The 144179-nt window shown below is 39.0% G+C and overlaps 9 protein-coding genes, 1 long non-coding RNA gene and 1 pseudogene across 11 annotated transcripts; 4 read left to right on the plus strand and 7 right to left on the minus strand.

The window, feature by feature from the left end:
• The first annotated feature begins 21286 nt into the window (after positions 1 to 21286).
• LOC144652753 (uncharacterized) lies at positions 21287 to 23562 on the plus strand. The gene has a single exon (XM_078512809.1). It carries the CDS (start codon positions 21290 to 21292, stop codon positions 23102 to 23104), a length of 1815 nt encoding a protein of 604 aa, XP_078368935.1. The 5' UTR covers positions 21287 to 21289; the 3' UTR covers positions 23105 to 23562.
• A 2045-nt stretch (positions 23563 to 25607) lies between these two features.
• Positions 25608 to 37077, plus strand: LOC144650084 (secretion-regulating guanine nucleotide exchange factor-like). The gene is made up of 11 exons (XM_078509741.1): positions 25608 to 25648; positions 25732 to 25873; positions 29488 to 29637; positions 30133 to 30224; positions 31351 to 31414; positions 31979 to 32068; positions 32315 to 32389; positions 34112 to 34294; positions 34371 to 34495; positions 35131 to 35167; positions 36178 to 37077. Exons 1-11 carry the CDS (start codon positions 25613 to 25615, stop codon positions 36342 to 36344), a joined length of 1161 nt encoding a protein of 386 aa, XP_078365867.1. The 5' UTR covers positions 25608 to 25612; the 3' UTR covers positions 36345 to 37077.
• On the minus strand, positions 35182 to 72248 carry LOC144650061 (nose resistant to fluoxetine protein 6-like). The gene is made up of 15 exons (XM_078509708.1): positions 71990 to 72248; positions 68392 to 68534; positions 65598 to 65685; positions 64580 to 64703; positions 62246 to 62514; positions 60703 to 60885; positions 56158 to 56254; positions 52703 to 52795; positions 52077 to 52245; positions 51364 to 51443; positions 46636 to 46761; positions 45667 to 45808; positions 44750 to 44942; positions 44282 to 44424; positions 35182 to 37474 (listed from the first exon to the last, which is right to left on the minus strand). Exons 1-15 carry the CDS (start codon positions 72222 to 72224, stop codon positions 37358 to 37360), a joined length of 2202 nt encoding a protein of 733 aa, XP_078365834.1. The 5' UTR covers positions 72225 to 72248; the 3' UTR covers positions 35182 to 37357.
• A 621-nt stretch (positions 72249 to 72869) lies between these two features.
• On the plus strand, positions 72870 to 103896 carry LOC144648802 (uncharacterized). 2 transcript variants are annotated; one of them, XR_013569772.1, is made up of 3 exons: positions 72884 to 72969; positions 82330 to 82634; positions 103865 to 103896. It is a non-coding gene; the product is annotated as an uncharacterized LOC144648802 (long non-coding RNA). The 2 variants fall into 2 exon arrangements; XR_013569773.1 differs by lacking the exon at positions 103865 to 103896 and having other exon boundaries at positions 72870 to 72973; positions 82330 to 82629.
• On the minus strand, positions 79417 to 81856 carry LOC144652089 (uncharacterized; annotated as a pseudogene).
• On the minus strand, positions 89211 to 90248 carry LOC144650043 (uncharacterized). The gene has a single exon (XM_078509688.1). The coding sequence runs from the start codon at positions 90174 to 90176 to the stop codon at positions 89211 to 89213; it is 966 nt and encodes a 321-aa protein (XP_078365814.1). The 5' UTR covers positions 90177 to 90248.
• Positions 95168 to 99561, minus strand: LOC144652754 (zinc finger MYM-type protein 1-like). The gene is made up of 2 exons (XM_078512810.1): positions 98885 to 99561; positions 95168 to 97548 (listed from the first exon to the last, which is right to left on the minus strand). The coding sequence occupies exons 1-2, from the start codon at positions 99042 to 99044 to the stop codon at positions 95990 to 95992; spliced, it is 1719 nt and encodes a 572-aa protein (XP_078368936.1). The 5' UTR covers positions 99045 to 99561; the 3' UTR covers positions 95168 to 95989.
• Positions 103897 to 111611: 7715 nt separating the features above from the next.
• LOC144652092 (uncharacterized) lies at positions 111612 to 112794 on the minus strand. The gene has a single exon (XM_078512124.1). The coding sequence runs from the start codon at positions 112782 to 112784 to the stop codon at positions 111612 to 111614; it is 1173 nt and encodes a 390-aa protein (XP_078368250.1). The 5' UTR covers positions 112785 to 112794.
• An 80-nt stretch (positions 112795 to 112874) lies between these two features.
• LOC144652094 (uncharacterized) lies at positions 112875 to 115780 on the minus strand. Its single transcript, XM_078512126.1, has one exon. It carries the CDS (start codon positions 115593 to 115595, stop codon positions 112875 to 112877), a length of 2721 nt encoding a protein of 906 aa, XP_078368252.1. The 5' UTR covers positions 115596 to 115780.
• A 17489-nt stretch (positions 115781 to 133269) lies between these two features.
• On the minus strand, positions 133270 to 134396 carry LOC144648287 (uncharacterized). The gene has a single exon (XM_078507899.1). The coding sequence runs from the start codon at positions 134146 to 134148 to the stop codon at positions 133270 to 133272; it is 879 nt and encodes a 292-aa protein (XP_078364025.1). The 5' UTR covers positions 134149 to 134396.
• LOC144650044 (uncharacterized) lies at positions 134397 to 135858 on the plus strand. The gene has a single exon (XM_078509689.1). It carries the CDS (start codon positions 134397 to 134399, stop codon positions 135216 to 135218), a length of 822 nt encoding a protein of 273 aa, XP_078365815.1. The 3' UTR covers positions 135219 to 135858.
• The last annotated feature ends 8321 nt before the right edge of the window (positions 135859 to 144179 follow it).

Raw genomic sequence — 144179 nt, forward strand, 5'->3', positions numbered from 1 at the left:
GAAAATGCAAGAATTTTAATTGTAATTATTAGTATTTTTTATGTCTCTCGAGTTAAAACTATTATAATTGTATTAGGGAGTTAAATCTATGAAAATAACACCGTCAATTGGTTTTTCGTTGAAAAATGTTTTGTTATGCTCGAATATAGAGTTTTGTCAAAAATCCAAGATGGCCGCCATGAAGGCTACCAAAACGTGACACTGGGACGTTATTTAAAGACAGGAAGCTCGGAATTTCTTTAATAAAGCAAAATTAATGACATAAAGGTTGTTTTCCTCTTTTGATGTCCAATTCAAAAGTTGCTGTCAATTATGGAATTTTGATTATGGAATCCAAGATGGCCGCCAAGATGGCGCCATGAGCACCAACATGTAGGCCACCAAAACGAGGCCTTGAGACAATATTTGGAGATGGGAACATACAAATTCGTTTACTAGACTTCTTGAGGATTACAAAAACGTAAGTTAGAAAAATACATCATATGGGTGCATGGGAACCCCCTCTTCCAACTCGACTATCTGACTATTCATTACTCATCAATTGCTTCTCAACTCTGACTATTCATTACTCATCAATTGCTTCTCAACTCTGACTATTCATTACTCATCAATTGCTTCTCAACTCTGACTATTCATTACTCATCAATTGCTTCTCAACTCTGACTATTCATTACTCATCAATTGCTTCTCAACTCTGACTATTCATTACTCATCAATTCCCTTGTAAAAATCTTACCGCGATCGCGCCGCGAATCGCGGCGCGTTTTTGGCCGCCGCGATTGGCGCGTTCGCGGCGCGATCGCGCCGCGATTGGGCTTGGATCGTGCCGCGATTCGTGCCGCGCTTTTTGCCCGCCGCGATTCTCACATCGCGGCGCGATGGGTCAGGAATCGCGCCGCGATTTGGCTTGGATCGCGCCACGATCGCGCCTAAATCTTTAAATTTAAAAACAATTATCTTGGGGTTTTGCATACCGAAAAAACAAACACACAGGCTCTGTATCAAAACAACATCATTTATTTGCAGAAGCTTAAAGAAAAAGACGGCCGAGCACAATTATATTTCGCAAAGCCGGAGAGCGTGATTGAGTCTTTAGTTCACAAGCAAATAAGTGAACAGTTCTTCTGTAAAATGTGAACAACACATACATAACGGCAACTAACCTTTTACTCGTGCTCAAGCGAAGGAAGATGCAATGATGTGATCTACCAAACGAGCGAACTATCTCTTGGTCATGTATCTGCAAAGAAGCGCGGCGGCGGCCGAACCGTCGAAGATGCACTTTTCCCCGAAGCTTTTTTAAATAATACAACATTTAAGTCCCAAGCATCAACAGGTACAACTTCGCATTGAATGGTCCTTACCGTCAAAATGTTTTTCTCTTTCCACTGTTCGAGTTTTGCATTTTTTTAAAATCACAGTTCAGCTGTAATTAGGCAGTCAACAAAGTCCATGACGAAGGGCTGTTGAAATTTTAAACAAGCTGTCGCTCGAATTAACAAAACAAATTCTAGCAGTTTTCACAGAGACGCTTTTCCCTCAAGTTATGTCGCTTCTAAACTCTTGTTATTAACAGAAGCAGCTAAAAAAGAACACATTTTTCCAGTCCTGATTGTGAAGAGAAAACATACCAACTTTCTCGAAATAAAATTTCTTTTCTGCTTGGGATGGCGTGGCGATTGCGCGTACTATGCACCACGTGACCTAACTCAGCCAATCGTAACGCCCAGTTCACGACACCTTGCGGCAAAAGGCGGGAAAGGACTTCGATGTGTGTGGTCTACGATCGTGGTCTACGGGAAGGTAAATATAAAGCTCTGAAAAAAGCTCATTCTGACAGCCTCTTCGGAGCCACAATTAAATTAAATGCCATATAGAGGATTTTTCAATGCGAAAAACGCAATTGCAGCGAATTCCTGATTGTATTTGCATTTGAAGAAAATGGCCGACAGAAATTTGTCATTGGATTTCTTAAGAGGTATTAAGGTTCCTCTAAGATAAGAAAAGAAAGAAACAAAGTGTTTGAAAAGATTAAAAAACGGACTGTTAAGAAATAAAAATTCTTATCTTTTAATTTATCTTTACTCATTATCACGCGCCGCTTTGTCGCGCCAGTTCGTCTAGACTAAAACTAAATAAAACTTTTCTCGTGGGAATCACGTCCTCACGGCTCACCGTCACGTAATAAAATGCTTTTCGACATTTTAAATCAAACTAGTTTTATTTCTACTTTGATTAGTACTTAAAGTTTATTTCATTAATACAAGTCATGATTTGCGTTACGACCACAGCATGATTTGTGAGAGTTTCAAAGCATATTGACTTTCTCCCGGTGATCGAGAAGTGAGTTCTCGCCGGGAACACTTCCTGAGATTTATTCCAGCCCCCCAAATCGCGGTGCGGTGGTAATCAATCGCGCCGCGATCGCGACTATCACGGCAATCGCGGCGCGTTCACGCTCACTTATAATCGCGCCATGCATGATCGCGTCGCGATTGAAACAAATCGCGGCGCGATCGCGACATTCGCGGCGCAATCGCGACATTCGCGGCGCGATCGCGACATTCGCGGCGCAATCGCAACTATCGCGGCAATCGCGGCGCGTTTGCGTTCATTTACAATTGCGTCATGCATGATCGCGTCACGATGGCAACAAATCGCGGCGCGATCGCGTCAATCGCGGCGCGATCGCGACATTCGCGGCGCGATCGCGGCAATCGCGGTGCGATCGGGACGCAATCGCGGTAAAATTTTTACAAGGGTTGCTTCTCAACTCTGACTATTCATTACTCATCAATTGTTTCTCAACTCTGACTATTCATTACTCATCAATTGTTTCTCAACTCTGACTATTCATTACTCATCAATTGCTTCTCAACTCTGACTATTCATTACTCATCAATTGCTTCTCAACTCTGACTATTCATTACTCATCAATTGCTTCTCAACTCTGACTATTCATTACTCATCAATTGCTTCTCAACTCTGACTATTCATTACTCATCAATTGCTTCTCAACTCTGACTATTCATTACTCATCAATTGCTTCTCAACTCTGACTATTCATTACTCATCAATTGCTTCTCACTCTGACTATTCATTACTCATCAATTGCTTCTCAACTCTGACTATTCATTACTCATTAATTGCTTCTCAACTCTGACTATTCATTACTCATCAATTGCTTCTCAACTCTGACTATTCATTACTCATCAATTGCTTCTCAACTCTGACTATTCATTACTCATCAATTGCTTCTCAACTCTGACTATTCATTACTCATCAATTGCTTCTCAACTCTGACTATTCATTACTCATCAATTGCTTCTCAACTCTGACTATTCATTACTCATCAATTGCTTCTCAACTCTGACTATTCATTACTCATCAATTGCTTCTCAACTCTGACTATTCATTACTCATCAATTGCTTCTCAACTCTGACTATTCATTACTCATCAATTGCTTCTCAACTCTGACTATTCATTACTCATCAATTGCTTCTCAACTCTGACTATTCATTACTCATCAATTGCTTCTCAACTCTGACTATTCATTACTCATCAATTGCTTCTCACTCTGACTATTCATTACTCATCAATTGCTTCTCAACTCTGACTATTCATTACTCATCAATTGCTTCTCAACTCTGACTATTCATTACTCATCAATTGCTTCTCAACTCTGACTATTCATTACTCATCAATTGCTTCTCAACTCTGACTATTCATTACTCATCAATTGCTTCTCAACTCTGACTATTCATTACTCATCAATTGCTTCTCAACTCTGACTATTCATTACTCATCAATTGTTTCTCAACTCTGACTATTCATTACTCATCAATTGCTTCTCAACTCTGACTATTCATTACTCATCAATTGCTTCTCAACTCTGACTATTCATTACTCATCAATTGCTTCTCAACTCTGACTATTCATTACTCTCAATTGCTTCTCAACTCTGACTATTCATTAGTCATCAATTGCCTCTCAACTCTGACTATTCATTACTCATCAATTGCTTCTCAACTCTGACTATTCATTACTCATCAATTGCTTCTCAACTCTGACTATTCATTACTCATCAATTGCTTCTCAACTCTGACTATTCATTACTCATCAATTGCTTCTCAACTCTGACTGTTCATTACTCATCAATTGTTTCTCAACTCTGACTATTCATTACTCATCAATTGCTTCTCAACTCTGACTATTCATTATTCATCAATTGCTTCTCAACTCTGACTATTCATTACTCTCAATTGCTTCTCAACTCTGACTATTCATTAGTCATCAATTGCCTCTCAACTCTGACTATTCATTACTCATCAATTGCTTCTCAGCTCTGACTATTCATTACTCATCAATTGATTCTCAACTCTGACTATTCATTACTCATCAATTGCTTCTCAACTCTGACTATTCATTACTCATCAATTGCTTCTCAACTCTGACTATTCATTACTCATCAATTGCTTCTCGACTCTGACTATTCATTACTCATCAATATTTTATTACAATTCTATTGCAACTCTGATATTTCGATTCGGCTCGCGCTCTTTTATGTGGACCAAACTCAAGCTGTCAATCAGCTGTCAAGAATGCCAAACTCGAAAATTAGAATTGCGTAAGTTCATGCGCAGTTCGTTCCATATTCAAGTGCAGCTGCGTCGCACGCCACCTTCGACATGAATCTTCGAAAAAGTTTCTTTGCGAGGGATCTTTTCAGCTGCCAGTCCAGTAACCTGATCTACTGCATGTCTTGTCGTCGTTGCTTCGCTCTTTACCTTGGCGAAACCGGACGTACCCTAAGAGAACGCTTCAGCGAACATCAAGTATAGAGAAGAGGGTACCCGGTTGTTCCGTGGCGGAGCACTTCAACAAAGGACATCATTCGATCTCTGACGTCCAAATTCGTGGAATCAGAATTTTGCACCGGCAACAACATCAACCGGAAGCGACAGGAGATGCGAATAATCTTCAGACTGGGCACTGTGCGACCACTTGGGATGAACATAAATATAAATAATAATCATAATAATAATAATGTTCTTTACCCAGGGAGCTCACATCACCAAAGGTGTTATTCAGTGAGGCCCTGCAAAATAATAGTTCAAATTTTAAAATTAAAAGATTAAAAAAATAGTTTAAGAATTAAAAAAGTTACATGATAAAAAATGTATAGTATTAAAATTCACAATAAAAGGCATAGGATAAAAAATTTAGCTAAAAACTACATTCTTCAGGGCTTGCTTAAAAAGTTAAATGGACTTAATGTCTTGTATCGATTTATCTAGCTTATTCCAGTCTGCAAGTCCTTGGTATAAAAGGCGTTGCTTGCCATAATTTCGTCTAATCATCGGTAAATAAAAATTGGTTTTGCCACGGGTATTATAAGCATGAATGTCATAGATCCTCTTTGTATCAAAATTAAAATCTATGAGGCCATTTACATATTTGAAAACGAAAACGCAGCGGTGAAATAACCTGCGTTTCACTAGTGTTGGCCAACCAAGTGCATTTAATGCTTCTGTAGACGAGGAAAAACTTGGTAAACTAAGAATGGTCTTGGCAGCCTTGTTTTGAAGTAACTGTAGCTCACCCATTAGGGTAGCATTACCCTTATCGCCCCAGATAGTATCGGCGTAATCGAACAGAGGGCAAACCAGGCTGTTGTACAAAGTAGTCCGCGTTTCAAGAGGCAGCAAGTGTCTAATTCGTTTCAGCAAACCAAGTCTTTGATTAATCTTAGTGGAAATGGCTTCAACATGGTCGCTCCAAGTCATAGTCTTGTTTATGGTTATACCAAGATATTTAAAGGTATCGGTGTATTCGAGTGACGAATTATCAATAACGACATTGATATCATTACAAGATCTAATCTTATGGGGACTACCAATTAAGATAAACTTCGATTTAGAAATATTCAAGGTTAGACGATTTGTACTAAACCACGAAGAAAGTTTAGACAAGTCCTCGTTTATAAAATGTTCTATCTCGGTAACGCACAAGCTGCTGAAGTAGATCACTGTGTCGTCAGCGTAAAGGGCCACTTCACAATGTTCCAAACAGGTGGGAAGATCGTTGATATAGACCAAGAACAAGAGAGGGCCGAGGATGCTTCCTTGAGGAACGCCGACTTGGATCGGTCTCAGCGGAGACTGGACATCTCCAACCACAGTGAGTTGAAAGCGATTGTTTAGATACGATCTAAACCATCCAACTACGTTATCACCAGCACCGATTTGCTTCAGCTTTTCTAACAGGAGGCCATGATCGACGGTGTCAAAAGCCTTCGAAAGATCGAGAAACACTGCTCCTGTTAACATTCCATTATCGAGTTTATCAAGAACCCTGTCCGTAAAATAAGCGAGGGCGACTTCGGTTGATAGTTTAGGGCGAAAGCCAAACTGTTTTGGTGTAAGTATGCTTGACTCAGTCAAATAGCCATATAGTTGTTGATGTACTGCTCTCTCAAGAATCTTACTAACCGTCGGAAGCACTGTGATGGGCCTATAGTTATCAACTATAGGCCGAGTTATCAACTTTGCCTTCATTTAAACTGCACGCGCGCCTCGACTCTGAACGTTATTTTAAAATACTCGGCTAGTTTGTCGGGGTTTTTTTTTGCGACGTTATTTACCACCGAAAAAGGGCTATTGCCAGAAACGTCTGATTTCTTTTTTAAAAAATCAATTTTGGCATTTTCATACCTATTTCATACCGCTTGCGAAATACAAACTTTGTTGGCGTAACTTCCAACAAGAAATTATCGATATCATTCAATCAATCAATCAACTTTATTAAAAGAGGGTAACGGCAAACAGTAAAAACTACTGACAAACAAGCGGCCCTCGGATTACAAATTACAACTACATAATATATACTCGGATTACAAATTACAACTACATAATATATACAATTTAAAATTTGAATTAAAATACAGAAATTTCTAAAAATAGGGATTAAGAATTAAAAAACTGTAAAATGATGAATGTCCTTAAGGCTAGATGCGTAAAAATCAATTAGGCCATTTTTAAAACAATGTAGACTCTCACTTTTCTTTAAGAAATTGGGAAGAGTGTTCCAAAGTCTAGTTGCTCTCACGCTAAATGATCGCCCTCCTTCGGTTTTTCGTTTGAAACGGGGGCAGGCCAAGTTGACAGAGCCATATCGACTATTTCTTTCATTTATTTCAGAGTTTGGCACTAAAAGTTCGTTCATATAGGATGGGCTTTGGCCATTAATACGTTTGTACACTTGTGTTAAGATGTTTATTTTAACCTCGAGATGAACCGGAAGCCAATTTAAAATCTTGAAAAGTTCAACGCTGTTCGCTCGTGTGTCGGCGTCAAGGATAACGCGCGCAGCGCGTTTCTGGAGGCGAAGAATCCTCTGCAAATTCCCCAGAGAACACGACGACCACACCACGGAGGCGTAGAGCATGTCTTGCTTGATCATCGCGTTGTAATATGCTATCCTTTGTTGAAAAGGGAGAAATTTCTTAATTCTTTTCAGTACAGCAATACGCTGGGAAACCTTTCTACAGAGGTCATCGATATGTTCATCGAAGGACAGTTTGGAGTCGATTGTGACTCCCAGCAGTTTTTGTGAGTTCACCTGATCGAGCTCAGTGGCGGGCGGGCGCAAACATATCTCATGAGGCATCAATGCTTTGGTTGTTCACCTTTTTTGCGAAGTGTGAACGAAATACAAAAGTAATTAAACATTGCAACTAAAATCCGAAAAAGTCAGTAAAACGAGAAAATTTTAACAGAAAAATTAGACATAAATTTAATAGTGCGTAGTAGAATCCAGCGCAACTATTTCCAAAAAGCGCGGTTACAAAAGGTGGTTCCTCAATTTTATCTTATTATTTCAAACGACACCCGTGTGTACACACACAGCTGGAAATAAAAAGGATTTCAAGACAGCAATGATGCTCAAGAAAAAAGAATGTCCAAATCTTATAAGGAATACATTTAAAATAACCAAGTTACATAACACAGTTTCTAGTGCAACAGAACAACCGAGTTATTTACACATACTTCGCCGAAGAACTAGTTTCCAAGACACACGACATCTCTGTGAATACAATCAAACATAGAAAAAGGAGATGATATCATTTGATCAACTTAATGTCAGTAACATTATTTACAGCTAAAGTTTCGAGTACATACACATTTCCCAATATATAATATTTTAAACAACCGATATTTAATATTTCCAACCCACAACTACGCTTTTCTCTATTATTTTGAATGCGAATAAATATCGTAGGGGATTATCACTTGCTTTTATTTTATTGTTGAGGCCGGAACCCGAGGAGGCACCTTAGAAGTCCCCACGTAGATAGGTAAACTGTGTGCATTCAGCGAACAGCATCGGAAAAAAAAATTTTCAACTTTTTATTAGCATCATTTAAAATATTTTTATTACTAAGCTTTTTAGTGCAGAATGCACTATTGTGATGGTTTGTTGAGGCTGTCGTCCGCTAAACCCCCAACGTGCTATGGTGTAAACTTAAATAGTCAATTTATTAATTAATATATCAATTAATTAATTATTCCTGTGGAGGGGGTGGGGGTGGGGAGCACCTGACCGTACGCCTCAGGTAAAACGCGGAGCATATCTGCGTTACTTTCATATGAAGATTTTAAAGGCATATATTTGTTTCAGAAAGCCATTTGCTCACCTTTTGGTACTATTCTTTCTAAGACCTTTGTGCCAAACGCATGCGCAGATAAGTCTACGTTATATTCTCAGGAACATTACGTGTATCGCGTGTTCTGCGGTAGGTTTCATGCAGGCTCCGTGGAGGCTAAAAACCGCAAACTAATTAAATTAGATTTTGAGACTTTCACAGCGCTTTCGTAATTAAGTATGCAAAAACTTGCACCGGGATTTTCGGTGCGAAACTCCTAATAACAAGGGAACAAATATCCTAGCCGTACCGCGCTTTAAAAAAGTCTTTCGAAATAGCTGTTTTTTATTTGATTTGTTCTTTACTTTTTGAAAAACGTCTTTCGAGCTGTTAAACCACAACTTAATTAAATTAAAGAGAAATAGTTGGCTTTATTATTAAAAGCAAAACAACTGCCATCGATGTAGCCGTAAAAAACCAAAGTATCATGTTACAGCATTTGCAAGGAAAACAGAAGTGTCTTGTTACAAGTAAATAACAATAGTCACCATTTTGCAATCGTAACCGTAACGGTTACGGTTGCAAAGATAAGCGTAAGGAACTACCGGGATGGAACACAAGAACAGTTCATAAGGGTTAGTAACAATAAACACAACGTCTGGCCAATTTAAAAAAGAACAGCTTTATTTAAATTCAACTGTGTACAATACATAACAAAGTTAGACAACAAAATTAGAAAAGTTCATCCATTTTTCAACTTTACAAACCTCACTGTACTATTACGTAAATCCAATTTTTAGAGTATTAGCACTCCTTTGCTTGGTTCAGTGGCTGGAAGGCAGCATTGACTTTGGCAGAATTCTAACCTTGCTACCTGCGTGAAACTCCACCATTTTGTTATGTGCTACATCACTTACACTTGGTTTTGGGTGGATTAAAGCAAACTACATGTGGAGGTTTTCCCTCATTGTGGATTTCCGTTCGATTCCTTCGTGTTTTCCCTGCTTTTCTTCACGTTCCTTTGCCACAGAAAGACTTTCTTTAATCTTTTTTCTCTCTTAAGCCTAATTTCGCTTTCTTGTCGGGTCAGTGACCTCTGACACGAGATTTTGGTCGAGTCACAGATTTCACAGGAGTATTGTCTGCCATATTTTTCCGGTATTTTGAACTCGACACCAGAGCTTCCCTCTCATCGCGGCTAAACTCTAAATAATCTGGGCACGAAAATTGTGCTTGTTTTCAACTTCCATTTCAACTGAGCATGCTCATCTTCTGCCAATGAAATGTCAATCTCAAACACTGTATCCCAGAGTCCCTCGTTTCCCGACCGCTCGTCAAGGGGACAGTGGACTCTGGGAACGAGATTGAGTCCTTTCACAAAGCAAATTTCTTCACTCCCCCCTCTGTCACAGGCCAAGGCTTTAACAATTCACACAGCACATGCTCAGTTTCAACCACATCCCACCCTTGCCACCATGTCAATGCTCTGGTTATTCCAGCATGCATGCAGCACAACATAGCACAGTTCATCTACGAAAACCTAGGCTCCTTCTTGTATTCCCCAATCTTCAAAACGCCTTGGATTGCATGTTATTGGTTTAAGACCAAGTGATAACTTTTCAGCAAGTTGAATTTGGACATGAACGCAGCATCCTTTAATATTGGTTTGTGAACCGGATTTTCTCGTATTTGCAGAATCCATGGCTTAGATTCTATAGGAGGATATGGCCTTGGATCCCTACCATGGACAACAAAGCCATTATAGTTACAGTTTTATAATATTGTCACTCGACCCTTACCGTATATAACTCCTTAATGTTGTTGTTAAATGTGTGAAGGAAATTTCGCTCTAAGTAAGAGGCTTGTCCTTCGATAGGTAACAATTGGAGGTTTTATGTTTGAGCTTTTTTATTTCTCGTGAATGTGAGACAGTTCTTTTTAGAACTCTATGGCCACCATTTACGACGATAAAATCGTCGCCATCTCGCATTCACGAGAAATAAAAAAGCTCAAACATAAAACCTCCAATTGTTACCTATCGAAGGACAAGCCTCTTACTTAAAGCGAAATTTCCTTCACACATTTAACAACAACATTAAGGAGTTATATACGGTAATGGTCGAGTGACAATATTATAAAACTTTGCTCGGGATATATTACTTGTTAACTCGCATGGTACTGGGCATACCGACAAGTAAACAACAAGCCAAATCTTTGTTTGGTTCTCGTATTTTGGGGACATCTATCTAAAGCATTAATTAAAAATAGCTACCTATAAATTAAAATAAAAAATTGTTCATTAAACCGTATTTACAATTAAAATTTAAATAGAAAATGCATCGACGTAAGATTTTTTTTTAAAAAGACGACAAAATGTAACCGCTAGAATTATTTAAAAAAAAATTAAAACGCTATAACTTTTTTAAAAAGGCATAAAATTCATGTGCTGCACAATTTACAATTTGTGCAGGTACTGTTTACCAGCTCTTTTAAGTCTACGTTCCTGATTGCTCTTTTGAATGAGCCCAGCGACGGTGAGTTTCTAATGTCCGGTTGTATTTTGTTCCAAAGTGTGGGGCCAAAGTATTTAAGGGAATGTTTTCCAAATGTCACTGTCTCAAATCTTGGTACGGTAAATTCCTTAACTCTTACATTATGCACGCAATTATTGAGTTTGAAGAGGTCACAGATGTATTTAGGGCATGATGTATTTTTTACTTTGTACATCAGGCATGATATATCTTGCAACCTCCTGTTCATTAATGATGGTAGCCTGGCTTTAATACGGAGCTGATCAGACGATGAGCTCTTGTCACAAAATACAGCTCTTAAGCCTCTTTCCTGCACACGCTCCAGCTTCCGCGGTCACTGGCTTTACAAAAATGCCATATCGTGTGACATATGTTAAGTGTGGTAGGACCGCCGCCTTGTACAGCTGCAATTTGGCACTGATGAGAATCAGATTTAGCAATCTCAAAATGACACCCACCCGCTGGCTGCGTTTCTTACAGACACTGCTTATGTGCTCAGTGAAATTCAACTGACTATCGTTGTTGACTCCCAGTAGCTTCAGGCATTCATAAGATCCTACTTCAAATTCTTTTCTTGCCGATTGTCATACTGCCATACTATTTAAAATTTCCTTTCAAGAAGTTCTCATATTACCATGCAGTAGCATTTATTGCACAGTCTTGAATTCCCCTAAAGAGGGTCCCTAAACTACATTGACATTTTTATGCGCATCGTAGAATTGATGATCATCAGGATACATACAGACATTTATTTAATTACGAACGTGAGATCATTCTGAAACAGGTTCCATAGCAGTGGCCCAAATGCTGAGCCATGTGGACATCCCAAGGTAACTTTCTTCCAGGAGCTGGTAGTATATGATCTTATGAGGTCGAGACCGTTATCCCCAGTGCCGCATGCTTTCAGCTTGGCTTGCATTAGGGAATAGTCCCCCCCTATCTTCATGACGTTCTTTGGGTGGACTAGTGGTCTCATCTGCCCAAGGGCTTCCATGTGGCTTTCACCCCCATGCGTCATCGAACTTCTCATGGTGTGAGGAGTGACCACTATGTCCCCCAGATCATTTGAAATTATTCTGCTTCTGGTTTTGGTAATAATTTGTTTTTTACAGGAGCGGGTTATCAGCCCGCAGCCCAACCCCCAACCTGGAGGACCAGGGGCTGTTCTTCGTCTGGCCTCTACCCTTCGACCAATCCGGCATGGTTAGACCTGCCAGGGACCGAAGTCCCCGCCGGCACAGCTCTCTGGGTCATCGAGACACACAAGCTTCGCCACCACGGCAAGGTGGCAGCCCAAGGTGAAGATTAGGAGGTAGTACATACTGTCAAATGTTTTGCTCATATCGGTGGAAAGCAAACCCACAGGTTCCTTATCAAGTTCAGCTCTCTAATTTTCCATAAGCATAATTAGTGCTGTTTTACAGCTGTGCCTTTTGCTGTAGGCTGTTTGAACGTAACTAAGTCGATTATCCAGATTATCAGTAACTTGTTTTGCTAACAGCTGCTCAAATATTTTACTCACTGTCACTTGTACAGTAACCGATCTGAAGTTCTCCTTTTCGAGGGGGTCATTTTTTTTTTTAAAAAAAAAAAAACAGGAACCCATTGTCTCCTTTTCCATTCTGATGGCCAAATTCCATGGGATATGCAATTACTGTAAAGTGTGGTCAGAGGAGAAGATAGCTCATCAGCACCGAGCTTTAGGACCCACGGTGGAATAAGATCCCATCCAACAGCTTTGTTAGGATTCAGTTCTTCCAATGCTTTCCTCACATCTTCAGTATGAACTGTTCGGAAATCGAAGGTAGAGTGGTTTTCCTCATGATGCACAATGTGTCTGACGCTGGGATGACTCATAAAGTCTGTATCTGTCGTTCTTCCAGCAATCTCTTCGTCATCAATTCCATCAGCTTTAGTACCAAATTAATTACTTAGGGCCTCTGCTAATTCTGTCTGATTTTTTGTCACGTTGCCATTGATGTTCAGCTGAAAGTCCATTGAATGCTTAGTGAAGGTTTTTCTTGTCCTTAAAAAGGGAAAAAAGGTCTTGTAAAAATCCTTGGGATTTGCCCTAAGATCATTTGCCTTCTTTCTCCAATAATCTCTAATAGCTTTTCTCCTTATTCTTGTGGCCTCATTTCGAAATTGCTTGACTCTCTGTCAGTCATCTGCATTTTTTGTTCTTGTAAATCGCTTTGCAGCTTTTCTCTTTTGTCTCATAGCTTTCTTCCACTCGCTAGTCTTGTAGGGAACATCATTTTCCCTTACTCGCATTTGTTTTATGGGTAGATGGTCGTCGAGCAACTCTGACATCAATGAGTTCCAGAATCCAGCTTGATCATCAACATCATCAAATATCTCCCCTACATGCCAAGGGGCACAGGTCAAATCAGTCTTACTCGTCATACTCGTGGCAGGTTTCTTAACCAATGCAATTCTATCTCAACAGTCCATCTCAAGTAGCCATAAAAGCACTGCTAAGACTATAACACAAGGGAGAAACTTAATAGTAAACCTTTTTCCTGCCATTTAGTATACTGCATATACTTCTTTGTCTTCTTATGTACCTGTTAAAAAATATGTTCATATAAGTCACATGGAGAATGATGGGTAACACGGAGTCAGTAAACACGTGTGAACAATTCTCGTCCACAGAGCCGTCTGTCCGTTGTAGTCAGCTTACTATGAACACACCCCTCTTTACAAATACCATGAAAATCCCTTGAAAAGGTCATGACAATGATTTCATGGGTCATGAAACACGCCAGAAAGGATATTCATTACCCAATTTCCATGAAAATGTGACATATATTTTGCATGACTTGTGAAAGTAAAAGAGAGACTTTCATGGGCCGTGAATTTTCTTTGAAAATGATGTTGAAGGAGCATACACCATGAAACTTTACCATGAAATCCTTGCTCAAAATTTGTAATGGCTCATGAAAAACAGAGGTCATCAAAGAATTAATTTAATGAGTCATGAAAATGTTTTCATGAGCCATGATCACATGGTTTGATGGTCATTAATTTGCCATGAAAATAGTGTTTGGTAACTTAGAAATTAAAGAACGACCATTATAAATGTCATGAGAAGACTTTCAATGGTTCATTACTAAAAATCGGATTCTCGCGCATCAAAAATGTAATGTCATGAAAGTTACATTTTTGGTAGCAGCGGCAGCAGTTATTAGTTTTTTATATGTGAATTGGTTGATGTTAAAGACTATTACATCAACAGGAAACGATTATGGGTTTTTTCCTTTTGTACCTGTCACAGGATAGCTTCTAAGACTTTTTAATTTAAACACAACCGCATTACACTTTTTTACACGTGGTCAAGATGGCGGACCGACAACAGTTCGATGTCCTGCTCGTGACGCATGATGGGATCACATGGCGATGACGTAATGTGACATCTCTCTCTCTTTCAATGACGGTAATGAAAAGAACAATAACGAGAAGACCTATCCTAGAATAACAATGACCAATGAGACCTATGTCTAAAAAATATATATATAACAACGACAGCTACGGGTGAAACCTAGTACCTGTAGCATAAAGTGATACTGATTTAAAAGGTACTCTTCAATGTTCTTAATTCTACAAGTCTATCTTTTGTGAGGGCATCTCAGTTTATCACAGGGTGTCACAGTTCTCCCAGATCTGGTAACATATCCTTTGGCAGTGTATGACATTCTCGGGGAAGCCTCATCCGTCGAATTAAGGAGTATTTGGTTCTGTTCTTGCTATTGGGTTCCTTTGCTGGTATGTCTGTGCATGTCCAACCGGGGAAGAGCAACTTGTGGCTGTCTGATGAGGTTGGGTCCCGGGATTTTGTTGGAAGGCTGGGTTTCCTGCTTGTTGGTAGCATGGGTCACTTACTGCAGTTGTGTCTGGTCTTAGTTGAGATCGCTTTCGCCGATAAGTGGCACCCGTGCTGTTGGCTCTGACAGTGTAAGACCTTGGCTCCTTGGCTGGCTATATAACAACACCAGGCTGCCAGGTTTGTGAGTGGTGGTCAAACATGCGGATAGGTTGGTCAACTTCTAATGGTTTCTTAGGTGGTCCCGAGCGCATTAAACTTTACATGTATACACGTGACTTAACGATTTCTGGCAATTTCACCTAAACTCAAAAGCCATTAATTGCCACAAATGAACACAGAATCGGTACGAAATAGCTAATTGCCTAAAGAAAGGCACCTAAGGCATTGTTCGGGATATTTTCAGAGCTATGTCATATGACAATCCCGTGACATCAATGTAAATACAGCAGCGGAAGATTTTCTTCACAAGTTCTCTTAATCCAACTCTTAGGTGCAACAAAGAATGGAAACAAGAAAAAAGTACTACATACATGCCACTAAGATGCTTTTCTGTGAGGATTTTATGCTCCCTTTGATGAATTTGCTGCCCTTCTCAATAGAATGTCTGTAATTTTGCCTAGTAAGGATAAACGGCGCAGTTCCCAGCAGCTTAAGCTATGTCTGATTTTGGTTGGTTTTTCGCTGTAATTAACTTCTATGGTGGTTTCAGGGTTTGGTGGAGAGCCATACCCCTCAGGACTGAGACGTGTTTTGTTTCCAATATTGCAGGCACCGATCCACAAAGCTTCAGTTTTCTTGCTATTCAGTCGAAGACCAGAAATCTCGCTGAAGAGGTCTACTATTTGTCAAGAGGTTGTAAGAGAGACGAACCGTCTAAAACAAGGGTACTGTCATCTGCGTATTGACTTATCTTTACTTCTTGTTTGTTTATTGTTATGAATGAATGAATGAATGAATGAATGAATGAATGAATGAATGAATGAATGAATGAATGAATGAATGAATGAATGAATGAATGAATGAATGATATAGGTGCTTATATAGCGCATTTACAAAGCTCCATGCGCTTCACAATTAGAATTTTTGGATGAGATCGGACATCAGCATATAAGGCGCCTATGGCAGCCGCTATCCGTCCATGTGTATGATCTCACCCCACCACCCAACCCATGGAATAGAACAGACCACAACACCGGGAACTTCATGCCCTACTCTTTGCGATGAGTGTGAGGGTTCTTTAACGTCCCCTGCTGATTATAACACTGAAGATACAGGAGACGGGGCCTACGGTTTATCGCCCTTATCCGAGAAGACTAGAATGTCTAACCATTTGCAGATGCAGCACATTCTCCTCAGTTATTTTAAGACCCTGAGTGTTGGTCCGGTCTGGGAGTCGAACCCGAGACGTCCCGCACGACAGTTATGCCCTTAATGCCCTTAATGTGTTATTGTTTTGGCTAATATTTCTACACCGAGAATAAATAGATACGGAGACAGAGGGCAGCCTTGTCTTACCCCCTTTCGAGTTTGGAAAAGTTGCTAGACCAGCCATTGTTGAGAATACAGCTGTCTGTGTTATGGTAAGTTTATAGCAGATTGTACAAAGTTGTAATACTGTAAGGTTTTTTTGAAGAAAAGACCACTCTACATTGTCAAAGGCCTTTTCAAAGTCAAGAGCAGGAGTCCTGGAAAGTTCTTCGCGGCTGTATGCTTTGTAATGCCATCGATGAGTCGAATATTTTCTCCAATAAATCTACTTCTTAGGAAGCCGGTTTGGTCATGGCTAATAATTTTTGGAATAACCTCCTTGAATCTGTTAACAATAGCTTTAGCTGCTATTTTGTAATCGCAGTTCTGAAGAAGAGATATCGGGGGCCAGTTTTTTATTAAGTTGAGTTCTGCATCTTTTTTTGGTATGAGTTTTACGATTCCTCTCCTTTGAGTTACTGAAAGCTGCCCGATACGATAGCCGTAATTTATCGAATTTAATTGAGGTCGGAGATATCATTCCGAACGACTTTGTAAAATTCGACTGGTAAACCGTCAGAGCGCGGAGTCTTGTTGCATTCCGTGTCCTTTAGTGCTTTTAGACATTCCGCTTTATTTAGTAAACTTTCACAGCCTTTTTGTTCAGTTACGTTTAGTTTTTTCTCCGTTTGCAAACCGAAGAAGACGCTATTTGTCAGTTCATTTTGAGAACACTTGTTTGAACTGTAGAAGTTTTCGAACTCATTCAGAATTTCTTTTTCTGCACTGACAAGGTTTTCGCTTTCCAGTTTTAATTGGCTTATTGTCCCTTCTTTGAAATGGCGTTTTTCTAGGTTTAGAAAGCCTTTTGTATTCTTCTCACCTTCAATGTGCTATCGGCATCTATATAGCTTGCAAAATTAAACATTTTGTTCGTTGTTCAATTATTTTTTCTAATTCTAATGCGTTTTTCTTATTCTTGTCCTCGATATTGTTGGATTCAAGTAAGCGTTGCAGACTATTAATTTCCTTTTAAAGTTCTTCTTCGTACCTTGATATTTTTGCTTTTTTAATTGTTGAATATTTTAGAGACTGTTCTCTAATTTTTAGTTTAGTCATTTCCCACGTAAGGGCATCGTCGACAAAACGATCATTTTTGTAATTTTCGTGAGTATCTTTGATTGTAGCTCGTATTTGGTTTATGTAATCAATTTCTGATAGGAGCGAGGTATTTAGAGTGGGAGATGATTATGATCTCTATAAGAGAGTGGTCTGTTTTTTATCCGGTGGCGATATTAGCAGATTTAACATTACACATTAAGCTTTGCGTGACAAGAAAGAAATCCAAACGACATTGAATTTCTGGGCGTTTGCGCTGCCACGTAAATCTGCGGTTGACCGGGTTTAGGATTCGCCATTCTGAACAAGAAATTCGGCCACAAACCGCGGAACATGTGTAAACAATCGATGACAGAACGTCTCTGTCGTACGCATCAGCCCATATCGACAGGGGCGGCACGCAAAATGCCCTCCTGCTGTCTAAACATGCTGTCAAGCGAAACTTGCAATACAATTTTTTTTTAAATGGGCCAGTCAACGCGTGTCCTTTGCTTGCTGGTGTTTTCAAGATGATAATTTCCAGTGGGTGCGTTGCAAGTTACGACCAAAAATTACAAACCTTTGAGACCCCCACTACAACTGTGCACAGTCTTTATCGTGGTCTTTAGTTCAAGTTTTGTTGACAGTTGTTTGGTATATCATGTGGGACATAGGTACGCACGGTGGTCCCGGGGGGGGTACTCCATATAATGGCCTATACGGGGAGGCTCCGCCCGAAAGGGGTACCTTTTTCAGGCTTCAGGTATATAAAAGGGTAGGGATTTCACAAGTCTAGGTATATGAAAGGGTATGCAAATCCGTCATTTAGGTTTTTAAAAGGGCCTTGAATTAAATTATTTCGAACAGACGCACTTTATGGCTGTATTATTTTAATTTATAAAGCGCAACATGAAAATGACAAGAAAACGTCCAGTTCTAAGTCTATCCCATGTCTTTTAGGTATATGAAAGGGGTACCTTTTTTCAGTAAAGGGTATACGAAAGGGGTACAATTTCTGTGAAAATGGTATATAAAAGGGTAAGGGGTAAGAGCTTGGGGCGGAGCCTCCCCGTATAAAACTTTTTTGAGTGCCCCCCCCCGGGACGGTGGTATGAAAAGAAATCAGAAATCTCTGTTATTCTACCTCATTGGCATTTAACGATTCTCATTTCCATGTATCAGGAGAGAAATTACGATGATTTAGTTTTATTTGTTTACAAGCTTAGCTGTTAAAAAACATAGAAAATCCAACGTAGAAATATTGTTTTGGCAAGATAACGCTTTAGGTCGTTAGCCAAACTAGTACCTGCCCTTATGTTTATTGTCCGTGTAATCCTAACTGTAAAAAAGTGTTAATTTTAATTACAATCGGTAGAAAACTGTAATCCACCTGCGCGGTTTTGTAAGTAATTAATGTTTCAAAGCTAGGACTAACGACAGCCAATGGATCTAAGGAAAGCTTGTTTATGTTTCGAAAATAGCATCCCTAGTTAGAGTATAAATAGAAGTGCCTTGTAAAATATTCTTTGGTTATGTTTTTAGAGTAAAGTCTACGGTTGGAGCAAGTTTTGTTTGTTACGTCTCTGGATAATCCAAAAACTGCAATAGATCCCGGTCTTCCCTTCCCCCAGAAGTTGAGTTTTCCCTCAGGTTTTTAAAAGGGCTTTCCCAGGCCAAAAACCTATTATCACACATGGAAGAATCGAGGTTTGTTAAATCGCTCTATTTCACACGGCGAAGTTTGTATCGATAGTAGACCTCTTTAGCTACGTATGTAAATTGCCCATTGTAGATCAGGTGATATTCTCCAGAGAATTATCCCATTGTCGGTTTATCTGAAAATTATTCATTCATTTTCACATGAATTTGTTTGAGTTTGAAAGAGAGAATTCTCAAGGGTAACATCATTTGATCTACAAAATTGGACAACAAACAAACGAAGCTAAAGAGGCCTTTTGCCCTGAAATTTGTCAACGCTAATTTGTCCAGGAAGACTAAGCTTTCTCCTGAAGTACTTCATTTTAAAAACTTTTAAACTAGACGGCTTCACCGAGTACGGGCAGATAGCGACAGAAGTGGAGAAAAGTGCGAGACAACTTAATCCCGATTTCAAAGATTGTGTGACGGTCGGCATCCATATCTCTTAGTTCCTTGCCCCCGGGTGATATTATATCCACAGAACTTGAAGCTCTTCGCAATGGCGTCTGCCTCTCCTTGGAGATATGTTTTTTGGTTGCTGACCGTTCTCTCTGTTTTATTATTGATGTCATTATATCTGTCCAGTCCACAGAATAACAGGTACGTTTAATATTGAAATTTTTATTGAAATCATTTAGTTAGTTACGCCGGTGGTCAACTCGCATGAACTGATACGGTTTATGTACACCCCTGGACGGGATTCCATGGCAGGTTACTTCGTCCTTTACCTCGCCCTGCCCCGGAAGTTTTTGAAATCATCGAAAATATAACAAAATGACTTTCAATCCTTTCTGGACCAAAACTGTTTTCAACAAATGGTATTCAAGGCATTCAGTTCAAAAATCATGAACAGTGGTTTCGTGGCTCGCCAACCATGGCAAATTTGCGTCAGATGATTGCGAAGCGTATCAGTAAATGTTTAATTAAGTCTTCAAGTCCTCAGCTTTTACGTTCGTTATAAGAATGTCAACGTTCGGACCTAGCATAGGTGATCAGGAATTGATGAGACCCAGCCGTATTACAATCGGTAAAACTACGTGAATATCAGATGAGAGTTGGTTTAAATGATCATATGCAAATTTCCTTCACGATTGTGACTTTGGTGCTTTCCATTTGTCAGAACTGGCCGGCTGGTCCGGTGGATTTGAATGTGAAATGGGCCTTTTTCACTAGACTTTCCCACAAATTCGCCATAGCATTGTAAAATATTTATGTATTGACTGATTTGACAGGACAAATCTGACTAAAACGGTGTCACGGCGGCCATGCTGGTAGACAAGAACGAAGCGTTTTCCTCCGCTGGGTACTAAACTCTTTTATCATGCAAATACCACGAAAACATGTTTCATTGTTTTGTCTACCAGCATGGCCGCCTTGTCACCTGGTTGCAAGTCAAGAATACCGGTCTGGCCGGCCAGTTCTGAGAAATGGTAAGCGCCCTAAGTGCTTCATTGATTTTTTTTTGACACTCAATGTTACAACCCACCGCTATTAAGCAGGAGTCATATCTAGAACACAACCGATTTCAAATTCCAAACGATGTCGGGTTTTAGCCATCCTTGACGTTAGTTTTTTAACAGCAACAGCCCACAGGCAGAAGGAATCGAAGTTATTTGTCGTTTCTACGTAGGTCACTATGAACATAATCTAGCCCTTCCCACAAACGATTTACGGGAACTCATTCGGCTCTTACTTGAAGAAAATCCTTTCGAATTTAACGAAAGACACTACGTACAAACTCACTGCGTCGCTATTGGAACTAAAATGGTAGTGGCTCTCTCTGTTATTTTATGTCAATCCTTGAAGAAAAGGGAGTTCTCTGCAGGAGAAATCTCGAAGTAATGAGCTTTCCGCCCGAGCAATGCCTCCACCCTATCATTTTTAGAGCGAATCGCTTCTGGAGGCTTCAATGCTCAGTGTATATGCCAAGAGGAGAACTGCATGTGAATCCTGTATCTTTAGAATTATTTTGCACATAGCCCGAAGAAAGACTAACTAAGAAATTATTTCTTTACAGATTTGAAATGCCTCCTTTAAAAGTCAAGCACACGCATGTGCCATGGGTGAAACAAAGCATTGTAAAAGAGCTCAATGAAATCCACCTTGAATTGCAGACGTTACTCGACAATAAACAAGCGCCCTCACCAAGACTGGTCCAGCAAGTAGGAGAACTTGTAAATCGCCTACAAACAACAGCAACAGCAGCAGTGGAAGCAGCAACAACAAAAAGAACAACAACAACAGCAACAACAACAACAACAACAGCCTCATCATCAGCTAATCCAGACAGCAGAACACAACCAGTGAGTACAGCCAATGAGACAGTAAGTACAAATGTCAGTTTAGATGTGTGCCCAGACGTGTACAAAGGCTCGAAGCTTGGCTATCCATTCTACCCAAAAGGCTGGGTCATTACCAACTGTACTAATGCTAAACCACTTCGATCTGTGATAAGCATTTTAGTAAATACTGTCGGATATCTCAAGGAAGATGAGAACCACATCGAGAATGTTTTAAAACGGATAACAGAGACGTACCCAACTGTTCAAGTTCATTTGGCAACGCGTAGCAACGAAGTGATGGAGACTGCCAAAAAGTATAAAAATGTTGATGTTGTTATGGTTGATGTTGAAAAGACAAGCAAAGGATGGAACGCACTGATGGATAAAGCTTCCACTCCATATGTTCTGCTTGCACGTGACGTTGTACACTTCACATGGCTAACCCAAATTGAGAGGCAAATTCGAGTGGTCAGTCAGATACCAAATGTTGGAGTTGCAGGCGGAGCTTATCGAAACCTCTCGGGCCACTGGAAAGCGGGCTGTGTGCAAACTACGCTGAAAAACTTTGTCTTGGAATACCAAGAAGGCTATTATCACTCCAAGAACGAATGCATGTTTTGCGATTATCTGCAGGGGCCTTTTGTTACCAAAACAAATCTGTTGAAGTTTGACGAGAGTCTTACAAATGAAGTAATTTTTGAAGATTGGTTTATACGTGTTGCTGAAGATGGCAACCTGATCATGTCATGTCCTGATGCTATGTATTTCACTTCAGATTACACTACGTATTCCAAACGAACTGATAAAAACGTGTGGACACCTTTGGCTAAAAAGTGGGAGCTTAATCGGGTGTTACTGCCACAGAAAATCAAGCATTCCTTCTCTTGTAGTGATATTGGTTTCAAATGCAATGCCAATAGCGAGTTACTCCCAGTTTGTTGCCAGGAAGAATACGCAGATGCGTTGTCGTTTTTCCAGAAGTTTACTGATGAGCACAATGTTACATTTGAGCTCGATACAGGTTCGGCATTAGGTGGTGTTAAGTTCAATGGCCTTCTTCCATGGGACATTGACGGAGATCTCATTGTTTTGTCTTCAGATATTGAAATATTTCACAAGAGCGAGACAATCGAGCATTTCCGTAAAAATGGCTACAGCCTAACGGCGTATGAACCACCCAAGTATGAACCCAAAAGAGGAAAACTAGCTCACGGGTATGTGAAAATTAATTTCAACGGATTTGATATTGAGGTATGGGGAATGTATGACGTGACAAATACTCAGTATCTCCCACCAGAGTTGCGAAAACACGCGGGATTCACGAAGGCAAACATTCGGGGTAACTGGATTTATACAGCGTTTAGTCCTGGTTTGTTCGTAAGGAATCGGTATGGAAGAGAAATTCTTAAACATTCTCAGTCGTGGGCCAAAGTAGGATTATCAAGCAGTTTTTCTGACTATGTTCCTGGCAGCTTTAAGCCTTGTAAAAAACCAAACCATCACGCTTGCTTGCAGAATTTTCCTGCCGATGGCGATATTCCGTTTTTGGTGGATTAGCAAGGTTCAGAGTTACACGAGCTTAATACTAACGTTTTCGTGAACTCTAAATAATTTTAATAAATTAAAGAAGACTAAAGTTCTCTTAGAATGATCGAACAGACAAAATGTTTTTAAGCGCAGACTAAATAAACCTACAGAGCTTTTAATGCACTAGTACTCAAGATAGCTTAAAACAGCGTTTTTAAACCATCTGAGAGAAAACCTTCGTTAGGTGCCCCAATTAGTGTAGGTCGTTTTTTTCATTTTTTACCGCGATAAAGCCCCAGGGATAAAGCGTGTTGTACAAATTAGGTGACAAAATAAATATGCAAATGCATGTTGTGTATTGGTGAATACAGTCTACTCTCTCTAAGGCGGACACCGTAGGGACAGGCCCCAACTGTCCGTCTTAGAAAAGTGTCCACCTTATAGATAGTCGAGGTAATGTAACAGTAATTCTGCAATAAAAAAGTTGAACGGCCATGCACAATGAGTACACGTCTGTTTTAAGTCGGTGGCTCGTAAAGGTTTATATATTCCCATCTTTGGCATTCTATTACAGCTACACCAATAATGTTGCAGTTAAACTTTTAGTACAACTTTGTAAAGGTTTTACCAATGAACAAATTGAAGTCACTTCGACCTCAAAACTCATTGCCATAGCAACGACCAAAGTGGTCAACGACACCTTGTTTCTGACCGTTTTATGTTAAAATATTTAAAACTAGACGGAGAAAGTTTTTGTTTGTTATATAGTTTTGTCTAATGGACAAATCAGACAATCTAACAATTTTTTAAAATATTGTGTAGGTCGGGTTCAGAGCCACCTTAAATTTATCAAAAAATAACGTAACTCCGAATCTCGCATATAGATTTTTTTCGAAAATTTGCAAAAATGCCCCTTTTGTAGGTTACATAAAAATATATCAAACTGACAAGAACTTCCACTTAGTAGTTTTTAAGTAACTTGCCTCAAAAGGTCCAAAATAGGGTATCTTTGACCTCAGATGACGAATTTTGACGTCATAATGAACTTGATTTATTCTTTTTTAAAACTTGCACAAGTGTGTTCTAAAAGATTTTCCTAAACATTATTGACAGAGCTGTGATAGAAAACCAGAGACAGGAATGTCTAATTCTGATTTAACTATAAATGAAAAAAATGTAAATACTACGAAATAGTTTTGTCCCCCTGAAGAAGGCAGCATTGCCGAAACATCGGGAATAGTTTTTTTGACAACAGCGTAGTATTCACATTTTTTTCATTTATACATTCAGCACCTACGCTGCGCAGGGTTTCAAATTTTTTCTGACTAAAATATTACGAGCGAAGGAAAAGCTACAGATGAACCCCGGTAACTCAAACTCTGAACGGAAACGAAAAACAGTTTGAGTTAGCGGGGTTTTCGAGTTATCCGAGTAAAAATGACTGAAAAGTGGGGTCAAATCCAAGGGAAATGGAAGTTTGTTCGAGTTAGCGGGGTTGTTCGAGTTATCCGAGTTCGAGTTACAGGGGTTCCACTGTGCAAACTGGAAAAAAAAAAAAAAAACATCAGAAAATTGAGATGTTTGTTCATTACACTGATCGATAGTTTTCTGCTTTTGAAAAGTGAGCAGGACGTGCATGTGGCGAACTGTAACATGTCCAGAGGCGTAGCTGGTAACAGCGAGCTGAGGCACTTACCTCGGTAAAAATCTTGAATTTATTATTATTTTGATTTCATGTTCCTGTACGAGGCTATACATTACTAGCAAGTAAGTTAATATGAAAAAAAGAGTTTCTTTTTCGAATTTCTGATATTGCCTAAAATGCCATTCCCGGGCGCGAAGATGTCGTTATTTGACCCATTTGCAGTTCGCACATTCGACGCTTCGCAGTTTGCCTCGGTTGCCAGAAACACTTAACGTAATACAGGTGAAATAGAACTGCTCAGATAAATTTTCAATCAAACGTTGCCGGTTGGTTGTTTACCTTAAAGGAACTTAAATTTTGAAATAAAAAAGGTCAACGTATTCGTTTAGGAGCAGTAAGACTTTCTATACACAACATAATTCCTTTGCGAGTACTGGGAATGTACACGTACTAGCTCGACATAATCTGTGGTAGGGAGGTGCGGCGTGGCCTCCTAATCCCTGACCCTGTTTTAGACACAAACCCCCGATTTTTCTACCCTGTTTAAAACAGATTGCCAATGTTGAATCCCCCGTCTAAGACATAGACAAGTTCCTTCAATACTGGCTTTGTTGTAATCGGAAATTAAGCTTAGCGTTAATGGCGAAATCAACGGAAGTCAGCATTAAGGAAAACTTTATAAAAAAATCGGCTTGTGGTTAACAGAAGTTCGTATAAATTCAAACCTCTGCGGGAATATCATATAAGCCTATCCTGTTTACGACACTGGTCCATGTATAAAAGATACCCCGTTTAGACCCCCGCCCCGCCCGCAGTAGGAGAGGACTGGCACGAGATCCTGTTTCAAACTCTTTGGTGATGGTTACACAACGTATTTGTGCGCCAAAAACAAAATGGTGGACGAGTCGAAGAATGAATTATTTTCGTGGGTCAGTCTTTTGAAAGCTTTCACTACAAATGTTTATTAATTTCACATCATACCAATAAGTAACAAATTTATCGTGCTTTTCAGGGAGCAAATAGCTACGGACAACTGTGTTTTGGTCATAAGGACGATGTGCTTTTTCCTCAAAAAGTCGATGCGAGTTGCCTCCCAGAAAACATAGCAATTACAATGATAAACGGCGGTGGAGGACATACAGCAATGATAACAGGTTGTCAATTTTTATGATTTACGTTAGTTTGTGTTTAACTCCTATATGTATTTATATAATAAGGTACGATACCAGATCAAAAATATCTAGGGGTTTTTGTTTTCAATTTGCCCGGCGTATCACACCGAACGAAATCGAACAAATTTTTCATCGAACTCAGTCGAACGAAATCGAATCTAATCGAACGATTAAATTCGATTTTGTTCGGTCATCGAACGAAATCGGACAACAATTTTTTTTGTGAGTTCGATTTTCGAACCAAATCGAACGAAATCGAATTAAGCGTTCGATTACGTTCGATTACGTTGGGAAATCGAACTTCTTGCTAAAATTTACAATTACGAAATTGGAACCTAATGAGCGAGTAAAAAGTTAATGATTATTCCTTAAATGGTTTCGGAATAAGTGACTGGACACGTTGTCGTATAATCTTTGGCTTTTTCTTTTGATCCTAAAGAAACAAAACATAATATTCGAGCAATCTAATACGCCCGGGAATATGTAGTAAGCCATTTTTAAAATCGTATGAGGGATCTAATTATAATTACTCAAATACATCCCCTGGCATATCGGCGTATCGTATCAAGTGAAAACCACATTTTAGAATAACATTTTGCGAATAAAAATTATATATGATTAAACAATATAGCATTGCACATGGGGTGAAGGTGCACGCCATATGCGACATGTTTTAACCATAATTTTATTGTTGCCAGTGACAGAATTATTTCTCCATTTTGACATAAAAATTATGGAAATAAAGAAAACATAACTTAACATGGCTGGATCGATTAACGTATTTACCTGGGCATTTATCCCCGTGATCATCAAATGAAGGAAAACTGAACATTCGCTCGATTCAGATCATATCGTCATACGACGTCAGCCGCTCGCTTTGGTGTCATTCAACCACCTAACTAAGTCGAACATCATCGAACCAAATCGATTGTCGATTTTGTTCGATTTGCATTTATTTTTTGTGAGTTCGATTTCGTTCGATGACCAAACCAAATTGAATTTAATCGTTCGATTGCGTTCGATTGCATTCGATTGAGTTCAAAAACCGAACGTTCGATGTAATACGCCGGGAATTTGTTGGCAGGGATGCCTGGGAGTATTACATGTACCGGTAATAAAGTCGGTTTTGTTGTATTATATACCGTAAAAGCTTTATTAAATACACAGGGCGCTTATTTCTTTTTACGATCTTTTGAAGCAGCGGGGAGGGAGGATCCTAAATAGAGAGGGGTCTTATTGGAGATGGGGGGCGGGGGGGCTTATTTCAAATCATGTATCAGTTAGGGTACACATTAAGGTATCAGTGTACCCTAAATGACCTGCTGCCTTACCGTCTGGTAATTAACGCAAACTATAGCAAAGTATATATTTTCTGAAAGCTTAGGTATTGTAGATTACGGAGATATATTTATTTTAAGTAAAAATATTAATGTTATTCAAAAAGAGAGTGTTATTTCCAAAAGTACCGAGGCTCACAAATTGGGTTCGTTTCCAGACAAATTTGAGTGGGAAAAAGCGAATAGCATCGCTGGGTGTTCTTCACACATTTCTCTAAGAAACTGTGTCGGGGAATATTGATTACTTGTCTGGTTTGTTTTTGACACTCAGTTAAACTTTAAGAGTGTAAGGAACAACTATTCTCTGCGTTTAAACAGCGATTAACTTTTGAAAGAGGAAAAAAGTTACAATTCGCCGACACAGTTTTGTTGCTCAATTGTCGGGCAACATTCTTGCCAAATTTCAACGAAAATTGTTGAAACCCCATTGAAAACGAACTTAACCCTATTCAGACCGGGCTTTTTTTGGTCTTTTCAGACCGGGGGGGGCGGATTCCGCCCCCCTCCGTAACTTCCAGAATATTTAAGCAATCACAATGAAACTTACAGGATATATAGTATGTCCCAAAATCTATCTTTTGCTATATGTCACGTGGGATGATGACGTCATATCACGTGACAATGACATCATAATGTCAAAACAGCCGCCATCTTGGATCCGCCATCTTGGATTTCGAATTTTTTCAAAACGTCAGAAAACCGCCCAAAATTACTGGAAAATACTCAAAACCAATAAAAATGTGCTTAAAACCCGTAAACAGATGAAAATAATTGCTTTAAAGTTATTTTTCATTAATAGAAACAGGAAAATTACAAATTTGGGAAAACATGCCTGTCAAAATGCCGTTGCCATGGTGACGTCAAGTTCCTGACACAACAACCTACCCTACCAAATTATTCCCAGATAAATTTTAGATAAAGTCTCAAAGTTTGGCAGCGTTTGGTTGAATATTAATAAAGTTATAAGCGTTCGAAGTCGGCGCGGGCACTTTCCGCCCCCCCCGGTCTGGATAGGGTTAAAATGTGCGCCTCTCTCTTCGAACCTTTGTTTACTAGATACGAAAGAAAATGTATTTTGGGGCGTACTTCCGCTTTAATGAGATTAATTACACAAGACGTGTGAAAATGATCACGCGTTGAGCGATAGAATGAAGGTTCATTTTACTTTTATTTTAAAACAATAGAACTTGTTCAAAGCAGTGTCAAATGTTGCTTCTGGTTGGAAACAGTCTGTTGCATAATTTTATTTCTACCGCTCGCTTTATAACAATTTTGGTCTCACTGCAACAGTTTTAGAAATGTTAAATCTAAAAACAGCAAAAACGTGGAGTTGCAAGCTATAGGTCCTAAAGTAAGCCGAGGAACTGGTCGTGATGTCGGGTCGTGGCGTTACCACTTCAAGCGGCGAAAAATAATTCGCTGTCGCTATCTACTAGTGCATCTGCCAAATCTTTTTCCGTTGTTGCAGAATTCTTTGAACATGAGAAAGGAATGGAAAAATGTTTCTTCTTTCACGTCTGAAAAACTATGCATTTTGCCAGCGCAAAACACCCAAAGCATCTTGTCGAAAACCAAGAACTGTGATAATCACACAACGTACGATTGCCACGCTTCTTTAGACAACCTGTCGACAGCTATCAATATCAAATAATTAATAGCAAGAAAAGTTTTTCGTTCATAACTTTGTGTAGAGTCAATCTTTTTCCATGCTCTTTTTTTTTAATGAAAGGTCTTAATGAGATCTACCTGAAAATACCAAAATATATTTTTCTTTAAAATGGTCAATTTTGGGGTACACTGATACCTTAAAGAGATTTAGTGGAGTTTTTAATCTTTTGGTCAAACACTTTCTCACAAAATAGCCACAACAATAAGTAAGTGTGGTGGAGGAATGCCTTTAAAAGCAGAAAGTTCCCTTGCTTTCCTGTTCATAAATTGTCATAATTTACCATCTTAGGAAGAGGAATGGGCTCATTAAAAGTTGAACTTCTAAACAGGGGCTTACTAGAGATGAAAAAAATCTAAGTTCCAGATGGGATTTGAACCCACAACCCTCCATGATCTAGTCAGATGCTCTAATTATTAGAAATGGGTGGAGGGGGGGTGGGACTTATATGTAAGAGATAGAGAGAGAGGGGAGGGCTTAATAGAGCTTTTTTATGGTTAATAAAGGCAGCAGGAAACCTGATATCCTATATAATCAGAATTCCCCTTCCAACAAACCAGTTAACTTGATGTTTTCTAAATGTTATTTTATAGATAACCAAGAACTGGTCGTGTGTGGTTGGAATAATAAAGGACAGCTTGGACTTGGTGATACACAAGACAGATCTGTTCTGTGTCATGTTCAAGGTGTTGGTCCTGTCAGACAAGTTTCATGTGGATGGAATCACACTTTGCTAATTTCTGGTAACACTCAATATCAAATCTGTTGTCAAATGCTATTAACAGAGAATTTTGAAGCTCTAAACCCAAAAGAGTCCGAATAACGACTGTCCGTAGACTGAGTAACATTCTTTACTTCAAAGTTTTAATAGCTTTTGCAATTTTATTCCAGGATATTTTATTGTGAGCAGTCATTATATAAATCTTATCATGCCTGACTATATAGCTACCACAATTTTCATAACTATTTACTGACCACTTCACCAAATTTATAGCTATGCTCTGTCTGGTTTTGTGAAGGGTGCTTAGGATGAGAAAAGTGGCCCAAATTTTCTAAACCAATCACTATAAGCATAGTAATGCAAAACCAAAGCAGGTGCAAATCACTTTTAATACTCAAGTGAAAATGGCTTTAAATTCAAGCTTTATCGTCACACCTTAAATCTTTGGACCATGAATCACAAGTTACATCAGCTTTATGTTCTTGTATTTATGTCTGGTTACTATTGTATTTCGCAGATGCCGGTTTTTATGTCTGGGGCGCTAATGCATTTGGACAATTAGGTACAGGAAAACTTGGTGGTCAGTTGACGACGCCAGCTTTATGTCAGGTACTTTTTACTGAGTTATATGGTTTAATGTATGCAGTAACTCGACCCTTACCTGTAGGTCAAGTTTAAATAAAGATTTTACTTCTTCCAAAGTCTCTCCCATGCATTGGGCCCGGGGCTGGAGGACATTAAGGGGTGCTAAACACTGGGAAACTGCAACAAAATAAATTTGGTAAAGATATACGTATTAAAAAAATGGAAAAAAAATTGCATTTATCCATGTTCGTCCATTGACTGATTCTTTATTTTAGTTTGTTATGTTGTGTTCGTTCTTCCAACCTTAAAGTGTATATGACGTGAAAAATATTTTCTGCTAATTTGAAAGGCCTTTCGAAATACAGAAGAATGGCCTTTTTCTTTTCGAAATATCTTTTTTCGTTTCAGAGATATTGACGTTTTTGTATTATGCAAATTAGATCATTCAGTGATGACGTCACAAGATTTGACTCTAAAAATGGTAAAATACTGAATAAACAATATCTCTAAAACTATTGAAGCAGTGTTCTTGAAACTTGGCACCACAAATGTGCATCACAAAAGGAACAAAATGACACCCTTAGTATTGTTGCCATAGCAACTCTTTCAGCTCCAGTCTCTCTCTGTCAAAAAGACAAATATCCCCATGTCTGACCTCTCAAGTGAGATAAAGGGTCCTGCTTATAACAGACATAGTTCCCATATTGCCTTAATTACCACCATTGGTTTGGCTGCGCTAGATGGTTCTTGGTTTAAGACAAAAACTGGGAATTTCAGTTTTTATTGAGACAGCACCAGCGGCAAAACTGTTGTCATGGCAACAGCCCTAAGAGTAACATTTTGTTTCTTTTGTGATGCACATTTGTGGTGCCAAGTTCCAAGAACACTGCTTTAATAGTTTTAGAGATATTGTTTATTCAGTATTTTACCATTTTTAGAGTCAAATCTTGTGACGTCATCACTGATCTAATTTGCATAATACAAAAACGTCAATGTCTCTGAAACGAAAAAAGATATTTCGAAAAGAAAAACGCCATTCTTCTGTATTTCGAAAGGCCTTTCAAATTAGCAGAAAATATTTTTCATGTCATATACACTTTAAAAGTGACAAGCCATTAACATAGTTTTTGAAACATGCACTTCTTAGTAGAATTCCACAAATGAACAAGTTATAAGCATTGCAGCAGGACTCAGACATTCACTGGTTGCTTTAGGTGAGTGAAGAAGCTTTTTAGGAACACTATAAAGTTTTATTGGTAATAAATGAACTGTAAGGTTCCAAAAGTAATGACCACTTCAAGTGAGAGAAGTGACCCTGCCCCCCCCCCCCCTCCTTCCCAAAGAAGGGATACAATATCAGGAGGAGACACATACAATATACCACAAGCTGTGTACTAATATACCTGAAGTTGATGTTTTGTGATCCTTATTCTATAGGGAACTGTTCTGATAAAAAATCACTATTTGATGTGGCAAATTGGCAAAAAAGACTTGGCTATGGCTTACTCCAATGACTCGCACTTCTACCTAAAAGGATGTAAAAGAATTAAAGTATACAGCTGCTTAGACAATGTGAAGACTGTTAAGAACAATGACTGATTCATTCAGTTTTATTGAAAAAAAAACTCTATTCTCCTAGGATCCCTCAGGATGAGTCCTGTATTCATCAAACAGCTACTGATTTTCAAATATTCAGATAACACAATAATAACAATGTTTTACATTATTCATTATATTTTCTTGGCAATTTAAATACTTCATTTTCCTCTTCATGTTAGCTGATGGATCTGTCTGGTCTTGGGGAGCCAATAAAAAAGGACAGCTTGGTTTAGGAAAAGTGGGAACGAATTGTTCAACTCCTCAAAAAGGTAAGATAAAAAAATAATTTTACTCACAGTAACTTTAATTTGTAAGTTAAAATTGCTACTAACAAGAGAATGCAATTTGGGTACAAATTTACAAAGCATAACATCCATCCCTTCTGACCTTAGAAAGGAACAGTGTTCAGTAGTAACTGAGAATGTATTGCCAGTCATGAATACAATAATCACATTATCTGTGAAGAATGTAATGGACAAGTATGACACTTGCTTTGTTCTTTTTTGCATTCTCAGTTTTGTTCCCAGATGGTGTTCAGCAGAGAATCATACAAGTAGTGGCAGGATCCCACCATTCTGCTGCTTTAACAGGTAAGTTAAATTAAGGACGGTGCCTACTAATAACAAGGTATTTTTGCCCGGCCGATGACTATGCAAGAAATGTAGATGTTACAAAGGGCTATTGGAATCCAAAAAGAAAATTGGGGGTAGCCACACAAATTTATTTTCGAGATAATTAGGTTTGACATCTGGAAAAGTGCTGGCATGGCATTTTAAAATAAAGTAAAACTAAATACAATTTCCTTGCAAATTCCATTTGAAATTGGGTTTTCATGAACAAAATCAACATTAAATATAACAATCTTAAAAATTACTAACAAATAATGTCCTCGGAACTGCGTGATCCACGTTTTTATTAACAAAATAATTGTGTTTAAACCATTTTTGACTCTAGCAGCTTTCACTTGCACAGCCAGAAAATCGGCCTAATTTTTTTTTCGCTCAATGAAAAATTGAACATGTGCTCTTAAGACTTACCACTTTCATTTTATAAAATAAAAAGTATGGGTCACCGCGCGTTTTTAAAAGTTATACCAGTTGTATTAAGTTTTTATGGAATCGTTTTTGGGGTCTGTTACATTTTTCCTATCCCCTCCCTAGCGAGTTGAATATTTTCATCTCGCGCGTGCATTACGCCATTTGTAGTTAGCAGTTTGCGGGTTACGTTTTAGCGCTTAGCGATTTGTTTTTAACTGTTAATGGAGCCATTTTCAGTGGTTAGCGGTCAATGGTTACTGATATGTTGCTTTTCCGCTGTTTCTGGCTTAGTATATATGTCCATAAACTGGATTTTGTCGCAGGAAAATCTTTCTTGCTTTTTAGTCGCGCGCTTGGTCGCGTAGTTGAATACGTCATTTTGAGCGAGCAAATTAATCAAAAGCGCGCACGCCCATTGTGATCGATGCATTGCGTGATGCGCAGAACAAGGGCGCAGTAGCAATAGGAGGCACCGTCCTTAAATCATGCAATTATTAGTTGTTCAATTCCTTTTTTTTGTGACCCCCAATTCTTAGAAGTACATTCCTATTTAATACTTTGCTTTATCCTTCACCACTTATTTATTGACTATCTTTCTAGTTCATTCTCTATATGACTGTATTGTGCTGTTTAATCTTTAAAGTAAACTAGCTGCAAGGTCCATTTATATCAGTGAAAGAACTAATACTGACAGCTATTTTGAAAAAAAAAAAACACTTCTATCCAATAACATTTCTTGAAATAGCTAAGTATGATTGAAGAAATGTTGGCAGATTTACAGTGACTTGCTTCAACAGTGACACTTTGCCTCCTTACTCCCCGAAACATGTAATGCCGCAGCGCATGATTTGGGGGCAAGTTAGTTCAAAGAACGGAACTCGATACAGTGTATAGGTTATAAGCATAACATGGTTGTCCAATATCATTGGACAGCCGTGGACATCACAAGATGGCATTCAGTCTCTTCTCTGGTTGGATTTTATTGGTCTCTCCTCTCCCTCTTCGAGAGTCTGTGTGGAGTCTCGCTCATACGCTGACATGATTACCAAATATTTTCGGCTTTGTGGGTTTGCCAAATTCCCTTACCTATGGTGCTACACTAAGCTATAAAGCCGCTGAGTGATCGCATCCTTAAATTAATATTAATAACGTATAATTAGTGTCACATATTTATTATAATTGTTTTTCAACTACTCGTTTCTGTGATATTGTGATTTAACACTCTGTTGGTTGATGAGTACTACTTGAAATCAAACCAGGTTAAATTTCATTTAGCAACAGGACAGGTTTTCTGCTGGGGATCAAATCAACATGGTCAGTGTGGCAGGCCTCCTGATAAACTATCAACAGAGCACAATCAACAAATATTTACAACACCACAGCTGATTGGTGGAATATTATCCAGCGTACATGTCACTCAACTCAAGTCAGGCTGGAGTCATCTACTGGCCATTACAGGTAACTTGTGTGATTTCTTGTAGAACTGACCAATCAGAATCACTGTTTTCTAATGTGTTGCTTTTTTCACACACAGAGGATGCACGGGTATTTTCGTGGGGCCGTGCAGATTATGGTCAGTTAGGAGTGGGTGATGATGTGGTACAGAAGGGATTTTGTAGCGAACCCACAGTGATCAAACACGTCAGAGGTGCAAAACAGGTACTTGAGTTCCAGGTTGACTAACAAGCATAAGAGAGTTAACAAATGAATATAACTTCAAGCCTGAGTTTTTATGAGTGAATAGTCTATGAGGTGTAGCAGCCAAGTTGACTATTATTTGCTCATAGAAAATGAGGGCAGGTAGTTTTGCTTTAGCTGAAAAGGTTATTTTATCAATTTCAATTAAGGCCATCCCAATAAAATGTTTTGTTTCCCATCTCCCTGTCTCTTGTGATGGTGGGTCGGTCAGTCTGGGTTCATTAATTTTAGGAAGTCAGGAGATGCAGAACCGAAAGATTTTGTTTCAGTCGATCTCGCTGAGAATGTTGGAACAATCGTTAATGCCCTTGGAATGAAACAGCCTTTGAAAAACTTAGAATCAATGTAAATTAACGACAAGGAAATCACATCATACCAATTGTCAATAAAACAAGATCGTGTGCTTGTAAATTAAAGTACTTGCCTCTTTGACTAGTGAATCTGGAATTTTTTTTTACATTTCAAAAAAAAAATGGGTCAGCCAGGTGATGGGAAACGAAACATTTTATTCGGATGGCCTAAGATTGCAGTCCAAAAACCTAAAATTGTAGCTTTTTGCATCTTGTAATTCGCCTTTCTTTTTCTTTTACCACTAGGTAGTTTGTGGTGCTGAACATAACATGGCTCTGTTTGGTAAGTCCAGAAAATTATCATCAAATGTAGCATTTTTATTCAGCTCTGCAACTGTTTACCTACTTGAAACATCATGGATAGTTAACAAATCAAAACAAGGCAAAATATAAGTGCAGTATTTATAAAAAAAGCTAAAAATTTGTTGGCACTAAAACGTCTTATGAGACATAACCTTACATACTACAACCTTCAACAATAATGCAGAACAGCAACCAGGGTTTTTTAAAATTATCATTCCTGACTACAACTATGGTATCTTTAAGGACGTTCGCGTTAATTGTTTATGCGCATCTTTACTGCGCAAGTAATTCATGTCGCAACACCATGCCACGCCATACATTGAGCGCGCGCGCTGAGTAAAATTTCTAAGAACACATAGGGCGAGTTGCCGTTCCGCTAGCTTCGTTGCAATTTGCTCTCTTAAATGGTCGGTGACCCCTACTTTTTTCTTAACGGATCACTTTTGTTAATTAATATCTACGTTTTGCGAAAAAATGAAAAAATCTATTGAGTGGAAGTGTGATTTTTTTTGTCACACTGAGGGTTTAAATTCCACTTTTTGAGCTTTCCTTTTGCCGTGCGATAGTTTAAAATACGTTTTTTCAGGGTTCAGTTTACAAAAAAGATGGTAAAACCTGGAATTATTTACGCAACAGACGCACTTTTACAAAATGTGCCTAAGATCGTTAGCCTCCGTTTACTCATCTTCGATATTTTTAATTTTAAACCCTGTATATCATGCTGAATTACATGCGCCAATTTCTCAAAATCAGGGTAGTTTTCCACACGCTTTCTCTCTAAAACGAAGTCGGTGACCCAAACTTTTTTTTGCATTTCTGACACATGTAACTCATTATCTGACCGCAGCAAAAAAATTAAAGAAATCTATCAAGTAGAAAATTTTGGCGCGAACGTCCTTAAGTATGGTATTATTAAACTTTATTAACACAGTGAGTCAAAGATAGTTTTTTCCTGTTCTTAGGTGTTAATATCTCACTCTTCATTCTCAGATTGTGGTTCAGTCATGACTTGGGGTTGGAACGAGCATGGAATCTGTGGGACTGGGGACGAAACTGTGAATGAGCACCAACCAGGAGTGGTGGCTAAGCTCCGTGATCACCAAATCTCTGTGATTGGATGCGGCGGTGGACATAGCTTTGCATTTGTCAAGAGATAGCATTTCACCAAGCCACTTGCTTAAATTATGAGCCACAGAAACTGATTTAACAAATATGGATATCAATGTGTCGGTTTCCTGTAAAGCTGTGTGTGAAATATTTTTCCAAAGCCGAAATGCTATGCGGAAACATCTTTCATGACAATTTTTCCTCATTCTGACAGATCCTGAAGGTCGAACCTGGAGGAATGAAACCTCCTCAAGCATTTTGAAAAGCTGTAGGAAGGCACTGGCATACCTTTTACTTTTGTGAATTGTCCTATAGATTTCAACCTTTAGAAATTTACCCTCAGCAAATGAACTGAATTGAGAGTGAAAGCTGTGCTTTCAGTTAGGCTCCAGGGCACTTAACAAAGCATTGATGTCAGAAGGTATTGGCCACCAATGTAGTAAACGACAAAATTACACACTTTTAAGACATCAACCACCAGACAACTGTGCTATAACTACCTCAAATCCAGTGAATAAAAACGCAAATGAATTTTGAAATTATTCAAATCTACTTTTAAGCTAAGAACAATAAAATTTATCAATGGTTGTATTAAAATCTGATTTAAGCTACTTCTTTAGCTCCTAATTACTAAACTTACTCGTTGAATCAATAATTTATAAAACATTTACTTTGGAATACATACTTAAAATATTCTAAAAAACTGCTACTTGATAGTGACTTGTCAAGAGGCCATTTGACAGCTATAAAGCTGTCTTTCTGGACCTTGTAACATATAAAATGCTTTTTATTTGAGAGTCTAAGCTGATGGACTTGCCAGCAAGTTATCTACATCAATCACTTAATATATTAGCATCTTTATAGCCCACGATACACTTCTGCTAGTCAGCGGTCTGATGAACTTGCCAGCAAGTTATCTACATCAATCACTTAATATATTAGCATCTTTATAGCCCACGATACGCTTCTGCTAGTCAGCGGTCTGATGGACTTGCCAGCAAGTTTTCTACATCAATCACTTAACACATTAGCATCTTTATAGCCCATGATACACTCCTGCTGGTCAGCGGTCTCTGTTAAACAAAAGCTTCTCCAGTTGCAGCATGGGAAACTCAACACAGACTGAGACAATGAACGCGACGGAATAACTGAGGGAGACAGTACCTGCAAAGTAAAAGGCCTAGAAGCCAAAAGAAAATACAACAAAAACAACAGGTTACAATTATTATTATTATTACTTCTAAACTAAAGACTACGAGCAGTCCCTATTTTTCTCGCAGAGTCCGTTGAGCTTGAAGCAAAATTTTTTTTGAAGAGTCCGTCGAGTGAAAAAATGGGGACTGCTCATAGTCAGCTAAGTCTACTAAACTACACCGTACAAAACTTTTATCATCAAAACGAAGCAATAGGATTACTGAGTAACTTTAATACAACCACATTTCGACTACTGCAGTACTGTTTGGGGAAACTGTGGGATTACTTTGCAAAACAAGCTACAAAAGCTACAGAATAGAGCAGTCCGTGTTTTGACCTTCTCAAACTATGATGTGCACGCTGGTGATTTATTTGACATTCTAGGATGAAAAAATACGAGTACTCTAGGGCACGGCATTCGTGGAAAGCACCTTTTTTCGACTTTTTTTGCTTGTTTACAAGCAAAAAGAGGAAGAATAGCGTTTACCTGGGCTAAAATCTGAACCGGAAGGGATTGCATTCTTGTTAACTCTCAAGGGACTGTTTTAATTTCTCAAGGGAATACTTTCCGCTGTGGGTGATCAAAGCGCGTGACTTGTAAAGTGTCACTCTATAGTTGTGCTTCAGCACTTCCGTTCTTGTAGAAAAAACGTGACTTGTCAAATTTACAAACATTATATAAGAATCAAAAACGTGAGTAGCCCAAATCTTACGTCACATAACCAATTAAGAATGTAAGGGGTTCAGCGCTCGAAGTCTATGTGCAAAATCATATGTATTCCTTAAGCTAGATTATAGTTAATTTTTAAAAATAACAAAACCCGTGTTAGATACTACATTTATAGAAATTATATCCATCTGCTATATTATTGTTAGTTTTTAACATACGGGGATCTTCTTTAGAAAAGCTCAGTAGAGCTTGCTAAGATCTCCAGTCATTATATATTAATATTTTTAGCAGATATATGACATTTCTGTAAATTAGAAATTTAATGGACGAATAAAAGTATTACAGAAGGCAGCGAAGTTTAAAACGATTAAGAACGCAATTTTTACTAGTACAAGTCTTTAGGCGCTAATATTAATTTAACCTAAAATCACATAGCGAAAACAAAGACCGCTTGGACATGTCCAAGCTATTAAAAACTACCACTACGTTAGAACCATGTCACGCGATCTCTCGCTTGTAGCTATAAATAATCATTCACCTATTTTCAGTTTGAATACTCTGCGCTCTGTTTGTGTGAAATATTTATTGTTGTGTTACTCAAGCGTTTGGCTCGGAGCGAGTACAAGTCGTACAATTTACCCAGAACGTGTTAAATATTGCAAAACAACGACTTATTTTCTGGATATCCCAATTTTTGTTTTGAGTTTACGGTATTTTGAGAATCGAAACGTTATCGAAACGTAAGTTGCAAGCTCAGCAAGAATGTGTCAAAGCACGGGATACACGTCATCGCGCCAGGGGAATTACCAAAAGCTTGTCGGAAGACGCTAAACGGAGAAACACAATGGGATAGCCTTTATAAGAGTGAATTCGTGTAACCTGTTTTTTATATGCTAATGGGCCGTGTAATATTTTAATGAGCTGTACAAGAAAACAGAAAATTGCAGACAAATCTTAAGTATTTGCATGCGGAAGTCAGGTTAAAATTCAAGGATTTAACAATATGTAAAAACCAAAACAGATAACGGAGCTTAAAAATTATCATGCCTTGAATTGAATTTATATTCTACATTGCGTAAAGAAAAACAAATTAAACTTGACTGTAACGCAATTCTGCGCGCGCAATCCAATGGGGAGCTTTAGCAAATCACGATGACAAACAACTTTTGTTTAGCAAACAAAAGGTTTAATGAGCAGGAAAATAGCTGTGCATGTGTTCTATTACTCCTTGGCAAATTTATTTACCATCTTCTGAAAAACAACAACGTGAAATGACTAAATCCTGCGTATTTTGAACCAGACCGCTAATTTTTCAATTTAGGTTGAACATGTTCTTGAAGTGCTGAAAAAAAAGACACTTCCTGTTTATACTTATACTGTATAACTATTAAAGTGATTTCTTTGAGGTCTTCTGACCACTCGTGTATTTTTTTTTTATTGTACACAAACATTAGAATATTATACGACTCATTAACATATAAAAAACGGGTTACACGAATTCACTCTATAGTCTACTCTTTATTTTGGCGTGATTTGGCTTTCTTTTAAATGAACTGGTTTGGGTTATTTTATTGAACATTCGGAACAAAATAAATATTTGCATGCGTAAGCAGGCATTTTTCCGGCTAGGCAGAAATTCATGTCACGTTCACTCCGTGACTAACGCAAACACGACTTGTGTGTTTTTCAAGTGACTGCTTTTCTAAAGATTTTACTGTGCGGCGCCGTGCCTTTAATTTAGCCAAAGCACTGAAAGAGGTCAGGAGGTCAAACATTACCCGCACGAACACACTAAAACGTTGCTAATAGTTAACCAAAGGGAACTCATTTCGTGACAATTGATTATTTCTGCTGAGTTGCACAATTTAGAATTGCAACATCATCTAGCTAGCAAAGCGCACTATTACTAAACATAGGCACGCTAAGCGTGCAGGAGTTATTTTTTCAATTTATGGGGTGGCTTGGGGTGAAACTGGGTGATTGTCCTGTTGGGATGGTTTATGCCATGGGTTGAGCTGTTTGTGTATGGCGGCCCACGAAGTCACTTTTTGCACAAAATTTGCTTGCAAACAAAATAACTTTTACGTGCATTTTGATACATCAGAACTGTTTTATTCAATATGTAAATTTTCATCATTTAATTGAAAAACAAAAACTAATTCAATTATCAAAATGTCACAAAATGGCACGTTCTTATTCTGTTTAAGCGGTTATTTTGTTGCTAGCTTTGTTGCAACCGTTACGTGTTACTTTTGTTTGTTACGGAATACTTTTGGCTTTTTGCCAAACACTGAAACATGATATTGTTGTTTTTTTCACTTTTGTAACACGAGACCTCTGTTTTTTAAAAACGAACGTAACACGATACCCTTGTTTTTCTCGAAAAAGCCACGATTCCATATAGACATTGAACGAAAAGTACTATAATAAACGAAGTAATAAACGCATCAAATCAAAAACCACTTTCTTCGGGAAAGTTCTTTAAAGCACAGTACACCTGGAGTATTTGTTTTCTGTCAGAACTGTTCGACAAAGATTTTCGTTCATTCACAACCTAAATTCTATTCAACAAACAAGAACTAATTGAGTTATCGAATTGTCACGGAATGGCACGCTCGTATTCTGTTTTTGCTCTCGATCGTAGTTGCTTTTAACAGCAAAGTTAATACTTGTACCGGTTCATTAAATGTTTGAACGAGATGTTTTACAGTTGATTTCAGTTTACTTTGGCCGCCCGCTTTGCGAAGTTTGTTGGGAAATTGGAAACTTTGTTATGAAGTTGCCAATTACGTTGCGAGTTTGCGAATCAAATTGCGAACTTCGAAAAGTTCCCAACTTCGGCCCGACTGAACTTTCGAAGTTTTGGTTGTTGAGGAGAAACAAGACATGTTGCTCGAAAGTCATGGCGATTTCTGAACTCGAAGATTTTAGAGCTTGTCAAGGAAAGTTGAAGTAGCTTGAAGTGCAAGACAACGTTTCGCATCAGCGATCACGCAAGTGATTTGGCGATAAATAAATCTTATGCAGGTAGAAATTTGGTCAAATTTTAACTTTTTTGTATGAAAACACATATTTAACGATTTCTGTGAGGCATAATCTTCACTGTCTTCAATTTCAAGTCTTCTGCGTTTGTAAACCGGATGAAACTGGATGGTTTATTGATTTTAATCGAAGCCGACGCGACGCGACAGACTAATTTGTTCGAGACAACGTGTTTACGGCTCGCTGAACATAAAAGTTTTTTATTTTTATGTTTCCAACATAAAATTTTTATTGTTTCCAACAGTTTAGCGTAGAAAGCCCTTTTTGATAACATAATTATAGAAGGTTTTATTAATTTCGGGCCGAAGTTGGGAACTTTGTATCGAAGCTCACAATTTGATTCAAAAACTCGCAACCTATTTGGCAACTTCATAACAAACTTTCCAATTTCCCAACGAACTTCACAAAGCGGACGGCAAAAGTAATGACCACATTATTCTTCAAATCTGCTTTGTGCAAATGGAAAGCTAGCCTCTCCAAACGTACGCTCGAATAAGACGAATAACAAGTTAGTGTTGGGCCTTTTGCTCACGGCATGTGCGTTGTAAGCAGGCGGGCGTTACGAAAAACGTTTTTAATCCAGGGTTAAATCACAACTCACCGATTCCGCCTCCTTCTAATCTAAAAACTTAGAACGAAATTGCTGACTACGTCAGATTGCTTCCCCTTTATAAACTGCAATTTTATTGGTTCTGATAGTACCTGAATCTGATTGGTGTGACAAACACACATACTTCACTGACCCACCGACTGATTACAAGGACACGACGACTAAAGAGCTATTTTTGAAAAAATAACTCAAAAATAGATTTCGCCACATGATACCCCCCCCCCCCCCTGCGTGAGTCGGACAACAATTTTAGTTTTAGCAAAGGCTTTGTATGGAGGGGACGCATTCTTGACAAGAAAAAAAGGGCGAGAAAGGCACAATTTGAGGCCGAGATTCTCGAAAGGCTCGAAAAATGATAGATTTCAAACATTTTTGCTTTAGTAAGTGAAAAACAGATTGAAGGTATCCAAAAAATGGCCCAAAATTGAATTTATTAGTCGAAGATCCGGTAATGACACCGTTGATTTCCACTGCAAAATTATTCAGGCTGCCGAGAAATTTAAGCGGCGGATAGCGAATTACTATCGAATTTTATACCATGCCATAGAAAATACAGCCAATCAAAATACAGGAAAGCCGTTGTATATTCGACGGTATTCAACCCAACCTTCCCATAGTGCGCTGCGACTGTATTCTCGACGAAATTTAGTAAGCGTATTTTCTATGGCATGGTATAAAATAGTTACACAACACTTTCTCGTGGTATACCATGGAATATCCCACTCGTCACTTGTATTTTCTCGGTATACACACGAGCCTTTAGGCGAGTGTGTATACCGAGACTCGTCCATAGTATACCACTCGAAAGCGTTGCATAACTAGTATATATAATTGCGAAGGATAGCACTTGTATGTTTGCTTCATTTAGGCACCGGAAAGATCGTCGGTTGCAAGAAGTTCAGAATTCTTCCCGAATTTGACGGCACTGATCGCCGGCCATCCGATCTGTTTCGACACATGATAGATAGAGAGCGAAAATATTATGCTATTCAAACGCCTTTCTAATGGAATTGACGGCGGGTTTGATTTAAATAAAGCTATTATTTATCCCCATTACTATTACAGACTGCAGCTACAGCTGCCGAGCTCGAACAGTGTATATTAAATAGTATTTGCCGCGACAATTGTGTAACGAAATTGACCTCTTTAAATATTCGGGTCAGGCAAGGGGTGTGGTGGCATAAATCTGAGGTCAGCTCTGTTGTGTTGCAAAATGTGCCACTAAGAACAGTGTAAAAGTTTTGCATTTCTCATAAAAATAAATGTTTTCTTTCAGCAAATCCCGGCAGCAAATCGGGCCTTTATAATCCATTCAATAACTGAGAGTAAAACATTTTACACATTTATTGAATAATTGCTCTGTTTGACAAACCTTTTGTTTCAAACCACGGTTTGAGCTTTCTACGTTGCACAGGTAAGGCTTTCCGAAGTCCGAGCCAATCTGGCCATGGTTTTGTGAAACAATCGCTAAATATGCCTCCAAAGTGGCCGCCAACGCCTGCTACGCAGGCTAAGAGCGGTTTGTTTGTTCGAATTTTGACTCACACCGGGGGGTCAAATCAGTCTGTGACGTCATTAGTGCGCTTCGCTAATTGCAACATCATTAAATGTGTTAAGTGATATTTATAAGTGTTTTTGTAGCCTGTTGTGAAATTACTTCCGGTGGAAGCAGTAAACGTTAAACGTTTCTTCCGTTCAGAAGTTAATGCATCGCCATTAGAAAAATAAACAGCAACTGTTTTGCTGGAAATGTAGTCGTTAGAAATGGGATGTGTAGCCGTAAGGTAAAGAATAACGAGGAGAAGCGGCTTTTGGTAATATCCAAACGAAAATTTACTTCTCAATGTGGGGTTAAGATTGCGTGACGAGACAAAAGGTAACTCTGTCGTGCGTAACCTAACCTGCGATCAGGCATTATTTTTCTGCATTAAGCCGAGTAGAAATCTTTCTAACTCGAAAGGAAACAACTATTTCGATTAAACATGTTAAAGGCAAACGTCAAAGTTTACCTTTTTTAACCAAGCCAAAGTATATGAGTCGCAAAGCACCCAGCCGTCGCGACTGACAAGTACAGCATTTACTCCGCGAAAATAAAAAAATGCTTGAACTGAAAGACGTTTGAATTCTTCCATGATATGTTCGAACAACAATGCCCAGGATAAACCTTCTACTCATACTAACTTCATGCAAAAAAAGTCGATATCTCGAAGAGATCTTTGATTATATATGTTTATATATTTTAGATATATTTCCCCTCTTTCTTGTACAATGTATGTACATATTTATAATTAGATTTTTGCATTGTAGCTGATGAATTTGACCGTGTTTTTAAATAAAGATTATCCATCCATCCATCCAGAAGACATTAGTTATAAGTGTAACAACAAAATTAAACAATTTGCTTTGAATTTTTGCCAAGAGCAGTCCCACTGTTAACTTGAATTGGTTGCTCCAAAGAAACGTAAACTTACCAAGTGAAGATCCGAGTAGGCCAACACAGTTTCAAATGATGCAAAAAATGTGAAAAGTACAATAGGATGCACAAGATATGCTGTGTAGGTTAGACGACTGAGTGGAATCCACAAATGAGCAGATAAAATCCTATTTACCAAGCCTGTTAGAAATAAAAACAACATAAGTATCACTATTGTAACCTTAGTTAAAACAACACTGATCTACTGTTGAGATATGGACCTCTTTGTGACCTGCTTGGCACATATGGACCAAGTAAAAGGCCTTGCTCACTAAGAGTCTCTTCGTAGCTTGGTGGATATCTAGAGTGACCACCCAGTGTTTCGGAGGTCATGGGTTTAATTCCCGTCGGCACTCAGTTTTTTTCTTTGTCCCATGCTTGTGACATAATTAAAGAACAACACATCCTTCATATTTGTGACAATAATTTTATGATAAAACACTACAAGCCCAAATTACGTACATACCCCCAAATCCACGATGACAGGCATAAACCACCCAAGCTAGAGCCAGTCCCCAGGCAAAACGGCTGAATGTCCCATACATGATGTTCTCAAACTTGGTAAAAGGCACCCTTGGTTGTTTTATAGACTTGTAAGGTCCATATACAACGGATAATGCCAGGGCGATGGCTACACACCAACCAACAAGCATGATAACCTAAAAAAATAACAAAACTATAAATGCGACAATTCCATTTAGTAACTGTTGCATGTTAATGTATTGCTATATTTTATTAGACTAACAGCCTATAGTCTCTCTGCCACAAGTGCACAGCACAACCACGCAAGGTCCTGAAAACATCTTGTGACATCACAATTTTGGCATATGACAAGTTTGTTGGCGGGTAGTTTACAAGCTGTGAGAGCTCTTCTCTTCTTTTGTTCAAAAATACAAAACATGCAAAAATGAGATTTGCCTAGTAGTTTCACCTTGCATTAACAGAAAGCAAGCAAAATGAAATGTTGAAAGAATTCAATGCTTGAGTTTCCAGTTGTCGGGTTATATAATAAACTTGTAAAAATAATTTTTTAGCCTGATGTTCAGCTGTCTTCTCTAGTAGTTTACTCCTGAGCCACCAGAGAAGGGTCGTCACAAAATGCGAGGCAGGTGGGCATGTGATCCATTCCGGTTAGCCTGAATAGCACTTTGCTTAGCCTAAAGGACACTTTGGTTATCTAAAAGCTGGGGTAGCTTGGGGTTAGCCTTTCAATTTGGAGTTGGAAATTCTACCTTGCATGGCTTTCTGCCTCACTGCCTTGCAGTTTTGTAAGAATCACCAGAGAAGATGACTAAAACTTGGGGACGTAACATTTACCATCCAATGAACTTGTCTTATATTTGTGCAGTGGCAATAACATTCCGGTTCTTTATAGTTTCTTACCCAATTTGGCTTCTTCGTTGAGTCTTTTTGTAGATGAAACACATATCCTAATGCCATCCCAACAAGGTATGGAGCTATACGGCAGTAAGGCTTGACATACACAAGGCTGCTGAAGTCCGGCATATTACCACCTCGATTATTGCTACATACGAAAGACAGATCATCCATTAGCTAACTTTTCATGATGTAAAATATTAGCTTCAAATTTAAGTTTGGAAACTTCAAATCAATTCTTTTCGTAGCTTCTACAAATTAAAGTGTGGCTACTACAATTGTACAGTTGACTCATATTTTGAATTCATCTAATAAACTGAATTAATGAAATCAGTAAGAACTGAGCTTTTTAAGGGCACATTTTTTAAATAGAATACCTTATTCATGGAATAACTTTCTTGATGGGCTTTAAGAATGATAATCTTAGCCTGTCATGCTTCAAGGAACGATGCAGACAGTTTTATAAAAGCAAGGGCTTTGATCATGATCACCCACATGTTACTTGGACATCAATAACAGTCACTGATAATAAACATTTTAAATAGCATTGTTCCTCTTCTTTTCTATTTTTAATTATATGTAGGTATCTTTGGGTGGACTAGCATGTATGATTTTAATGTTCTCTTCTAGTCTTTTCTCACTGCTTTTTTTTATATTGCTGTACTTTTTTTTCTTTTTATTATTTGTTTATTATTTTTCTTTTTATTATTTGTTTATTATAAGTTTATATTATGCAGTAAAAATGGATTAAATTAAATTAAAAAGTTAACGATTTATTTATAAACGTTTAGACTAGGAGTGAGGAAGACTGAGAAATAATAAGACAGATGAAATTGAAAAATGCAGACTGACAACATGCAAGTGATGTGACTCCGTTACAATGACATGCTTGTTAAGATACAATAAACTTTTGGGATTTGAAAACCTCATTCCAAACTCACTGGACAAATGTTTATTTAACATGTTTATACTTACGGGTTTTCACCACCTCCAAGCATATTTGAAGTATTGAGATCATAGTAACCAATAATGGCAGCTGTGGCAATGAAGTGGGCAAGAAGGAGAATTGCTGTTGTTATTATAAAACCACGCTTACCAAATCTAAAATAAAAATGGAGAAGAAAAGTTAAGCATGATGTCAGAAAGGTAGAAGTTGCTACAATTCTTTTTTACTATGTTCGGATGCAGTTATTTTTGTTTTTTTTTGTAAGCAAATCCCTTATATCCAGGCTGACTTCGAACCTGCACAATAATATCATAATGGTGTTTTATCATTAAGTTAATTTGGCTAGAGAACAAAGTTACTACCGGTACATGGAGGTGGTGTGGAAAAGAAAGGGCAGGAAGTGGGATTTTCAGGTGGGCGAAACCAAGAGAAATGAAGAAAAATTTTGGTGCAATAGTTTGTAATATTCTGCAAATTACAGAAATAGCACAAAAAGATGGGAAACACTAAGGAAAGGGGTGGAACTGGGAGAAAAGGAAGGGGAAGCGGGTGCTCAGTCTCCCTTGTAGCCTCCCCCCAAATGCTTAGTGTGTTGGATTCCAGATTGAGGGCCTTGGATGTGGTGTAGTAAACTTGCAACTTCCACAGTAGACTGTTCACAGTCCCCTATTTTTCCGTGAAGTCGTAGAGATCGATCGTTCAGTCCGACGGGCCGCCATCTTGGTTTACAAACGCGAGCGAAAACTGGGGAGAGTGCAAAATAAAAAATATTATTGCACATTATTGGAATTATTGGCATTATTGCACTCTCCCCAGTTTTCGCTCGCGTTTGTAAACCAAGATGGCGGCCCGTCGGACTGAACGATCGATCTCTACGACTTCACGGAAAAATAGGGGACTGTGAACAGTCTACTTCCACAGTAACCCCTATACTCAGATGTATCTATTGTTGAAGGATTCTAAAGAAATACATGTTTGACTTGTGTTTGTGGTATTTAATTGTCATAGTCTATAAGATTCGAACTTTGGTCGGACACCGTACCTCACCGATTTCGCTGAAATTTGGCATGCAGTCTTGTTTTAGGGTCCTAACTACCAAATGTATATTAAAAAGTTTCAATTCTTTTTATTTTGGAAAATATCGAGAAGGCCGATTTGAAGCGTCGTGACGGCTCGCCAACATGGCGGATCAAAGGTGTTCTTGTTACTTCGACACTGAACCTGCCGTCACAGTTTCTCGATCATACTTGGCATAGTTATAAAGAACTATCTTTCTTCTTTCTATATATCAAAATAGATTCGGCAAATGTTGAGTTTGGATGATCAACGGCCAAGAAGTTCGAAGGTATGTTAACGATGTTTTGAACAGTCTCAAATTTACTACAAAATGAAAGGCTAATAACTCCACTGTTATCTCGATTTAGAACTAGCCATTTACCATGAACAAAGCTTGTTCATTGGTGAATTTATTCCATTAATAAAAAAATTGGGGAAATGTAACCGTTAAGAATAAAAAATTATGGAACCTCTAGTAAATTGGCCATTTCAGCGCCATTTCAGCGGTTTAGCTCATTTAACAGCAAATAATCGAGAGAAACATGAAAGGGTTACAGTCGTTTATAATAAGCAGTTTCCATGTATTCTTTGCTTATCTTAAACAAATACATGATCTTTGCCAAAGATATGGCGATTTTTGAGCGTACGATCGTTTCTCCAAATTTTTATGTCGGCAACTTTATTTTATTTGTTGTCGAGATTATACGCTGTTGTTATTCAATATTCGTTTCACAAGAACTTTTGTTGCTCGCATTTCCCAAATCACTGTTTAAGAAATTGCCCATTCCGTAACAGGGTCATTCTTACTTTTTCTTTAAAAATTACTAGGAAAGCAAGAATGTCATAGAACGGTTTTATACTAGTGAAAATACCTGTCAGACATAACTTAAACTGTTTGTGTTATCTGGCTGTTTTCACAAATATGCAAATTAAGCAATTCTTAAAGTGCCTATCTTTAACTATTTCACGCTTAAAGATTCCTCTAAATCTTTTCGCCTACCTTTTTGCCAAACGAAGTTTTGTGTCTCCAGGCAGAATGCTCGTTATCAGCAATGAAAGTCGAAGAGATACAGAAGCTCGAGTAAAATTCTAACTGCTGTGAAATGAACATCGTTTGAGCTTGACGTGTATTTATAGATTGCGCTCGAGCTCCGTTAATTAAGTTTATTCATTTGGCGATCAGATAAAAATCAATGAATGATCAGAGTTATTTCTAAGTCCATTTCTAAGCACGAGAAACACGGAAGTTTGTTTCAGAAGCATTTATGCATAGAAATACCGATTTATTTTTGAGCGGTTAATCTGCATTTATAATAGCTGGGAGTTTGGGGTGTTTTTTGGTGTTGTTTTTTTTTTTTTAGGGGGGCTCGGGGGGGGGGGAGGGGGTGTGGAAGTGGTGCCTTCGTATCCTCTTTTGTTCTTTTACACAGTGGCCTGAATTTGGAACAGTTCGGGGAATGGATTATCAATTACTCTTCGTTATGCCATGTCACCCCTTAATGTGGGAGCGCCGCGCCTCAATTCACGATAAAAAATTTATGGCCGCCCGGTCCATTTATGTAGTTCTAGGCAGGTTACGAGCCTAGTGGCCCATCAGGCCGGAGCTCATACCGGTTTCCGCAACGTGAAGCGACAACGAGTATTTTTACTCCACCCGGATGGGATGCTATTCCATCGCAGGGTTACCTCCCTTCCCGAAAAGCTTAAGATTGACTGGTAATCATTTTTACACCTGGGTAAGGAAAGGTACTCTGGGAGTTGAGAGGCTTTCCAAAGAACTTAACGCATTGCCCCCCAAAAGCTCTATCCAGGACTGTTTGGTCCAGAGTCCAGCGCAGTGACCATTATTAGGCCATCACGCTCCCCAACCGTGTAAGAAAGTGCAAAAATCTGCTTGGGGTAAGCCCTGGGGTTGTACAGTTTGGTACGAAATGTGGGCTTTTAAATGTGGTAGTTCTTATATCCGTGGTTGGGGTGCGGTGGCTTAAAGCGACATTAAAAAACGTTTTCATAAACTGATTTGAATTACATTAATGAATTAAAGGGACAAATGAATTAAAGAACAAAAGACGATACGAAGGCACCACTTCCACACCCCCCCCCCCCCCGAGCCCCCTCAAAAAAAAAACACCAAAAAACACCCCAAACTCCCAGCTATTATAAATGCAGATTTACCGCTCAAAAATAAACCGGTATTTCTATGCATAAATGCTTCTGAAACAAACTTCCGTGTCTCCCGTGCTTAGAAATGGACTTAGAAATAACTCTGATCATTCATTGATTTTTATCTGATCGCCAAATGAATAAACTTAATTAACGGAGCTCGAGCGCAATCTATAAATACACGTCAAGCTCAAACGATGTTCATTTCACAGCAGTTAGAATTTTACTCGAGCTTCTGTATCTCTTCGACTTTCATTGCTGATAACGAGCATTCTGCCTGGAGACACAAAACTTCGTTTGGCCAAAAGGTAGGCGAAAAGATTTGGAGGAATCTTTAAGCGTGAAATAGTTAAAGATAGGCACTTTAAGAATTGCTTAATTTGCATATTTGTGAAAACAGCCAGATAACACAAACAGTTTAAGTTATGTCTGACAGGTATTTTCATTAGTATAAAACCGTTCTATGACATTCTCGCTTTCCTAGTAATTTTTAAAGAAAAAGTAAGAATGACCCTGTTACGGAATGGGCAATTTCTTAAACAGTGATTTGGGAAATGCGAGCAACAGAAGTTCTTGTGAAACGAATATTGAATAACAACAGCGTATAATCTCGACAACAAATAAAATAAAGTTGCCGACGTAAAAATTTGGAGAAACGATCGTACGCTCAAAAATCGCCACATCTTTGGCAAAGATTATGTATTTGTTTAAGATAAGCAAAGAATACCTGAAAACTGCTTATGATAAACGACTGTAACCCTTTCATGTTTCTCCCGATTATTTGCTGTTAAATGAGCTGATCCGCTGAAATGGCGCTGAAATGGCCAATTTACTAGAGGTTCCATAATTTTTTATTCTTAACGGTTACATTTCCCCAATTTTTTTATTAATGGAATCAATTCACCAATGAACAAGCTTTGTTCATGGTAAATGGCTTGTTCTAAATCGAGATAACAGTGGAGTTATAAGCCTTTCATTTTGTAGTAAATTTGAGACTGTTCAAAACATCGTTAACATACCTTCGAACTTCTTGGCCGTTGATCATCCGAACTCAACATTTGCCGAATCTATTTTGATATATAGAAAGAAGAAAGATAGTTCTTTATAACTATACCAAGTATGATCGAGAAACTGTGACGGCAGGTTCAGTGTCGAAGTAACAAGAACACCTTTGATCCGTCATGTTGGCGGGCCGTCACGGACGCTTCAAATCGGCCTTCTCGATATTTTTCAAAATAAAAAGAATTGAAACTTTTTAATATCCATTTGGTAGTTAGGACCCTAAAACAAGACTGCATGCCAAATTTCAGCGAAATCGGTGAGGTACGGTGTCCGCGAACTTTTAAAAAAGCTCGAAAATTATGGCTTAAGTCTGTGCAGTGACTTCCCCAAGCTCTATCTTCATAAAGACTTGGTAAGATTGGTAATCACAAGGCAACTTTTCATTCAGATAGTTTTAGCTTTTTGATCTTATCAATTAGATATACTAGTCTTCAGTCCTTTTTTCATTTTTACAATGGACTTTTGCAGAATTTTACCTATTAGTTGCCAAAAGGATGATGGGACTGATGATATAAAACTGCATGTCATTGGCAAGATACCAACTCCAGTTCATACACTGCAAATAAAAATACAACATCATCAACAAAATGAATAATGCGCCCTTTGCCTGTGGCCAAGCAACATGCTAGGTCATCCAAGACAATGTGACTTCAACCAGTCATGCATGACGTTTCTTTGTTTTGATTGTCTCAGAGCATACATGTAGCTTGCCCTCCACCATGGTGTTTATTTGTACAATGCATGGCTGATAGCTGCAAAGGGCCCATTCAGATCCAACAAAATAAAAAATAAATAAATAAACAAACAAACAAACAGTCAAATAAATAAATAAATAAATTGAATCTATTTTACAAGAATTGCACTTAATAGTCTTGTGACTAACAAACCTGTGGCCCTTGGATTTCCGATCAAATTGGAATTTAGAAGTGTTGGTTTTTATGTAGGGAGGAAAACTGGAGAATGCAAAGAAAAACCTTCAGAGCAAAGACTATATAGCTCATATGTGGGAGTGCCCCCCCAGGTGAGCACACAGCTATGTTTTGGAAATTTGCATCACTGATGAAAACAAGTGGTAAACAAGTGAACAGTTGTCCTTCCGATAGGTGATCACAGGCAGAGTATAATCTTTACTTGATAGCAAATTGCAAATTATAAACAACAATGTTCTCCTATTGTTAACTTATCAAACCTCTTTTCCCAAACTAGTTGGCCAGAAGTTGTTGATGTAGAGAAGATTTGTCCACCAATACTTGTCACAAGCTGGATTTGTTTGCATTTGAAACCATGTGGGACCTTCACCCAAGAAGCCAGTTAGCTTGTCATAGAACAACAACACAAACATGTAAGTTGGAGTCAACCTGAAAGAATTCTTTGGATTAATTTTCATTCTAGAGCCTTAATGAACACAATCAGCGCAGATCAATAAATTTGCAGTTTATAATTACCTTATGTCTAAAAAAAAATTAGTTGAAAATAGTTAATTAATTAATACAAAGTCAAGATGCATCATTAATTATTCCTGATGTTGACTAAATTAAAGACAGTTTTTTTGTAAGTAGACCACCCCAAAATTACAACAAACAACATTAATATTATTTATATACCATCCAGCAAATTGAGACAAATTATTTATGAAGGTATTTGGCATGATGTTGGATTTTTACATGGCTTGACAGATATAAAAGTACAAAATTTTGCTTTATTCGTCAATTTCATCAAAGCCTTAAAAAAATTTCAGTGTCACATGAAATAAGTCTTATGAAACTGAATATACCAGTAATATAATCTGCAACAAAAATAATTCATTGTACTTGCCTCCAGAATCGATGAAAGTAAAACTTAAAAAGGGGTAACTGACCCTTTTTCCTTTCCATTTGACGAAATGAAAGGTACGACACCAGCAAGCCACTGTTAAATGATTATTAAACAGATTGTTAGTGGATCAACCTTAATCTTAAAAATAAAAATAATTATCCAGTGTTAACAATATGGAAGAATTAGTTAATCGATTTAACAACAGCAACTGCAAAGTACTGCTTTGTCAATCAGCATATTGCAGTAAACATTTGATAAGAACCTGTCCTTAAACTGTAAGTCAGTCCCAACATACACGTGAGGAGCCTGTCTCTTCACCTCTGATGAAATCAAAGGGCACTTAGAGCCAGCTCATTCTTCTGCCTTTTTTTTGGGAGGGGGGGGGGGGTTAGGGTTTGGGAGTGGTGGTGGGTAATGAAAATGTATGTAAAAAGAAATGAAATCACAATTTCACATCTTCTAAAAATGGTGCAACGTGAATCAAGTTGCCGAGCTGTTTAGACCTTAGGGACCCTGGACGTATTTTCACGTATTTTAACACGCGCTGACACAAGCGATCAAGTCTATTGAGGCAGCCGAAAGTAATTTTACATGGCCCCATTCCCCGCTACGTAAAAGTCCACAAGCAGTTATTTTAAAAAGAAATGGTATTTCGTTTCCGGATCGCGGAACGATGAGCATAATAAAAATATAAATGATAAGAAGAGAAGATCCTAAGTCGAGAATCAGTATTACGCGGGGAGGAATTGCGAAACAGTCAAGTTTTTTGCATCCATGCAGATTCCTTTACCCTTCCGTGCCAGCAAACAGGAGACATCCGAAGACATCCAGTCTTGTTTGCTCTTCTCAGCGCTATTATTGATGGAAAATGTACAAAGTCAACAACAACATAGACAGAAAAGCTGGAATATTTACATAACAATTAAACACGGAAAGAGCTTTCACAATATTTTTCACCAATACATCGCTTTAATCGATCTTACAAGGATCGCAGTCGTTTGGTATTTCTATTGTGTAATTAAACTGCAAAGCTTTTCGTCTTCTTGACAAATATAATTTCGATATTTGAAGAACATGTTTTTACTGTTAAAACGTGTGGACATTGTGGTTACGAGCTTTCTTCTGGTTGGATAGTTCACATCTTCCACGAAGCTCAGATACACATGTGAAAAGAAATGAAATGAATATTTGTGACCGTTTTAGATTACTGAATTGCGTTTTGAATTACCTTTCTGTCAGCACGCATCTACCGGGCAGTGACAACCATTGTTCATGGATTGAGCAGCGAATGAAATTTGAGAGAAAGATGCGCACGAATACGTCGTGTAAAACGGATGACGTGAGTCACGGGAAATGAGATGACGTGACAGGAGACAAAAACGTGCTGCTCGGATGTGGTGTTTTTATCAGTGAGCTTCATAAACGTTTATTAGAACACGTCATATGGCAAGCGTAACTCCATAGTAAAAGTTAAAAATAAGTTCGGCCATGAAGAAATCTTGGTGTGATATCTCTAGATTTTTACCGACCTAATTAAATGTAGATGTAGATGTATAATCTCAACAACGGGAGAGGGGTAGCGTATTAAATTTACTTCCGACTGCCTGGTGGGACTTCATTGCGTGTAACAGCGCACGTTAAAATGAACCTTGATTACGTGTGTCAGCACACGATAAAATAAACCCCCAGGTTGTCAACATTTCGACTTTGTGATACACGTTTCCTTTTTAAAAGTTCCGAAATTGTGATTTGATGTAAATTTATTTATTACACTATAAAATGATTTCATTTCTTTTCACATTTGTATCTGAGCTTCATTGAAGTATTGAAGTTATTTTAACGTTACTTAGGGGGGAGGGGTAGCATGTAAAATTACTTCCGTTCTACAACTTCCGTCCACACATATTTTGTCCACACATTTTTTGTCCACGCTGCGTAACGTCATAAGTTAATTTTTGAATGGCTCTTTATCGTTTTACTTGGACGTGTCCAGGGTTCTTAGAAAGAGGAAATTTAATAAAAAATATACATTTGATACATTTTCGGCGACGTGCGCAGATCGTGCATTTCTAAAAAGAGAGTTGACGTAACTTTATTTTTGGTTTATTATGCACGTACAGAAATGCGTGCGGGGTCGCGTACGGGTGAACATCAGCTGCGTCACGTCATGAGCCAAAACCAACTCTACTTGAAACGTACCAAAAAAATTCCATTGAATATTTTTTTTAGATCGCTCTTTATACTTTCTGTTGGACATAGACAGATTGGGGTCAGGGCCGAGGACATGTTGAGCGGTCTCAGAAAAGAAAAAAATGAAAATATACATTTGATAATTTTTTGTAATAACGACACGTGCGGGTCGTAGTCGTAGTTGACGAAGCTTTATTTTTGGTTCATTGTAGACCAGTAGTTCCGAAATTGTCATTTGATGTTAATTTATTTATTACACTATACAATAATTTCATTTCTTTTCACATTTGCATCTGAGCTTCACTGAAGTTATTTTTGGCGTTACTAAGGGGGTAGGGGTAGCATATAAAATTACTTCCGTTCTACCAGTAGTTCCGAAATTGTCATTTGATGTTAATTTATTTATTACACTATACAATGATTTCCTTTCTTTTCACATTTGCATCTGAGCTTCACTGAAGTTATTTTTGGCGTTACTAAGGGGGCAGGGGTAGCATATAAAATTACTTCCGTTTTACAACTTCCGTCCACACAATTTTTGTACACGCAGACTTCCGTCAACATCTGTATCACTTTTTGTACACGCAGACTTCCGTCAACATCTGTATCACTCTATTACTCATTCTGGAGAATGAGCTAAAAATCAGTCCTGACCATGTTACTGTTAGATACTTCAGTAACAATAATACCACACAGTTATATTATTATTATATATTCGCAGTAATTATAAAATATGTTATGGATATGCACTTTCCAGTTGAATATACGACTTTTAACACACCAGCGAGAAGACGTGTACTGCGAGCCATGCCATGCCAGCTAGAAATCCCTAATCCAAATATATATGTTTGCATAACTTGCTGGCTCGCTCTGTGTTAAGACCCTTACTACAACCTTGGACAGAATGAAAAGAGAATTGAGACCCCTCTCCCCAAATCAATGATGAGGCCCTGCCAGGAAGGGTTCCCGTGTTGCTTGTCTAAATTTAAAAATGCGCCTTGTCACGGTTTTATCAAACTTTGCGTCACTGTCGGTAGTAAAAATGAAGGAAAATTGCTTGTCCTTTTCAGAATGAAAGTTTTTCCATAAGGGTTTTCGCTTGTCGCTATTTTATATTATGTGCTGTCGCTACTTTCTGGGCTGTATCGCTTGCCGGAATTTACCCTAGCAGGGCCTCAATGATGATTTCACGCTAAAACCAAACTGTGCCATTTTTCCGTCATTAAAATGGGAAGAGGGGTGGTTTTAACTTGGTCAACATATACCTTAGAAAGAAAAAGCTGTCAACAAAGAAAAATGCATTGGCTACTGCCTGGAAACTGAAACGATTCAAAAGATGTAGAAAAGCCAGTCCCAGATTGCCTGAAATCAAACAACATTGACACAATATGTTAGTAACACACTGCTTGGTATTGTTTATAAAGATAAAAGAATAAAATAACCAGTTGTAGTCTGGCTTAATAAAGAAAACCAATGTTTTCAAATGTTTTTCCAAACATTTTCCCAAAGAACAGAAATTTGCCCTCTGAGCAGGAGGGCATTTTGCGTGCGCATGCGTCGATATGGGCTAGTGCGCACGACAGAGAAGTTCTGCTATCGATTGTTTACATATTTTTCACAATTTATGGCCTAATTTTCAGCTCAAAATAAAAGGTGTTTTAAGTTTTATTTGCTGTATACGATACTAAGAGTCCTTGCTTTATCTTCTGACAACAACAAGCATACTTTGGTGTCGGCGTGCCGTTTATCTGATCGACTTTGGCTATGTGTATTAAACATTGCGCGTGGACAAAATGGCGACCGAATGTCGAGAACCTAAATACCTTGCCCATGTTTTTAATAGCTGGGAGATCTAAACGGACAAAGCGCTATGGCAACTTAGTACTAAAATATAAAACAGCAGTTTTAACTATACGATGTTATAATCAAGTATCCCGGGTTTGAGCGAGTGGTCATGATTTTGTTCAGATTTTTCATAAAACTGCAATTTCATCGTTCTCACGATGCAAAAATCTCAAAATCTAACCTTGATCTCCAGCGTCTACCGATGATATATGGAGCCTGAAGTACTTGAACTATCGTCTAATGCTGCGAAGGTAGCGTTAAAAAATGGTCTATTGTGGTATTTTTTGTTTCGTTTCCTCAGAAACGATACGGTATTATTTTGGCTTCGATGTGAACTATTTACACAGTGGGAGCTACTATCCAATCAGAAGAACGCTCGTGACCACAAAGTAAATACGTTTGACCGAAGGCAATTAATTTCGTAAAAACATGTTCTTCAAATATCGGAAAGATATTCCTCAGCATGATCAAAAAATATTGAGATTCGTTGCAAACAGAAATATCTGACGACTGCAATGGTTTTAAGTTTGATTAAAGCGATGTGTTGTAAGAAAACTAGAGAAAGCTCTCGTAGCGTTTAATTGTTAAGTAAACATTCTAGCGATTTTATGAAACGGAAGTAAATTTCCACCAATCAGTGTTTGTAAGCGCAAACAAAAACGGGATGACTTGTCGTGTTTGCTCGCACGGGGGGCTGCTATCCAATCACAAGAACGGTCGTAACCACAAAGTAAATACGTATGACCGATGGCAATTAATTTCGTAAAAACATGTTCTTCAAATATCGGAAATATATTCCTCAGCATGACCAAAAATATTGAGATTCGTTGCAAACAGAAATATCTAACGACTGCAATTGTTTTAAGTTTGATTAAAGCGATCTGTATTGCAAGAAAACTAGAGAAAGCTCTCGTAGCGTTTATTATATTATTCTGAAACGGAAGTAAATTTCCACCAACCAGTGTTTGCAAGCGCAAAGAAAAACGGGATGACTTGGCGTATCTCGTGTTTGCTCGCACGGGAGAGCTTAAGTGTGCTACAAAGAGAAGTGCATATTTGCAGGTGAGTTACAAAGTTAATTTCACTTCATGTAACAGAGGAATGTATGCATGTGGGAGATTGCCCTCTTCTATTTGTACAGGAAAATTCACGGCATCTTCGACGTCACAAACAGCGCGAATACACGCAAAATTGCGTGGGTTCTCGCGTGGATGAACCCGGAATTGCGTGATCAGTGTCACGTGCGTCGCAAAAACATTCGAGTCTGCACGGAAAGTTGAGAACGAAAAAAAAGACAGTCAAGTTCTGTTCAAAGTTTAAATTTTGTATGGACAGTATCGTATAGCAAGGTGTACAACTGCCGTGTCGAACTAAATTTGTCTCCTTAGTTGATGTAACGCTCAACATTAACTACCGTTGCAACTGCTGGAGCAGATTTCTGAGATTAAATTCATGATATAAACATTATTTGGATTATTCAAAGCCATCGTGGTCTGATCGAAACTCCACAGTATCGCCAAAAATGCAAATCGTTATTATCAGTGTTACCAATGCAAGGCTGTTACACTGACAACAGAAGCAACTTGGCTGTGTCTTGTTCTGTGGAGATAATTTTATATTTGCCGGGAGAGCGTGCAGCGCGGATCTAGCAAAATACAATCCTGGTATGACTATATATAAAACAATAACATAAAACTTTCTTTAAACTTGAATTTTGCTTAATTTAAAAATCTGTGTGTGGTAGCTGCCCTGGTTGTTTACAGTGTCTTTGTAAAGTGACAACAGGCATTTGATTTTGAAGAAAGGGCTTCGAAACAGTGTGCTTCTCTCTGTTCTTGTCGACCAGGCGGTTTTTGTTTGTCTTGAATTTGGCATTTATTTGATTTGAGCATGTGATCAACTCAGAAAAGTATATACCTCAAGCTTTTTGTCAAAAGGTAATAATTTCATCTACGATTAAGTGTTGTTTTGCATTTTATCAGAGATCAGTAGTCACAAAACACTTTATTTATAGAACTGATTTATTTTAGGATTGTTTGTTTCAAAAAATAAACCATTTAAATTAATTGCATTACTCTGATCTTGCATTTTACTCTTGTGGTTTGATGTTTCCCCACATTGATAGGAATATATTTAAATATTTTTCCATTCATGTAACATTCAAAGTTATGCTATCAGGTGCCATTTTTAAGCAAAAAAGTGTTCTGTAGAAATCAAAAAATCATTTTAATTTTCACTGGATGAGTAAAAACGATAAAGGCAAGCTCCCTTCACTTAACTTAATTTGGAGAGAAAGATACGCGCTATTTCTATAAAGAGAAATATTTATGTGTTACTTGAGCTCTGCCAAACTGTAGCAGGACGTAGTTTATGTCTCCTTTACATAAAATGGACAGTAGGTGTTAAATGGGAATTTAAGTTACTACTGAATATGAAGTTCTTTTTATTCTTCACTCGTGCATAAATTCAACATACACTAGGATCTTCTCCAAATTAAACCCATCTCTCCTTAAACATTACGCTATTCTCACCCTTCCGCAATCTGGAAACGAAACACTATTTCTTTTTGAAATAGCTGCTTGTTAGCTTTCTTTAACGTACGTTCTCGCTGGTTTATTCTAACAGAGAAACTATCGTTTGTGATTATTTCCTTAAACTTAAGCATTGGTCAAAATAACTTCACATTTCGATGTACCACAATTATTCCGTTGAACAAGAAAAGAATTACTGAGATCGGTCTTAATTTTAAAGTGTTATGGTAATTCTTTGCTGGTAGACTATTTGTTTACATTTTACTATGTTAATTAGTACATTTTTGGCTCCTTTATCAAAATCTAGCCTTGATCACCAGTCAAAAAATAGCATGAAACGAACAAGCGATATATATATTTTTCAGAAACGTTCTAATAACTGCTGCATAAAATGTCTTAAGAAATAATTTTTAACTATAAACAATGTTATTTTCAAATTTTCATTCAACGTATATTTCTTTAAGATTGATGTTCATTTTGTTATAACGACTGTTCTACTTCTGTGTCGCCTAAATGTGTTTTAAAGAACTGCAGTTCTTGTTCCAGGAAACTCTGTTTGCCAGTCGAGGGCAAGTTGGCTTTGCTTCAGAGTCATCAGTGAGCTGCATTATCATGTGCAGAACACCCAAACATGTCTTTCCCCTCAGGGAAAACCCTTTTCTTTGGTGGCCGTCCCTTTAGGCAAAAAATCTCCCGACAAGCTATAATATTGCTCGCACTCTACCTGTATTACAGCAATTGATTTGATGTGAAGTTTTGATCCTAATATATCACACTCCAGCACACGCATAAATGTTTTCCTCTTTTTACGACCTGTTTGATTTTTGTCGGTGAAGGCTTTCCTATCTGTCCCACATATTTTCCCATTATTTGCAACAACGATCCCGAAGCAGGCCAGAAAATCTGCTTTATAAGAGCCTTGCCACACACAAAACACTTTTTCTTAGCGAAATTGACGTCTATATTAAATTATGTGACGATAAACAGTACAAAAAACAAAGTTTGAATCTTCCGCGCCATTTTTATTCCCAAGATCACGCGGTCTTTGTACAGCGGTTGCACGCATGCGCCCGCAAAATGCCCTCCTGCTTGCCCTCTGTGTACCTGTACACTTTTGAGATCACTTGCTGAAAATATTATTGGTAAATTTTCAGGTCAGAACTCATGCATCTGCTTGAGTGAGCTGGGAAGAATAGAATCTGAAAAGAACAATGCCTTAAACCCAGTTTTATCCAGCTGCATGGAAACCATTGAGTATAAGCCTTTTTCTAGGCTAATGCCCAGGAGAAAATTTCTGTGTTATTTTCGAGCACTTTGAATTAAAAAGTGGGCCTCACTGCTGGAGTGGGCCCTGGCTTCTACAGCTCAATAATATTAATTATTATTACTGACACTGAAATTTGCTAAGTTTAAAATAATATTAGTATGACTTACTGACGTTTCCACCGATCAGCTGCCATACAAAGACATGTCCCAGAATGACCCACCACATGCTTAGCACTCTCATACCATTGATGGATGTGATGGCACCTGGAGGTGCTTTGGTATCCAATATACGACTTGTGTTCTTTATTAGTGAAAAGCACTGGAAAAATTTCATGACCTTCATAGCGCATCCTAAATAGAAATTTCAAGTTATGGTTTATCAAGCATAATAATTAAACATAAACAAGTATAGTTCTCCATTCGGATAGTGTAGTGTTTGAAATACCGTATTTTCTCGATTAAACGCCGGACCCCGATTAAACGCCGGCCTCGTATAAACGCCGGGTCAAATTTGCTAGTTTTTAAATAAACGCCGGGGGCGTTTGTTCGAGGTCCAGGCGTTTATTTGAGGTCAAGCTAACAAGTAAATATATTCTGTTTGTCACAAATCTCGATTGCAACATAAACTATCCAATCCTTAATAGTGCACGTTTGGGAAATAATCACCTTTGGATACCCAGGGACACTTTTTTGGGGCTGAAGGAAGAGAAAAATCGTCCCGCCTTGACAAACTGCCCCTTGGTCTCGAAGATCGGTAACAATAAATCAGTCTGAAAAATTGGCTGAAAATTACAGTCCGTTAATAAACGTGGGGCCCCGATTAAACTCCGGCTTCAAATAAACGCCGGGTTCATGACGCCAAGTATGAAATAAACGCCAGGGGCGTTTATTTGAGAAAATACGGTACAATTGTAGCAACTAAGATGAACATTTCTCTAAGTTGGCTCATAATAATTTAGTCAATAACAATTTATCAAATATGAGCAATTTGAGGTCATAGCGACATTAAATCTGTTTCCATGACAACATCATATGAGGTTAAAGACACACTATTTTGGACCTCTAGAGGTTAACAACTTGAAAACTACTCGATGAGAGTTCTTCTCTTTCATGCACAATTTTTATATTGACAAAATAAACATTTTTGCAATTTTTTTTAGATCCATCAAAAGGATTCGGAGTTACATTATTTTTGCATAAATTTAAGGGGGCTCTGAACATTTCTGACGGATTTTTAAAAATTAATTCTTTCAGATCGGGACAAAATAATTATATGAAAAACAAAAACTTTTACTGTCTAGTTTTATAGTAATCAGTCTCAATTGCAAAAAATAAGGTATCTTTGACCACTTTTGTAGTTACTATGGCAATAAATTTTGAGGTAATTGTGCCTCCAATTTGGTTATTAGTAAAACCTTAACAGGGATGTTCTGAAAGTTAAACCTATTAAACCCCACAGGTGTAGCAGCAATAGAATGACAAAGACAGAAATATCTGAACTTTTACAAGCCACCTTAATTAAGCCGATGCGTTTACCGTTTAGACTTCGTAAATGATATTGAGTAATTTTTGAATGTCAATTCTATCAAATGGTGACCTTGTAAAATGACAAATTGGAACAGACTGTTTGCCCTCTCTTCACTGGACATAATGATAACCAATGTGTTCTATTTGAATGATTTAAAAATATTTCCAAAATTTTTTTTCTTACCTTCCTGTTTCTCATAAACAAGCAAAGGTATGGAAGAGCCTGCAGTATCATAGTCTCCAAATCTTGAAGGTGAATTGAATGGTGTGGTACTACTTGAGATGTCTGAATTGAGTAGTGGACCGTCATATTGATCTTTGCTATGTTTGACAGCTGGCATGAATCCATCATTCTTGCTCAAAGATGATTCCCCAGTTGGCTTCATACAATCTGAGACAATATCCAGCAGAGTCCCCACAAGGCACAGATAGAGAATCACACCACACAAGGTTCTGCCAGGAGAAAATTACACATAGTCTGTATTCACACTGTATTAACAAGATTATTACATATAATCTTACTAAGATATCACTCAGGGTATTTTTTATGATATCATTACTGATTTTATCATTGTCAAAGTTCTTTTTGGAACCAAGGTGTCAAGCTACACTGTACATGTAAATACTATCATCCCAAAGAAATAATTTGCAAGCACATGCAAGGTAAAAAGTGAAGTTGGCGTTCAAGCCAAGTGGCTCATCAGGCCAGAGCTTATCCTGGTTTCTGTAGCATGAAGTGACTAGGAGTATATCATCTCCCATCTGCCCCTGTCTCTCCCTGGGGACACCGCGGCAGAACGTCTACGCATGCGCTGAATTTAGCACTTCCGGTCATCTTTCCAGTCACTCAACGGGCTTCACTCGCTACGCTTTCGGTTCAAGGTCAGTCGTGGCCCACGTTTTAGTTGTTTTGCTTTGTAAATTGCGGTGTTTTAATCTGCTGTCATGGATTACAAACTAAATATGACCGAAACAATACTCGATAGATTTAGATTTAGAAAAGGTAAGTCGTGGATTCGCTAAGGCTTTGATTCTGAATTTGAGCAGCAGATGAGCTTAAATAAGCTTAGGTTTATAACACAAGGCGAGAAGGCAGAGTTTTAATTGCCAGTTTTTCTTGATCGATTAACCTTGACTAAATTCATACTTTCCTATCCAGTAATTGGTTGCATGTTTGTGTATCTTTTAGCTTTAATTGTTTTCAGTTCTACATTTATTTAAGCTAACACTTCTGCCTAAAAAATGACAGCACACAGTCCCTTCGTTTGTTTTTCGTTCAGCAGAGGTATACAAACTAACCTTTTTAAAGTTTTTTTTAAATAACACCCGGTAGTGAGGTCCGATTTTTAATTATTCGGTTTTTGGTTTAAAGCAAGTTTTTAACCTAGACTTTGATTCTGTTTTTCCTTTTAGATTGAGGAGAAATCCCGGTACGATAGTTTGAAAGTTTGGTAAATTGAACGCCATGTGCGAATCTGCAAGTTTCATGTTCGCGCGTGAGGCAGCCACACGGACTGGAAATGTGGAAAACATCCGCCAAATAGACGAATATTTGACCTTGTGAGGAGGATTAAGAAAATCAAATTGCCTTTGTCTTGAATGGAAACACAATTTAAACTTGTTTAGCTTCTCGGCTAACAGCTTTCAATCCAGCAAAAACTCCAGGTAGTCCGGGAGTATCGAAGACTCAATTCATTCATGTTGAACCAAGCAAACACTGAGCAAATGTTGTTTTCTTTCTTGTTTTGTGACTTTTTTCTCAGTGAAGGCAAGAATTATCAAAAGCCTAAACTTGAAAGTTCAGTGGTTCTTTATTTTGGTTTTATGTTGTTTTTCTTTCTCATTTGTCACCCCTTAATTTGCGAGCAATTAAAGCGGGCAAAGTGATAGACACAGTCAAAACGAAATTGCCGCTGTCGACTGTCGAGCGCTTGCGACCTGTAAACTTCAAGCATCATTTTCAATGTTGAATTAGACCATTATTTTCCTTAAGTTTCTTTGCTATTTCTTAAGTTTTGTGTTTAAACTTTGCGCGACGGGAATTTTGTATTTACACGACTGGATTACATAGTCAACCGGAAATACAAAACTGACCGAATGTTAATTTTCCACTCATGCGCAGTGCGTTTTGCCGCGGTGTCCTCCCTGGGTAGGAAAACAGCAGGCGCGGATCCAGGAGTGACTGTTTTCCAATAACACTGGCACAGAAGGTGCAAGCCTGTTGGGGGTCGGGAGGTATGCTTCTCAGGAAATTTTTTAGATATCGCCTCCCTAAAGTGTCATTTTCGGGTATTTTGAGTCACTCAGACAAGGGGATGACCGATTTCCATAAACGGCAGAAACCGGTCTGCGTCCGCACCTGAACAGTCCATCGCAGGGTTACCCCCCAGCATTACATTTCCAGTACCGATTTATGCACCTAGGTAATTTCTCGATTGATAACACCTTTTGTCCATGGAGATTCATAAAACTGGAATGTCACTGAATTATTTGGTACAATTTCAAACAGTGCACTTACAGTGTAGCAATAACTCCTGAGGTATATTTTGATGGTTTAGCACAGTGAACTGATCTCTCCTGATTTCCACCAGCTGTAAACATCTGTGCCTGATGGTTCAGTTGTATGATATTACCAGTCCAGTCTATAAGTAAATCGTTAAATTACATATTGCCAGAAAAACTCAATGACATGCAATACATGCAGAAGCAATGGCGTTTCACATGGGGATCTTTAAATTAATAATTTAAGGAAATTTGTCAAAAAAATTAATGTAAATAAAAGTAGCTGATAACTTCTGTGTTGAATGTTTGTTTGTAAAATGTTGCGTTATCTTGTAGCATTTCATCCAATTATAAAGGATATACACTGTATGATACAAGGTCGCTGATTTGAAAAATATGTTGCCAAGGCAACATGAAAAGTGGCCAAAAATACTTTTCTTTTTAACCTATAAGATGATGATTACTTAATTATAAACACTAATTTGGCAAGAGTTCTAATTTTTGACGTTGTGGCACTGCCTTAAATGGTTCTTTGGTAAAAACCTATACAAATCTGTTCTAAATGTTGTTGAATGTTTGTTTGTAAAATGTTGCGTTATCTTGTAGCATTTCATCCAATTATAAAGGATATACACTGTATGATACAAGGTCGCTGATTTGAAAAATATGTTGCCAAGGCAACATGAAAAGTGGCCAAAAATACTTTTCTTTTTAACCTATAAGATGATGATTACTTAATTATAAACACTAATTTGGCAAGAGTTCTAATTTTTGACGTTGTGGCACTGCCTTAAATGGTTTTTTGGTAAAAACCTATACAAATCTGTTCTAAATGTTGTTCCTCAACATTATTGGTGTAGCTACAAATGAATACTAAAGACAGGAATGTTTAAACCATAATGAACAAACTTAACTGTTCTTTTACTTGCATAAACCAAAGCCACAAATGCTTGAACAATTCAATTTTTCAAATAGTTGACACATAATTTAACACATAATTTAAAAAGAAATACTAGAAACGTTTTGATACATACTCAATATTTTCTCCAAGCCATTTGTTATGTCATCATCATTACAAGTTTCAGGGACACACAGTCCCCACTGTACTGGCAAAGTCTGCGTCTGCAAAACAGCATAACAGCTACAATTAAATTTATAAATTTTGTTTGTAATTGGTTAAAGTTAACACTTGAAACTAAGACATGAAACTGTACTTGACTTAACATGCACAAATTTTAGTTTGGTTATTACCGGTATTATTATTTTAGTTTGGTTTTTATTATTATTATTATTATTATTTATTTATTTTTTTAAAAAAGGCAGCATGCTTTGGAATATCAGACTGATGGAGCACTTATAAGAATACCCAGGTTACTTTGATGAAAGGATGGTGCTGAATCAAATAAGATTTAAAGAATTGCAACATAAAATATTATAGTAAATAATAAAGATGGTAGATTTTAAGCTCGGTGATAAATAGTGAAGAATATTATTCTACATGACACGAGCGTGGGACAAAGAACTATTTATCACCGAGCTTAAAATCTACCATCTTTATTATTTACTACAAATTTGATGATTTCGACATTGCTGATCCTAGCAGTATGCAGGACGCGTGTCACATATCAACCCCAGGGGGGTACTCCGACTTGTAAATGGCGGGGATGATCGAATGAAGGCAAAACTCAGGACCCAAAAAAATCCCTAACTCTTCCGACATTACCCAAAAAAATCCCTGGACCAAAAATAACCCCTAAAAAAATCCCTTGTCAAATTACCCCTAAATTGCTAGGAGGGGCAATAACGCTCGTGGTTGTTTATTCATTATACCATAAATACGCCAAGGCCGTGCCAAATCACTTTAGTTTGTTTTTAATACCCAAAAAGATCCCATATTTGAATCAAGTCACCCAAAAAAATACTTGCCAAATCTTTTTACCCAAAAAAATCCCAGAATCGAAAATTTCAAACCCAAAAAAATCCTTCGATCATCCCCGTCATTGACAAGCCGGAGTACCCCCCCTGGGATATCAACCTAGCGAGTCTCACGTAGCTCAGTTGGTTACAGCGCCCAACCGGTATTCTGGGAGGCCATGGGTTCGATTCCCGTCGGGGACTCAGATTTTTTCTTTGTCCCACGCTCGTGTCATGTAGAATCATATTCTTCACTACCGGGGGTATTTATCACCGAGCTTAAAATCTACCATCTTTATTATTTACTACAAATTTGATGATTTCAACATTGCTGATCCTAGCAGTATGCAGGACGCGTGTCACATATCAACCTAGTAAATGGCCCAGCTCACAGCGAGTCTCACGTAGCTCAGTTGGTTAGAGCGCCCAACCGGTATTCTGGGAGGCCATGGGTTCGATTCCCGTCGGGGACTCAGATTTTTTCTTTGTCCCACGCTCGTGTCATGTAGAATAACATTCTTCACTATAAAATATTATGTAAATTTGTGAAGTTTTCAAGACTTTAAAAAGGGGTATAGTATAAAATATACAAAAGGACTGCTTTTTGATAATAAAATAGGCCACTGGCTAAGTTACCGTAAACACCCGCGTATAAGCCGCACCCGCAGATAAGCCGCACCCTGAGTTTAACAACTCAAATGTTGGAAAAAAAGTTTTTCGAAAGTAAATCAAAGAAAATCCAAAGTCGAGTCAAAAATCCAAAGTTGAGTCTTTAGGAAGTCTTCTTCATCGAACGTAAACTCAATGAACATTGAAACAGAAAATACTTCAGTCTTACCCACAATTTGAGCTCTTTAATATAATGAAAACCAACTTTGACACACTATGGGTGATCTTTTTCTGGCATTTGTTGACAGGTATTTCTTCATTCAACGCAGTTTTTCCATAGATTTTTGTGTGACAACAACAAGAACTTGCGTTTGCAGAACATTCGTAGCTTAGTAACCAGGCATTTAATCGGACGCGAAATATGGGACTAGGGCGAGAACGTAAAGCAAAAGGAAATCACTTCGAAGCATTGCTTCAGACCATGTGGAGACAGCTGATGACATATTACACCACGTTAGATTGCTTGCGGTTAGCTCTTATAATGGGGTTGGGATTTCTATCCAAAAAAATCACGGTCCTGGCAGCTGGTCGTCGGTGGCATAGTGGGGATGAATCCCGCTTGGTAAACCGACGACCCGGGTTCGATTCTTCTTGGTGTCAAATTTTTTTTAACTTAAAAAAAAGAGGTTAAGTGTGATGTTTACTTCATGTATGAAAAAACAAGAAATCTCACATGGTCAGAAGCAATGCTTGCATGGTAATGCTTTCCAAAGCAAAACAAGATGGCGATGGAGGCGTTCGAGTTTCGTGGCTATCATATTGACAAATTAAAGAGATTTGGAAGCCATCTATTGGAGATAAACTTGTTGGATAAAGAGATTTTCGTAATCAATTCGACAAATTTTTCATCAAAGTGCAAAATGAGAAAGAAACAATTGGCCATCTTACTCGTGAATACTCGTGGTATTTTCTCGCTCGTAAAAGTATCAATATTACTGTTTAAGTTTTTTTAAACGAAAATTTACGGCACCTTTTCCGAATGTTCCCGCAGATAAGCCGCACCCCCGCTTTCGAGCGAAAATTTTTGGAAAAAAGGTGCGGCTTATCTGCGGGTTTTTACGGTACATATGGTAAATGATTTGTGTTAAGGAACACCAAAGGCTTAAGCACAGCGACCCAGATCCAGGGGCAGCTGACAAGAAAGCTCTCTCCTAGGGGTGTAAATGACAGATTTTGGTCTCACAGTATATTTTGTTTAAAAACATAATGTTACCGTATGGTTTGAGAGATGCTTGATAAACTTACTTTATTTCCATTTTTTAAATTGATCTTGATGCTTGCTAAACAGTAGTGAGCTTCTGTAATATTCTTACACTCGCTGTACGATCCAAACCAGGCAAGATTTCCCAGTTCAAATCCACTTTGAGGTTTACCCATTGCATCAATGTCTAAATGAATAAACAAGTTTATTAGTTTCTAATGAAAAAGGATACCAGTACATTTTTGACAACACTATTTACTAACTAGTGGTAACCACAGGTTAAAAAGTGCGGGCCTTGACGCACATAGACAAGGTACTGGTAGGCAGTGCCGATAAATTAATAACTGAAATGATAAAATGGACAAAAGACAATTATTCTGAGTAACGCGTCACGCAAGGATTTTTGCGGCGCAGTGTGAATTGAGATGTGATTTTTCTCAGTCGGTAAACTCGCTATGTTGTAAGTGTTATAACGAATTTCTCGACAATAACCGTTGTTGGAATCATTTGCTTTCCCGTAATTTATCTGTGTCGATAAATAAATGATAAAATGGACAAAAGACAATTATTCCGAGTAACGGGAATGCATGTTTATAATTTTGCTTATTGCCGCGAACCGATCAAAATTATCTTTTGATTGTCGATTTGGGAATTGTAATCAAGCACGCAGTGTGAACTGATCGGGATGTGAATTTTTCTCAGTCGGTAAACTCGCTATGTTGTCAGTGTTATAACGAATTTCTCGACAATAAGTAACACATAACGCCTTCCATGTGACGGTTTAGATCTTATGTGACAAGCTGTTGAGAGATTAACTTATTTTTCGCATTCGTTTTGGAGAACAGATTTTTCTCTTCCGGTGTTACGACAAACTGTCGTAATTAACACATTTTCGCATTCCGATCGTGCTTAGTGGAAGAACAAAAATTTTCAACTTCCGCTTCTCTATTTGGTTTATAAACGTGGCGCGCACGCGTAAAACGCAATCCGCTGGTCACTGTCAAGATTAGGGTTGCGGGCCTCTCTTGGGCCCACAATAAGCAAATTATTAAACAGTTGGTAGAAGCTTACATGTATATATAGCTATGTTGTGTACATGTACACTACGTTAACAGAGCTGGTCCATTTCTGTTCTAAATCCTTGCTATATATTTAACATATCCTGTGAAATCATGTGGCCATAGGCCAAGTTAGCTAAAAAAAGCACAAATTATATTCTGCAAGATTGAGCAAGATAATTGTTTCATTATTCAACAAATCGTCAATGAAACACATTTTGTCGCATGAAAAACTGCAGTAATGCAATTCTTTGCAAGACATTGGATGAATCTTGAAAACCTATATATATCACAGGATATCTGTTATGTAAGGATAACAGATAGCAATAACAGGCTGACCAAAAATGGGTAACATGCCTATTTGTTAAATAACACTTTTGGATATCTTTATTACTTTTAATCTATTGACCCTGGATGATCCTGTGACCCCCCCCCACCCCCCCCCCCCGAAAAAAAACAACAAAGAAAAATAGCCCAGCCATTTAATACCTTGCATATTTGTTAATACTGAACTGATAAGCTTTTCCCAAAGGATTATAGCAACCCAAATGGCCCAAAACCTCATGGTAAGGAAAGTTGAATTTTTTTCCGACTTTGACAGGAGAAATGGACCATTTTTGTAATTTCGATGTTGGACTGAAACTAGCTTGTAACAGATGCTAATACAGGGGAATATCATTAAAAAGAGCTTTATATCGTTGGAAAGGTTTTTCCCACATTAGCCTCCTTTGCAGGCTAATTCCAGTCCAATACTGAGGATACCAATACAATATAGTATATTTGTAGCTTTACTATGTGTACAGTTGTATCTTTGGCCCAATTCAACCCAGCCACCTTCCTTTCCCTTCTCACTACCCCTGACTGGTTGAGGTTCTTGCCAGCCTGCATTTCATGTTGGTTGTGCCAAAATCTTCAGGCATAGATTTCAAAAATGTGTGCAGTAAATGGTATGGCATGAACATTTTTCAAATTATCTGAACAATTAATCAGAGCCTGCTAGGAATTGGTTTTGCCCATGGGGAGTGGCAGGGGTGAGTGGGGGTCCAGTGACAGTCAGCGATGGGACGTACTAGTTTTGATTGTGTGCAGCTTTCCAGGCGTGGTCAATCAATAGAAATCGATATCGGAAATCAATCGATACAATCGATAACTATCGATATCAATCGGTGATTGATATCGATTGAAATCGGTAATCGATAACAATCAAACTCACAGAAAAAAATTATTATCGATTGTTATCGATTGAGAAAATCGATAAAAATCGATAGCGATCGACAGTAATCGATGACAATCACTAATCCCTTTGGAGCCTCTGGAGGTGTATTCGTTTCAAACATATTCTAAAGATGGCGTTACTATTTAGTAAAACAATACGAGACCGGAGTTAAAATGGTGAAACATTTTATTAATTCAGCATCTAGTCCTGCCGAAGTCCAGCCTGGGGTCCAGGCAGAATGTTCATCAAGATTCTCGTGGTTTGGGGTTCTAAAATATTTTAACTAGTCCATTCAACCCAGGCAGCGCTCAGAGCGCTGTCGCTTGCATCTCCTTTATGCCTCGCGTAGGTGAAAGTTCAACTCGATCCTCAGTATATGCACGGACATTGTAGCCCTCCAGACCGATTTCCATCTTTTTGCTTCATACAATGTATTTATGACGTTGTTATAGCGAGACTAGAGGGTTGCGGACCGCTACTTTGGCCGCAACTTCTTCTTCTAATTTTGGATCGCGCTGGAGTATCAATATTGTTCATGTTCTTTTAGTACAAGCTTGGTAATATTTGCATTACATATCCACGATTGAAGGACTCAATAGACCCATAAAGCAACATCGTGTCCATGTTTAGAACAGTTTTGAGTGTCGTAAAACCAAAACCAAAGTAATCAATCACAAAAGGCACAAACAATCCAGTGAACCAATCAAAACTAGCAAATACAGGTAGCTGGCACGAAGCGCGGGAAAACGTGCGTGAGTGAGTCACGATTGGTTTTGGTTTTAGTGCTGATTGGCTGAAAAGTGGCGCGAGATTTTGAAGCCAATCACTAAGCGTAGTAATTCAAAACCAAAGCAAACGCAATTTACTTTCGACACTCAAGTGAAAACTGCTCTAACATGTAGGAATTGACATAAACAACTTCCGATAAAAATCGATAAAAATCATTAAAAATCGATAAACCAATCCTTATCGATTTCCGATGTCAATCGAACTCACAACTTTTTTTCTTTATCGATTCCTATCGAGTGGTATCGATTGTTATTGATTGTTATCGATTATCGGTTTATCGATTGACTATGCCTGGAGCTTTAATGCCAATCGATGGCAATCGATGAAGTTCGCGACCACCTAAGTGTGATTATCGATTGATCATCGATTGGCCGATGCCAATCGATGCCAATCAACAGTAATTAATCGATTGTCATCGATTGATCGATTGATTTTCCGATCATCGATTTTCATCGATTGTTCAGGACCTGCACTAACGTACCCCTTTTTGAAGTAATAGCCAGTGGCATGACTCTAAGCACGATACTTAACTGCTGTTAACTACCAATAAAGATAGACATGAACTGTCGATAAACTTACAAGCCATTGATTCCGCAATACTGGAATTTTTCAGCTTGTCAAAAGACGCCTGACACTTTGGTGACAGAGTGGAGTTCCCGGTGGAGTTAGGGAAAGGCACGGTGAAATGATCATTCTGATGAAAGCTTCGATAAACTGCACTAGGATGAACAGCATCAGAGTTTGACGTGAATAAAAACAGCCAAACAAGTGAGCAGAAAAATATAGAATTTAGCAAGAGCTTCAAATGAACCATCTTGTCCGAATCGTCGTCCGAATCTTGTAAGGATGGGCCGATACTCGATACCAAATATTCGATACATCGATATTTTGACAATTTTGAAAAGTATCGATACTTTCGAAAAATATCGCACTTTCGATACGCTCTCGATACTGCACACGTGACCTGAGCCTGCGGTCTTCTGGTCAGCACCTGCGGTTGAAAAATACAATTTTACTCAAAGAAATATTGATGTTCTTGTCAATAATTGAATTTTTCTTGCCTTGACTTTATGTCCACACATTGCTGATGCAACAGTGAAACAAAAAGACGAAAATCAGCATTCTTGGCTAACATTTATAATGCCAGGTCTGTTCTTTGTATGGTCACGTGACAAACCAATGACATCAGGACGGAAATGACGTCATAATATCGATATCGATATCGATATCGAGAAAAAAGGCAAATATCGTATCGATATCGTATCGTTTTGATAAACCAGTATCGGCTCATCCTTAGAATCTTGTGTTAATCATGTGTTAATCGGTGTCAATCACGCAAGGAATCGAGTCTGCGATGCATTAAGCGTGCGGCTGTTCCCCTAAAACTATCCCCAGGTCCCAGCCCCCAGCAGTCCCAAGGGAACATGATCCGGGATCCGGGTCGATCCGGGTCTTCATCTGGGTCTTAGCTTGCAGAAACATGTGGATTGAAGCGCTCGAAGTTTCGCCGTTCAAATGTTGTCTAATGCGCATTACAGGAATGGAAAGCTTGACGAAAGGTAAGTAATCGTAGCAGTAAAACAGAAGTGTTTTAATTATTTCAACTCGTTTTGTAAGTCGCCGTTCAATAGTTTTACTATCAGCTCAGGTTCGAGCGCAATGAAACAAGACAAACAGCTCACATCTGACGGACATAAACTCGCATGAGGCGATACATATGCACAAAATACAGTCTCGGTGTTACTAAACGACGCCAGCATAAGCGAAATCGCAAAAGTTATACCAACACTGAGAAATGCGAGGGTCAGCTTGAGGAAAGGCTCGTGTTTGTGTTTGTCTGACGGCTGAGCAGGTTGAAAACACCCCGGACAAAATGCCTCTTTACGTCAAAAAAGTTGTTGAAGAGCTTCGGCGCAGCATGCTTTAAGAACGAGGAACGTAAGCTAAGGTTTAAAGCGAGCATTTTTCCTCGAGGGAAGTTGTTTTGACTGTTTTCTAGCGTTAGTTAGGGTCCGTTCCTTTGGGAAAAATCCAAATCCAGATTCTTGATCCAAAAGCGGATTTTGCCTTTTTTTTACGCTTACCTATATCCCAAAATCGATTAAAGATGAATTTCAGTCCCTACTGCGCTATCTCGGCTGCAATGTTTATGTGAGCCCACACGAAGCAAAACTAAAAAGTCCGCAACAAACTTACCTTTTTCTTCATAATTAACGCCAGATATCCTTGCAGAACAAATAATAATGAGTAGAGGAACCTTGACGCTGTTTCAAACCGACGTTTCAGCTCATCAGAAATTCTTGAACGGAACGAACTGTAATGGCGGACTAAAAAACTTCATGTATGCTGTCACCGAAGTGGAACGTTTCAACGAATTCAAAACAAAAACGTAAACAAAGCCCGAGTCTGCGCAGTACGGACTGGAAATCAGCTTTAATCTTGGATCAATGATCTGAAGAATCCACACTCCGAGTGGATACATTATATATCATATCTGAATCTGGATTTTTAAGATTCTTGATCCGTGCGTTTCTTTGGGAAAGGATTAAAAAAAAAAGTACCATGGCCCAGCGGTCTTTGCTGTGAAAACACAGGTTCGCTCTTTGTAAACACTGTCATTCGGTAAGTTTTCAGGCGCTTATTTTGATCAAATATTTCACGATACAAGAAAATGGTAGCTTAATAGCTATGAAGTGTCATTTTAAACTGGATACAGGCTTTCTAGAACAGCTACTGTGTGCCTACGGAAGTTGTGTCCTTTTGAAATTGTCATGAGTGAAGTTTGCATTGCCAAACATTCTTCGCTCTCAGATGCTTTCTCGCCACATTGTGCTTGAGGCTAAAGAAGAACTATTTTGACGTGTGATTTTTGTAAAAGATTTTATATGCTGAAATTATTTTAGCTAGGATACATTCGACAAAAAATAAATTTGTGCTGATATTTTATGTTCTGTGCGAAATGTGTTTATGGGGTTGTCATGGCAAAAAATCCCTTTTTCGGATTCTTCCTTTCTTTGGAGCAAAGTATTCGTGTGATCTGAGATCAATGATCCAATTTTGGATTTTCCCAAAGAAACGCATCCTTAGTTATGTTCTGCATATGCTGCGAAGGGCATGTTTTTGTGCCCGTTCCCCGTTGAACATAGGCACGCAATACGTGCAAAAGTTATCATTTCGTGACTATGACTTTGTAACAGAGCAGAAAGAAGTATTGTACTAATATCTTTTTTTGTTATCAACAAAAAACTTAGTTTTTGTAATGATGGCATTTCTGGGCCTCGCCTTGTTCATTTTGTATTCGTCATGTTCAAAACGAGCGGTAATCTGGGTACGAATTGCGCCCGCGAAGCCACTTGGGATCGTTTGGAGGGACAGCGAAGAGAAACAAACATGGCCTCTCAGTCTCACTACAACTGCTGTGTTCCTCTGTGCAATAACAGTTTTAGAAATGCACCTGAACTTCACTACTACAGAATTCCTAAAGAGCCTGCTATACGGAAACAGTACGTAGTCCTCATTAGAAATGAAACGCTGAAATTAGACAAGGAATGTACGCGTATTTGCTCTGCTCATTATGAAGGTGGGGAAAAATTTAGCAGAACCCACTTGCCTTCAAGGCCCAGCTTCGAAGAAATGCAGAAAATGGAGCAGACCAAAAGGAAATCACCGATGGCTGAATTACCACTGGAAACAAACTTTGAAATCGAAGAACACTCCAAAGAAAATCTTGGCATTGATACGCACTGTAATAGTGTAGAAATACAAACTATAGTAACGGGACCAGTTAAGCAAGGCCAAAATCCAAAATATAATTATCAAGCTAAACTAATAGCAGATAAAATTGCAGTTTAAAGGTACAATTATAGTGATAATATAATTTAGATTTTTCAGAACCTCAGAAATGCTATTTTAGGCATTCTGGTAGTTTTTTTTACATACGGTCTTTACAACATTCAATGGTAAATATTTTGGGTGACCCCCTCCCCCCTAACAGACCATATTTTTCAGCTGGCTCTCCCTTTGAAGCCATAGTTTTTGGCTTGGCCCCTCCGCAAGCCCCACCAGCTCCCCCAACCCCTGTACCTCAAAAAATGAACGGTCCATTAGTCAATATTGGTTTTTCCATCAGTGAGAAAATCAAAACTTTTGTCTTTGCTTGTTGATATTCTTGTTTCATTGAATTCTTTAGTTAAAGGTCAAATGCAACGAAATTGGAAATTTTTTCTTTTGTCCGCAAACCTGTCGTTTATGAAGGTACTAATGATAATAAACTCTCAGAAATGGTTTTTGTGCGAATTGTGGCGCTTAGGAGATAAAAATCCGACGATTTCCGAAGACTTCACGAAAACGAACCAAAAATGGCCGCGCGTGGAATGGAATCGAATAGAGGTATTTGTGACGTCAGGTGTGGCGAGCAAATTTTCACTTGTTTTGAGCGATCCTTGCAAATCCTTGGGTTTGTTCGATGGATTTCCAGAGTTTATGAAACAGCCGTTAGTTGAAACCGATGAAGACTTTGATTCAAGCCTTCGAAAAGTCTAAATACAGCCATATCAGTTCGAACTAACGGCATCTGGCAAGGATTAAATCGATTTCTGGAGTGTTTAATTCCGACTCTGCGAGTGAACAAGATGGCGTTTAATCCGGCAACATCTAGATGCACCAACAACGAAGGAATATGCCACATATATTGGTGAGCCTAATAAATATAATGGAAACGGCTTTCAAAGAATTTGAAATAAATAAATAGTTGAATCTTAAGTTGAAGTATTGTCTTGCTTTTGTTCGAAAGGATTGCAATGTGGAATTATTTGTACACTGTTTAATTGTAGCATTGCCCGAGCTGAGCTGAGTGTGTTCTCTAAAATAACACACCTTGAAGAATCGATTAAACCTTTAGAAGCTTTAAACTCATTCCCCTCAGCCAAATAATTTATTTTCAAAGATTGAAATTAAATACCGTGACTGCGTGGCCTTTTAGCTTCAATCAGAATTATGCCTGGTATTAATATTGCTCTTTATTTGCCGAATTATTAACCTAGGTGATTATCTTGTAATCTGGCCCTTATATTTTTCAGTTGATTTTACTGATGATTCTCTGAAAAGGGAATTGTCTTAAGTACATGGGGTGTAGTTCGAAGATAACAATTTCAACAGTAATTTATGGCAACGTGCATTTCTTAAGACCCAGGTTATAAGATCTAACTTGTGTGCTGACACAGGACCTGACACTGGGACATGTAGCAGGGAAAATTTACACCTAGTTTTGTGTTTCAATGACCTTGCTTACACATCCTTGTATGTACAAATTATCATGAGATTTTGTCAAAGCTGCATTATTATAAAATATGCTAGGAAGAAGGGATGGCAAGAGGTGAGAGTCCTTGCCTCCCACCAATTGTCCCGAGTTCGATTTCCTGATTTGGCATCATATGTGGGTCGAGTTTGTTGTTCGTTCTTGGCCTTGCTCTGAGGGTTCTTCTCTGGGTTCTCCAGTTTTTCCCCTCCACAAAAATCAACACTTCCAAATTCCATTTCGATTTGGAAATTATACACTGCCCCACAAGCTTCTAGCTTTAATTCTCTCCATGTCTAAATAAAGGTTTATTTATTTTTATATAAAGTTGTTCATGCAATTTGTCATTTTATGTCAGCTTCTTTGTTTTGTACATTTATTGGTACTATTAACAGGTAATATGTTCTTTTGTTATGGTTGGATGGGGTCGGACATCAATGCATAGCCCCTTTGTCAACATCCATCTTTGGACATGGTAAACATGTACAAACAACACAGATCCAAATCAAGCAATCACAGCCCACTAGCATGACCTTCTGATTTTGTGCGCTAGTTTGCATGAAACCAACACCAGTATCCGTCACTTAAAACAGCACATTTTAAGACGATGTCGAAAGACAATGTTAACAAATTGATGCAGAGAGATGGCTATGCAAGTTCACTGAAATATGCATGTGTAAGAAGCTGATAACAGTTTCTAGTACTTTCGATCCAGCCTATTACATGATGGGTCAGTACTAATTATTTGTCAGTTAATGCTGCAATTATTTTATCAAACAACTGTACCATCTGATCATTGCCAAACAAGTTGTGGTCATTTTTAGTTTGTCACTGGTAACCATAGCAACAGTAAAATCTATCAAAAATTACCCTTAATTTTCACTTTAAGTGCTTATAGCTGAAAAACGAGCAAAATGATAAGCAGCTAGATGACAATCAAACTAAGTGCAGTGATTTTCCAAGACCCCCAAAGGAGACATTATATCCTCTGCATGCACTGCTTGTAATTTATCACCTTATGTCGGACTAAGGGATGAATACAACAGTATGAATACAAACAGTAGGTGCTTCAAAAAACTATTTCCAAGTTTACAAAGAAATTGATAATCTTAAAAATACCCAATTTCAGAATGGCTAAACACAATACTCTTTCACCTTGAGGAAAGGGGGGGGGGGGTACTCTTTATATTTTTGAGTAGGGGTGTGCTGGTGGGACTCTGTAACCGTACCCTATCCCAGACCATTTTCAGCTTATTTTGCAGTACCCTATCATAGTATGCTAGACTACACACAGAAAATCCCTACCCTACCCCAAACTATTGTATCACTATTCCATCTTAAACTCATCTGCTTGAAAAACACACAGCAGCACACATGCATTTTCCTATCAAGCTCATATATGGGAGTATTAGGCTTGCTTACAAGTCGAGCTCACAGAGCGTGAAGCCCGAGAGCTCAAGAGCGGAGCGCGAGAGCTCCGCACCGGGTTCGCACCGGGGTCTACTACCACCAAGCCAAAATCGAGCGAACGACTTTTGAAAAGTCTATGGGAGTATGGGAGTACCCCCAGCAAGTGGGGAGGGGGTCTTGGGCACCAAAAATACCCATATAGATTTTTAAAGGGAGTATGCCTAAAGCTGTTACTGAGGAATTTGTAAAAGGTCAACAGATTTGGGGCAGACAAAATTATGAAAAGTTAATTTCAGAAATAAATTGTCATGACACACCTACAATCTGGTTGTAGATTCTCCTGAGCCAGTAGTTCACTTGACTTATACTTGAAATGGGGTTAATGCAGATCTGAACAACAAATGAATCAGGTAAATTGGCCTTTACAAGTGAACAAACTCATCATATACATGTAGTTTACATGAAAAATATAAACCTTTTCTTGGGCACCAACAATGTTCAGTCGGGGGTATTTTCGTTGTTATATTTAGCATTCATAATAATTTCAAATATAAACAAACATTGAAAAGAGTGTTTCATTGTACACAATACTGTAAATTAAAAGCATTATTTTCCTTCAATGTCTGCATGTATAATTTAGCTTTTTAGACGATCGAAGCAATATAGGGAATATCATTTTTAAGTAAAAAGAAACATAAACATAAAAAGTCTGCAAAAGTTCCTTCCTGTAATAAAAAATATATTTTTAATACCAGCCTCGCGATTCACAATATTTTACGCAAACAGTAAAGTTATAGTTTTGGTAGAAGTTTATGAAGCGACTAGCGTCAGGTTAAGGAAATAGTGTGTGAATCTAAGTTCAATATAATACAAGAAAGTACAACTTTGGGGTTCACAGACAATGGGTAAGTTTATTAGCGACTTTACCTTCGAATTCTGCATTTCAGTCGTCGCAAACGATTTCGCATTAGTCCTGGGATTAACGGCTTTCTTTCCAAGTTGGTAATAAGAGGAGAAGCGCCAGGTCTCATTTGAAGTTTCTAGGGCTGGAACACGGACCAAAGTGCAAGATTCTGCTGGAAGCTTTCTGAGAAAAACATGTCGGATGATATGTATTTGCTGAGCAAAGCCAGCGTGCATTTGGCATACACATCCTCTCTTTTTCGTCAATCTCAACCATTCCTTACATCGCTCCTCGTCTTTAAGAAGATATTTCGAATGGTCATCCGGCTTTATCGGGATTTTAAATGCCAAAAGGTGCAGAAGACCTGGTAGAGACAAACTTGGAACAGCACTTTGCTGCATCTTTGCGCGTCGAAGCTCGCCACATGTGACGTCACAAAATCCATTTCCGACAATTTTCCGAAGCTTTTCCGAACCGTTCCGTTTGTGAAGCGAAGATAAAGGGCTGTCTTTAACATCGAATATCTCAGCGACGTTTTAACCAAATCGTTTAAAACTTTAGATTATGATTATTCACAGTATTTCCTTTCATTTAAAGTCAAAATGAGTCTTAAATAAAATTTCATCAAATTTCGTTGCATTTGACCTTTAATAATTACTTTTTCCAAATGATACCATCAACAACATGGACCAGAGAAATTGTCTTCACTTACTTACAGTGTATTCAGCTTTGTACCTCATTTAAGAAAATAAAACTTTAGTCACAGTTTTCATGAGTATATGTTTAAAGTTACTTTTCAAACATGCAAGCATTTATTGTAGGGTTCCCATATTTGACACAAGGGTATGCAAGTTCTGGCACAAGCCAGCAGTTAAAAAATGATTCAAGTTTTGGGAAAATTGTATCACAGAAGTCTTCTGAGAAAGAAACTCTCTCACAAAAAGGTGTGGTACAACCTGTTCCCATAATCACAAAGTCTGTCCATTTTTTTCGACAACAAACATTAATTGTTGTAGTTGAAAATAGTATTTGTGCCTCACATTCAACTTTACACCATCCTCATATTTCTTGGGAATTCCTTTTCGAATCAGAGCATCCTCCAGGCTTTCATCCTTGTTAACCTGAATGTATTTCAGTTCAACAAGACCCTTAGTGTTTTCTGTTGAAGGATCATGCACTAATCCATCTGGACTTGCTCCAAGAAAGCCATCGTGCTTGTAAATAAAAAAGCCACATTTTTCTACAGTAATGCCAGAGACCCCTTGCTGCTGTTTGAATGATTTGTAAGCAGCAATAATGTTGTCTTCCATCTTGAGTCCCTCTTGCATGTATTTACTCTGAAATGGTTTGTTATAACCAAGGACCTCTTGGATGGTCTTGGTGGGTGATGTAGTCTCCCTTTGTACAGCTATCCTGTAACATTTGGTAGCAGTGATTCTGGGCTGCCTATGATGATGCCACAAAGATGTGTTGGATTGTTCTCTTGTTTGCTCTTCTATTTGCGTTATCTTTGCTTCATCAAAATTAATGTTCCTCTTAACCTTCTCACATCTTTCTCTTAGTTGATCAGCTGATACTGGATGACATTTGATAGGTGAAATGAGTGGTTTTTCCTGATCATCAATTTTTTGAGGAAGAATATGTGTCCATCCAATGTTTTTTCCAGATTTCATTTCATATTCTCTTATAGCCTCACGAAAGTTATCTAATCTTTCACTTGGACAGTTTCTCTGATCTGATTCATTGTTACCCTGCTGCAAGGTTAACTTTGGCTTTTTGGTTTTCTTTTCTTTTGCATAGTCGTGCTTGACAAAGCTCATTTCAGAGATAGGTTTGACCGGACCCTTGACGCTTGCGTGGAACATTCCATTTACAAGGCTTGGATGTACAGGACTCCTCTGAATCAGAACTTGTTTTTTGCCTGTTTTTAAAATGTTGTTCAAGGGCAAATAATGTTGATGCGACATGATTGCAGCGACCATCAATACCTGCAGGGCACTTGCAATGTGCTTTCAAAATACTACCAGTAGATGTCATTACCAGAAAACAGATGTATACCGTCTTTATCTTTTTTCATGGATGGAAGTACCTGGCTTTTTATGTAGTGTTTTTTCCATTTTCATGCAGATTACCAATGTACAAAACATGTCCCGACTTAAAGAAGTTAAATCCCTTGACGAGGGGCTTTGCAGTTGATAGTTGCTTTTTACTTTCAACTCCTTCAATCATAAACCGCCATATTGTTCCAAAAGATATTTTAGGGAGACCCTTAAGATCTGTTTGTAACCTTCTTTAGGAAAAGACTGGCTGAGTTGGGGTTCTCAGCCAGTCGATAAGCAGACATGCTGACGCACTGAGAAAAATGAGTAAATTCTGGGTACAAAGTTTATGGCAAACTTTTGCCTTTTTTGGATGTACTGAACTGAGTGAAGTGAACTGAAGTGTGAAATGATTTGTTCTGGAAAATCTTCAGGGCTCAAGACTAACTTTTTTGCTAACAAGCCTAGTGGCTAGTGACACCTTTGATTTCACTAGCCAAAACCAATATTCTACTAGCCAGAACTTTCAAGCATGGTTTTCTTTTTTTTTTTCTCCCAAGCCAGCGGAGACAAAAGACAGTGACAAATCGGACAAAATAGGTGTATCTTCCCAAATCCATGGAAAGTCTGTGTTTCTCAAGACAAAAACTTGCGTTTTCATGTAGGCACTTTGCTGTCTTCATTGATTGGGGTTTTTCCACTGCAGAATAATCTCGGGTATCCAACGTAACCGAATCGTAAATGTGTACATGACAGCGTTTTTGAAAGCGTTCACGTATGCAACCTCTCACCCTCATTGTTCACGCAACCTTACCCGATCACTGATAAATGTTACAACCTACACATAATGCTCGATTTTCCAGGCTGGCTAATAATTAGCAGAAGCAGTTTTCTTTCACTTGTTGTTTTCGTCACTGGAAAGTCCTAAAAGAAGCTATCAATGATCGTTTGTTCACTTTTCTGTAACTTTAGCTTGTCCACATTCTTTGATATATGTCAACAGTGTACTTGTTAGTTCTGTTCTCTCAGAGTCATTTCAATTTGTGCTTTTTTTTCACAAAACTGCCTGAAATTTCCACTAGCCATTTTGGCTAGTGAAAGTCCAAAATCTACTAGCCAAAACTGCATTTCTACTAGCCTTTGGCTAGTTGGCTACCGTTAGCCCTGATCTTTGTTTGTCAGTTTGCAGTTTTCAATTCTTGTTTCATATTTAATTTTCCAAGTTCAGTGGCTCATAGCTACTTTGTCTGTTTTTTGTTTTTCCTTTAAGGTGTAAAAATCAAAACCAACTGCCAATGTCACTGGCAATAGCAATGGACAGTTCCTGGGATTTTAATGAACAGTTAGTTATTTCCAGACAACAGTCATACCTTTGCCATGTGATAAATTTGCACTTGTATACTGCCAAATCAGTGAATAACTGTGAGGAAATGTCCCCAGATCAAGTGGCCAAGAAAGGCAGGAACATGAAAGTGGAAAACTGCAGCTGACCTGGGAAAGTCCAAACTAAACTGTACATGCAAAGCAATAAATGGGATATGTCCAAGCGGGAGGTGTCATCAACACTATGAGGAGGTAATTAATGAGTGGTTAGACATTAATTAAATGTTATATTCTTTACAAGACTGATTTTACCTTGTTTATTGAAACACATATTGGCCATTTATTAAAATTGTGTGGTTCCAGAAATATCCATATCCCCACCTTGTCAGTGAAATTATGTTTCCAGACAGTCAAGGTCGGTTGTGTAAACATGTTTCAAAATCTTTTCTTTCCTACTCTGTAAATATTTATCGTAGAGAATATAGCATCCTTGATTCTTGATAAACAATCATGTTACAAGATAATCAAAGAGGTCTATGACCTACTCGTGAATGCGTTAGATTCCTTTGAACAGTATAGTATCGATGGAAAATATTCATTATAGTGATTAATAATATTAATCAACTTTATTTAAAGAGGGTGAACATATAACAGGTTGCTTAGGTATAAGAATTACTTTTTTCATCATTTTAATTGCTCAGTAAACCGATGGCTCAGTGGTACTGCCCTACGTTCTGAAGCGTGTGACCCGGGATCGACTCTCATACCCTGTGGCTAAAATTCTTTTTTCTTCTTATTTTTTTTCACGGATATTATATACATATCTGTCTTGTATAGAGTTTCGTTACTCTTTTACTGATTATCCTTTATTAAATCGTGCCATGATTTAACCTTCCCAGTCTTTTAATAACATATACATAAAGTCACTGGTCATCGTTTCCGAATGTTCGCGATTATTATATACGAAAAGGCAATATTTCATCGTTTGGGAAACGATTGTTTCTCATTTACAGGGTGAAGTATTTTCTACACTTATTTCTTTGAAATGATACCTTTGTAAAGCTGTATTTTTATCCACAGCCGTGGGAAACGAAATTTAGAAAGCGCCCGTGAGCATACCTAATTTGCATAATGTTAACAACGATGGAAGGAAGGACGGATGGACGGATGGACGGATGGCTCACTTTCCCTACTATACTCATTCATTATGCATTCACGAGTAAAAAGGGTTTTCTTTCTTCTGAAAGCAAACAACTGTACAGAAGTCCTCCATGTTTGTCCGTTGATGTGACCGCTGTTACTTATTTCCAGTCCACCCAAAATTGTCAGGTGGTTTGATTGAAATGCACTGGTGACAAGTGTTGCTTGTATCGCGTTTGATTGAAGGAAAGTCATCCCTGTTTGTGAAAAGTTTCATGATTTTTGGTGATGAAAATAGTTGAACCCTTTCCATAGTATGTGCAAATGGGGTCAATCCCCTGTGTTCCTGTACTAATTGAACCTTCCCATGGTAATGTTGACATAAACGTGAAGTGGTTCCAGGTGGATAGTAGCTCCTGTATTGGTTGTTTCCATCCACTCCATTCATGCCATAGTTGTAAACTTCCACTTCATCCGGCTTCTTCTTTGCTTCGGGTGGGACAGCTTGCTTTCTTTTTTCGACTATTTTGCTTGTTTACAAGCAGAAGTAGGAGATTAGGAGTGATGTGGGCAAAATTTGGAACATTCTTGTCTACTCTCAAGGGACTTTTTTAATTTCTCAAGGGACTGTTTTAATTTCTCAAGGGAGTTCTTTCCGCTTAGTGGGCGATGAAAGGGTCTCTTATTATTATTGCGTCACCACTTCCGATCTCGTGTTAAAGACGTGACTTGTCACATATTCCGCTGTAGGTGATGAAAGGGTCTCTCATTAGTATTGCGTCAACAATTGCGATCTCGTGTTAAAAACGTGACTTGTCACATGTATAAACGTTATATAACAGTTATTTTTATGCGTGAGTATCTCAAATGAGATATGACACAACTAATCGAGAATGTGAGTGGTTCAGTGTTTCACAGTCTAAAGCGTTGTACTAGTACAAGCGTCTCACTCACTGAAGCCGGGCGCTAATATTTAACCTAAAATGATTAAGAACGGAAATTATCTTTTCTTTCACAAACTATTCGTCGAATACACTCCCTTTGTTCGTCTTTTTTTTTTTTTTTTTTTTTTTTTTTTTTTTATTGAAATGCATCAATACATACAGAAAAAAAAACAGCGATTACAGTACAATAACAACAGTACACGGTTAACACTGCTTACAGTACTTAAACTACTAACAGTCTTTAACAGTACCTAAATACAGCTTACAAAACACTACTTAAACTACTAGCAATTACAATAACACCACAGGGCAAAGAAAAGAAGAAGGCAAATAACCATAATTACAGGAAGACACAATGTACCGTTGATTGTTAAAGTAAGGCAAAAGCATGTGATTGCACTTGAGATATTTAAAAAAACAGTAACCTATGTTCCTGTCATGAGATTAGGAGTATAAAGTTAAGTAAGAAAAAAAGAAAAAAACAACACGGACATAACAATATTAAACATACCTATATGTATCCCGCAAAAGGTTTCCATTTTTTAGTTTCTCCACTTTCTGTTTCTATTTCACGATAAGATTTGAGTAGACATATGAAATACGATAAGTTTGGGTACATTTCCTTTGTTTTAGTTAGCCATATGTGATATCGTGCTAAGAGAAGACAGTAGTTGATTAAAAGTGCAGATTGAGAATTGTCTGGCCTCAGCCCCAAAGCAGTGGCATTTGATAAGTTGTAGTCTTTAGGCAGTAAATTTACGTTTTCTAGCCATTTGATAACTTCTTTCCAGAAGTGTGATGTTTTGTCGCATAACCAAAAAAGATGAATTAATGTCTCTGGGGAGGAGTGACAGAAGCTGCAGTTTTCGTTATCTTTTAGACCTATTTTAGTTAAGAAGGTATTGGTTGACACGCGTCTATGTAGGAGTTTGAATTGAAATTCAATAAGTTTAGTACTCTTGGTGCATTTCTTAGCCAAGACGTAGGCAGCGGTCCAATTTATATTAACCTCTATTGGTAGGTTACAGTCTTCTAGCCATTTATTTTGACTTAATTCTGGCGTTAGACTTTTGTTGCTAATCAGTTTATTGTATACTATTGAAGTTGCGTTTTGGGCCTGTAGAATTTTTGTTGTGAGTGGCACATGGTCGCAGTTGGTTTTCTGTACATCTCGGAAGTTAGATTTAGCCCGAAGGGACTTTACCGCCGATATTAATCCGTAGAAACTTAGAGGGCGAGGATCTAATCCATACTTTGAGTAGAAATCTTTTTGCGATAGAAAGGTGTTTGTGTCTGGACCGAGAAGATGTTTTACCATGGTAATTCCTTTTGTGAACCATTTTTTAAAAAAGACTGGCTTGTTTGCTATTTTTATAAGGGAGTTATACCAAAGTGGCAGGTCCAAAAAACGATCTTTAGATGTTATTTCAGGCTCAAAGTTAACTTCTGCCCAAATAACTAATATTTCTTTTAAAAAGGCATCAGAAGTTGTTATTGTCGCTAAGGTGTCTCTAGCGCTGAGGTTGCAAGAAAAAAAGTTTTGGCAGCCATATTTTTCGAGAGCTATATCGAAGAAGATTTTCCATTTTCCGCTGTTACTGTTATCTAAATATTTTTTAATCCAGATGGTCTTAAGAGATTTATTGAAGGAGATAATGTCAATCATTTTTAGGCCACCATTACCAAAATCGTTTATCATAACTTTTCGCTTAATCTTGTCGCCTTTACCGTTCCACAGAAAGTTATAAAGCAGATTGTTAATTTCATTAATGACATTGTGGTTTGAGCAAAGGGGAGAGAGTAAATAAACCAGTTGAGAGACTACTAATGACTTGATTACAGTGATTTTACCTAACAAGGTGAGCCTGCGGTATTTCCAACATCCTAACATTTCCTTAACTTTCTCAAGTTTCTCGCTGTAGTTTAAAGAAACAGATAGTTCGGGGTCTGTAGAGATCCATAGCCCTAGGGTTTTTACCTTGTTTTTTGGCCATTTGAGTTCTTTTCCTGGTAGCACGATTTTGTCATTTCCAATACTTGCACCGATCCATAGGGCTTCAGTTTTTTTGTCATTGAGCCTGAGGCCAGAGACTTTGCTGAATTCATCAAGCATTGCAAGAGATGAAAAGAGAGATTCATGAGACCCGTCAAGAATTAGTGTTGTATCATCGGCGTACTGACTTATCTTAATTTCCTCATCGTTTACAGAGATTCCCTTTATATTTGTATTGTTTCTTATCGCGATGGCCAAAATTTCTGCCGATAGAATGAATAGATATGGTGACAGTGGGCAGCCTTGTCTAACACCTCTTTGAATTTCAAAAAAATCGCTAGCCCAGCCATTGTTTAGAACACAGCTTTCGGTATTGTTATATAAAGTTTTTACCCAATTAGTGAGCGAAGCACCGAAGCCGAAGGTTCTTAAAGTGTCATATATGAAGGACCATTCAAGAGAATCAAAAGCCTTTTCGAAGTCTATGAAAAGAAGTAGGCCCGGAATGTTCTTTTCTGTGGCATATTGGATGATGCAATCGATAAGCCGAATATTTTCACCTATAAATCTGCCTTTTAAAAATCCTGTTTGATCGTGGTTAATAAGGTTTGGGAGGACGCGTTTAATTCGATTTGCGATAGATTTTGCGGCAATTTTGTAATCAGTATTAAGAAGAGTAATGGGCCGCCAATTTTTGATGAAGTAAAGTTCCGCATCCTTTTTTGGGATAAGCTTTATGACCCCTCGCCTTTGTGAAACTGAGAGGCAACCAGAGTCAAAAGCATAATTGAGGGCCGAGATCAAAAACGGGGCGATATCTTTCCAAAAGACTTTGTAAAATTCAGCGGGAAATCCATCAGTGCCTGGTGTTTTGTCGGGATTCATATTCTTCAGCGCTTCAAAACATTCCTTTTGAGTTAATTTTCCTTCGCAGAGGGTTTGTTCTTCTTGAGTCAATGAAGTGGTGTTTACTTTGGCGAACACTGATGATTGAAAGCAGTCTGGGATTTTGGACGTGTAGAGGTTTCTATAAAAATCTGTACATTCAGATAAAATAGCTTTATCCGTGGTTACAAAGTCGCTGTCACTGACTTTTAATTGACTTATTGTTCCATGTTTACAGTGCCTCTTTTCGAGATTTAGGAAATATTTTGAATTCTTTTCGCCCTCGTTGTACCATAGCGACTTTGATCTAATGATAGCGCCTTTAGTACGATACTCAATGATTTTTTCTAGATCTTTCTTTAAGGTGGTAATTCTTTCTGCGACGATGTGATATAAGGGGTTGTTATTTTCTGCATTATCCAGTTGATTTTCTAACAAGGCGATTTCACTTTCTAGTGCTTCTTCTTGTTTCTTTGTAGTTGCGCTTTTGTACGCGGCGTAGGATATTGTTTTTTCTCGCACTTTTAGTTTAATCATTTCCCAAAGAAGAGCCGGATTCACCGTTGTGTCATCCTTGTATTGGTTCACGGTGATATTAATTGTTGTTTTGATTTCTTCAATATATCTGATTTCAGACAAAAGAGAAGTGTTCAACTTCCAGAAACCTTTTCCCCTGGGGTTAGAGTGTAGAGATAAGTTTAGGGTGACCATTGAGTGGTCTGTTTTAAAGCCAGGAACAATGTCTGCATGAGTAACATCACATAAAGATGATTCGCTTAATAGGAAAAAATCGAGTCGGCAATGTATGACGGGTTTGTTTTGGCGCCAAGTATATCTCTTAACCTCCGGGTTTAGCGTTCTCCAGACATCGGTCAAACCAAGATTTTCAGAGAAATCTCGAATCACTTTTAAGGCATTTTTGTGTGTTCTGGCAAGGCCGCCCTTTTTGTCTATTTCAGTATTAAGAACTAAGTTAAAGTCCCCACCGATTATAATTTCCTCACATTTAAAGCTAGATAAATGATCAAAAAAAAGCTGGAAAAAATTTGGATCGTCTTCGTTAGGTGCGTATATGTTAGCCACGGTAAGATTCTTTCCATTAGCAACGATATCACATATGATAAAGCGACCATTCGGATCTGAAAAAACCCTTTGAATTTGAAGATTAAAGTTGTTATAAAAAAGAATGCCAACACCCGCTTTTTTGCTGCTGCAGCAGCTGAAAAGCGCTTTGTAGCCCCACTCATTAGCCCATATTTCCGAAGTGTCTTCAGAACAATGAACCTCTTGCAGCATATATATAGATTGCTTTTTCTCTCTCAACCAATTGAACACCTCTCTCCTTTTTGTATTGTTTCCTAATCCCCTGACGTTAAGGGAAGCTAATTTCAGATCCATTGTATTATGTGAAGTAAAAGAGATTGTGATGACTGATTTGCATTTTTATAAATAACGGTCTCAAAATGACCACATGCTTTAAAAATACTGGTTCGACATTAGCATATAACCATTGGAAGACAAAATTAACTTTGCTGCAGAAATAAATAAATAAATAAATAACAAAAAAATTACAAATGGAATATAAGTGAAAACTTAAGCTACACATAGCGTACGAGCAAAAAAACGTTGGAAGCAAGGAAAAAAACGACAACATACAGAGCAACGACAAGCAACAGTTAGGGAAGATTAAACACGCAATTAGTTTAAGAGTGAGCTTTTGGTTTTGCGGTGTTCTTCAGCAGCTCTCTCCGCTCGCAAAATTCTACAATGTCCTTATAAAAAGTGGCGAAAAAAGTTTTAGCTCAAGGGTGGTAAAGAGCAAAAACTAGAAAGAACAAAGAAAGGGTTTACGAGGAGTTTGCTCCATTAGATGTCCAGCACCTGGCCAACTGGCCAAAGTTTACCTCTTACATATAGTTTGTCCGGTTGTGATTTGCTAAAGGATACGGGAATATTATTTCGTTTTGCCGTCTTGAAGGTATCCATTTGTTCACGTCTTCTGGTCACCAATTCTTGAGGGAGATCCTTAAACATCTGGAAATTCGTACCTCTGAGACGGGAGCCAAGACCGAGAATTTTCTCGCAATCTTTGAAGCGAAGGAATCTGGCAAGAATTGGCCGTGCTCCTCCATCTTCTTTCTTTCTCCCCAGTCGATGAACTCTTTGAATCTCCACAGAACTTGCATCATGATAGCCCAGCTGCTTTTCCAGGAAGGATCTAAGCACTTCTTCTGTGTCTTCTAAACCATTTCTCGGCGAAGGAAATTCAGGGATGTTGTTAAATTTTATATTCTCGCGCCTCGAGTAAGCTTCTAAATATAAATCTTTCGTGTTGAGGTCTTTTAAAGTTTGGTCAATTTCTCCCTCCTTGACTTTTAGTTCGGCTATTTTCCCTTCAATACCTTTGATCTTTTTGTCTAAGGCCTTTTTATCGCCATCTTGTTTCTTTTCAATCAGCATGTGGTTTGACTTTAGGTTCTCGATATCTTCTCTCGCCGTCTTCTCGAATTCTTCAAGTATCCCTGTTCTTCTTTCTAATTTGTCCAAGCTGCCTTCAATTTTTTTAACGGCGTTTTCAATGGTATCCAGCTTCTTGAGCTTTTCTAGGATGCATTTTAGAGTTCCATTAAGATCGTCCGTTAGTTCGAGCGCGGTCAGCACAAGGTCGCTGTCATCGTTATGTTCGCCATGTTCCTCGCGTGGCGGCGAAGACTCGGGAGCGCTTGTGTTTTTTACTTTTTTCATTGCTGGAGAATCCACTTTTCCATCCGTCGAGCTGTCGGAGGATCGGTTCCTTCTTTTTGATACGTATTTTAGCAAAGATTCCGCCATTGACTTCCAAGAAATAGCGAATTTTTTGCGAGCGGAGATAAGCACGTTCTTCACGGCGCCATACCTCGGCCCCCCTTTGTTCGTCTTTAAATGTTTTGTGAACAAAACTCTTGAGAGATTTTCTAAAACCTAGAAGAACTCGCTTTCTACTTCATTCCGCTCAACCTGCGCTCAACACCCGCCATGATAACAATTGTTTTTGTCTACGTGCGATATTTTTGGACCGGAAATTAGACTTGAACTCCATTAGCCGCTGTGGGTGATGAAAGGGTATCTCATTAGTATTGCGTCAACACTTGTTATCTCGTGTTAAAAACGTGACTTGTCACATGTATAAACGTTATATAACAATTATTTTTATGCGTGAGTATCTCAAATCCGATATGACACAACTAAGGATTTGTTTTCGCGACAATCGATTGCGTTAGTCACGCTTAACACGAGTGAATAATCATTTATTCGCGTTCTCAATTCAAGGGATTTCTTTTCGGTGTGGGTGAACAATGCATCAGTCAACACTTGAAGGCAACGTATAAGTCGCGCTAATATTTAACCTAAAGGATTTGTTTTCGCGACAATCGATTGCGTTAGTCACGCTAAACACGAGTAAATAATCATTCGCGGGGCTTCAACGGGATTCGAACCTGAATTTTTTTTCAGGCTTCTTTATTCCAATTGCTTAAATTGGAAATTCACTGCGACGATCATATATCACTTTCATATACATCCGCAGTTCATATATGAATTATTTCATATACATTACATCATTTCACTCCTCTCGCAGGAAAATATGAACTCACAATTGACCTCGCTCCCAATGTGTGGCTTCAATAGCTCAGTTGGTAGAGCATCGCACCGGTATCGCGGAGGTCACGGGTTCGAATCCCGTTGAAGCCCTGAATTTTTTTCAGGCTTCTTTATTCCAATTGCTTAAATTGGAAATTCACTGCGACGATCATATATCACTTTCATATACATCCGCAGTTCATATATGAATTAGTTCATATACATTACATCATTTCACTCCTCTCGCGGGAAAATATGAACTCACAATTGACCTCGCTCCCAATGTGTGGCTTCAATAGCTCAGTTGGTAGAGCATCGCACCGGTATCGCGGAGGTCACGGGTTCGAATCCCGTTGAAGCCCTGAATTTTTTTCAGGCTTCTTTATTCCAATTGCTTAAATTGGAAATTCACTGCGACGATCATATATCACTTTCATATACATCCGCAGTTCATATATGAATTACCGTAAAAACCCGCAGATAAGCCGCACCTTTTTTCCAAAAATTTTCGCTCGAGATCGGGGGTGCGGCTTATCTGCGGGAACATTCGGAAAAGGTGCCGTAAATTTTCGTGAACTGACACTAAATGTATGGAAAATTATGTAAATTAATATAACATAAAATTACAAGAGAGTACCGGTCATTGCTTTTGCAAGTTTGACAGCTCCTGTACTGTTTGCAGTGTCGACAATAGCCTCTTACTTTAACAGTAATATTGATACTTTACGAGCGAGAAAATACCACGAGTATTCTCAGCTGGTATTCTCGAGTAAGATGGCCAATTGTTTCTTTCTCATTTTGCACTTTGATAGAAAATTTGTCGAACTGATTACAAAACTCTCTTCATGCAACGAGTTTATCTCCAATAGATGGCTCCCAAATCTCTTTATTTTGTCCATATGATAGCCACGAAACCCGAACGCCTCCATCGCCATCTTGTTTTGCTTGTTCGTTCTCGCCCTAGTCCCATATTTTGCGTCCGATCAAATGCCTGGTTACTAAGCTACGAACGTTCAAACGCAAGTTCTTGTTGTTGACACAAAAATCTATGGAAAAACTGCGTTGAATGAAGAAATACCTCTCAACAAATGCCAGAAAAAGGTCACCCATAATATGTCAAAGTTGGTTTTCATTATATTAAAGAGTTCAAATTGTGGGTAAGACTGAAGTATTTTCTGTTTCAATGTTCAGTTAGTTTACGTTCGATGACAAGACTTCTTAAAGACTCAACTTTGGATTTTTGATTCGACTTTGGATTTTCTTTGATTTACTTTCAAAAAACTTTTTTTCCAACATTTGAGTTGTTAAACTCAGGGTGCGGCTTATCTGCGGGTGCGGCTTATCCGCGGGTGTTTACGGTATTTCATATACATTACATCATTTAAATGTTTTGTGAACAAAACTCTTGAGAGATTTTCTAAAACCTAGAAGAACTCGCTTTCTACTTCATTCCGCTCAACCTGCGCTCAACACCCGCCATGATAACAATTGTTTTTGTCTACGTGCGATATTTTTGGACCGGAAATTAGACTTGAACTCCATTAGCCGCTGTGGGTGATGAAAGGGTATCTCATTAGTATTGCGTCAACACTTGCTATCTCGTGTTCAAAACGTGACTTGTCACATGTATAAACGTTATATAACAATTATTTTTATGCGTGAGTATCTCAAATCAGATATTTTCGCGACAATCGATTGCGTTAGTCACGCTTAACACGAGTGAATAATCATTTATTCGCGTTCTCAATTCAAGGGATTTCTTTTCGGTGTGGGTGAACAATGCGTCAGTCAACACTTGAAGGCAACGTATAAGTCGCGCTAATATTTAACTTAAAGGATTTGTTTTCGCGACAATCGATTGCGTTAGTCACGCTAAACACGAGTAAATAATCATTCGCGTTCTCAATTCAAGGGAGTTCTTTTCGGTGTGGGTGAACAAAGCGTCAGCCAACACTTGAAGGCAATGTATAAGTCTTTCACAGACTAAAGCAACGCTAATATGTAACCAAGAACGTAAGAACGCAAGTTTGGACTGGTACAAGCGTCTAACACACTAAAGGAGCGCTAATATTTAACCTAAAACGATTAAGAACGCAAATTTGTACTTTTACAAGTCTTTCACATTCGCGACAATCGATTGCGTTAGTCACGCTAAACACGAGTAAATAATCATTCGCGTTCTCAATTCAAGGGATTTCTTTTCGGTGTGGGTGAACAAAGCGTCAGCCAACACTTGAAGGCAATGTATAAGTCTTTCACAGACTAAAGCGACGCTAATATGTAACCAAGAACGTAAGAACGCAAGTTTGGACTGGTACAAGCGTCTAACACACTAAAGGAGCGCTAATATTTAACCTAAAACGATTAAGAATGCAAATTTGTACTTTTACAAGTCTTTCACATTCGCGACAATCGATTGCGTTAGTCTCGCTAAACACGAGTAAATAATCATTTATTCGCGTTCTTCTTACACCGAGGATGAGGCAACATGCTTGTCCCAACTTTCAAGAAACCCTTTTTAGCGATAATATTTATTTATTTTAAAATTCCGCCGTAGCACGGAAAAATGAATGTTTCGCACATTTTATCGGGCAAAAGACGAGAAAAATACGCATAAGACTCACATTACGAGCTGATCGGATGGTTTTTAAAATTTGATTTCTGCAAAGGCTGATTTTGTGTAAGGCTCAGGTCAGTCATTTAAAGGTCGTAGTTTTCGTCACTGGCACGATCGTCTGGCGTCTTTGGTGGTGTGATGTAATACTCTTCGACACCACTGGTGATAGATCACGCTCTTACCGAATCCCATCGGAAGCACCGCCAAATCATCTTTTCTTTCACAAACTATTCGTCGAATACACTCCCTTTGTTCGTCTTTAAATGTTTTGTGAACAAAACTCTTGAGAGATTTTCTAAAACCTAGAAGAACGCGCTTTCTACTTCATTCCGCTCAACCTGCGCTCAACACCCGCCATGATAACAATTGTTTTTGTCTACGTGCGATATTTTTGGACCGGAAATTAGACTTGAACTCCATTAGCCGCTGTGGGTGATGAAAGGGTATCTCATTAGTATTGCGTCAACACTTGCTATCTCGTGTTAAAAACGTGACTTGTCACATGTATAAACGTTATATAACAATTATTTTTATGCGTGAGTATCTCAAATCCGATATGACACAACTAAGGATTTGTTTTCGCGACAATCGATTGCGTTAGTCACGCTTAACACGAGTGAATAATCATTTATTCGCGTTCTCAATTCAAGGGATTTCTTTTCGGTGTGGGTGAACAATGCGTCAGTCAACACTTGAAGGCAACGTATAAGTCGCGCTAATATTTAACCTAAAGGATTTGTTTTCGCGACAATCGATTGCGTTAGTCACGCTAAACACGAGTAAATAATCATTCGCGTTCTCAATTCAAGGGAGTTCTTTTCGGTGTGGGTGAACAAAGCGTCAGCCAACACTTGAAGGCAATGTATAAGTCTTTCACAGACTAAAGCGACGCTAATATGTAACCAAGAACGTAAGAACGCAAGTTTGGACTGGTACAAGCGTCTAACACACTAAAGGAGCGCTAATATTTAACCTAAAACGATTAAGAACGCAAATTTGTACTTTTACAAGTCTTTCACATTCGCGACAATCGATTGCGTTAGTCTTGCTAAACACGAGTAAATAATCATTTATTCGCGTTCTCAATTCTAGGGATTTCTTTTCGGTGTGGGCCGGGGGTGTGGGTATATATGAAGAATGTATTGAACCGCTGAACTGTTTGTTTGCTTTAGTAGGCCGGAATAAGCGTATACGCGACACGAGTACTACAGTATATTCAATGTGTTTTCGATTGGGTTTTCTTTGGCTCCTTAATTTGCGGTTGAGTTTTGTAAACAGCGCGTTGTTGACTTCTAGGTTTCAGTTTTAATTTAGAATGTGATGTGGAAGTGTAAAGTATTCAGGTAAGCTAAGTTATTTTCAAGACTTCCACTCCTAAACAACATGAAAAGCATCTTTCACCCTTTAGCAAAACACTACTCCATACCACAATTGACAGCCAACAGATAGACCATAGCAAAATAGTCGTAGTCTCATAGAGACCTTTGATTCTTCCTACACGCTGCTCTACAGCAGATTTCGGGTTCTGGAGCAGTATTTGTCAACATCATCGAAACCACACATGCTTATCTCCCCACATTGTCAGGGACCGCGGAGACCATTTTAAAGTGGTAGGGCTAAAAAATCCGGCCAATACAAACAAACGTCAGACGAAAGGTCTGTGTTTCGCCATTTATCTTGCATCCGCGCTGTCTTGTTTACAACCTCAATAAATTTAGATATAATATGTATACTATTCAATACAGCCACTATGTTAATAAACCTACCCATACGCTGATTGCTACTCTTTGAATTTTCCGAAGTTTCTCTTTCGGTTCTCATTGCGGGAAACAAACTCCTTTGCAACCTCCGTGATAGGGACACTGTCTGTTCTTTGCTTGTGGCCGTTTAGCACTGCTAGGTTAGTGAATCTGTCATCGCCCATTCTGGATCGAAGCCAGGTCTTCAGACGTCGTGCAGATGAAAATGAACGCTCGCCAGCAGCACTGGTAGCTGGATTTACGGCGAGCAGCTTACAGACAGTTTGGACTTCTTGTATTAGCTTCTTTTCTGGTTCAGGAAACTGTGACACGGCCAACAGGATTTCGTCAAAACATGATATCTTCTCCTCCTTTAACATGACTTCCAAAGTACTAAGTTGCCCAGGTAACGCCCCAGTATCGATATCCTCGCTGTACGATTCTTGAATAAACTTGAATTCTGCCTCATAGTCTTCACCATTAGCAGCTTTAACCAGGAGGGTCTCCATCTGGGCGTAGGAGGTGAAGCTCTCCTGGTTAAAGCGCTGATCGATGGCACTGACGATTAGTTCGATAGCCTCATAGTAGACCCTTCTGAAGTGATCTTTGGCGGTTTGGGGATAGCTTGGTGCACTAGCACCAACCTCCAGTCTGGCCGGAGCACGTCGCTTTCATGGAAGTGTTGGTTCGCCAACCAGGCCTTCACTCTTGCGGGAAACATTGGCATAGAAATTGTCAAAGTTCTGATCATTGCGCATTTTAGTGAGTGTCTCCTTTGTAAGGTTTGCCAGGCGTTGTCCACTGACAGCAGCCATCTTAGTACCCTGGAGAGTCTTAGATAGATTATCAGTGTGGGAATAAAGCCGCTCTCCAAGATGCAAGCCAAAGAAAAAGTCGAATCGTTCCATTTGGGCCTTGCATCCTATTATCCTTGCACGCACATCGGGCTGTAATCGTTCGGACAAACAAACATCCCACTCTTCCATAAGAACTGCGTAGTTCTCAAGAATTCGTCGAAAACAACTGGCTCTAACCGTCCACCTTGTAGGGCAAAGTCCAATAATTCCACGGGAACTAGTATCCTCGTCTTCCGTCTCCAAATTTTCCTTAAGCTGTTGAAGTAAGCACTCCCGCTTTGGTGAAAATTTGATCAGGGTGACAATCTCCTTCGCAATATCCATTGTTTGTGACAACAGTTGACAGTTGCAGGTCATATCTTTCACGCTTAAACTCAAAGAGTGAGCATAGCAGTGGGTAGGATGTGCTTTAGGTTCAACCTCTTGAATTCGTTTAGCCACACCCGTTTTGGGTCCAAGCATATTGCTTGCTCCATCGTAACATTGACCCCTGCAGTTGGTTAGTGAAAGACCTAGTCTAGCCAAAGTGTCCTTAATAGCTGTTACTATGGTCTCCGCCATAATATTTGGAATTTTGACGAACCCAATGAAGTCTTCATGTGCAACAAGAGAGTCATCAACCCATCGAATGCAAATCGTAAGTTGTTCTTTATTACTTATATCGGTATACTCATCACAGATGATAGCGAAAAAGTTAGCCTTTTGAATGTCGGATACTAAATCTTGGATGACCCTGCTGGCAAGAATAGCTATTAACTCATTTTGGATTTCGTGAGAAGTATATTTGTCGGCGGTCCTATTGAGCCACACTAACAGCTCAGGGCGATCCTTGGCTCTAAGCTGCAGCAACTGCGAAAAGTTTGATTCTCCCTCGGTACTTCCTTGAAATGCAAGGCCTTGACGAGCTAGAAACTGTAGACATTCAATAATTGCAATGAGACATCGGCGATTTTCTTCCATCGTTGCTCTTGCTGTCTCGTTCATCATTTCAACAACATTGCCACACGAGGGTATTGTTGTAGAGTATTCTACGGCCAATTTATGGCAATAAGAATTCTGGTGCTCTCTAAATTGAGCCAACGCATTTTTCCAGTTGGAGAATCCCGACTGTACGAATACAAGTTCTTTATTCTTGGCACTACTCAAATTTGACTTTTGTTTTGCACACAAGAAGCACAAAACTGCATCTTTATCTACAACATAATGAAGCCAAGGATAATCCCTGAACCACTTGGCATTAAAGGAACGATTTTGTTTGCCAACTTTTGCCTTAGGGAATTGGAAGTTCATCGGCTGATATGGCTCTGATTGTGTGGGAGGCAGTGGCACTGATGTTTCATGATGCAGGAGACCGCTGGTACATGGTTGTGGATCTGCAGGTGTATAACAGTAAAAGAATAAAAAAGATCTGCGGGTGTAAAAAAAAAAAACAGTACTTTGTAACAAGAACTGAAGGAAAATCGCATGACTGTCATGACGCCAGTTTTTACTTATTCAAAATAGAACCTCAAAAAAGGCTAAAATCAAGTATGACACTAACTCTAACATTCACAGCGGTTATTGTCTACTCATTTGATGTCATGATATGTTTCTTAATACTAGGAATACAAACAACTACGGTTCAATTATAAGTAATTCATATGGCTGACTCATGCTAGATGACTTTTGAATCAAGGTTTATTCAGCACAATATTCAACTTTTAAAAATACAGTATTAGCAAGCATTAACATAAGGAAAACTGTCCATTTAGTCAGGTGACTACCCACTGTAACTGTTTCAAAGCGAAATTACATCATAGCAAAACGATGCTGGTATCATACTCTGACTCTAATGAACGCAAAATAGGTTCATCGATTGAAAAACGCGATATTTCTAAAAAGAAAGGACCAGTGTGCTCAAGTATGTATCTTACATCACTTAGTGAGAATTTGATTCCGACTAAACCCAACATGAACAGCGAAGGCTGCGAACAAGCAATAGCTACTGCTTCTCTAGCTGATATGCCAACTCTATTCAGGGATAACGTTTCTAATTTCTGTAACTGCATTATAACAGCAACAATGTCATTGGTTCTTATTTTTGTACAATCGTTTAGTATCAAGGTTCGAATGGGTAACACAGGCCCCTGCAACAAGAAACGAATCGAAGTTATGGGCTGTCCACTTAGATCTAAATACTCAAGTTTACTTGAGCAAGCTAGGCTCTTGTGTAAAGTGGCCATTGATTTGACATTTGCTTCCACTATTTCGATATATCTTAAAGAAAAATGAATAAACCCCGGTGAATGAGACATTATGCTCTTTAGATGCTCTTCTGTTATATACTGGATGTTCCATTCATCGAGATGAAGAAAAGTCCACAAACAGTTGCTGTCTGAAATTCTTCTCCATCGCTTGGAGACGCGGGACAGGGACGTTACAATTTCTCTCACGGAAAATCGTTTAAATATACCCTCTAGCAGCTCATCTGACAGTGCTGTTGTGCATAAATAAATAAAAAATAATTTAATAGTAAATTATATCTTCGTACGTCTGTTTAATAAATAAAGGCACTGTCTTTTTCTGAATGAGAACATTCGGAATTACAGCGCTTCGTTACAACGGAACAACCCCTTCACCCCCAAAGTCGGCATATAAGTTTAACAAAAAATAATATTGCTTAGAATCTCTCAACGCAATCAGAACCAAAAATATTTGTGTAGCACAAACCTTCAATGCCTATAGCATTTCCTCCAACATCCGCATTAGCTCCATCCACGTGCACGGTCTCCGTTGGGGCACTTGAGTTATCTAGCAATAAAGTAGAGGAAGTCTTTAGTAAGTTTTCAGTTTTTCGTTTTAATAATTCGCATGAGGATTTTCGATTCATTGCAGTAAATGTTTAAGAAACTATCTCGATTTTCTTCGTTTATCGCATCAATATTAACCGGTTAAATAGTCAAAAGGACTTTACCTGGCACACTTTTGAAAAAACTCGTGATCCGTCTTGACATTTCCAAAGGAGAAGCGAAGAAAATAGAACAATTGAGTTAGCACAGTCAACGAGCAAACCACTTACTAAAATGTCTGCAAGTATGGAGGTTGTGAAGCATGTGAGCAAATCGCCCTAGTCCCGCTCGTCCGTGTCTGTCATACGGTAGGAACGCCTGTGAAATTAACTGCCGCCGCAGAGCTTTACCAAGCCTTTAACGTTAGACAAATTTGCAAGAGTACACACGTTTTATCACTTTCAAGTAGTAAAATCCATATTTTATTCATGTCAACTGGAGCCCTAGAAAAAAATTCCAGCAGTAAAAAAAAAATCCATATTTTATCCATGTCAACTGGAGCCCTAAAAAAAAAAAAATTTTAGCCAAAAAAGTGGTAGGGCTATAGCCCTACCAGCCCCTCCCCCTCCGCGGTCCCTGATTGTGGTCACTAGGTTTTCACTCTGGTGAGTTCTGACCTCATCACGAACAAGTTTTGTCCGCTTGAGATCAGCTAAGAAGTCTTCAATTTCTTTGTCAACATCGCAAAGCATTTGTTGTTCCCTTTGTGTCTGTGGTTGTTGTCGAATTTCAGCGATTTGTTCCATAGTAAAGCCAGCAAACAACTCTTCTTCTTCATCAGATAGGTCTGAAACATCACTAGATCTTCCAAAAGCTATGTTAACGAAGACATAAATCGAAAAATTCAGGAAAATTCGTACTTAGAACGCAAACGAAAGCTTAATTTATGCAGGTCACGTTTCACTGCTTTGCAATGCCCAGGGAAATTTAGTTTCCATGCTACAGCCAAATGAAACAAGCCATTTCTGACAGGGCACACATGGATGCATTGGAATTTCAGAGGGATTTTGTTACCATGCGCATGAGGGCGCTTTTATTTTACCCACTATAACATGGAACTCAAAAAACCGTGAACACTAGAAATATTTATGAAATGTTATTGTGTTGCAAGGAAAAAATTAATGAGAGCATTAAATTGGTAATAAAAAAGTTGAGAAAATATGGATTAAAAATTTCTTAAATTGAGAGAAATTACAGCAAATCTTAACCCACAGGAGCATCAAGATTGTTGATCTGTGCACTCTCTTGAATGGGGTATTTTACATGTAATTAGTGTTTGTTTGCCATGGCCCTTATGGCCATGGGAATTACTACGGTTAATAGTAGAAAAGTATAACTGAAGGGCTCGCTGCAAAAAGGGCGGTAGTGATTTTCCCTTGAAATGAACATTATCAAAACTGCTCCAAATTTCGCATGCAGATTTGTTTACGTGCGCTTAACACTGCCCTGTGTTTCATTTCGTTGTTCTTTCCTTCCTTTTTGAAAAATAACATATGCAAAAAAAAAGATTTTGTAACTTACATTGTCCACAGTAATCCAGCACTAGACATTTTTCCACGCCTCGCGTGTGAAAATCTTGCCCCGAGGCACTTTATTACAGTCGTCCGGGATGTAAAAACAGCTTTTCAGAAACCAACTTAACTGACCGCCATGTTTGTCATATTTCGTTTGCTCCCAGGCGGTGGCAGCGAGGGACTGGGACTCGCTATTCTATTGTGACGTCTTAAGTCACATGTTAGTGGCTCAAGAACAGAGAACAAAAATGGCACCTTTCTTGGGGAAATAAACTAGACAAACTACTGGTTCGTTCGAGCGAGTGCGTCCGCTTGGCAGTTGAAGGACATCATTAAGTCTGAAAACCCGTAAGTCCCACAGCATTTCTCGAAGAAATGAGAGATGTTCGGCCTTTGTTTTGTACAATAGTGCTCTTTAGCGCTCGAGAGAGAAAGTTGTTTGACAAAGGCCGGCGGAGCCAAGCGGTAATAAAGTCTAAAACACAGATCTCTTGTCGGGAAAAGTCTGTAACCCTAATCTGAAACTCTAATCCCGACCCTACGGCCTTGGGGTTACCTTTTGCGTTAGGGCTAGGACTGTAACCCTAAAAATTTAGCTGACTTCATCGTCTTGAGAAACAAAAGGTTTGTAAAAGAAAAGTCAAAAGACGCCGCGCAAGCAAAAACCTTGTCTTTTTGCATGTGTTATTTTTCGAAAACGAAGGAAAGACCAGCGAAATGAAATGCAGGACAATGTTCAGCACACCTAAACAAACTCACATGCGAAATTTGGAGTCGTTTTGTCCATGTTCGTTTTCGGCCAAAATCACTACCGCCCTTTTTGCAGCGAGCCCTTCAACTATAACCTTAAAATGCAAAGCGAAGAGAGGTTTGTTACTCTGCTAATACTGATGTAGTGCATATGATCTCTTTGTGAGCTTGTAAACTCGAGAACAATTTCAATTTCAATTTTTAAGCTTTCTTTCAAGCTCTTCATTGGCCTTCACTTCCCGCTCGTATCTTGTGATCCATTCTTCGTCTGCAAGTGGCTCGTCTTCACTTGATAAATAATTATTACTCTCAAGTGCCGCGCGTTGGTGCGCGTTCTCGATTTCCACCTCTGGTATGAAGTTGATTTCCTAGTCATCGGAATCAATACTCTTCCTCGACATCTCTGACACCGAAGAAGGAGACATTATGGTCTTTTAGACGAGAATTTAGACTCTTAAGCGTGAAAACAGGCAAAACCCAGCATTCTACAGTACAATGTCCCAAGAAAGTAAAGAGAAATGACTGAGGCGCTGTTTTGTTTGGTTACTGGGTATACATCACAGTCTTGCTCAACCCAGACTCCCTGAAATGCGGTCACGCAACATCGCGAGCACAACTTTAACGGGCCATAGAAAATCAAGGATTCAACCAAATTCAATTTTTTTTTTGCAGAATTAGTTTGAATAACGAGTACATTTATTTTAGCGAAAAAAAATTGGGGGTTAGGTGCACTTAAAGTAAAATGTACATTGCCATCTAGATATGAATATAATTACTTTGAAAGTAACAACTAAATACCGTAAAGTTCCGTGTATAGCCGCACCCGAATAAGCCGCCCCCCGATTTGGAAGCATTTGAAAAAAATATACAAATTAATAAGTAGGCATAATTTTTTAAAAGCCCTTTTATTCCATCTAAATTGATGCCTCACCACCGCATGAAGTCTACTGAGAGAGGATTAAAACAAACATGGCGGCATTCTCGGAAGAAACCACGTTTTATTCAAGATCTGAAACGCTACCCGCAACAGGAAAAAACTCATAAATTTAATCCAGCAGATGCATTTGCTGTGAAGGTCAAAAAAAACGAGCGGCCCTTATTTGCGTATCTGGCGCCCCGCCCGGGGAAGACACACAGACTGGCAGGCCACTCAAACATTTGCAGAGGAACTAAAAGGTAGTGAACAACAACAAAGTTTTCAGGTTGTTATATGTTCATTCAATGACGGAGAAGTTATGAATATAATAGGCCTGAGAACCCAACCAGAGATGTTCCGTAGATAAGCCGCACCCCCGATTTGATTGAATTAGAGGAAAAAGGGCGGTTATACACGGAACTTTACGGTAAGAAAGTTCAAATTTGCCGCCATTCTAATATGTCACGAAATGATTCAAACGTTCAAAGTTTAACCCTTTACCTACTGGCCCTGCCCAAGAGTAAACTTCTCTTATTTCCTAGCCTCTTCAGAAAACTCCACTGAACATCATACACAAAATCAAAACATACATGCTCAGTAGATTTGTAGGGCAGACAAAGCATTAAAACACGCAAACTTCAAAAGCTAAGTAACAATTTATTTGTAATCTTTATATACGAAGGTGGTCAAGAGTTCCTAAGTTGAACTATTTTGAGTTTTAAAAAATGGAGATGTTAAAAAATTTGAATTTGCCGCCATAACAGCAGCACTAATTTAACTGGTTAAAACATCCTATAATGTTAAGACAATAAAACTGGGTATTCACAGTGATTGAAAGCAAATAAAGCATGGTTCTTTGCACAAGATAACAGCACATTGTGCGCACTCGTAGATTGTTTCCTTCGTGCGGCTGCTCTCAGTTTTTCGTCCATCCCTTTTACACTGTACGCAGTGTCTTTTGCGTGCCTTTCCCTCTCTTCTTGAAATAAAATGTCCAACAGCATTTTCTAGGCTCACACAAGGCTCTAGCGAAGCAGCTTTCTGTGAACGCTTTCTCTTCTCGGAGCGACTGGAAAAGCCACCGATCCGTTGTTTGGTCAGAGGCAAATGGAACTCTCGTACTGTTCGGTGTCCCAGGCGATTGACATTTTCCTTGTCTAGGATAAATGCATTACCAAGAACCACCCCAAAAATAAACCAGAAGATTTATTCATAACACTTCCTAGATGGTCAGATCTTCTAAAAGCTTTGGCGAAGAGAAAAAATTGTCAAAGTACAAATGATGGTTTTTTCCATAAAAAGGGCAAGAGATGTTAGTGACTACATCGTAGCCAAATCCATTTGGGGGTGCCGCAGCGGCACTTCTTTCCTTGCCAAGGTAGACTTTGTGGTTCAAAACACAACCAAACTTTGATGCCATATTTTGTGGGCTTTGCTGAAAGATAATCTGCCTTTGAAAGCGATCATGCCCTCATCCATGGAAATTTTTTTTTTGGGCTTGTAAAGTGCGAGCATTTTCTGATTGAAGGCATTCAAAATTGGCCTGACTTTGTAAAGGCGATCGTGCAATTCATCACCACGGGGCGGTTCAGTTGAGGAATCATTGAAATGGAGAAAACAAGTAATTTTCTCAAAACGGTTCTTTGTCATTACTTTCTTAATTACTTCATTTCCAACGTAGGAATCACTGGACCAGTAATCTGCTGTTGAGGGAGCGAATTGATGCACATTATAATGCATACCCTGAAATATGCTATCAGTTCAGGAACTGTCACTTTAGTCCATTTTGCCAGATGCTTGACTCGCTCAGCCAACTGTTGACGTGGAGAAAGCGGTTTGTTTCAATGACAATGTGGACCACAGTGTCCTCTCCAAATACCTTATTATAGGAATATAAGGAAGCATTTTAACAATGCGAACAAAATGTACGCGTAATAAAATTAACGCAAATTGTCGAAAATTTCTGTTAACATGCATTTAATTAACGCGAATTCTGGTGTCGTGTGTGCTTGCATGCAGTTAATTAACGCAAATTTGATACGTAGTAATTTTTATAGCAACCTGCGCTATTTAAAAGACAAAACAACAACGTCCAACAACAGAACTCAATGTTTAATTCTGATAAACTATACACAACAAACATATTTAAACAGACCATATGGTGAATAATATTCAGTTAAAGGGTCCAGGGATGGAATACATCCCATCCTTGTGCTTTTCACTGCCACTGTTATTCCTGTAGCTTTGACGGAGAAGTAGATGTCGTAAAAACAAAACTTTTACGGAAATAAAGGTGTCTTAAAATAACAATGCTGGAAAATAGTGTGATTTTAATTAACAATGATGTAAATTAAGGTACATGAAATTAACGTGAATTTTTGAAATTCACGTTAATAACATGTATCGTTAATTTCCTATAATAAGGTAGATTGTTGAAGAAGTCAATCATTCTGTCAAGCATCATTTCCAAGCTCAAATGTGATGCCAGTCGGGGAAGTAAAATCATCAACAGTGATGTGGTTGAGATCGTTCATCCACTCGAGCATCACTTCGTCTTCTTGATCACTTTCACTGTCGCTTTCACCTTTCTCACTCTCGCTGTTTTCATTTTCTAAACCGTCAAAATCAAGATTTGACTCTTCTCCTACATCTCTTTTACAGTCAACGCGCTTCACGCGACGCACACTCAAAATTCATCACCGACAATGAAATCATCTACTTCATCGAAAATTGTAAATAAATTGAAAGTATTTAAAAGCAAGTAAAAAATAACATCTGACGAGAAGAACGCAAAATGCGACGGCCCCCCCCGCCCATCGTTCCCAGACAACCCCTGTGCCGCCCCCACACACAGAAGATGCAGTTTCTCCCCGGAGGCGACCAACAATTAGCAACCCACCGACCATGCAAATGCCGAGGACCCACAGCCCTCCGCCCGCGCATGCCTCCGGGAAGGAAGAGATGTCGGACCACGCGCCGAGCGCAGCGTGAAGCGCGTTGACTGTAATTCCAGAGTCGGAACTTCCAAAAATATCTTCGTATTTGGTTTTAGAGATATCCATAATATCGAAGCAGGTGGCCATGTTGATTCATTTCAGAAAACTTGTTGTGTTTCAACCCATGTGCTTGGTCAACCAAGTGGAAAATTTATGCGCACTAGCCAGTTTTTGATTGGTTAAAAGACAATGAGTTTGATATAAACAAAGGAGGACAAAACAAGTTTTGTGGGTGGAGTTAAAAAGCATTATTTTTGTCCGGGCAGTACAGGGCGGCATAGGAAATTTGACAAGGTTTTTCCCAGGGCACACACACCAATATTTGAACAGCAATGTTTCTTATGAAAAGATATATAAAGAACAAAGGCAAAATAATTGATTTATGCATTTTAAATTTCACTGTGTACCCATATAAAAGAAATAAAAGATTCTTATTATGCTTGGTTGTGGTAGTCATTGTGACATGTGCGGAAGAGCGCAACCTTGCACAAACTACACTGAAAACCTGTCTTGACTTTATATCCTTTCGGCATTCTTCACCTGGCTTTGATATGTTGTACACATTTCCTTTTCCTCCCTTTGACATGTACGGATTTATGTTCTTCAGAAGCCATAGAACGATTTTGAGCATCATCCTGGGACCTTTGCATTTTTTTCCTTTAGCTGAAACCATTGATAAGCTGTTTCACCAGATTAAGCATAAAGCTGATCATTAGGCGCTTTCTTTTTCCTTGGGAAGTACAAGAAATTGATCCAAGAATGAACCCATTGCAGACTGAAGGATGAATAAAAACCAAAGAATGTACCTATACCATTCTTGAGACCAATAACCAGCAAAATAAAATGACCAAAGCTGGTCAGTCGGTAAACGCCACCCATGTTTACTGAGAAAACATCAGCAATATGGGCCTTTCCAATATTGATATATCGCCTATTTTTTGTTGCACAAGGTGTGGGGCTTTGAAATAAATAAATTACTATATTTAGAGAGGAAGCCACATCAGCGCAGCGCCGCCAGAACATTGCTCCAAAACATTGCGCCAAAACACTGCTCGCCAAAACATTGGTAGATAAAAAAAGAAATGTCTCTTTTGTCATGCCTCGCTGAGTACACACTTTTTCTCCTTGCCAAAGTTTATTTTTTGCACATGGCGGCAAATCTTTCCAATTGCATCAAACAGTACCACACGCAGAAGGTATCTTGCACAAGGAGATCGTCCATCCGCACTTTATTCGTTCTTGTAAAAACATTGTCAAAAAAGACATGCCATTTTCAATTTACGACATCATAGCCTAGGCTATTGTTTTGCAGAGCATCTGCTTCTTTGCTGAGGTAAACAGAAAAGTTGTTGACATACCGTAGCTATTTTGCAAATCCATGGCCAACCAAACTTTGATGTCATATTTTGTTGGTTTCATCAGCATATACTAGCAAAATGAAAGCCTTCCTTTAAAGACAATCATTCCCTCATCAGTGGACAGGTTTTTAGAGGGCTTGTAGCTCACGTTTAAAAAAAAATATAACAATGATATTAAAAGATATAAAATATTACAATAATAAAAAACTGAGATAAAAAGTATATGTCAAACTATTTAAAAAATTGTTAGTAACTAGAGCAATTATTATGGATAGCTGCACCTTTATAGAAAAAGTAAAGTTTAGTTTTTTCCAATGTTATCTTTTTTCAATAAAGAGAGGAACATAACCTGGTTTTGAAATTATGAATGTCAAGAGGTGGTGTTTTAATCTGTAATGTGAATTCACCATGTACATCAAAACAGGCCTTTTGGCCTCTGGGTTTTATCTATCTTTCGATTTTGCTATCTGCTATCTGTTCTCTGTTCCCTTTTAAAACATTATCAGTGCCAATCACATGGCAACAAAAAGCCCAGACCTGCAGAACAGCAGATCTCAACAAGTCGTCCAGTAAAAATTATCCTTGGAATTGATTTGGTGAATTTTCGAGGCCAGCATGCCCTAGTCACAGTTGATTACTACTCTGGTTTTCTCACATAATGACACCTTACAGGATAAGACAACTGAAGCTGTCACTGCAGTACTGAACAACGTCTTCAGGAAGTTTGGTCTAGCAGAGAAATCATTTCCGACGATGTGCCATGCTTCAGATCTGATGACTTTTGATGGCCATGTTGGTTTCCAAGTTACGTAATTCAAACACGAAATATTAGGGTATTGAAGATGTAAAAGTTTGTTTGAATTGATATGACAAGTTACAACAGGGAAAATTTGTTGAAGACCACTTTCCTGGAGTGTCTTGATGAGTTTACCTGAAGTGTCTTGGAGAGAGTCTCCTCTACGGAATGTACTGTAAAGATGATCTGATCCCGGGCTGAAAAGGTGCTAATGTCCTTGCCGCGTTGACATCGCTCAGAAATGTGGGCGATATTCACACGTCAAGGGTCACCATGTTCGATTTTGTTCTGCTAAGATGAGCGAGGAACTCAAAAGTAAGAGCAGATTTATAGCATCATTTATAAATTAAAAAGAAATTACCGAATTGAAAAGGCAAGGGCAGAAAGTCCTATTCTAATCCAAGTACTATAATGGGCCTTCAGAAGTGGCCAACTCTGCTTCTCCCCTTTCACCTTTTTCATTTGTTTATAGTTATTTGTACTGAATTCTTGTGGTACCAGCAGTTCTGTCAGATACAATCCAAGCGTTCTAGACTTGTGCATGTCAGCTGATGTTTATTCCTTTCTGCAGAATGAAAAACAAAGAAACCATTCACTGTGGTACTGATGTGTTCACTTGGAATTTCTGCAGTGATGGGAAGGACATCTGTGAATGTTTGAGCAGGTGGCTGTGTATATATTAATATAAAGTTTATCTTTCCATACTCTGATGCATGTTCTCAAAGATGTGTTTTGGTTTTCTTCAGAGGCTGAGTTGACAAAGTCAGCCCATAAGAGAAACTTCATAGGGCTAGAGGGGTCAACTACATGTCTTAGTGCTACATACATTTTCAACTTCAGTACCAGGTCTTGCTTTATGGCTCACTGATGTAGTGTGAGCATATTGTTTTTCTTGGCAGCCTCTACCATTTGAGAACCATGGGGGCTTGAATGCGATTTTTCAGCAAGGGAACTTCGGTTCCTTTTTTTCACTCTTTCCTGTCATAGGACATCTTTTTCTCTGCCTTCACCTGTGCCTTGTTTATTTCTACTAGCCTTTTCCTAGCCACTATAGGTTTCCCTTTCTCTTATCTCCTTTTATTTTATGGAATCTTTCTTTTTCTTCTTGTTCTTAGTATATGACTTGGAAATTTCTGTGAACATACAGTTGAGCATCAGTTTCACCTAATCCATGATATTCAAAATAGTAATGGACATATGAAATAGTGCTGTTTGCACCGGTGTTAATGAGTTAAACTCACAAATTCCAACAGTATGCTAACAGGGTCTTTGGCGCATTTTTGGTTTGGAAGTTTTTTTCATTTCGTGCTCTGACAAGCCAACCAATTCCAAAAGGCCCACTTCTTGGAGTGGCAGGTAGATTTTCAGTGGAAACTTTGTAGATGTGTGACATGTTGGAAAGTTACCTGCTTAAGCAAGGTCTGGAAAATGAAATCCAGAGCCACAAGTGTGCAATGGTTATCTGTGTAAAGATCCTTCTTGTGCCATTTCGACAGTGCGTGGTGATATGATTGAGTTGAATGCAAGACAGTATCATTGCATACGCTATTCTTTGTTTTTGGTTGACATTGTTATCTTTAAGGACTCTAGTTGAAAGTTTTTAAACAGAAATGCAACATTGCATCCTGCATATACCAAATTTAAGAACAAGTGATTGCTTTTGTTTGAGATAGAAGTTAGTCCACTCAACTACTGTTGATTGCATTACTCTTAGTTTTTATGACATTTACAGAACAAGAGACAATACAATAATACAATACAAACTTTATTGACATCTCCCTGAAAAAGTCTTTTCAGTGACACTATGATAAAACGTTAAACAAATGCTACAAATTTCATAAAATTACAATAACAAAACGGTAATAAATAAAATTAAGTCAGAATTATGAGTAAAAGCAAACAATAATTAAACGAGATTATCAAAGAAACATTTTCTACTTCCAGTATCCCTCCATTCATTTTGGTACTGATATATTGACTTGGAATTTCTGTAGTGATGGGAAAGACATCTGTGAATGGTTGAGCAGATGCAACACTGGTACCAAACTTGGCTGTATTAACATATATATTACAATCAAGGTATCTTTACGTACTTTGATGTTCTTAAAGATGTGTTTTGCTGTCTTCTAGAGACTGAGTCAACTGGTTGTGGAGCTATTGTTTCCCGTTTACCCTTGTGATGCGATTTTTGATCATGAAGATGCACCTTGTTTAATTTTAAAATTTTCATCCTCCATGCTAACACATTACAGAAGCTAACTGCACCAGCAACACAAGTACAGTAGGCATGTTTGACCTCTCCACTTACAACACATAGAGTTAGATCAGTAGCACAATAAGCATGTACAATTGTGTAACATGCATTAAAAATGCAAAATTTCTACAAATTTCTCCAAAGTCATGTTAACACTTTAATTTGCACAGTAAAACACACTAAGGCCCTAAATAATTATGGTTTGCTTGGTTTTAGCTCTCCAGTCCGCATTTTTAGTCATACCCATAATGCTTTGCGGCCTCTTAATTTTGTAAATATCTAGTAATCTGTCCAAATTCATCTTAACTCTTTATAATTATCACAGCAAATCATCATTACTAGTAAACGATCATCTAATCAATTTGTTTTTGCCAAGTCAGCAATTTTAGTTTTTACCCATAATGCAGTGCGCATCTTACAACTAGTACATTTTACACGCTTTTGGATGACATATTGTGCATTTTGAAATATCCTCATCAAAACAAAACTAACTATCAGTTAGTGTCCATCAAATAACTGAAATAATTGAAATAATTGAGCACGTGTTTTCGAAATAATTGAGCACGTGTTTTCGAGGCCATGGCTTTTTGTTGCTTTCTTTCCACGGCTTTCTGTATTAGCTCCTTTCTGTTTTTTTTCGTAGTGGGCTTTTTTGATAGCTTTTTTCTTCTCCTTTTGTTCTTCTCTCCACCTTCTCATTAATTCTGCTTTATTCTCACGCTCCATTGAAAACCGTCTCGCGTAAACTCGCCTTGCGTAGTGAACGTGACCCAAGGGACATTGCTTTGAAAAACACGTGTTTTCTGCACGTGTCACGGCTATTTTCGGAGTTATTACATAACAAAAAGCTTCCAGAACCTTCTCGGGAGGTTACCAAGGCCCCGTGTTGTTGTTTCCATGAAGGAATCGTTTGAAATCATGGCGAAGTTTTCACGCTTTTTCGCTGCCTTTCGGTCCTTTCGCGCGAGAAAATCCTACATGTGATATGAAACTCATGAAGAAGCGTTTCATAAGGCTTGGGATTTCGAAAAACTCTTCTTGTGAGCTACCTACTTTATATTTTAACGTGGAAATGCTCGTGAACATTCGTTTTGAGATGAGAATCAAATGTGGCGGCAATCTGAAGGTTTTGGATGTATTTTGGGCATTTGGGAAGACTTTGACTTTGTGTGATGTTTTGAATGGCACATCAAAACATGGAGCGTTTCACACGGCTTGGGATTCAGACTTTTTCTTACTGCGTTGGAGCGAATGGCCCTAGATTGTTCATATTTTCAGGAAAGAGTCCTTAGAAAGTGAGAATGCCGTCTGGGTTACTATTTTTATTGATCACCTTATTTTGTAAGTTGTCTGGGAACCGAAATTCCAACTGTAGAAGCTGAGAACAGTATCGTGACGCCATAACTATGAGGTTGTGGGAAACGCTAGCAAGGCAGGGTAGCGGGATTCCCCACGAATCTCACAAAAAGGCAAACAATTCAGTGCAAGAAATGATACTCACAGGTTTACGTCGTTTAATGGCTTGAAGTCGCGGTCACTTTCACAATCACGGAATTCTCAGGTTAAAAAGGCGTAACTGGTCAAAGACTCAACTCAACTCAACAGGTCAACAGATCAACTAAGCTCGAAACACTAACTGTTTTCTTCTTATACAAGCATTACGTGCAGACGGGCTAATTATGAATTTCCGGCCTTGACACATTCTGACACATATCTTTATCGGTTCGTCCTACAAAACACTCATTGACATTACATAATCTGATACCCCACGTGGGATTCCTAAATAAAACATCCACTCAAGTAAAGTCACGCAATCACTAGTCCTAGTCTTCGACACACACTCCCCCCATATATTTCTTTCTAAGGAATATATGTTCTCTTTCGAGACTGGACTTTCGTTAATCATGTCCGCTATTACTTAAACAAGCGAAGGTAAAATGTCCTCGATCAATAATTAAGCAAATAGTTAAAATGTCCTCGATTAATAAACAAGCAAAAGTTAAAATGTCCTTGATTATTGTTCTTTAAATGTCGCTGGATTGCTCCGCTTGTGCAATCTCCTGGATTCTCAGATTCGCTGTTTCAGCTGCAACTCGTTTTGGCTTGAAAGCTGGTGTTGTTGGATCCAGGGTTGCTTTGGATGTGCGGTCGACAGACAATTCCAGGGGGTAAAGGTGCTGTACGGCTCGTTCCATTACTCCTTTTCCAGCTCGCATCTTGGCCCCACCTACTATTCCGTCACGTCCTACAATCAACTTATCCACAATTCCTAGTTTCCATGAGTTTCGATTTCGAGACTCGTCTTGAATAATAACAACGTCTCCAACTGAAGGGTGGGGAGTCTGTTCTCCTCCGCTCTTGCTGTGCCGCTCTCTCAGACTCCGCACGTATTCTTTTGACCACCTCGACCACATCGCTTCCTTGCAACGGAGGAGGTACTTAGCTCTCTTTCTCAGATCCGATTCTTGTATGTGATGTGCGCTTAGCTCAGGGAGCTGGGTCGGCCGAAGGTGCAGCATAGAGCTTGGAGTGAGCACTGGCATTTCAACATCTTCCTCTAGGTAACTCAGAGGTCGGCCATTTATGGCAATTTCTACATCGAGCACGACGTCACACAATTCGCTCCAGGATAAGGTGCCGTTCCCGACTGCTTTACGAAAGGCGGACTTGAACACGCCTATGAGCCTCTCAAATTGACCACCCCACCATGGGGCGCGGCTGAGGTTAAATTTCCAGGCAATATCAAGATGTACAAGGCCGTCATGGAATTTTTCATCTTTCCTAACTTTGCTCAACCAGTCAGCGGCGGCTGTAAACGTCTTCCCATTGTCTGAGTAGATAACGCGAGGGCGGCCACGTCTGGTTATGAAACCCTTCAAACTTGTGAGAAACTTGTTGGTTTCTAAACTTGGAAGGAGATCCAGGTACACTCCCCTTGTTAGGCTGCACGCGTAAAGGACTAGGTAGGCCTTACCCTCTGTTTTCTGTGTAACACGATACTTTATAGGGCCAGCAAAGTCGACTCCAATAGTTTCGTAGGGTGTCACTCCTTGGGTCCTGGTGAGTGGTAGACATCCTGGCGGTGGAGACTGGTAAGCCTGGGCTTGAAATCTCTTGCAACCCCAACAACCTTTGAGGACCTTCTTCGTCAATTTTCTCAGGCGAGGGACCCAGTGGGTTTCTCTAACCTTGGTCATGGTAAGTGTAACTCCCCCGTGAATGGTTGTAAGATGCGCTTGCTGTACAAACTTGAAGGTGAACAAGTTGTCATCTGGCAGGTAGGTAGGTTACAACCCAACGATTCTTCCTCTACACTCCAGTATCCCGCTGTTGTTTAACTGCAAATTGAGTTGAAGCTTGTCCGCTTGGAAATGCTTTGTGCTTGTGGATTCGGCTTGAGCTCTTTTGATCCACCAGGCTTCCTGGAGCCTTATTTCGTCTGTGGTCAGTGGTCCCTTTAGTCCTCTTGGCTTCGGGTTTCTGCAGTTGGCGAGGAATCTGGCGATCCATGCGCAAATGCGCAGAGTTTTCAACAGGCTATATTTTTCCAACAGCTCGCTGAACACATCTCTCTCAGGTAGGGCTATGGCAAGGATTTCCTTTGTCACCTTGGCTTCTGCTTGAGACTCGGATGAGGCCTTGATTTCAATATTGGGGGGCCACTGATCCGGATAGGGTAACCATGGTGGCCCGTTCATCCAAAGTGGTGCGCTGATCACACTTCCGCCTCTGCTTCCTAGGTCAGCAGGGTTTTGGTCTGTGGGGACATGGTGCCAGACAATTCCTTGGTGTTGCTGAATCTTTTGCACTCGATTTGCAACGAACTGGCGATACTCTCCACATCCGTTTATCCAGTAAAGGGCGACAGTGCTGTCCAACCAGCAGTGGATAACTGGATTACAATTCTGCAATGCATCTCGAACGTTAACTGCCAGGTTCGCCGCCATGTGGCCTGCAACAAGCTCCAATCTTGGTATGGTTAGGTTCTGTTTTGATAGGCGAGACTTGGAGGTGATGAGACCCTGGGTGGTCCCTGACTCTTGGCCAACAACTGCGTAAACTGCGGCACAGACTCCTTGTGAGCTTGCATCTCCAAAGGCGTGGAGTTGGATAAACTGAATTGACTCTCTAAACGGTGCAACTGCTCGCTTTACACTCAAGGTTTCTGGCAGGTTACAAAGCCACTTCCGCCACCTCTTATCCAAATCTATCGGGATGGGCACGTCCCAGGGTAACTTTCTCTCGCAGATATCTCGGAATATGAGCTTTCCACAGAGCGTTGTGGGTGATACCAACCCCAGGGGGTCGTAGATTTTGGCCAGCTGCGACAAGATTCCTCTTCTGGTTGGTTCAACCGGTTGCTGTGGGAAACAAACGCTTAACGTGTCGGCAATCTTGTCCCAAGGCAGTCCTAGCAGCTTCGTTAGTGTTGTTGGTGGTCCCAACTGTTGTTTAGCAAAGCTCAGATCCTCGCTGTCACCAGGGTCACCGTCTCTCTCTAGCTCAGGTGCATTTGCGTTCCACTTGTGTAGAACAAATTTGGCATCACCAAACATTTTAATCGATCCTTCCTTTTGCTGTTGAGCTTGCGGCACTGTTGATGCACCAGATATCAAATCATCAACGTACAGGCTCTTTCTGATTTGGGCAACCAACTCCGGTTCTCGTTGCTCCCACGCGTCTAGATGTTGCTGTATAACTCCACCCAACAGAAAGGGTGAAGAGGTGAGGCCGAACAGGGCTCTGGTGAATCTGTAAGTTTCGATGGCTGATTGATCACGTGGTTTCCAATGAAATCGCAAGGCATCCCTTTCTTCTTCTTTAATGCGTACTTGTAAGAAAGCCTTCTGCAGATCTCCTGCCAGCAATACGGGGTAGAAACGAGCTCTGATTAAAACGTTCCATAATAGGTTCTGTAAGGGTGGTCCTGGATGAAGGCAGTCGTTTAAAGATGGCTGGCTGGGATTTTCTTTGGCGGAGGCATCATAGACGATCCTTAACTTGGTAGTTTCCGCGTTTTCTCGAACTACTGCTCTATGGGGTATGTAAAATTCAGTCCCTTTGGGTTCGGCCGGAGCTTGTTCGACGATTCCTTCTTCTTTCTGTTCCTGAATAATGGCGTCATACTGGTCATAGGCATTGGTGCGATCGAGTTTTCTTACGAGCTGCTGAAGTCTTTTAATACTTCCAGACTTGTTTGTGGGCAACTGTGGATGGCTTCCTTTCCAGGGGAGACCCGTTTGATAGTATCCGTCGGGATGACGTATCAACTGTTCCTTGAACTCAGAGTAGACCACATCCTGGTCGTTTGCTGAGGCGTCGGCGAGGCCAAGGACGTCTAAACGGCAGAGCTGTTCGAAGTCCACGCTGGTTGTCTGGGTAAGAAACGTGTTACTGGCTTCGTGTTCGTGGCCTGGTGACATGATTGTCCAGCCGAGTGTTGTCTTCTCCGCCACAGGTTGACCTGATAAAGCTATCTTCGGTGGAGTGCTAGTCTTGATTCTTGCGTACTCGGAAGCACCTAACACCAGATGAATGGGTAGTTTCGGTTTGCCATCTTTGTCGTCCATGTAAACATCACTCAGGTGCGTGTACCGTTTCGTCAACTCTTCATACTTGGGATTTTCAAGAGTCATGAGTTCCGGTTTGTCGACCTTGGATACTGTCACACTCATACTGAAATCGCCACTCAGGGATGTCACGTTGACATTGTACATTTCTACTTTGGTTGTCATGGAGCCCAGCATCATTTCGATTTGTTTCGTTTGAGTTTCGGCCGGTTTCGTATGCAAGGCGTTGATTAGCCGAGCTGAGGCGTAAGAACTTCCAGCTCCGGTGTCAAGTAGGGCTCTTGTTTTAATTCCATTGATCTTGACTAAAACCACAGGGTACACCACTTCTGTTTTGTCACGTTGATGGGCCGTTAATAATCCTTCAGACCTTGGATCCTGTTGATCGCTGTCACAAATTGACGTGTGATGCTTCTTTCTGCATTTCTGACATACCATCTTGCTCTGACAATATTCAGCTTTGTGGGGGCCGGTGCAATTGAAACACAACCTCTTCTGAAGTAGGATAGACCGTCGTTTAGCCACGTCAACAACACTGGGGCAGTGAAAGGCTCGATGCTCTGTCGCGTCGCAGTACACGCAAGATGGCTTGCGTGCACCATTCTTTTGTTGGGTGTTGAACACCCGAAATGGGGGTTTATCTCTCTTCCTGTCATCACGGCGGTTTCTGTCATCTTGCTGATTTCTATCATCTTGTTTACTGATCGGATTTCTCCGCGTCCAAAGGCGCAACGCTTCTGTCAGCTTGTCGAAGGTCCAGTTTTCCCACGATGGGTCTGTTCGCACCAAGTCCCCTCTAATCGCTGGCAACTTGTCCAAAGTCATCGCAACATAACCGTTAACCTGTTCTAGTTTGCCCATTGTCTGTAAAGACTGCACTGCGAAAGTCAATTTATCGGAAAATTCGTGAATTCGGTATGCATTCTGGTTAGGTATGATAGGAAGGTCGAAAATCTGCTGGGCGTAGGTCTTGATTATCTCTGAATCCTTACCGTACTTGTCCAACAGTATTGACTTGGCTCTGTTGTAACCTTCGTGTGAAAATGGTAGCCCTTCTATCGGTTTTTTCACCTTCGAGTCAAGGAAAGACTTCAAGTAGGCAAACTTCGTCACGCCCGGCATGGTCGCTTTGTCAATGATTTCCACGAATTGGTTCCAGAACCTGGGCCAATCTTCATAAGTGCCATTGAATCGAGCTATTTGAAGCTTGGGTAGCTTTGCTGCTTGCTCTTGGCCTGATCCCTCATCTGTAGGCTTGTTTTTTATTTGCGCTGCTTCGGCTTGTTCTTTCGCTACTTGAAGCTCGGCTTGGTACTTCAATTTTGCTTCGAACAACTTCTTCTCGAATTCCAAATCCTTTTCTTGTTTCTTCAGCTCCATTTAACTGATGAAATTCCTCTAAGGTGGTTTTCAGATGCCTGACGCTCTCGTCAGCAGCGGCAATCTTGGCATCAACACTTGCATTCCACTGGTTAAGTTCTTCTAGCTCCACTTTTTCGGCGATTTTTTGTTCTTCAACAGTTCGTTTTAATTTGTCGGCTTCCATTGTTAAGGCTTTTATGGCAGAGAGATGCCTCTCTATCGCAGCTTCATTGTTTGATTCCACTATCGAACCGCTTCTGTTCACTGCTAACTTCAACTGTTCTAGCTTGGTTTCTAAAGCTTCCATTATCGCGGTAAATTTCCTTGTTTTAGATCGGTTAGGCGGTCCCGTCGGAGGTGCCAGGTGTGGGAAACGCTAGCAAGGCAGGGTAGCGGGATTCCCCACGAATCTCACAAAAAGGCAAACAATTCAGTGCAAGAAATGATACTCACAGGTTTACGTCGTTTAATGGCTTGAAGTCGCGGTCACTTTCACAATCACGGAATTCTCAGGTTAAAAAGGCGTAACTGGTCAAAGACTCAACTCAACTCAACAGGTCAACAGATCAACAGATCAACTAAGCTCGAAACACTAACTGTTTTCTTCTTATACAAGCATTACGTGCAGACGGGCTAATTATGAATTTCCGGCCTTGACACATTCTGACACATATCTTTATCGGTTCGTCCTACAAAACACTCATTGACATTACATAATCTGATACCCCACGTGGGATTCCTAAATAAAACATCCACTCAAGTAAAGTCACGCAATCACTAGTCCTAGTCTTCGACAAGGTACCTTTTTAGAATTTTAACCATACAGATTCTAGTTTTAGAAAATTTTACTTATTAGGTTGAAAGTATGTTTGGTCTTTGTAATTATAAGATTTTTTTCAAAACAGAAATGCGCGTTTTGATATAGATATTCATTATCAAACAACGTTCCATCTGTGTACATGTTACGCGTGACGGCCATATTTTTAATCAATTTTGTAAAACAAAAATTTTGTAAAAAATAAGAGTGCAGTGAATATTCACGAACCTTTGCGTATTTATTGACAAACATGTTACCTTTATTGGTGTGAAACCTTACAAACGTACCACTCATAATAAAGAAGATATTTGGGAAGACGTTTGTGTCACTCTGATTGTTCACGTGTATTGTGCTACTGATCTTATCTTTAAGTTGTGTGCCAGTAAACAAACAAAAAACAATTGTTTACACTGCTTAGACAACAAAAAAAGAGTACAATCTGATGCGTGCAATGTAAATGAGAAACAAAACCAATTAGCACAGCTCACTATGGATTTGGTCGCATGGAACAAGTTCATTTTGGCATAACATGCAAACATTTTCATCATAAAGTTTCCAATTCGCACCCTGCTTAGCAAGGTCTCTCTGACTATGGCACCATAATTATTTCATCAGTTGGCTGTTTCTGAAGGCAAACACTCTTGCAATACCCCGCTACAAATGCTTGGAAAGCAGCCGTCTATTGATCAATAGTGTAAACTGGCTGTTTTTTAACACTTGGTAGAAAGGAAAGGGTAGGTTGTCCCCCTCCCTGTCCATTTTGTACCTTGTTAGAGCTTTGGTGAAAGATAACAGCAAAATCTACATACTCATTACCCCAAATCTGCTTTTTAATTTTTTCTGACACTCTGTGTGTCCAAGGGACAGCTACAGAAACGAACGAGTTCTTACATATGGGAGTTTGCCTGGGTCCTTCAACCAGGTTGAATGAAGGACTGGTTGTATCACTGATTCCACTGACTTTGGGTCCTCAAAACTCTATCTTGTGGATGGCAGTGTGTGTTAATGGCTTGCGGTGCGTCTGGGACAAACTATATTTCTGGCTGGCTCGTTGTTTGGGGGTTTGTCACACTGATTTCATTTTTAGTACCATCATGTTCCACTATCTTGTTACTCCAAACCCTGTTCAGACTCCAGTGATATTACCATGTATGTCTACTTTCCCAAGTTTTTCTTTTTTTTTTCATTCTCCCAGCAGCACTGTTTTTGAATAATTGGGTCAAGAATGCCCCAAAATTAACTAGCATTGGAAACAAAAAACATTCCAACATAGCTGAGATCTGCTGTAAAATACAAGCCCTAATAACTGAGCTTTAAGTTCATGCCCATCTCTCTTTCAGTTCAGGGGAAATAAAATGGATCCTCTGTAACTTCTATACCGTGCCTGATTGCCTTTATTGTTCAAGTGAATCCCATCCCGGGTAGAAATGTTTTGCAAAGGATTACATAAGCCACAGTGAAACCAGAACTTTGCCCCATGAATGCCTTTGACAGCTTTCTTTAGTAAACCATTTAATTGCCAAACCCTTTTGTTGTATTCCGTAAATGGTTTTTTTTTTTTTCCTGGCACAAAACTAAACAGTAAAGCTTCAAATCCTTTATAAGAAACTCAACAAGCGGATGATCGACGATACAACCCTCTCCGGGTCAGATTGCTCGTCACATAATCATTTGAGCCAATGTCTAGAATTCCAATTCCAATAGTTCGGGGGCCATATCACGAATGTCTTGTAAGTAATACCTTATCAGTTTGTCCACTGTTCTCCCCCCAATTCCGATCGTTTTGACGGTACACTTACTTTCTAGACCGAATGTGTGTGTATTAGCTACCATATTCATGGTTCCGTTCAATGAATTCAGTCATTCTTCGCATGAATGAATGACCCTCTAGCAAAGCATGTGGCATGTGACCCATCGAGTCACACCACACTCTTAACTGTGCGGACTAGAATTCGTCCCAGTTAAAAACAAATTTTTTTACTTAACTTGTTTGGCGTCTGCTCTCCGAATTAGGGGCTCTCTTTTCCAGAAGTCAGGAGGACAAATCCTGCACAATTCCTGCTCTGCTTGCCACTAAAAACACCCTGATGCTTAACATCATTACCACGATGATACTTGCTTTTTCCAATTTTGCTTTCATCTATCTGAACCGATTTCTCTGGGCCATCAATTTTCTCTCTTCCATCGACCAATGCCACCTCATACACTTCATGACAAAACATGTCCCAGTCAACGGCTGTGTGCAAGGCAACTCCAAGTTGTTGTATTTGCCACTGGTTCAGGTCCTGGCATCACCATGCAGTACATAAATTTCAACACCTTTAAGTTTGCTTTCTCAAACCAAGTGCCCTCTTTAATACTAAATACTCATCTCACATCAATGCCATGCACTATTATTTGCTTTCTACACTCCCAGACATATCCATCTGATCTGTCTCCGTGTCAACCCATACAAACACATTAATTTTATTTCAACAAGTATTATCAGAGTAGGGAGAAAACTGATATAAAGATAGCAAGAAAGGAAAATTAAAAACAAAAATATGAGTCAGATAAACTGGTACACAAAAAATATAAATTACCTGATATAATATTTAACATATAAGATCATATAGTAAACAAATTGCATGAAATCATAGTTTCAGAGGAGTCGCTTAAAGTTGTTGTAGCAATTGATTATTCTGTGAGTATCAGGTAGAAAGTTTACAAGCAAAATATCTAAATGAATTTAAACGATAGGAAGTATTAGATGGCTTAGGAAAGGTTTGAATGTTGGTGCCTCTTAAGGAATACGAAACAGAACGTAAGTCAGATATTACTTCTATTAAACTGTTGTAACATACAGTACATAGTGTAATGTTTGGAAGAGTTGAAAAGGGTTGTTTGGGGGAGGAACGAAGGTCATTGACATTGAGAAGCCAACAGCTTCTCCTAAATTTCTAATTTGTCTTCCATGTATAATATGTACTCAGGAAAGTAATCTGAACCTGTCAAATTGTGCTGCTATATTGCATATACTCAGTAAATGCCCAGCTGCAAGAGATCGAACCCTCATTATTATTTCAGAAGGGCAATTCTGAAAAACACTTCATCAAAGAGTTGTTTAGCCTGGGACACTAGGGTTAATACTTGTAAAGTTATATCAAATTGACTTTTTATAGTGAAAATTTCATAAATCAGTTGCACTGTACAAAAACTGTAATAACATATGAATAAATGTACGATAAGGACAGTGGTTTTAAGTAATGCAATGTAAAAAAACTTATTTGATAAACAAGTTCAGCTTCTGAATATGTGCACTTACTTAGCTCAGTGGATTTTAATAGAACTTAACTAGAAGCAATAAAGGAACAAACTCACCAGTGAACAACAATATGCACTTCATCACATTGCTGCCACTATAATCTTTCTGTAGAAATCATTGGCAATAATTCCTTGGAATTTATCATCCCCAACAATTGACTCGGGGCTTCCATAGAGGAGGTCAATCTTTGCGATAACCACAGAAGGCAAAATTTGAAATGTTAAACTTTTTCCGAATCCAGTTGGCAGCATAGCTAAGACATCTCTTCCACAAACAATATTTTTGATTACAAGAATTTGCTCGGGTTTCAACTCATTTATGCAGGGGAAAATATGAATTAATGTATTGCATCACGAATTTCACTACACAAAAACAAGCTGGCCTCACCTGACCTTTATCGTTTGGTCATTTACCAGTTCATCTGGTGTTAATCAATCTTCAGCCCTGTGTCCCCTCTAGATTTTTTAACTTTGCTACCTGTTACTGTCATTCGTGTAGAATAGGGTGGGTCATGTGGGACTGCTAGGAATAGTCAAAAAGAATAACTTACAGTAGTACAAAATTCATTGAGTAATATTACTAGGAATAGTTAACACTAGATCTGCCCCCGCTGTGGAAACCTTCAGTATTTGGACATTTGTTGTGCATGAACACCATTCCACTAGATGCCACGCGGAGATTTGTAAGGGTTATGGGCTGTTGTGCATGTTTCTTGTCTCGAAACAACTGGTGCTTGGCAGTGTCGTCCATTCCAGCAGTCATTACCCTGATCATCTGGTTGCCTTCTTCTGATACTTGTAAATACAAGTCGAAGTAGTGATTTGAGCCATGATCACTCTTTCTGGTACCATTGACCTGTTGCACATATCCAGTGAAGCCTGTTTAAAAAAACAATCAAAAATTAATATCATGAAATGGGTATTTAACATTTAGACATTTAGGGTTGGATGAATAATTTTGGGTATGTTTTAATGACAACAGATGCATTTCTCTTTGCTATTGGTTGGACCTACATCAACACCAATTTCAGTTGTATCATCTTCTGCACACTGAATTTTTGTTATGTCAGAAAGCACACCATTTTCAGGCAATGCTTGAAGAGCATTTTTGTCTATTGTAATGTTTTGATACAAATGGTTGTTTGGTTCCCCATTTTTATTAACACCAGTAAGCCAGTAAAGAGCATCAGAAACTTTTTTTTCTTCTTACTGTGAAATCTCTAGAATTGTTGTCCTTGCCTTTTATTGTAAAAACAATTACTGGAAGATCTTTTGGGCATCTGGGGAGTACATCAGCAAGCTGCTGTACATCCTGTGGTAAAGTTATGACATGTCCTTTGTAAGCATTTTGGCCACCCCTTGGTTTTGTATACACATGCATTACTGGGAAAGCTCTAGCTATAAGCATTTCCTCAAACTGAGTTAGACCTTGAAGCTCTTTAGGAACTGGAGATGGAATCATTGAATTTTCTGTTGAGAATGTTTTTGGAATACTCGTGTCTCATGCACACCTTGAACAGACATATTTGCTTACTTGCTTTGGTTTTGTTTGTCGAGGCCATGCCTCATGACATACTGTGCACTGATAGATACACATTTTCATTGACTTATGAAATTTTTTCATCATTTCTTTTGGTAATTTCTGCTCATGGAGTTCCCCAGATTGAGTCCTGGTGTTGTGATTTAAAGCTTCTTCAGAATGACCATTATCTGCTTCGTCGTGAACCAAATCATTTGACAAAGGTATACCTTGAGTGTGAACCTGTGTGCTCTCTACATAATGGGATTTTGTATTTAGGTCAAAGTATTTGCCCATGTTATTGTCTTGTTGCTGATTTGATATTTCATCATTTTCAGGTAAACTGTATGAAGTGTCATGTTTTGGTCTTCTTTGCTGAACATTTCCCTGGTTGATTCCTGGTGAAACAGTCCTTTTACCAACATGTGAATTTGTGGTTGCTTTACAATGTTGTGAGATCTTATCTTCTTCAATGTAATCATTTTCTTTGACATCAACATCTTCTGGTGGACTGCATAAATTGAAGAGCGGCGGGAATAAACGGCCCCTGGACTTTCTGACTAAATCGAACATTATCGAAACAGCTCCAAATTGCGCATGCAGGTTTGTTTACGTGTGCTAAACACTGTCCTGTGTTGCATTCGGCTGGTCTTTTCTTCGTTTTTCAGAAATTATGTATGCAAAAAAAAGGCATTTTGCAAGCTTACGTGCTCCCAGTCAGCTAGCAGTCTGAGTTTTCCAACGCATCGCGTGTACATCTTTCCCTGTAGGGTTTTCTAAGCGTCTACGGAAGACGAGAAACCATTTAACAAGCATTTCTTCGACTCGCTGCGCATGTCTTTTGTTGATTTGAGTAGCGTAGGACTGGATACTGCATTGTGACGTAAGGTCACATGTTAGAGGCGGAAGAGTTTGAATTAAGCGAAATGGCGTGTCTGTGAAAGTAAAACGGAAAAGTTTATAGTTTAAGCTCGATTGCGGCTGCCAGGTGGTTGAAGGACATCATTAAGTCTGAATACCCGTAAGTTTACAGCATCGCTCGAAGAACTGAGTGATGTTACTGCCTTTGTTTTGTACAACAGCGCTGTTTAGCGCTTCGGAAAAAACGTTGCAAACAAGGTAGTTTGAGCCTGGCCGCATAGAAAGCCTAAAACCAGAGGTTTCTTGCCGGGAACTTCGTCAACGCGAGTTTTTCAGGGTCCGCTTGGGTTCTGCCGCGACAAAGTTGCCGAGAAGTGACCTGGTTTTAGACTTTAAAAAAATTCTTTATAGGTTTGGGGGGGGACCTCCCCTTGCAAAATTATTTTCTGTGCCTCATTAAATATTCATCAATCAATAAATCAATCAATCAATCGATTCGTGCCTTAGTTTATCTTGTTTTCGCGGGATTTTGTAGATGTGTGATGATGTAAGGAGTGGAGATAGAAGTGAGAGCAAGCCGCCGGCACTTAACTGAAAGCAAAACTAGTATAATGTGACAACACGAGCAAACGTATTCAATCAACAATCAGTCTTTATTTCACTTTCACCTCAAAATTACAGCTAACGGTAACAGATTACAATAGTCTTGCCCGAAACAACAAAAAGAAGCTAACCGCAAGCAGACCGCAGTGAAAGCTAGCCGCTTGAAACGCTAACGCTAACCCTAACCCTTAAACTTGGGTTTAGCTTTTTAACCCTAAATTTGAAATGAAACCCTAGCGTCAGACCCTAACCCTAACCCTTGGGGTTTAGGGTTAAGCTTTTTTCGCTAGGGTTAAGCTAAGGGGTTGGGGCTAGGCCTGTAATCCCAAAACTTTAGCTGACTTCATCGTTTTGAGAAACAAAAGGTTTCCTTTGTTTATCGTTTGTAAAAGAAAAGACAAAAGAAGCCGCGCGAGCAAAAACCTTGTCTTTTTGCATGTGTAATTTTTCAAAAACGAAACAAAGACCAGTGAAATGAAAGACAGGACATTGTTAAGCACACGTAAACAAACCTGCATGCGCAATTTGGAGCTGTTTCGATAATGTTCGATTTAGTCAGAAAGTCCAGGGGCCGTTTATTCCCGCCGCTCTTCAATTGTTATGCTTTGGTCTTTTTTGATGACCATTTTCCTGGTTATTTTCTGGCGGAACAGTCTTTTTACCAACGTGCGAGTTTGTGGTTGTTTTACAATGTTTTGGGATCTTATCTTCATTGATAAGTTCGAAAACAGCAAAAAACCAGCCACCCGGAAATTGCATCTGCACAAAATCTAGACTTTTAAATTCTCTCACTAATCTTTTGAAATCATGAAAATACAGCCATTTACCATTGTTTTGGATAGCACATGTGAAATGAGCTTGACTGCAACACACAGATGCTTTCAATGTGTAAAAAGAGTTGCCAACTATTATTTTGTCATAAAGGAACACGCTTTCCCTTATTTCTGGAGAGAATTCAATGAAAAGAAACTTTGAATTGACTACAGATGAAACCATTGGTTCTTTTGCTAAATATCCACAATCTTTGCAGTTTAGTCTTCCAGGTTGTGTATGAACTTCTGAAACATACAGTGGCCAAGAACTGGTGTCATACCCAAGTTTACTTAACTCGGTCTGTGTTACAAAGGTCAGAAAAACCCTGCTGTCTAAAGTAATCTGATGTTCACAACTTTCACAGTAAGATTCAAACACTCTCTGTGTTGCAAAAAGGCTGAGCTCTTCTGTATTTAGAGATCCAAAAGTTTTTGCCTCAAATATTTGACTGAAAGCAGCATTACAATCTCTTGCTTGAAACGAACTACAATGCTGTCTGAGATATAACCAAACTGGTTCTCGAATCTCTGATAACAGTTGAACATTTTCAGTAAACTGGCAATAATCTGCAGAAGCGTTAAAAAGCAATTCAGGAAATATGCTTCTGGCTGAAAGTTTTGACAAAAAAGGAAAAAACACATATCTTGAAACCTCCAAAAAGCAATCTACTGCACAAGAATAAATTCCAGATCTCTGAAAGACAGAGTTCATTAAATGACTCTTGGCCACGTGTCTCATTTTAACATTTTCTTACCTTGCAATTCCTTCTAATTCACTGTTCAATCAGTTCGATTCACTGCTCGATCAAATGCTTAGAATCTTCGCTTCTGTCAATAAAACATCAATAGTTGTAGTTAAAATAAATGCTTTAAATATAACACGCGAGTTTTTTTGCCGGCTAAAACAGAAATCAATGGATCGAAAGCTGTGTGTAACTTGGCAAAATGTCTCACCTTGCACTTCCAATAATTCACTGCTTGATCAACAATGCTTGATTCACTGTTCGGTCAAATGCTCGATCCTTGTTTCTGCAATAAAAATAACGATAGTTGTAGTTAAAATAAATGCTTGAGTTTTTTTAATTAATGATATGATGCTCTGGCTAAAAGCCGAAACTGCGAAAGCAATGAATCGACAGCTACAGTGTAGCTAGATAAGCTTATACGGTATGTCTCAAGTAAAAACCCTCTCACTTCCCTGCGAGTTTCAATGCTCGCGATATCTTTTTGAACTCTTTGTGAACTTTATCTCAGTTAACTTGTCTTGGTTGTGGCCTGACTCTTTCAAGCCCCTCGTGCAAAGTGTAATTTGTGTCTAGTAAATCTCGGTTTTGGATTGAGTCTGTCAATCCTTCAAGCGAACGAAAGTTGCTCGCAAAACGTTTTCAGGAAAAATTTATAGACCAATACGTACCTTTCTTGTTTTTGATCAAATCAATTGCGAAAGTTTCGGCTTCTAGGTTTGTGAAATCAATAAGGCTTCAATAAAGCTTGAAGGGACTGCAAAATATCCTCACTTCGAAAGGCTGTCCGACCGCAATCAAGGTTTACAAACGTTGTTTGTTTGCTTGTTGTCATCCGTAAACGTGCTCATGCTTGGGCTGTCATCATTACCCAATCATCGTTTACTTGCGTCATCATTGACCAATCACCGTATGTTGGCATTTTACAACTCCCGATACCTACTTGCGGACTTTCAGCTTGTCGGCATTTTACATTTCCCGAGACTATTTGCGGGCAAAAATGGATCAAATCAAGATTTTTCCCAGTATATACTATATATTCGCACGGATTACAATGATGCCTCCTCGGGTTGCGGGGGCAATGAACACTGGATGCCATATTCTTTCTCTCAGCACTCTTCTCAAACAGCTCCTTGCGTTTTCATGTCTCTTCCCCCTGAATTCTAGTTCCGCCATTGCCAGTGGCTGATCAGAAAACAACCTTGTGCTCCTTCCCTGTAGTTCACAGCATCCTTTTTAAGTGCAAAATTCTTTTTCCTAATATTTAGTCAATAAAGAGTCTGAATTTGGCAAAAAAACACAATTATTCTATGACTAGAAGGAATGTGGCTCTATGCGGAACAAGGCCAATGGAAATAACTCTTTTATTGTTCCAAGCAGTCTACAAAAAACTCTCTAGTGGCGAGCTGAGAAGAGAACTTAAAGTGTAGCGACCACTCTGGCCACATGTTCAATTTCATGAATCATAGGTACCAACAAACCAGGACCCGTTAAAATTCACATCAAAGGTCCAATGATACTTTGGTCGATCAGGTCTTATTATTGGTTGATCAGGTCTTATCAGGTTTTATCCAAATAGGCCATGCTTAAATGACATAAGCAAAATAAAGTTAATGAAACATGAAAAATATAGTATTTCACAAATAAAAGCAACCTGTCACATTAACAAGTAGTAGTATTACACACTAACAATCATGTTTGCATCTACAGTAAGTAGCCATATTTTCCCAATAACAATTGTTGGGAATGTTTAACAAACATGATATCTTTGATGATGCTATGTTGAGTTGACAAAATTAGATAATTGTGTGTACACCTCTGACGCCCCTGACCCAGTTGGGTTGCCTGTTTTCTGTGTATTTTTACATTTTTCAGCTTGCTCCAAAGGTATAGTTTGGATCAGATATTTTTCGAGCTTCCCAGCAGTTGATCAAAACAGCAGTGTAGATATTCTTGATTGCTCTTTCTGTCGTCATGCAAGTAACCACCCTTATGGTCTTTGGAAACTGCACCGACAGTATCAATCCTTTTAGGAAGTTTGCAAGCCCTGTTAAGCTTCTTGATGCAAATTCAATGCAGTAAGACAACCTATTCTATGAATTTCATGACTAAAAATTAAAGATCCGTGGAAGGTGGACTTATTCCAAAGAGAAATGGAAGTGACTGGTTATCTGGATATCTTAAAGAAATGCACCCTTTTGGCAAGCATGAAGTTGGAATAGCGAAGAAGATGGGTAAAATATATATGTAGATAGTTGATTTTGTCATACGCAAAGCACCACAGAGTCTGGTTCCAGATGGTGTCGAGGTGGAGGGTCCTTCACGAGATACAGTCAACTCTCTCTAAAACGGACACCTTCGAGACCGGCTCCAACTGTCCGTCTTAGAGAGGTGTCCGTCTTATAGGAAGTTAAGTTACAGTAAAATAACTGAAAAACGGCAGGGACGGGACCAACACCAGGTGTCCATCTTATGGAGATGTCCGTCTTATAGAGGTGTCCGTTAAGAGAGAGTTGACTGTACTCAAATCAATCCAAGTACTGTATTGCCTACAATGTCAATGTATGACTATTCTCTGAGCGCAAATGTTGCAAGCATTGTATCCAGAGCTGATGAATTTCTTTGAAACAATCACTGTTCAAAATAGTTTCACTCTGCTTAAGTTGTACTTTATCAAGCATATCGGTGACCTTACCTTTGAGGACTTGTAGCTTCTGCAAGGGTGCAGCACTGTGATCAATGATGCTCTGCAAGTCTGTGACTTTGGGCTTCATGCTCTTTAGTTCCCTTACAAGGTAAATCTTCTTTTTCACTGTTTCCTTTACATCCAGGTTTGCAGGAAAACCCGTAGCTTTCCTTTTTCATCTGGTAAAATTTCTGTCATGGAACCTAACTCTGACTCCAGTTTTCTTGTGAGTAACGTATCACAACCTATGAATCTAGAACATCAGTTCTTACTCAACTCCTGAAATGTGTCATAAATAAAGTTTATGATATGATCAGCATCAGCATCATCCCCCTGCTCAGTTTTCTCTGACTGTTGCTGTTGTGTGTGCTTCTGCTGCGATGATATCTTTACTTGTACTTGCCAGGATTCTCTCGCACAAAAGCTTCTGCCAAAGGTGAAAATTATGCTTTTAGTCCAAAACGTTCAGTTTGAAGTGCAGGGATTTCTCCAAAAACTAATACTTAACAATGGCTCGAGGAAAGTTCACTCGACGATGTCAGCCGTTAGTACTATGGGCTCAAACTACAAAATTGATTCACGTAGCCCAGAAAATGACAATTAAGTGGTAACAGGGTCAATCAATCAATCAATCAATCAATCAATCAATCAATTTGTTAATGTCATGCACGGGATGAGGTTGCCCATGAAAAAAGTTGAGTTTGTTTTCAGAGTCCATTAGGTTGTATGCGGTTTCTCGTCTTTCAAATTTAGAGGATAGATAGTCTGGAGCCAGAGATAGTCTGGCTCTGAATTTGCTGCTGGCGAGCTAGATTTTCCTATCCTAGAATGTCAAATAAATCACCAGCGTGCCAGCGTGCGCGTCATTGTTTGAGAAGGTCAAAACATGGGCTTCTCTATTCTGTGGCTTTTGTTTCTTGTTTTGCAAAGTAATCCCACAGTTTCCCCAGACAGTACTACAGTAGTCGAAATGGGGTTGTATTAAAGCTCTATATATTAGGTGTAAGGTTGCTTGAGGGACCAGGTGCCTTACTCGTTTTAAGGCCCCAATCCCAGAAGCAATTTTCTTTGTTAGTTTCTCGATGTGACTACTCCAATCAAGTCTGTCGTCGATGATCACTCCAAGTGATTTTGCAGACTTGACCTAAGCCTCTGTCTGTTGATTCGATTGAGTTGATGGCAAGACTGTAAGCACTAAACCGTTCAGTTTAGAGTCTTGAAACAATGTTCCATTTAAAGCTTACATTAATTGATTTTCCACAGAGGTAATCCAAACGCATTTGAACAATTGAGACGATTATGATGGATATGATTTGACTGAAAAGCAGTAGATTACAATACTTCTAAGAAACTAATTAATGATTTGAAAACCACTGAAGGGACAAAGCCTTATTTTCCTGATCCGTTAGAGCGAAGACAAATCAGAACAAAACTTGAATTAGACAGTACGTAGAAATGAGAAATCCAAATACGTGGTGATTGTGTAATAACATAGATGAAAAACTGAGAGCAATCACATGATAAGCAAATTAGAATTTGATTTGGAAGATTTGCAGGTGCCCAGGGATTCACTTCAGGTGAAACAATTTTGAACTGTCTTCTAGATTGACTGTTTACTGGAATTGGTTGATGATCTTTTGTTGATCCTGTTGTTTCTCGGGACTTGTTAGGAAATCCATGTGAAGCTTGTAGACCCTTTGAAGGTGGATCGAAACTTTCAGGTGCTGGTAGGGAAAAGTGTGTTTCCCTATTCAAGAGGACTGGTAGGCTTGGCTGTCCTAGAGGAGGGGAAGTTGCAAGGTCCTGAGTACTTGTCCGAGCATTCGATGGCCGCTGAACATACTGATCCCCTAGTTCAGCCAAAGCATAAACTACCTCTTTGGCTTCCGTTTTGGCAATTTCGGTTTCAAGCTGAAGTTGTTGTTTACGTTGTTGAAGGCGTAATTCAGCTGCCTCTTGCTGTTGTTGGTATTTAAGTCCTTCATGTTTTAATTGTAGTTCTTCTTCTTGAAGAGTTTGCTGCTAACGTAGAGGCCGCTTCAGCAGCCAGTGATGCCCTCTGTCGGTCAACTGTCGGCCGACAGGTTACCAACAGACTACCGACAGGCCACTGACAGGTTACCAACAGTTTCCCAAAACAGACATTTTACTGTAAAACTGAGCAGTAAACACAGTAGTAAACCCGACGCAGAAAGCGATTAAAACAGATCAGACTTATAAACATTGTATTCCATTGTACTACGGTACTTACTACAAAACAAATCGACTCCTCGCCAAGATTTTCTTTTATACAAACTTCAATCTCTTATAAATATATCACCTACGCAACTTTAAGTCCATAAGGCAAGCAATGAAATCACTTTCGAAGATGATTTTATCCAAAACTCAGGCCAAAACAGTGCAAAAACTTCTCCACACACGCACTCGCTGAAGTATCCCTAGAATCCTTTGCGACCCCTTCCGAGGGGGAATGAGACTAAGTTAACCAATCCAATATGGCGGAGAAAAATGGAGTAGCTGTGTTCGCGTAAATTCTCCGGTCGATTTTGGCAGCGCAGAAGCTAGTTTTAGGCTGTGATGACCAAAACTCAGGAGTATATACCTTTCCTTTCAATTTCTCATAAATTTTGTGGTCCGTTACGGAGGAAAAACAAAGAAACAAAAAGGTTAGTGTTACCGTATAACCGACAACTTATTGACATCTTACCGACACATCACCGCCTGTCGGCCGGCTGTCGGCCAACAGTTGGCCGACATCATAACCAAAACCTGTCGGTAGGTTGTCGGCCGACAGACGACCGACAGCTGGCCGACAAACCCAAACACCAACAGACGGACGACAGACGGACGACAAACGGCCGACAGACGACCGACAAATGACCAACAGTCAACCGACAGTTGGTTAGCGGGAGCTGTTCTTCACAATTACCCAAACTTCTCTTATGCAAAACCCAACCTAGTCCATAAACCATAATCGTGGCCCTCAAATTTCGCACCTTATGGCTATTGAACAGGAATTAATGTCTAATTCATGACAGACCCAAGATACATTATGTACATGACATTTATTTCTACCATGTATTACATTTAGGAGGATCATAAAGGAACAGTCACAATGTTGCTATATTGTATTTCATTGCAAGGTTCACATAATAGATTGTAAGTTGAGTCGGCAAATTTTAATATTTACCTGTACATCTTACTTTTAAACAAACCATCCATTGTTAAGATAGCCAAATTATGCAAAGAAATGCCCACATATTACTTATTTGGTAAACTACTAATTAAAGCTTTGGACTTATTGTTTTAATCCTTTTTGTCCTCTTCTTGTTTGAATCGAAGGAAAGGTTTTGTTTACAGCACAAGATGCTAACTTTTGGCTATCATTGTCAAGACCAAGATAAGCCAATACACTCTGGACTGACACCTCCAACCCCTCTCTGCTCTGTTACTTTGAATTCATCTTTCAAAATCATCTCAATTTTTTCGCCTCTTTCTTTTTCTTCCTGGCCACAAGGCTTCCCACGTGTCAATCAGCAGCTTTTTCCTTCAAGTAATATAAAACTGATTCTCCTGATAGATTTCGAATAACAAAATGTTTTGTGAAACATTTAAGAAGAAAAATAAGCGATAGAAAAATAGAACGACGTTTCGACGAGGCCATGTCATCATTATCAAGTTAAAATTATAAAACGGAGTTCAGGCTAAACTGTTTATTTAAAATCTTAATATGCTAATATATTCTCACACCCTAGATCACTATATAAGCCTGAACTCTGTAGTATAACTTTAACTTGATAATGATGAAATGGCGTCATCGAAACATCGTTCTATTTTCATATCGCTTATTTTTCTTCTTAAATGTCTCCTGATAGAAACCACCTAAAAAGAGACAAAACCAAAACTAGCAAACGAATCTCTCAGACCTCATGTCTACTTCATTTATTATTGTTCTGCCAATTTACAACAGGGCAATTTATAATTTACTTCCAAACTTTGTCTTATTTCCCAAACGCTTGTCAAGTCTGAAGAAAATGATATATTTGCATTTGTTGGTTTCACAAAATCTTCATTTTACTCAACTGCTAGTACTGAACAAACTGAATAAGGCATATCTAGTGCCCGCCTTAACTGGCGTGTGGGTAAAAGAAAACTAAACATCAACTTACCAACTTCAAATTGTTTTGCTTGTGGCAATATAAACTGTAGCCATCTTGGATGAAGGTAAGATGTCATGTTTTCCTGCAATAACTTTCCCCTCTTTAGTACCGCTCACCTCCTAAACTTTTCAAAAGTGAATGACCACCTTTCCGAGTACTTGTCAATCATTTTCTATATTTTAATAATTTATGCTGTGGTTGGTGAAACTATTCTTTATCGTGCAGTTAATTTTGAGACCTAATGGTATCGTTGAGTACCAGATGACATCAGATGATGGATTAAATTTGGCATGGCTAAAGGGCTTCTAAAAAAGAACTTCACATTTTCGATTCAAAAGTGCAGGTATGCGTTCACTACAGCAAATGGACAATAAATGAGGCCTTTTGCTTTCAAACATCCTCCTGTCAGATGTGTTGTTGGTGCCACCTAAACTATCTTGGTGATTTTTGTGGACAATACTTCGGTGATTGTGAAGAACAGCTCCCGCTAACCGACTGTCGGTCGACTGTCGGCCGACAGGTTACCAACACACTACCGACAGGGCACCGACAGCCCACCGACAGGTTACCGACAGCTTCCCAAAACAGACATTTTACTGTAAAACTGAGCAGTAAACACAGAAGTAAGCCCGACGCAGAAAGCGATTAAAACAGATAGGACTTTCAAACATTGTATTTCATTGTACTACGGTACTTACTACAAAACAAATCGACTCCTCGTCAAGATTTTCTTTTATACAAACTTCAATCTTTTATAAATCTATCACCTACGTAGCTTTAAGTGCATAAGGCAAGCAATGAAATCACGTTCGAAGATGATTTTATCCAAAACTCAGGCCAAAACAGTGCAAAAACTTCTCCACACACGCACTCGCTGAAGTCGCCCTAGAATCCTTTGCGACCCCTTCATGGTACATGTATGTCATGTAAGAGTAAATAATGTTTACCTTTTAACTTTTTTCTCTGTTTGCATTGCAGGTTGCAGCGTAAATAGTTTCATTTCTCTTCAGAATTTATATGTAAAAGGAAATGTTACACGGACGCCTATTGAATTACGTTTTTCTAATTTCTATACGCAATACAGTGTAATTTGATAATTGATTTAGCGCGTGCTGTGATAATTGATTTAGACGCGTGCCACCCTTATTCCCGTTAACAACAAACATATCACACACGTTGGTCAAGACTTTCATTTATTTGGTGGCTCCTAAAGGAGCCGTTTTTTTTTTCATCAAACTAAGTGAACTTAGTTTGGAGGATAGAACTCAGCAATGCCAGCTAACACGTTGTCGAAAGGATCGCCTGGGAAACATTTTCGCCAGTTGAACTCATCCAGGTATCCAGGAATTCTCTCTCTCTGAGTGCCGTTCATCGCCTTCAGTTTCCTTTTAATCTGACTCCATACTCCTTCAATCGTGTTCGAGTGGGCTCCAGTGTAAGGGTCAACAAAGTTCTCAGAATGGTTAACCATGAGGTGGACGTAGCCGATACTGTTCAGGTTGAAGTATGGTGAAAACTTGTCAGAAATTATCAGCGTTCCAGGCTCGACGAATTGCTGTACCAGTCCAGTTACCAGAGTTTCTCTTGTTCTGTTGGGTACTCGGAACGCAAGAGCTCTGCCAGTGCCTCTTTCAACCATGCCGAAGACCCAGGTGCCTCTACCGATTCGCCCGCGGTTGTACTTGCGTTTGTGGCCAAACATGGATTCGTCGATCTCTACAGTCTTTCCACGGCCGCCCAGTTTAATGTTTCCTTGTAGAATTTTCTCGGTGCAGATGTCTCTGAGACTTTCAAGTACCTTGACCACCGTACGGAGTGACAATCCGGTTAGCAGGGAAACTTTTTTGTTGGATTCGTCGATCGACCACAGCCAGATGATGTACAGCCAGCGATGCAGAGGAATCTTGGAATCTTGGAAAAAAGAACCAGCGCGAATTGATCTTCGTTTTCTGCATTGGTTTACTGGGCATTCCCAGTGATATCCGTCATCAGAATTATCACTTCGTAGAACCATATCGTTTCCACAAGAGCACCTACGCCTAGCCGCCAGTAAGCCACGATCGACAAGGAACGTGAGCACGGCGTGGCAACTATGGATCAAGGTAAGTATCTCGAAGTGGTTCATGATGAAATGAGTTTATTCACTCTTTCAACAACCTTTATAAAACCTCTGATCGGATCGAAATTAACCAATGAGAAGTAACTTATTGTAATGGAAAAGTATTCATATGCAAAATAGACACAAGTAATCAAACTCGACCAATAACATGCGTTGTTAATAAACCAATCAACAAATTGTTATTGTTTACTTGATCCATTTAACAGAGTATAAAAAACCTTGAGTTTAAACGGTCTCTATCATTACGACTCGCAATGTCTCAGAGAACTCGAAAGTGTACTGTGTGCGGCGGCGCCCACGCCATGTTACAGTGTGAAAAAAGGTGTGGTGTTTGTAACGGCGACAACCGTCAGTGTTCGTGTACGGTGCGCCCAACCCAGAAAAGAAAGAAGACAGCGAAGTCTGCGTCATCCAACCCTCAACGCTCGTATGACGAACTGCAAAAGAAGTACGAGGCCCTGCTGAAAGACCATGACAGGGTCGGGCTGGCATTCCAGAACCAGAAAGAGCAGAACCAGGAACTGGCACAAGAGCTTCAGGAGAGGGAGAGTGAGGCGGAGGAGCTAGCGAACATCATAAGAACGAAAGACGAGGTCGTCAAAAACCTCGAGCGGCGCCTCGTCAACGCCAAGAAAGTCATCCACGAACTACGAGCGGAGGTCGAACAGCTGAAACAGAACGACCAGCCGGAGAGAGAAGAGCCGCCCACCGAACAGCAGCAGCAGCACCAGCAAAGAAATGGCAGTCGTGTCAGTACCCACAGCTTGGCCAGCATCCACGAGCGCTATGACCAGGTCATGAACGTCATGATGGAAAACCGATGCAGTATGGCGTGCGCCTTTCGACTGGCCAGCTGCCCCAGGAGCACTGTCAGAGACTTTGTTGCAATCGCCGAACTTAAGAAGGTCGACGCCAGAGAGTTAGACCTTGTCCTGCGTGACCAGCAAGTGGCTTCCGTGAAACAACTTGAGACACTGTGCAGAAGACGGCTTCGCAGGTTCATTCCAGTGATGGAAAACATGCGAAGAGAGGGGAAACTACTGCCGCTGAAATTTGATCAGCGCTTCTACGAGTGAAGTTTGACTTCACTTCGTCAAAAACGGCTCCTTTAGGAGCCACCAAGTCTATAAAAGTAAATGACCAACAATAAAGTTAATTTATGATAACAAACATTAATACACTACATGAAACATAAGAAAAGATACTTGCGATACGTCACATGAAACGAAAATTGTATAAAAATCCGAGGGGGAATGAGACTAAGTTAACCAATCCAATATGGCGGAGATAAATGGAGTAGCTGTGTTCGCGTAAATTCTCCGGTCGATTTCGGCAACGCAGAAGCTAGTTTTCGGCTGTGATAACCGAAACTCAGGAATATATACCTTTCCTTTCAATTTCTCATAAATTTTGGGGTCCTTTACGGAGGAAAAACATAAAGAAACAAAAAGGTTAGTGTTACCGTATAACCGACAACTTACCGACATCTTACCGACATCTTACCGACACCTTACCGACAGATCACCGCCTGTCGGCCGACATCATAGCCAAAACCTGTCGGCAGGTTGTCGGCCGACAGACGACCGTCTGTTGGCCGACAAACGGCCAACAGACGGCCGACAGACGGCCAACAAACGGCCGACAGTCGGCCGTTTGTCGGCCGACAGACGACCGACAGACGACCGACAGTCGGTTAGCGGGAGCTGTTCTTCACAATTACCAATACTTCTCCTTGCGTCGACTAACCTCCCTGCTTTACAAAGCTTCCACTGTTAACTCGCTCATTCCCAGTCCCCTTGGAAGGAATTATAGGCAATAAGTGGCCCACCCCCCAACATACCAACACAAATAAGGTACCAAATGTAAGTTAAAATGTTGTTTAAAAATACATCATTTTGTTTACTGTCATGCAATCATGGTTTTTAATAACATATCACAAAAATATTTTATCATGATTTTTCTTAATTTAAAAGCTAACAGCAACATCCAACTGTTCAAAGCATAGGGAAAAAGTTGCTACAAAATTAGTTTGTTTACAGTATTCAACTTAAGTATGGTAGTCTAGCCAGCACACTCTGCAAAATATGCTTGATGTGGCATGTATGGAACTGAGGGTGACCTGTCCTTGGGAACATCCTTGAAATCATTCTCGTGAGATTTTCTAATTCTCCTGCTGCAAGTAACATAATTTTCCCTATTTGAAAGCATTCCAGGCATATGTGGTACCATATGTTTTTGGAGTCTTAGCTCCATTTTTTCGTGCATGTGAGACCTTTGATTAGGTGCAGGGGTTTTGTATCAGGCCCTCAGCTAACTCATACCTGAAGTCTTCCCAGGTTTGTTTGTTCCCTTCCTTTCATAAAATAACTATTGGCAATGTTAGAGTTTTCAAGTTTTTAACCTTGAAATAAACATCATCTGGAGTAATGCAGTTTTCCTATAAATTTTAAGGAATTAGAATTGACTCCAGAGTTATTGAGATTATACATTTAAAAGTAAAAAAGTACTACACAAAATGTTGCTAAATAACAATTTGAAATTGGAACTTGTCTTCGCATGCTCATTAGACATATATTCTATAGTTAGTACTTCCAATATCCTCTTTTTCTTTTCCTCTCGATAAGAGCACTGGCGAAGTGCCTCTTTGCGTGTCTTGAGTTTCTGCAAGTACATGTAAGGATGGTAGGCATGTTAAATTGCTCCAAAGGTATAGTTTGGGATCAGATATTTTTCGAGGCAGCAGTGTAGATATGGTTGATTGCTCTTTGCAGCATAATTTTTTCTGTCATCATACAAGTAACCACTCTTATGGTCTTTGGAAACTGCACCGACAGTATCAAAATTTTTTGGTTCCAATCCTTTTGGGCAGTAGGCGAGCCCTGTTAAGCTGCTTGATGCTAAGTCAATGCAGTAAGACAACCTATTCCATGAAATTGCATGACTAAAAATTAAAGATCGGTGGAAGGTGGACTTATTCCAAAGGGAAATGAAAGTGACTGGTTATCTGGTAGTGCTAAAAGGTCAAATGAACAGAAATTTCAAAATGCCATTTTAACCAACCAAACGCTAAAACCATACATTATTGAGTAAAATTAAGAAAAAATTTTGCTTTCCGAGCCTTAAAGTGTGAATTACAGCAAAAAATATGAAGATTTCAGAAGGCTTCACGAAAACGTTTTTGAATGACTGCGCACTGAAATGGAAGAAATGGAACGAGTTTGTGACGTCATAATTGGTGTTTTTCAAGACGACCGCAGACCGTTTTTTCGCAGACTGCACCGACGCCATTGTCAACGACTACATCTGGTGCAAAATGATTTATATTTTACTTGAGAATCTCGCAGCTTTCCGGACGCATTCTGCTTATTTATCGCTTTACATGTAAGAACTAGCTCCCGTTGAATATTCAAAGAAAGCGTTCAACCCCAAATAGAAAAACCAAAAATTAGCTGTTTTCGCTGACGTTGTCAAAAATACGCAGGATTTCGTCATTTCACGTTGTTGTTCTGCAGAGAACGGCTTTGAAGTGTACCAAAATTCAAAACGCATGTGCATAGTTAACGCGCGTGCAGAACGGTTTTGAAGTGTACCAGAATTCAAAACGCACGTGCATAGTTAACGTGCGTGCAGATAATTCTGCTCATTAACGTTAAATGCTAAAGAGAAATCCCTGATTTGTTTTCATATCAGCGTGCATTCTACCTATGTCTCACATGACATGCAAAACGACAGCAAACAAAACTTAAAGTTATTTCTGTGCTTTAGCTATTCTATTTAATAAAAATGAGCCTCTCTAAACAACAACCAACAATCAATCCACTGAAAATCGGCCGAACAGAACGACATAACTGCTTGAAATGTCAGTTAACACATTTATTTAGATTAAAGGTGCCGTCTGCGGAATCGGTCTGCGGTCGTCTTCAAAAACACCAATTATGCGAGGTAATGACCGATTGCTTTGAAACTTTGGGAAATGTTTATTTGGCTCTTAATAAACACATGGGCAAAAAATAACAAAAATCGAAATTTCTGTTCATTTGACCTTTAAAGAAATGCACCCTCTTGGCAAGCATAAAGTTGGAATACTCGTCCAGGTGTTCGGAGGGCAGATTTCATCATTTGAGCGAAGTAGACAGGTAAAATATATATGTAGCATAGTTGATTTTGTCATCCGCAAAGCACCACAGAGGCTTGTTCCAGATGGCGTGGAGGTGAAGTGTCCAGTTACCTTTATGAGATACTCAAATCAATCCATTAGTACTGTATCACCTACAATGTCAATGTATGACTATTCTCAGAGTGCAAATGTTGCAAGCATTGCATCCAGAGCTGATGAATTTCTTTGAAACAATCACTCTTCAAAATAGTTTCACTCTACTTGAGTTCTACTCTATCAAGCATGTCGGTGACTTCACCTTTGAGGACTTGTAACTTCTGCAAGGGTGCAGCACTGTGATCAATAAATCTCTGCAAGTCTGTGACTTTGGGCTTCATGCTCTTTAGTTCCCTTACAAGGTAAATCTTCTTTTCACTGTTTGCTTTATATCCAGGTTTTCAGGTAAAACCAGTAGCGCCTTCCTTTCTTTTCTTTTGATTGCCACCTTTAGTGTGTGGATACAAAAGTCTTCATGTTTATCAGTAAGTGAAGCATTGACATTAATACATGCAGCTTTGTAAATACAAACTACAAATTCACCGTATTTTGCCACAAGCTGATGTGGAGATGAAATGGAAGCCATGTTATTGTTCTTGGATAAACCACAGTAATTAATCAAACTGTCAAAGATGTGGTCCTTGATTGTTTGTCATTAAATATTGTTAGCTATTCAATCGAGTGTCTCTTTGAATTCAAAGTAACATAAAAGACGGAAATACTAGAAAGTGGACGTTATCTTGGTCATCCCGTTCTTCAACTAATTTGCAGGTTTCCCAGAAATTTTGAAAGTGGTAAAATTGAAGTTGTGTATTGTATGTTGTGTAATTGGACATTGTTGTTTTGGAACATTACAAAGCTCGACATATAATCTATATTGCAAACTAAATGGTTCAAGCATTCGAAATAAATTGAGGTACTTCCTTTGTTAGAAGTGACTGTTGCAACTAGGGGATATTTCTGTAAAAGAAATTGTCCACCTTAAATCTTATTTAGGACTGGCAAGAACCCAGTCAGTGCTCCAAACATCATCAAGTTGACCTATCTGATTTATGGATGTTCCATACAAAAAGCCAATAAAACATCTCATTTCTTGTAAGTTAGTGTCCTGCCAATTATTGGCATTGTTCTGTCTAGCATACCTGTTTGTTTCAGTAACAAGGAGATCCCACAGTTCATTTGTAAACAGCTTGTCAAAAAATGCGACTGGGTCACTATCAACTTCGTCTGGTAAAATTTCTAACATGGAACCAAACCCTGACTCCAGTTTTCTTGCGAGTACTTTATCACAACCTATGAATCTAGAACATCAGTTCTTACTCAACTCCTGCAATGTGTCATAAATAAAGTTTATGTTATTATGATCAGCATCAACATAATCCCTTTGCTCGGTTTTCTCTGACTGTTGCTGTTGGGTGGGTCTGTTGTAGACACATTAGCAGGTTCTATGGCAGTGTGCTGCTGTGACGATATCTCTACTTGTACTTGCCAGGATTCTCTCTGCCAAAGGTGAAAATTATGCTTTTAGTGCAAAGCGTTCAGTTTGAAGTGCATCAATGCAAAAATACGAGGATTTCTCTGAAAACTGATACTTAACTATGGTTCGAGGAAAGGTCACTGGACGATGTCAATGGTTAGTACTGTGGACTCAACCTACAGAATTAATAAACCTAGCCCAGGAAATGAGAATTAAGAGGTAACAAGATGTTGTTGGAGAGCTTCTCTCATATCCGACGCTGTCAGGATATTGTGTCCTTCAGAGCAGTACGTTTAAATTGTTGATATCAACGAAGAAGAATCTGGTCGCAGTTATCCTTTCCACTTTGCGGTTCGGAGAAGTGATAGGCTTCAAATATATTCCTAACTTTTTCTCCTAAGTCAACCTATTGCATAAAATTGCATGACTAAAAATGGAGGATCTGTGGAAGGTGAACTTATTCCGAAGACAAACGGAACTGACCCGTTTTCTGGTAGTGGTTAAAGAAACACACACCCAGCCTCTTGGCAAGCATTGTTGATGGTTTTTATTTTTTGATGGGTGGCGTGCGTCCCACTGTATGTCAGAGATAGCATTTCCCATAAATACCTCTGGCAAGGAACTCCCAGCTCAAGTCACCAAAATAATTGTGATCAATTTATTTTAGTAAGCTGTTCGTTTCTTTGCCAGATGCCAATTCAGTACCAGGTCTTGCTTTATGGCACACCAATGTAGTGGGATCATATTGTTTTTGTTGGCAGCTTCTATTGTACGAGAACCATGGGATGCTTGACAAGAGGCCTTTTTAGATTTGTGAGCATACAGTTGAGCATCAGTTTCACCTAGTCGGTGGCATTCAAAAAAGTAATGAACATGTGAAATAGTGCTGTTTGCACTGGTGTCAATGGCTTATTAAATTTAAATTTTAACAGTGTGCTTACAGGGTCGATGGCACATCATTGCTGTGGAAGTTTTTTCATTACTTGCTCTGACAAACCGACCAATTCTAAAAGGCCCACTTCTTGAAGTGACAGGTAGATTATCAGCCGAAACATCTTAGCTGTGTGACATGCTGGAAAGTTTACTGGCAAGCTCTGAAAAAGGAAATCCTGCACCAAAGTGTGCACTGTTTATTTGTGTAACGATCTTTTCTCTCCATTTTGACAATGCACTGATTTGATTGCAAGACAATAACATTAAACATGTCTGCTTCCTCTATTGATTTATTTGGGTCTGCTGTCCAGCTGCTATTTTTGTAACCTAAGTTAATGTTTCCTTCTTGGCAACAATTTTCACTCCATTGTGTCCGTCATCAAAGTTGTATATTTCTAAGAAAAACAGAAACATTACTGCATCTTGATGGGCCACTTGTTCAGCACATCTACCAGATTATTTGAGTTTGGTGTAGCATCCCATAATGATAATGAACTGCGTTATTTCTGACATTTACTTCACTGTAGTTTTTTGCGATCTATTTTACTGTGATCTGCCTTCCTTGATCTGTGATTCTGTTGTGGACAAAAGATATTTCATCATAAAGCTACGAGTTGGGAATGACTTTCTTTCTCCTGGCATTTAATGATCAGCTTTGATTGACAAATGCATGTTTACAACAGACTGTGGAAACTTTTAAATTCTAACAAATATGATTCTAATGCACATAGACTGCAAATCAAACCATTTCTTGGATGATATGAAATAATTGTTGTATTCCTTGGTCTCCTCTCTCCACTTTGCAATCTATCTTTAACCTTGTATTCTCTGATTCATAGGCATTTATCAGGGGTCCAAATATATTGTCCCTTGTATTTGCCTCCCTTGTGTATTCCATAATTAATGCTGTTAATTTCTTTCCTTGAATGTTTGCTTCAACTGAGGCTGACCAAATTTGGCAGATGACCTGTTCTGATGCAAGGAGATTTCGCAACAGATGTGTTAATTCATCTGCAAAACATTCAAAAAGACAAGTACCGGGAGTCAATAGGGGAAGCTTTACATCATGTTATTCAAAAATTCATTGTTATTTAGCTGCGAAAATGGCAGTGAATCATTTAGACTAGATATATTTGTAATCATTTAGGTAACTAAACAATTTAGTTATCAAAGACACTAAATACCTTTCTATAAATTTCATTATTCAATGTTTGCAATGTCACGCCAACTTCTAATCTCTTTTACCTGTGGGTCGTCACGCTGCTTGTACCTGATTTTCCCCTTCGAAAACCATGAGCTTTCGACCGATCTTTTACATTTTAGCTCCTTTAGCCTTTTCAAAATGTCGTCAGCCATGCCCTCAGCAATAACTAAGCCCTTGCCCTTTAGCATTTTACACTTTAAGAGGATCTTCATTTTGCTTTTGTGTGACAGGAGTTTAACAATGACACGTCTCGGCTTGCCGTCACGTCTTGATCGTTGTTCACCTCTGCCGCTTTTTCTGAGATTTCTTCCTGGAGATTATCCTCCACGATCTTTATAAATTTCGCTTCTAGATTCTCCTCCTCTTCCTCCATAAGACCAAGATCCCGCAAATTGTTCTTTGGGGAGTACTGTTCGTTGCGAACCGCATATTCCCATGTTTAATCAATCTCGTCTTTTAACACACTTTCCACGTGATGGATGCTGTCCTCCACATTATCTTTGAGTTTCTTAACCTCATCCTCTACGTTTTTGAACTTTCTTTCTAACTCTTCGATTTTTTATGTAACCACATTTTCAATTCTTGCAGCAAGCTGGTCCAGCTTTGTATCAAGGGCCACATTGATCGCAGCCATCATCTCTGCATTGAAAGCATTGGAACCTTTAGATGATCTAATTGTCCCTTCTTTGACTGCTTGTTTAGGTTTTTTTTTTAGTGGACTTTCACTTCTCCTTCCTGGGGTCGATGGAACATCTTTAAACGCACGTATCTTATCGCCCACCGCTATCTTTTTTTTTCTTTAAAGCTAAATTGGTACGATTTTAGCTTCCTGTAATTTGTGTCCTTTATTACGGTTCAACTTCAACTTAGATTCAACGAGATAATCATACAGCTAAGTCAAATTCAGTTCTGGAAGCTGACACAGGTATGTATACCATCCTATAGTCACCACTAGCCTTGCCTTGTTTTACACAAGCAAAGTATACACTTCAAAATATCTCTCAGATATCTTTTACCGAGAGCTTCTTTATATCCAGCAGAGTTGTAATTTTCATGTCTTTGTATGTTAACCCATTTTAATTAAAGAAATTTATACAGAGAGAAATGTGCAACAAGGGCACAGATCACGAGCGAAGGGCGAGGCGTTGACCCTTGAGACAGCAAACTCTGTTACCACACTGTCAATATCCACGTTCTTGTGTTTATGTATATAAAGGATTGCTTAGGAGCTTAATCTTTCATCCGCCATCATACTTCACTGAAGAGATTTAAGTCTCTTTGTAGTCGCAAACTGTATTCCATCTTGCACAATAGACACATTCAATCGAAGATGATCACGGTAAAAAGACAAATGTGACCACTGAAAAACCATAAAGACAAACTGTGAACTTGCTTGACCATAAACTCCAAAAAAGGCTAAAAACTCATAACTAGACTCTGAACTCGCAAACAAAAACTTCTTGAATAAATTACACGCAACAGAATATATACCAATATGCAAATAAAAGTAACATGTACAGAAATAGACTGAAAACAAAGGGAACTGATTACAGTGCGGCTACTGTAACTGGGGTCACCCAGACAAAGTTAACCAATCACAAAGCAGAACTGAAACAAAAGATTTCTACATTTTTAGCTTCAGCCAATCAAATGTCGAGTACAGAACAAAGAAATTTCAACTTCTTCGTTCGCCACGGAAACAGATCGATACAAACTTGGCTGTATGGCGGCGCTGAATTTTCAATTAATTTCAATAGCATCCGTTTTGAACTTGAGTGGTTGTGACAGCAACATTTGGAAGGTAAATATTAGCGATGTTTATGTAAGAGGAGTTCGAAACTGTGTAAAAACGTGGAAAGAAACAACTGTATCGTCTGTGTCAATGGTGCGTGGCGGAGTTCACTTGTGACAATTTCAAGTTTTCTCTACGACATCAACTGGAGTTTTGGTAGCTGTATCATTTGGAAAATAAATACATGTGACTCCACCGAAGGAAGACATTCTGTGCTGTATAACATACCAGTGAAAGGGACGGTCATAGGTTAGGCAAAGTGCGTGGCGTATTTGCAAACAACGAAAACACGGCTTGTTTACCAGCGTGATAAATTTAGTTTTCTGCGATGTCTGATCGTTGAGTTCTACCGAAAGTGTATCGGCCGTATACATCCGAAAGTTTCGGCAATTCCCCTAGTTTGAATAAACACGCAAAAAAAATTCAACCGTTGAAATGAATTGGTACGGAACGTTTTATTCTTCAACATGTATTTCAC

This window comes from Oculina patagonica, chromosome 4 (assembly GCF_052425735.1).
Source record: "Oculina patagonica isolate OP01 chromosome 4, crgOcupat, whole genome shotgun sequence".
Lineage (NCBI taxonomy): Eukaryota > Metazoa > Cnidaria > Anthozoa > Scleractinia > Oculinidae > Oculina > Oculina patagonica.

Bases quoted from the DNA above. Each gene is read 5' to 3' on its own strand.
- LOC144652753 (XM_078512809.1), top strand. From the start codon at position 21,290: ATGCCTCCTTTAAAAGTCAAGCACACGCATGTGCCATGGGTGAAACAA.
- LOC144652754 (XM_078512810.1), bottom strand. From the start codon at position 99,044: ATGAATCGAAAATCCTCATGCGAATTATTAAAACGAAAAACTGAAAAC. The intron at 97,549-98,884 runs GTTTGTGCTACA...ATACACCTGCAG, and splicing joins AAATGCTATAGGCATTGAAG to ATCCACAACCATGTACCAGC.
- LOC144648287 (XM_078507899.1), bottom strand. From the start codon at position 134,148: ATGAACCACTTCGAGATACTTACCTTGATCCATAGTTGCCACGCCGTG.
- LOC144650043 (XM_078509688.1), bottom strand. From the start codon at position 90,176: ATGGCGGAATCTTTGCTAAAATACGTATCAAAAAGAAGGAACCGATCC.
- LOC144650061 (XM_078509708.1), bottom strand. From the start codon at position 72,224: ATGGTTCATTTGAAGCTCTTGCTAAATTCTATATTTTTCTGCTCACTT. The intron at 68,535-71,989 runs GTAAGTTTATCG...TTATTCATTTAG, and splicing joins TATTGCGGAATCAATGGCTT to ACATTGATGCAATGGGTAAA. The intron at 37,475-44,281 runs GTAAGTTTACGT...TTTGGCTTCTAG, and splicing joins CCTACTCGGATCTTCACTTG to GCCTTTTACTTTGCAGGTAC.
- LOC144650044 (XM_078509689.1), top strand. From the start codon at position 134,397: ATGTCTCAGAGAACTCGAAAGTGTACTGTGTGCGGCGGCGCCCACGCC.
- LOC144650084 (XM_078509741.1), top strand. From the start codon at position 25,613: ATGGTGGACGAGTCGAAGAATGAATTATTTTCGTGG. The intron at 25,649-25,731 runs GTCAGTCTTTTG...CGTGCTTTTCAG, and splicing joins AGAATGAATTATTTTCGTGG to GGAGCAAATAGCTACGGACA. The intron at 32,069-32,314 runs GTAAGATAAAAA...TTGCATTCTCAG, and splicing joins TTGTTCAACTCCTCAAAAAG to TTTTGTTCCCAGATGGTGTT.
- LOC144652092 (XM_078512124.1), bottom strand. From the start codon at position 112,784: ATGACCAAGGTTAGAGAAACCCACTGGGTCCCTCGCCTGAGAAAATTG.
- LOC144652094 (XM_078512126.1), bottom strand. From the start codon at position 115,595: ATGGTATGTCAGAAATGCAGAAAGAAGCATCACACGTCAATTTGTGAC.